The following is a 144,179-nucleotide window of genomic DNA, read 5'->3' as shown; positions in this document are numbered from 1 at the left end:
TTCACGAGGACATCTATTTGCGATGCTGAGCACGAGGTCACGGGTTCGATTCCCGGCCGCGGTGGCCGCTTTTATGATGGAGCAGAAAAGCAAAAACGCCTGTGTGTACGAGATTTCGGCGCACGTTGAAGATCCCCAGGTGGTCAAAATTAATCCGGAGCGCTCCGCTACAGCTCGCCTCATCGCCTGCGTTGCGTCGGCGCATTAAACCCTACAATCAATCAACGAGGGCACCTAAGCACTTTTTCTGGTGTAGGGATTTCCGCAACACTAGACTGGCTGACTGCCGAACGTGTCCTTCTATTATTATCGTTATTATTTTTCTTTACTTTTTTCTCGGTTGATCGCCCAGACCAGAGGACAGTTGGGGCAACCTACATTGCTACTCCACTCCATGCAACTCCTAAAATTAATTATACAGGCCTCAGTTATACAATAAGATATACAGGCCTTGGACTCATTTTTTGCTGAGCCCAAGGTCGCAACGCATTTTATAAGTCCTTCTTTATTTAGCTAGATTCAAAGGTTGCGTGGTGTAAAAGTGTGAACGATATCCCAATTTGTAAAAGAAAAAAAAACAAGACGCAAATTAGTATACGAACAAGTGCGCTATCCCAGTATACACTAACGAGAGAAAAAAATTATCCCGGCGCATTTGTCTACCTTCTTTTCTTTCAATAACATACAGCCTGCCGTCTTGCACCCAAACCCTGCGGGAAACGTACTAGACACTGTTTTCACAAACCTTAACTCTGCTGTTGTCGATCAGTTCCCCGAACCTATTGTGGCCGTTGACGCGTGGCACCCTCCTTTCGGAGCCTCAGCCTACATATGCATGGCGCACGACAACAGCGTTTCAACTCCCAGACACGACTTTGCTCGCGGAGATTACACATCTCTGTACCATTCGCTCGACAACGCAGACTGGACCTCTGTATGCAACGCGCCCTGTGTGGACGTGGCCGTCCAGGAGCTAACCCAAACTGTTCATTACTTCATGGACCAACACATCCCAAAGCGGTGAATTCGCTCCTCTAAATTTCCATTCTGGTTTAGCCATGAGCTGCGAGGCGCGCTTTGAAGAAAACGTCAATTTCACCGCTTGTTTAAGGCCCACAATGTCCCGTCTGCTCTCGCTAGCTTCATAGAATGGCGCTCCTCAGTCAACAAGCTCCTTGCCCGGGATAAAAAGATGTTTACGGACTACTCCGAAGCATCTCTTACCCACTCCCCTCGGGAGTTTTGGCGGTACGTCAAATACCGCACACGTCATGCACGCGAAAGCATAACCCTTCAGGATGGTGAAAATATTGTGTCTGACCCTGAAAGCGTGTGTGAACTTTTCGCACGTCATTTTTCTTCGACATACTCGACCTCTCACGACAGCGGCAGCGAACTGGATTTCGATTCTCACGGTCCTGTATTGCCAATCACCAACGTAACCGAAAACGATGTTGTGTCCGCCATCCGCAAACTCCCATCGAAAAATTCGGCAGGTTGTGACAGCATCCCTTGCTTCATCGTGAAGGGTTGTTGCGCTGTTTTTGCCCCTTTGCTCTGTCACATCATACGTATGTCACTGGTTGAGCAACATTTTCCAACTGACTGAAAAATTGGTTCCATCTTCCCTTTGCACAAATACGGAAGGGCCACAATCCCAGCAAACTATAGGCCAATCTCTCATCTGTCTTCATTTTCCAAAGTCTTCGAAAAGGTTTTGCAACCATACCTTTTATCAGCTATGCATCCACTAATTCATTCCAACCAACACGGCTTCATGCCCGGAATGTGGGTAGATTCAAATCTTGCCTGTTTTCTAAACGACATCGGCCCTCCAGTACTGTCTCGCCAACAGGTAGTTACAGTATATTTTGACTGTAGCAAGGCCTTCGACATTGTTAATCACGATCTACTACTTCGCAAATTGTCCGCATACGGTCTTTTCCTTGAGTTCTGCCAGTGGTTCGGCAGCTACTTAAAGGGCAGGTCCAATTGTGTTAGTTACGAAGGCGCTACTTCCCGGCCCTTCCCGATGACCTCAGGGGTACCTCATGGCTCGACACTGGGCCCTCCCCTTTTTAACATTTTTGTTAATGACATACAACCCGCTATTAAGCACTGTTCGCTCTCCCAGTATGCCGATGATATGAAGCTCTATCGCACTATTTCTTCACCTTACGATCGTGTACTGCTGCAAAATGACATCAACGCAGTTTCTACATGGTGTGCCTGCAACTATTTAAAACTTAACCTCTCGAAAACCATCGTAATATCATACACTCGCAAGTCTTCCCCCCTCACTTTTACGTACTTGCTGCTCGGTTAACCTGTAAAACGCGCTACCGTAGTGCGCGATTTGGGCGTAATGATGAATGCGAAATTGCTTTTTAACGCGCATGTGAACTATCGGACCAACTCCTGTCTCCGTACGCTTGGCGTAATTTCCCTCGCGACCAGGGATTTCACCGACCGATCATGCTTTGTTTCACTGTATCGCGCTCTCATTTTGCCCAAGCTCGACTTTGCTAGTGCAATTTGGAATTGCTTAAGCCCTTCATCCTCCCTTCGACTAGAAAGGATTCAGAAGCGCTTTACTAGAACCGTATTTTCTCGCACTCACCTATGAGCCGATATGAGCACGGTGGGCTTCTGAAGATCTTGAATTTAGATGAGCTATCAGCGAGGCGCTCCAGGGGCGACCTGGCTTTTCTGTTTAATCGTATTCACTCGAAGTTCGACTGCCCTTGCCTCGTAAGCTCTGTCCATCTGCGAGTGCCAAGCAGACCACTACGGGCGCATGGATGCTTTGATGTAGACAGATAAACAAGTTTGGCACCAGCCAGCCGGTGCCAGCTCACCTATAACAGTCTGTTTCTATCTCCTATAGACGTTTTTTGCAGCGATTTGGTACTGTTTAAGCGCTCTCTGAAATGTATAATATTTTGCATACGCATGCTGTGGAGAGGTCGCTCCTGCACTTGTCTCCCTGCTCTCGTGTTTCGTCACATACAGCACTACCTTGCCCATGTTCGTACGTGTTCTCCTGTGCATACTCCAGACACGTCCTCCGAGCCTTTACCGTTCAAAAATGTTTGTGTCTCCATCGATAACACTACACTTTTGTATATATCTATCTGCACTTCCACACTTACCAATTTTTGATTTATACGCTGTGCATATTTGTACTGTTTGTATTCCTTGTACTCATGCATCTATGTATGTTGCCTGTTGGTAATCTTTGTACCTATGTGTGCGGTGCATCACCCGAGAAGGCCCTGTGCTGTTGGTGAGTACTTCGTTCTCACCGAGACACACAAACAAAGGTCGCGCATACTCTAAGCACAGCCTGAACTTTCGATCATGTGCAGTGGGTGATACCTGACGCACGTAACTAAGCTTTTCGGCGTGGGCGACATTGCAAGCCTGCACACACGCAAACACAGAAAGTTCTCAACCTATCCATGCTTTCAACGCGCTCTTGACATCCGTGAGAGCTGACGACCTCTGCGGCCCGTGATCCGTATTTGGTGCAAAGGCAGAACAAGGTGCTGGAGCGGTAACTCTTCCAACTGATACCACCAGATCCAGAGGTTCTGTTCCCCGTTAAAAAAACTATAGTTCTAACCATACTCACGACCGCTCCATACTCGTGTAAAATACTACGCGTGTAATACGCGTTTAAAGAATATGTCTTCTTCAACCATACTTTTGTCAGTACAAAAAGAACATGTCGTCACTTTAGCATTAACACATTCAGGCTTAAACAGTATGAAAACATCACAACTCGTAAAGACGTGCTGACCATAGACATACTATAATAACTAACGAGGGAACTGTCCCTGTGGGAATTAGTAGGGTGATCGCACTGCACGAGATCAGCCACAAAGCCCCTATCCCTTGACCTTGGGGACGTGTTTTGCGTGTTTTAGCAGTTCTTAACGAGTCTAATAACATCAGCTTAATGGTGTGTTCATTGGTAACTTGATAATCACCCGATAAAACGGGGAGGAATTAGAGAAATTGAATTGAACTGGCCGGCCATTCCCAGAATGGGAATGGGCGATCTATTGGCATTCCGAGGAATTGAAAGGAATGGAATTTAGGTGAATTGTCATTCCTCGGAATGGAATTGGAATGGAATGGGGACGCCCATTCCGCAACACTGATAGCGGCCCACTGCCGGCTAACCCTCCCTGTCACTCGGGATCACTCCGGAGACTATAACCGGCACTGGTCCCCCATGCTGGCCAGACAAGACCCAACGTGTCAAGGGATATGCGGCCACGAGCACAGTTGAAGTCATGGCGAGGCCACAGTTTATGAGAGGCTGCCAGCAAAAGTACGAAAGAGGTGCTCTAGCTAGCTATGGCCAGCATTGCAGACATCAATCAAGGAAATAAACTTTAATTAAAAAACCATAACCGCCTATTTGCGAGCTACGCTGAAGAATCTGCATTATTTTTACTTTGCGAAATATTTACTTTTTCTAATCTGTTGTAAAGGCAGTCGCTAGCCATGTGTCTGAGCGTTGATCTTTACAAAATAAAATACGAGAAAACCGTTAAGGGCTTATGTAGGGTGACGTTGTTATAAAAGATGAGCCTAGTAAACATTCGGTCTAACTTAGCGAGCTTTCTCAACACCCGTTTAGTTATAATCTGATGAAGTCCATGGTTGGACTGCATACCGTCTGGTCAGGTAGCATACTACAAAATAAGAAACACAGGTCACTGACCAATGCAAAAACAAATTGGCGTTTCGGGAACGCTACGGCTCCCTTTTTGACAATCCTTGTCCATTAGGACTGTGAACAAGGGAGCCGTAGGGAGCTCCCTTAGTGAACGAGGGAGCTAGTGAGCAAGTCCTAGTGAACAAGGGAGCTACTGCTCCCTTGTTCACTAGGATTGTGAACAAGGGAGCCGTAGCGCTCCTGAAACGTCAATTTGTTTTTAACTTAGTCAGTGACGTGTGTTTCTTGTTGTTTAGTTATATACTGAACGAAATTAGGGTCAATCATATCCCCTTGACGTCATCCGAGAAATGAGGCACAAAGCACCAGATAATATTTTTTTGGCATTGCATTTATGAGACTAGAGACATACTTCTAATGCCATGTTTTATTTCTGCAATTTATCGTTGAGAAGTTATCAGGGGTGCAGTATACTGCGCACCGGAAGTAATTTGTCAAAAAAATATTTAGTGTTGTGTTGTGTGTGTTGTGTGTGCTGTGTGTATGTGTTGCATGTGTGTTGCTTGAGTTGTGTTGTGTGTTATGGTTGTGTCTGGTGTGTGTGTTGTGTTGTGCATATATGTATGTAGTGTTCGTGTTCAGTTGTGTGTGCGTGTGTTGTGTTTGCGTTGTGTGTGTGGCGCTGTGTATGGTTGTTCTGTGCGTTTGTGAGGGTGGAGTTGTGTTGTGTATGTGTGTTTACGTGTGGGTGTGTGTGCCTCGTTGTTTCTGACGGAGTCAAAGAAGCCGATCGGCTATGAAACGTTTGTCGTATTTTTCACATCTTTAGAAATGCTTGCCTTACTCTGCGGCGGTCACCAAACATCACAGTTCACGAGAAAATTATTCCCTTCACCGATAAGTGGCGATTGAAGCAGTGCACTTCTGGAAAGTCCAACCAGAGAAACTTGAAGAACTTTATCTTGACAAGCCCTCAAGGCCTTGTTTAATTTTTAAACGTTTCGTGGGAAAGGATGCTTCGTGGGAAAGGAAACACCATGCTATTGGTGCTCGTTTTCGACATTTGCAGTAATCCTCGCAAGACTCTCGAAGGCCGAGGTATCGGCGGTAGTTAAAGATATTTTGTTACCTATGTGCAATAACTACTCCCCTAATTTCAATAAACCGAAAGGGCAAATCAAAATAATGGGACCTGCCCATGTACTCACAAAGAGTCAGCACTGACTTGATGTTAAACTTGTTCACATGTACTATATTGTTGTAGTGAAGAAAACAAGGCAGTGAAAGCCAAAATAGCGGTCCGGAATAAACTCGTAAAACGATATTTTGGAGGAAAACAGCATTTTGGAATACCTGAACACGATTTACCTTGGTGGCGCTGATTGGAAACCTCCGAACTGAAAAACGGTTTTTTATTTGTTAGCATGGGCGAAACCTCGCACCTTTAGTTGCATTAAGCACACACATATGGTACCACAAGAATGTGCTGCAGCTTGGAAAGGCGTGAGCAACAGAGCGCAAAAAAAAGACCAGGGACGAGACAAGGACCGCAAACGTCCCTACAATCGTCCTTACAATCATCCCTGGTCTTTTGTCGCGCTGTTTTGCTCATGGATTACTAACTAGCCTGAACCCTCACGCTTGTTAAAAGACTGTTTCCGCTTCGCTGGCAGTAAATCTGTTGCAGAGCGATGAAATCAGAATGTGCTATAAGTTCACTAAAACGCTCTGCTGGGCAAGTTGGTGCAGATTTCGTGAACGTATAACGCGGTTTATCAGCGCATCTATCATCACAATGTACATTTAATAGTTCATTATGATCAGTGCAGGCCATTTATTCTTGTGCAGTCGAAGTGCAGACCTTTCTAGGGAGATTGCTATTCTTTGCAAAAGTAAAAATATAATGGCGAGGGAGCTATTAGAAGCAATTCATATCAAGAAAAAAGTGGACGAGTGCGTCAGTGAGACATCGGAATTACTACGTGCACGGAGTACGTGCGAGTGAATTTCATTTTTGTAAGCTGCTCTCTGGTTGCAGCTAACTCACCAGTGTTTTGATGAGGTTGTTCTTGTGCGCATGCTCCGGGAAAAATTCTTTTGTGAATATATATGTGACGACGCCTCAAATAAGACTAGTTGGGAGTGAGTGCTTGGGTTTGTCGTGTTTCTGCTGTCCTTGTTCAATCGTGCTGTAGGGTTTACCAAAAAAGTCCAATACGTTGCGCGCACGGTGTTAGGAGGATAAAACGCGGGCGCCCACCATACTCTCCGATCACGCACGCTCTTTGGAGATTTCGGCGCCTGCACATTGTTTTTCGTGGTCACTTCACGTGGTCGTTCGATTCCTTCAGTGCCGGACCAGGGGTTGTACGTGGAGCAACTACTATTCAGAAATAGCATGAGTAGCAACAGATTTAATGCACCTTTGTAAGCTCCAATAACAGCTCCCATAAGCTCGGTTGCGGATGATTACAAAGAATGGCAAAGTACCTGAATGAAAAGGGGATAAAATAAGGGGAGAAGTGATTCAGATGTTTGTTGGGAATTTGTCTGCACTTTATCGGTGGTTGAGCATCGATTGGGTCGACTCTTATGAATGGATTCGTAGGTAGTACATTATTTGCCTGTAACGTTTTGGCTGTGCCGTAGATCTCAGAATATAAAATGGGGTATTCAGCCAGCTCTACTTCGCTGAACGACACACAGGGCAGAAATTGGGAGTCTAACTAGGCGACACTTAGAGATAAAGCAGTTCGTGGGTGAGGACTAAGGTCGGGTTGGAGACATTGTAGTCTAAATTATGCGAAATAAGTGGGGTTTTGTAGGGCATGTATTCTGGAGAAAACAAGACGGGTGGATGTTTTTTTGGACGCAATAGATACGATGGTACCGTAAAAACAGGGGAGTGCCAAGAATTCGGTTAAAATGTGAGCTACAGAATTCAGGACTAATGAATGCACACGAAAAAGCACAAAAATGTAGAAATGTTTTGTGGTTAGGGATGGGGGTGATCCGTTATGCAGTAAACAAAAACTGGATAATCTTGCTGGGTTATCGCAAGGAAACAAACGTTTTATATAATCATTTATTGTCGTAGTAGTCGTGGTAGTACGTACTCAATTCAAACAGTAGATAACGTAATTATACTACGTTTCAAAATAGTGCCGTACTAAAGGGTTGGCACGGAAAGTGCGATAACATAGATTTTTTTATTTCTGAAGCGACATTTTTTGCAGTTAACAGCAAACCTTGCTTGATTGCGACCGTCTACACAAAAATGTACTGCAGGAAGGTAAGAGTTCTTGGAAGGTGAAATGATCGGGAGTAAAGAAATACGGGGGAAACCAAGCGTTTAACTGGTCGAAAACCAATGTCTGTAAACGTCATCGTAATGTCCTAAATTTTAGTCAGTATCCTCAGAAGGCACGTTAGGAATACAAACCGATATATTGGGTTTCAGCGAAGGCAAAACAAGTGTCTCGAAAAAAAAAAACTGTTCCCGTGGTCGCAACCTAACTTGGGACAATCGCGTTACAAAGCCGACATCTATATGATTGCGCCATTCGGACAATGTCGAAGCAGTTTGAATTATGGACACTAACACGTTATCAGTTTGTATGGGCGCATTTTATCCATCGTTCTTTAAGTAAAGACAGGAGCTTCGAATTTCTTAATTATTTAGGAGGTCTAGGGACCGACTGTATCCGATAATCGTTTAACATTTGCTTCAGTAAAATATAGTTAACCAGGTTTAAACCCTTTAATCAATACCCGTGGTCACGTGAAGTGCTATATCTTTGTTAAACTATTTGTTTCATCAGAAATGAACATATCTGAGATTTCCAAGGACACATTTTTTCTGCGTACTACTACCACACTCTTACAACACAATGGTCACCGATTTAGAAAACAGGCGGTCACCAAGTACGAAGTGATGGCTACGCAATTGATGCTTCACCTTCTTTATTCGATCCCGAAAGTCAGAGATTTTGACACGTCATTTCCTACGTTCGCTTGTTTCCTCCTGACAGGCGGTGTTACACGGGTTAAAAAGTAAGAAGCAGTGTCCACTAATTCCTTCAAACCGACGACAACGTTTGTTTGTGCAGTTACCGCAAGTTAGTCACCTAAAAGGGGTGTGCCCTGTGAGCATCAAGGTATTCCCCTGCAGCAGAGGGTTGCCCTTGTTCTCAAATCAGGACAATGAAGTGTATTCGTCAGTCGTTTCTAACGGTCGCTTAGTTTTAAATGCGAATGCATTTATTAGCCGGGGGTTGTGTTGCTCCGTTGGCCGGCGTGCGCCTGCATTCCTCCAGCGCGAGCTCACGTGAGCGCACGCCTCGTAGTTCTGCCTTCGTCGTCGTCGTCGTGGTAAATGCGAATGCATTTCTTAGTCGGGGGTTGTCGTGCTTCGTCGGCGTGCGCCCGCAGGTGTTATCTCTCCGCGCTCCTCCTCGCCCCTAGCAACAGCTGTGGCGCGCCTAGCAACCGGAGCAGGTGGTAGCTCGGGCGGGACTAGCGGAGGGCAAGGGGAGAGGAGTAGCGCGCTCGGGCGTGTGAGGGCGCTCGCATCGCGGAGCTCGGGCGGAGTAGCGGAGAGTGAGTGGACAGGAGGAGCGCGCTCGGGCGTGTGAGGGCGCTCGCATCGCGGAGCTCGGCGGAAAAGAGAGCTCGCGCGCGGGGCGGGCGTGTTGCGCGGGTCTCTCTCTCCTCTCCGCGTACCCTCTCTCCGCTCGCTGCGCTCAGAAAATGTATATAAATGCAGTAGAGCGCACGCCTCTGTCCGTTACTGCTTGCCGCAGCGCACTCATCGGTGCACCCCATGCATTCGCATTTCCGCATGATCACCTTCGGGGAGGTGGGGGAGGTTTTTTGTAGAAGGTGGTATTACACGCGGTGGCAAGTAACAAGCAATTTTCGTAGTATTCATACAGTCAAACCCGCATATAACGAACCCGGTGTTGCTAAGCCAGGGGCTGACTCTACTGTAGCGAACCATGGTAGCGTGGTTGATATGGACCGAGGTGGGTGTTGTGCCGGGGCAGTCATGATGGCGTGTCGAAGTTGACGGAGAAGAAAACTTTATATACAACTATTTACATCGTGAAAGCAGAACGGGCAGTGCGCTCCTGCGCGCGAAAGATTAAATAGGCACGTTGAGTCCATTCCCCTTCACCCTTTTTCTCCGGCTGACGTCACGACGCACCAGTCACAGATCTCATGGCACTGATACCAGCGCCCCCCCCCCCCACACACACACGCACGAGAGACCCGCTCCTCTCCTGGGCAGGTGAGCGCTAGGTTGCTCCCGCCGTCGCAATCCGCCGTGGGTCAGAGACCACTTTGTCCTGGCGATGTTGCACTTCCACGAAGACGCCTTGCATTCCTCGGTGGTAATATTTTTCGAATGGCTTATTGAAAACAACAAGCCACAAAAGGGCAAGACAATGAGGCGCGAGCACGCCACCGAGGCTTGCTGTGCAGGGCGCCCAGCATTGTTTTTTTTAGCACTGCCGCTGGCCGGTTGGCGCTTGAGAAGCCACGAGGTTGTTGAAAGGCACATAGGTGAAGTAGCCACATAGTTCGCTTCTGTGAATACGCTGGTTCGTGTAAACTCGATGACTGAGGTTTAAAGGCAGGTTTTCGGGGAATCAATGTCGCGACACCGGTTAGAGCAAATTATGCTCTATATCGAACAAAAATAAATCAGTTACCAAAATACACGCGACACATATTTCTTATAACGAAGTTCAGATCGGATATATCGAACTCGTCTAACCTAGGATTGCCGGCGAAACGCATGGTCTCACAGCGGTAATTTTTTGTTGATTGGCCGTGGTTGAGACGTTGAGCCTCACATGGAGCGATGTGACCCCAGAAATTTTCCGTAACTGAAGAAGAGTGGAATGCCGGGCTGGTTCAAAATCGTTCATCACTGCAACTCCTCACAACAAAACCGGACCATAGAATTCCTTCGGGGATTTCCTGAGTGACGTCGACGACCAGGTTGCCGTCACTGTGAGCCCCTCTGGAGCAAACAACATCGCCGATGTCATGGCAGCTGGTGCTGTTGAAAGTTCCAAAGAGGCAGAGGATGACGCAGGTGAAAGCCGCCCGCCGCTAAACGAAGTGTTTGAGGCAGTTGATATGCTTCGTCATTATTGCTTCAATATTGAAGGACAGGGACTTGAATACTGTGCTAGTTGACGCCACCAAAATGAAAGTGAAAACAAGCATCGTTCTTTTTTGCTAAGTAGGCAGTTGAGGTGGAAAGTAGCCTTATTACTAGCAATAAATGGATTGTTCCGTGCCGACCTTATTGTCGTTATCAGTGACAATGCTGGGTTTACTTTTTTTGGAAAGTGAATGTTGAAAAGGCTCTTGTATAATATTCAAAGCTACCTGGAATGTTTTCTGCAACCTACATAGATATAATCTTTGCAACGACTGGTCGCATGTGATTTCCAGGCGGTTCTGCCTGTAATTAAACTTGTCATAATTTGGTCGGGTTTTATTCCTATCAGAGATAAATGGCATATGCAGCTCCCCACTATCAGTATTTATTAAAGACTGTAGTCTTTCTTGGGCTCATTAAACGCGGAAAATGTGGCCTCTCTGTGCGCCAGTTAGTGCCAATGAACTCCAGACTTGCCCCCTCTTTCGAACCCAACCTTCCAGCAGTGAAGGGCTTCCCAGGCTATCCCGGACCTGGATATCCAGCTTAACTTGGTGGCCCGAGCACGAACGGCCATCCGAAGTCAAGGCATCCCGGATTAGGGAAGCCTTCCACGGAGCGAGGCCCACACATCAGCCTCTGCTGGACAAGTCTATAGCTATAAAAAGAAGTGCCCGACTGCCTGACTGACGGACTCATCAACGCCCGACCAAAACTATTACACCTAGAGAATTGAAATTTCACGAGTTTATTTGCGTCATTGAGTAGGGGCTCACTAAGGCGGGTTTTGCAGAAATTGCCCTTCGAACGGAAGAAGAGGGCGAAATTGTGGATTCGCGAATTCGTGATTTTCTCTGTCGCCCATTCGCATATCAAAGCGCTTTTTGGTGATATCAGCAGCCCTTAAGAATACCTAAAAAGTAGTTTTTGGATTTCGCCCTAACCTAAAAAAAACGGTGCTCCTAGTGATTCTCAAAAAAATCTTTCACCGTTTCAGTACTACAACTGATTTTTGCTAGAATATGTTACTCATACAAATGAACAGAACCGTTTATAAGTATTTCGCTCTGCGACGCCGCTAAAAGGGTCAAATTGTTTTTTACAAATGACACGGCTGATGAGCCAAAACGGCCCGACAGGTTATGTACACGTCTAGCCAAACTGATTTTTCAAACGGCAATCAGAACTTGCAAGGGCAAGTTCTGATTACGGTGTTGGAGGTCAATATTTCTTAAAATTTTAAAAATCCCACCATTGAGTGAGTGAAAAGCAGTAAAATTGTTCTTCACAAATTAATTTTTTTACCGCCCGCCGTCGGAGATACCGAATTGGTTTTTGTTTAGGTAGGCAGCTTACTCACTTATCTCAACACTGTTATACAACATTTTTGTGTGACACCCTTCCAATAGAGGCAAGCGGGATTTCGGGAAAACTGTGTTTTTACACTTTCACAAATAATCACCCAGCCAGTTGATATCTCCCATTCGTTTTTTCTTGAAAATGCTGCCTATTTAATTACCTGAAAACCCCTCTCAGGATTTTGTCCTAAGATGCGGAATAGAAGGCCAGCGAGATTTTTTAATCTGCATCCTTTTGGACGTACAATTCAATTAAGTTTTCCCGCGTTCGCTTAGCGCTCGCCATCTGTTGTCAACTTCGGCAACTACGCGTCTCCTGTAGGAGCAGGTGTCATATATCATAAATGTAAAAGAGAAGTTGTACCAGTAAAAAGCGCAAAGGTTAGCCCTCAGCATCTATTTATAACGTGGCTTTAAAACGTGTAACTTGTTACAGTCAAACCCGTGTATAGCGAACTGCAATACGCACCGCGGTTTGTTCGATATACCCAATAGTTCGAAATAATCAAACGGACTATAACGAGCTTATTGTTACGAGTTCGCAAGCCGCTAGAGCCCCCCCTTCCCCCCCCCTTCACCAACTCCGCCATCCGCGCATGCAGAAACGAACACAGTGCAGTAGCCATTACCCTACCAAAATATACCATTTATTGCAAGTAATAAAGCTACTTTCCGCCTTAACTGCCAACGTTGCAACAAAAAGCGGGGATTTTTGTTTTCAGTTTCGTTTTGGCGGCTTCAACTAGCAAATCATGCTCTACACGAAACATTATTTGCGCCTGTTGGAGTCCGCGTCCTCAAAAATCTAAGAAGCATCGGCGGAGCACATCGATTGCCGAAAGCGCTTCATTATAAGCGCCGGACGGATTTCACTCGCGACATCATCGGGAAAGCTGGCGAGCTCTTCCCACAGTTCACCGATGCTGCTGTCTTGGTCCGTATTCGCTGACTGGGCGGGTTCCGTCGCGAGTCCCGCGCGTCGGAAACAGTTACGGAAAGTATCGGGCGTCACGTCGCTCCGTGCGAGGCGCAATGTCTCAGTCGCGGCTCTTGCTCCGTGGTCGCGGCCAATCCACATCTCAATCGCCACTCCGAGATAATGCATTTCGGCGGCCATTCTAGGCGCCCAGAGTTTGATATATCGGGTGTGAACTTCGTTATAAGGAATTTGTTTCCCATGTATTTCCGTAACTGAATTATTTTTGTTCGATATATAGCATAATTCGCTCTATACGGGTTCGTTATAGCCAGGTTTGACTCTATCTGTCTGTTCACTCCAGTGTGTTTGCCAAGTTCGAGGCAAGTGTTGTTCTATGTGTAGCCTGAGGTCTCTACATGGTACCGTTGTTATGTCTGCAGTTCCTGAGTGCAGCAGCAGTGGCTCTCTCGTCTGCCAACTCGTTTCCAATGGTACCAGTGTGTCCTGGGACAGAGCAGAGGAGAAGCTCATGCTTTTGCGCATAGATAGACATAATTGTGTTGAACAGAAGATGAACCATGTGGTTTTTGAGAGGCTTGTACAAGATAGTGCACGAACAACACTCAAGGAATCTGTATAGATGATGGAATTGCGAATTTGAGTTTGAAGAACGTAATGTACGGTGAGTAAAATTAAATATGCTTCTGCTAAAAAAATGGTTGTGTATTGTGGCTGCGTTAAAATTCGGACCATGAGCAGCGCAGGACACCATAATGGAGGTTTTAGAAGCGTCACTGTAAAATTCTGCACGAGGGTATTTAAACTGTAGAGACAGAACGTGCTGCAGTATTGCAGCTCGCGGTACCCGGTTTTTGTCAAGACCCAGGGCGACCTTGCCAAGGCGATAAAATGTTTGAAAAGGATGACCTGTACGCATCTTAAAAGGAAGTGCTGAGATCCGAGGCTCGCTCTCTCACTCCAAGCGAAAAGGGCAGATGAACGGATGGGCGATTTACAAAGAGCACAGGTGTCGATGTATTGTTAAAGACAGATAAAAAGGATGGTTGTTCAGCGAAGAAATTTTAAAAGCATAAAGCAAGTCCACGTACGTCCGTTGGTTCTCAAGGTACCACTTGTTACACTCAGCATACAGACAGTCGACAGGGCTAGTGCGAAAACCACCCGACGCAAGACGTAACCAAGAGTGTAGCACTGGGTCAAGCATTCGCAACGCTGTTTTAATCGCCGACCCATATACCACACTGCCATAGTCTAAAGGTGACCCACCCAAAGCAGTATACAATCTTAGCTGTTTTTTGTCTGCCCCATATGATTGGTGCGAGAGAACATTAGGGATATTCATGGTTTTCAGACATTTATGCTCAAGTTCCTCGATGTGGAAATGAATATGAGTTTGCGGTCAAACACAACACCTATAAACTTGTACTCCTCGTTTGCAGGAAGTGACACGCCATTAAGAGTGAAGTCTGGGTCCTGATGGACCCCACGCTTCCTCGAGAACACAACGCAAGAGCTTCTTGTACGATTAAGTTTAAAGCCATTCGCGTCCGCCAAGCCGGTAGTTTCTTGACACCAAGCTGCACTTGACGTTCACAGATTGATACATTACATGACTAGCGGTAGTATCCGGCGGTGCCCGGGTGGGCCATTAAATTAAAGACAACAAATGGTATTTGTTAGTCGCCATTTTGGGCTACTTTATTGGGAAGTGGTACACACTCGGGAGCGCCTGCGTGAAGTCAGTACATAGGCTCCTACTTCAGGCGCGTCATGGTAATGTGAAACGACTGGTACTCTTGTTTTAATCCAACTCTCGCTAAACAAATTGCACCAAGATAGCGCGTTTGAGTGAATGAGTCAGTGAGTGAAAAAGGTTTTATTGAGCCGACGAAGTGGGAGTGGTTCCCAATTTCAGAAAGCCATGTGATGAGTGGGCAGCCTTCGCTCTGGAGGGAGTATTGTCTGGAAATCCAGATCGCTGTTAGTCACCAGGTTCTCCCACAGCTCAAGCTTTGGAAAAGTGGATTGAAGAAGGAGGAGCTTGGTTTGCTTTCGCGCTTAATATGATATGAGAAAGAGTGCCAGGTTGCAACCACAACTTGAATTCGGCAGTAGATTGCGCTGGGAACACATGATGGAGGCCGGCTTGGTGAGGGGTATTCTTCCTCGTAGGAAGTGCTATCTCAGAACATATGAACGATGCTCATCGGGACAGTTTTATCATAAGTAACATGGGCTTCCTACGGGAGGCGCGAGGTTGCAGGAAGTCCCAGCAGATGGCGAGGGCTAACCTTTGCGGTTTTTACTGGTACATCTTCTCTTTTACATGTATAATATATGACACCTGCTCCTAGAGGAGACGTGTAGTTGCCGTAGTTGTCAACAGATGACGACCGCTAAGCGAACGCGGGTAAACTCAATTAAATTTTACGTCCAAAAGGATGCAGAATAAAAAATCTCGCTGGCCTTCTAATCCGCATCTTAGGACAAAATCCTGAGAGGGGTTTTCAGGTAATAAATGGACAGCATTTTCAAGAAAAAACGAATGGGAGATATCAACTGGCTGGGTGATTATTTGTGAAAGTGTAAAAAAACAGTGTTTTCCCAATATCCCGCTTGCCTCTATTGGGAGGGTGTCAGAGAAAAATGTTGTATAACAGTGTTGAGATAAGTGAGTAAGTTGCCTACCTAAACAAAAACCAGTTCGATATCTCCGATGGCGGGCAGTAAAAAAATTAATATGTGAAAAATAATTTTACTGCTTTTCACTCACTCAATAGTGGAATTTTTAAAATTTTAAGAAATATTGACCTCCAACACCGTAATCAGAACGTGCCCTTGCAATCTGTAGCCGTTTGAAAGAGCAGTTTGGCTAGACGTGTTCATAACCTGTCGGGCCTTTTTGGCTTATCAGCCGTGTCATTTGTAAAAAACAATTTGGCCCTTTTAGCGGCGTCGCAGAGCGAAATCCTTATAAACGGTTCTGTTCATTTGTATGAGTAAAATATTCTAGCAAAAATCAGTTGGATTACTGAAACGGTGAAAGATGTATTTGAGAATCTTTAAGAACTCCGTTTTAGTTCCGGAATGCGGAATCACCTCGCTGGTGTAGGTAAGGGCGAAATCCAAAAACTACTTTTGAGGTATTCTTAAAGGCTGCTTACGTCAGAAAAAAGCTCTTCCATATGCGAATGGGCGACAGAGAAAATCACGAATTCGCGAATCCACAATTTCGCCCTTTTCTTCGGTTCGGAGGGCAATTTCTGCAAAACCCGCATTAGTGAGCACCTACTCAATGACGCAAATAAACTCGTGAAATTTCAAGTCTCTAGGTCTAATAGTTTTGGTTGGGCGTTGATGAGTCAGTCAGTCAGGCAGTCGGGCACTTCTTTTTATAGGTATAGATTTAAAGGATATCTGGACGTCATCTACATACATGGAATAAGAAATTGTAGGGGGCAATGCTTTTACAAGAGAGTTCATCTTAACTATGAAGAGCGTGCAGCTCAACATGCCACCTGGCGGCACGCCATTTTCCTGCACATTAACATTGAACAGTGCACAACCAAATCTCATTGTATACGTTCTCCCCGACAAGTAACTAACAAGGGTGTTTAACATGTTAGCCGAAGCACCAAACGACTTAAGGTCTCTAAGGATCCCGTAACGCCAAGCGGTGTCGTAGGCCTTCTCGAGGTCAAAAAATAAGGATACACCATACTGTTTATGCACGAAGGCATCCTTCATGTACGAGTCAAGAGCGACGAGTTGATCGTTCGTCGGTCACCCCACCCTGAAACCTGACCTGGAGCTCTCGAGAAGACCGTTGTACTCAAGGAAGTACACCAGCCAGCGATTTATCATATTCTCGAAGAGATTGCACGGACAGCTCGTCAGGGCTCGTCAGGAGGGTAACTTGAGGGGGACGACGGGTTCATTCCCTCCTTCAAGAAAGCCACTACTATGGCTTCCCTCCATGAGTGTGGAATGGGCCCCAAAAGCCATATTTTATTATATATATATGTAATCGTGTTTCAAGTATGTCTGCGGGTAGGTGTTGTATCATTGTATATGTTATGTTGTCTGTGCCTGGAGCTGAGGATATACACGTGCTCAGAGCAGCCCTCAGCTCATGCAGTGAAAACTCTGAGTTATAACATGTTGACCAATTGTTATCTAGTAAAGGTATCTTTTCGGCCGATTCTTTGTGTTTCATGAAAGTGTTTTTGTAGTGTGTGAACTGGACACGTGTTAGAAGTGTTGTGCAAGTGTGTCAGCTTGGTCTTCAAGTGTGTCCCCTGTTGTGCTAAACACAGGCAGGCTGTGTCTGTTGTCCTTTGAGTTTGTGTATTCTTGTCCACACTTTTCGTGTGTCGGTGAAGGCGTTTATTAATGTTATAAATGAGCGCCAACTTTTTCGTTTTGCTTCATGGCGCACACGTTTTCCTAACGTTTTTGCCATTTTTAACAAAAGTGAGGTTTCCCGATGTGGGGTACCGACGAAGCATACCCCACGCCTTGTTCTGGGCCTCTCGCGCCCGTCTACAGTCCTCATTCCACCATGGAATCCGCTGGTGTCGCGGCGCACCAGAGGCGTGGGGAATGGAGTTTACAGCGGCGTCGAGCATGTGCGCCGTGATAAGTTGGGTTGCCTGCTCAACGTTCAAGTGTCCTATGGATGTGTGGTGTAGTTTAGATGTCTCTGTAAATGTATTCCAGTTTGCTCTTGCTTCAATAAACCTCTTCTGGGAAGATGGACTGCTTGGGCCTTTACCTATAGATGTTAGTGAGGTGGGGAAGCACTCACTACCATATGGTTCAGTGCCCACACCCCACTCAAGAAAGCCATGAAAAGACAACTGCAGATCCAATAGCCAAGTCAAGGTGTGAACACGTGTTGTGTCCTATATTATAATACTAGCGGTAGTACCCGGCGGTGCACGGGTGGGCCATTATATTAAGGACTACAAATGGTATTTGTTAGTCGCAATTTTGGGCTACTTTATTGGGAAGTGGTACACACTCGGGAGCTCCTGACTGCTGTCAGTACATACCGTCCTACTTCAGGAGCGTCGTGGTAATGTGAAACCACTGGCACTCGTGTTTTACTCCAACTCTCGATAAACAAATTGCACCAAGAAAGTGCGTTTGAGTGAATGAGTCAGTGAGTGAAAAAGGTTTTATTGAGGCGACGAAGTGGAAGTGGTTCCCAATTTCAGTAAGCCATGTGATGAGTGGGCAGCCTTCGCTCTGGAGGAAGCATTGTCTGGAAATCCAGATCGCTGATAGTCACGAGGTTCTCCCACAGCTCAAGGTTTGGAAAAGTGGATTGAAGAAGGAGGAGCTTGGTTTGCTTTCGCTCTATATATAATATGAGGAAGGGTGCCAGGTTGCAACCACAACTTGAATTCGGCAGTAGATTGCGCTGGGAACACATGATGGAGGCCGGCTGGGTGAGGGGTACTCTTCCTCGTAGGAAGTGCTATCTCAGAAAATATGAACGATGCTCATCGGGACAGTTTTATCATAAGTAACATGGGCTTCCTACGGGAGGCGCGAGGTTGCAGGAAGTCCCAGCAGATGCCGAGGGCTAACCTTTGCGCTTTTTACTGGTACATCTTCTCTTTTACATTTATGATATATGACACCTGCTGCTACAGGAGAGGCGTAGTTGCCGAAGGTGTTAACAGATGGCGACCGCTAAGCGAACGCGGGAAAACTCAATTCAATTTTAGGTCCAAAAAGATGAAGATTAAAAAATCTCGCTGGCCTTCTAATCCGCATCTTAGGGCAAAATCCTGAAAGGTGTTTTCAGGTAATTGAATGGGCAGCATTTTCAAGAAAAAACGAATGGGAGATATCAACTGGCTGGGTGATTATTTGTGAAAGTGTAAAAACACAGTGTTTTTCCGAAATCACACTTGCCTCTATTGGGAGGGTGTCATAGAGAAATGTTGTATAACAGTGTTGAGATAAGTGAGTAAGCTGCCTACCTAAACAAAAACCAGTTCGGTATCTCCGATGGCGGGCGGTAAAAAAATGAATATGTGAAAAACTATTTTCCTGCTTTTCAGTCTCTCAGTGGTGGAATTTTTAAAATTTTAAGAAATATTGACCTCCAACACCGTAATCTGAACGTGCCCTTGCAATCTGGATCCGTTTGAAAGAGCAGTTTGGCTAGACGTGTTCATAACCTGTCGGGCCTTTTTGGCTCATCAGCCGTGTCATTTGTAAAAAAAACAATTTGACCCTTTTAGCGGCGTCGCAGAGCAAAATCCTTATAAACGGTTCTGTTCATTTGTATGAGTAACATATTCTAGCAAAAAACAGTTGGATTACTGAAACGGGGAAAGATTTATTTGAGAATCTTTAGGAACACCGTTTTAGTTCCGGAATGCGCAATCACCTCGCTGGTGTAGGTTAGTGCGAAATCCAAAAAATTGGGCCCATCTCCCCACGAGGGGGGACTCGAGTAAATGCGTCGCGTAGGGGGTGGGTGTATTGCGTTAACGTAATGTTGGGGGGGTGGTGGTGGAGTGGTAGTAAATGTGTTAACTATGATTGCTTATTACTATTAACGAATATTATTTCTTTCATATATTATTTATTACTTTCGTGATTTTGTGACTCGAGTCCCCCCTCGTGGAGAGATGGGCCCAATTTTTTTTTGTGACGCAAGAAGTGAAGGCAAGGAGTAGGTTGTTGTAAGTCGTTATTTATTTATTTGTTGTTGTTGTCGTTCTATTGGACGCTGAGAACGACGGCTTCGTGGTCGCTAAACTGTACTTTTAAGCGGTCTTTTAGCAGTAGTCGTGCGTTGCAGCAACTGGTGAAGACGAGATCGATGCAACTGCTGCCGTGTATCAGCAGTTTCTTGACGTAGTTTGAATGAGTCAAGGATGTAAGGCGCGTTCGTACCCTTTGATTCTGTGTCGCTTTTGTGGCGCATTGGGAAAAGCGCCATGTATCTCACGTTCCGGCCACAGGGTCGTGGGATCGAAACCAAACGTCGATAACTATTATTTTTTTATATAGTGTAGAGGGAGGGGTGCGGACCTGTTGTTCAGAGCGAGGAGGGTAGCGTGATGCGGGAGAGGAGGTGTCGGGGAGAGGGCGCACCTGCGCGCTGAGCTGTTGCGGACGGACGGCGGACGCTACATGTGAGTTAATGAAATGCTCTGCATTTAAAACTACTTTTTAAGTATTCTTAAGGTCTGCTAATATAAGCAAAGAGCGCTTCGGTATGCGAATGGGCGACAAAGAAAATCACGAATTCGCGAATCCACAATTTCGCCCTTTTCTTCGGTTCGGAGGGCAATTTCTGCAAAACCCGCATTAGTGAGCAGCTACTCAATGACGCAAATAAACTCGTGAAATTTCAAGTCTCTAGGTTTAATAGTTTTGGCTTGGCGTTGATGCGTCAGTCAGTCAGTCAGTCGGGCACTTCTTTTTATAGGTATAGATGACACCTGCTCCTACGGGAGACGCGTAGTTGCCGAAGGTGTCAACAGATGGCGACCGCTAAGATGGCGAAGAGTTGCGACTGAACACCCAGCTTTTTTCACCGTCCTCGGCCTGTAACAATATTTTATATTGTTACGTGGTGGCAGGGCAAATGACCGGAACCATGAGATGGGTGAACGATGTATTCTCACTATTTACAAGATATCGGCCATGCGACAGAACCGGCGCTGGCTGCGCACCTGCCCAGCTTCTCCGTTGATCGCATCCTCGTCGTCGTCTTGTAACAATATGATACCAGCGGTGACCCTAAGAGTAGTCTTGATTCCTAAATTTAGATTTAGTGTAGAAACGCTCAGAATGCTACCCCTCGCTATTTTTAGCACATAATCCGGTAATTTAGATATCCTTTCGCGTGGCTAGTACGTGATGCCGCTAATTTTAATTTTATTATGCTACGAAGAGGCGTTTTTATGTATCGGGATAAAAGAAGGCTGTTTGAAAATAAAGATCACGCCAGTTTGAGACACTAGACTTACACTTTTATAAAGACATTTTGTAAGGCCAAGCTTCATATGTCTAGCCGAAGGGAAGATCCGTGGTTTTACGCACACAGAAAAAGTTCTCTGCGCGACCTCTTGCGGAATAAGCGCGAGCGAAAGATTCGACAGGGCGATTGAAGCCACGGAGCGCGCTCGGAGCCAGCCCATGGGTGAACAACAGCTCAAGCGATGACGACGAGTCGTACAGGCGTGGCAGCCTGCCCGTGGCAGTGGCAAGAACCACCCGTTGTTGATTTGATTGATTGTAGGGTTTATCGCGCCGACGCAACACAGGCGATCAGGCGCGCCGTAGTGGAGTGCTCCGGATTAATTTGGACCCCCTGGGGATCTTTAACGTGCGTCCAAATGTCGTACACACGAGCCTTTTTGCTTTTCGCCTCCATCAGAAAAGCGGATGCCACGGCCTCGAATTGAACCCGCGTCCTCGTGCTCAGCAGCGCAACGCCTTAGCTACTGAGCCACCGCGGCGGGTCTCCCAAGAATATTGCTTCGGTTGTGGCGAAAACGCATTTGGTGTCAGTTCTGGTTTTCTCGCTGCAGTGAACGCTGCACGTATGCGTTCATCGTGCTGTGCTTTCGTCGACCTCATTTATCGCCTTTGGGGAGTGACGCGATCCCGAATGGAAGCCGCAAAAATCGCTACCTCCCGAATGGTGTGCTAAAGGTGCACATCTTGGATCTTTTCTCGTCTTGAGGGCTCCGTTAAAACTTACACCTTCATCAAGCTTGCTGAACACCGCAGCCCCTGCAAGTTCTGCCTTTATTTTTGCACGACACGGTAGCTGGTAGTGCTCTGATTTGAGGCTTCGGCTAATGTACCGAGGTTTCATGCATATCCGTGGCGAACTCATTTCAAAATAACTGCCAGCAGTTACTTCGAAATAAGTTGGCCAGGCCTCATACGTGAAGCACCTTCCGGACGTCACACCTTCGCTAGTAAAAATATATATTTCTCGCTCTCTGACTCTCTGCCTGCCTCTATATCCCTCGATACAGCTCCCCGGCCAAAGTTATTGCAGATATTGAACGATACGTTTATAGTTAGCATTTTATAAACCCGTTGTCGATTAACGTGTGACTGTGTTGATTAGCTCGCATCATACACTCGCGGGTACTTCAAACGTATCGGCGCCCGCAAAGACCGCGGATCTGTCAGCCCGCTGTTGTTATAAGTTCACTGAAACAGTAAATCACAAAATTTTGACAAATCATGGCAAGAAGCTTCTCTTTTTAGTATTTTTTAAACCTTCGCTCCCCCACCCCCACAGCTAGAGAAAAACTGTCCACCTAGAATAACCGCCATCATTTTAACGGTCGAAATTTGTGTGTTCGCTATTCAAAATTAACTTTACACTAACTTTCTAAAAAATTATTATTCAAATGAACAGCCCCAATCTTTTATTCTCAGTTTTGGTGAAAAATTTGAATGAGTGATTGTTGTTTGATTTTCCGCCTTGTACGTATTTCCGCTCTTCTGGGTACGAGGCTTTCCGTCTACAGAGAGGGAGAGAGAGAGAGAGAGAGAGAGAGAGAGAGAGAGAGAGAGAGAGAATAAGTTTAATTCGAATCCACTTCGAAAGGAGGTTGTATCTTATCCTCTTCCTCAGGGGGCGGCCAGGAGCCCGTGGGCCCCAGCGGCACCCTCGGCCAGCTGGATTACTTTCTTCTGGATCTGGGGGTCTGTACTGAGCAGCGCGGTCTCTCAACTCAGCGGTCCCGTTATGTCTAGCGATGAGAGGCAAAGTAAAATGAGGGCCATGAAGACCGAAGTTTGAAGTATGCAAGAAAGTGTATGCATTTGTACAAAATAATTAAAAAGGGGGAAGCATTGGGATTGACTACCAGGGAGCGAATCCCTCTTCGGAGAAGCCGATGGAGCAGCGCACAGTACACAAAAATACGAAAATACTAAATATTCGTCGTCTCGGGGGGAACTATTTTTTATTTGCACCCTCCCGTTTCCCATCCCGTCGTCGCCCTCGTGATCGCTTTCGCTTCGGCGAATTCAGCGAAAAAAAAACATGCCTTGGCACCCCGAATGGTTGCCTTGGCTAGCTGAAGCTGCAGCGCGTTAATTAGCGGCACGACTGGCAGGGGTGGCCGCATCGAAGGGCGAGCATTTTAGGCAAGCTCCGGCGCAAGCTTGCACCGAAAAAAAAAAAAGTTCCTGCGATTTTGCAGCCGCCCCATTCCATAGGGGCGATTTCCCGTGCAAGCCGGGTGAACTTCCCAAGCGTTGTAGTCCCACACAAGGGCCGAGCGCCAGGCCGGGGAGTCGCTTGTACCTATTTTACCGGTAGGTGCCCGGCGCCACCAAGGAACACGAATTCACATGGTGCCTTCCACAGCCACGATGGACGCTCAACTCGCAACCGCCTGTGGCAGGACAAGCCGCAGACTCTTTCACCCCCGGCAATGGCGCAACGCGGCATGATGGCCGGGGGCCCCGCCAGATGGACAAGGGTCAGGGGCCCCTCGATAGGGTAAAGGCAGCTTTTCAGACGTGAAATCCCCTTTCAAGGGTCCGCACTCGACCAGGGACGCCTGTACCCATTAAAGAAACCGGTGGGTGTCCGGCGGTACCAGGATTCGAACTCCGGACCTCCCGCATACGAGGCGAGTGCTGTACCTTTGAGCCATCGCTGCGGTTTTTTTAAAGTTCCTGCGATTCTGCAGCCGCCCCATTCCATAGGGGCGATTTCCCGTGCAAGCCGGGTGAACTTCCCAAGCGTTGTAGTCCCACACAAGGGCCGAGCGCCAGGCCGGGGAGTCGCTTGTACCTATTTTACCGGTAGGTGCCCGGCGCCACCAAGGAACACGAATTCGCATGGTGCCTTCCACAGCCACGATGGACGCTCAACTCGCAACCGCCTGTGGCAGGAGAAGCCGCCAGACTCTTTCACCCCCGGCAATGGCGCAACGCGGCATGATGGCCGGGGGCCCCGCCAGATGGACAAGGGTCAGGGGCCCCTCGATAGGGTAAAGGCAGCTTTCCAGACGTGAAATCCCCTTTCAAGGGTCCGCACTCGACCAGGGACGCCTGTACCCATTAAAGAAACCGGTGGGTGTCCGGCGGCACCAGGATTCGAACCCAGTACCTTCCGCATACGAGGCGAGTGCTGCACCTCTGAGCCACCGCTGCGGTCTAAAAGTTCCTGCGATTTTGCAGCCGCCCCATTCCATAGGGGCGATTTCCCGTGCAAGCCGGGTGAACTTCCCAAGCGTTGTAGTCCCACACAAGGGCCGAGCGCCAGGCCGGGGAGTCGCTTGTACCTATTTTACCGGTAGGTGCCCGGCGCCACCAAGGAACACGAATTCACATGGTGCCTTCCACAGCCATGGTGGACGCTCAACTCGCAACCGCCTGTGGCAGGAGAAGCCGCCAGACTCTTTCACCCCCGGCAATGGCGCAACGCGGCATGATGGCCGGTGGCCCCGCCAGATGGACAAGGGTCAGGGGCCCCTCGATAGGGTAAAGGCAGCTTTCCAGACGTGAAATCCCCTTTCAAGGGTCCGCACTCGACCAGGGACGCCTGTACCCATTAAAGAAACCGGTGGGTGTCCGGCGGCACCAGGATTCGAACCCAGTACCTTCCGCATACGAGGCGAGTGCTGCACCTCTGAGCCACCGCTGCGGTCTAAAAGTTCCTGCGATTTTGCAGCCGCCCCATTCCATAGGGGCGATTTCCCGTGCAAGCCGGGTGAACTTCCCAAGCGTTGTAGTCCCACACAAGGGCCGAGCGCCAGGCCGGGAAGTCGCTTGTACCTATTTTACCGGTAGGTGCCCGGCGCCACCAAGGAACACGAATTCACATGGTGCCTTCCACAGCCATGGTGGACGCTCAACTCGCAACCGCCTGTGGCAGGACATGCCGCCAGACTCTTTCACCCCCGGCAATGGCGCAATGCGGCATTTTGGCCGGGGGCCCCGCCAGATGGACAAGGGTCAGGGGCCCCTCGATATGGTAAAGGCAGCTTTTCAGACGTGAAATCCCCTTTCAAGGGTCCGCACTCGACCAGGGACGCCTGTACCCATTAAAGAAACCGGTGGGTGTCCGGCGGTACCAGGATTCGAACCCCGGACCTCCCGCATACGAGGCGAGTGCTGTACCTTTTGGCCATCGCTGCGGTTAAAAGTTCCTGCGATTTTGCAGCCGCCCCATTCCATAGGGGCGATTTCCCATGCAAGCCGGGTGAACTTCCCAAGCGTTGTAGTCCCACACATGGGCCGAGCGCCAGGCCGGGGAGTCGCTTGTACCTATTTTACCGGTAGGTGCCCGGCGCCACCAAGGAACACGAATTCACATGGTGCCTTCCACAGCCACGATGGACGCTCAACTCGCAGCCGCCTGTGGCAGGACAAGCCGCCAGTCTCTTTCACCCCCGGCAATGGCGCAACGCGGCATGATGGCCGGGGGCACCGCCAGATGGACAAGGGTCAGGGGCCCCTCGATAGGGTAAAGGCAGCTTTCCAGGCGTGGATTCCCCTTTCAAGGGTCCGCACTCGACCAGGGACGCCTGTACCCATTAAAGAAACCGGTGGGTGCCCGGCGGCACCAGGATTTGAACCCAGTGCCTCCCGCATACGAAGCGAGTGCTGTACCTCTGAGCCACCGCTGCGGTCAAAAGTTCCTGCGATTTTGCAGCCGCCCCATTCCATAGGGGCGATTTCCCGTGCAAGACGGGTGAACTTCCCAAGCGTTGTAGTCCCACACAAGGGCCGAGCGCCAGGCCGGGGAGTCGCTTGTACCTATTTTACCGGTAGGTGCCCGGCGCCACCAAGGAACACGAATTCACATGGTGCCTTCCACAGCCACGATGGACGCTCAACTCGCAACCGCCTGTGGCAGGACAAGCCGCCAGACTCTTTCACCCCCGGCAATGGCGCAACGCGGCATGATGGCCGGGGGCCCCGCCAGATGGACAAGAGGGCCCCGCCAGATGGACTACCGCAGCGATGGCTCAAAGGTACAGCACTCGCCTCGTATGCGGGAGGTCCGGGGTTCGAATCCTGGTACCCCGGACACCCACCGGTTTCTATAATGGGTACAGGCGTCCCTGGTCGAGTGCGGACCCTTGAAAGGGGATTTCACGTCTGGAAAGCTGCGTTTACCCTATCGCGGGGCCCCTGACCCTTGTCCATCTGGCGGGGCCCCCGGCCATCATGCCGCGTTGCGCCAATGCCGGGGGTGAAAGAGTCTGGCGGCTTGTCCTGCCACAGGCGGTTGCGAGTTGAGCGTCCATCGTGGCTGTGGAAGGCACCATGTGAATTCGTGTTCCTTGGTGGCGCCGGGCACCTACCGGTAAAATAGGTACAAGCGACTCCCCGGCCTGGCGCTCGGCCCTTGTGTGGGACTACAACGCTTGGGAAGTTCACCCGGCTTGCACGGGAAATCGCCCCTATGGAATGGGGCGGCTGCAAAAACCGCAGCGATGGCTCAAAGGTACAGCACTCGCCTCGTATGCGGGAGGTCCGGGGTTCGAATCCTGGTACCGCCGGACACCCACCGGTTTCTTTAATGGGTACAGGCGTCCCTGGTCGAGTGCGGACCCTTGAAAGGGGGTTTCACGTCTGGAAAGCTGCCTTTACCCTATCGAGGAGCCCCTGACCCTTGTCCATCTGGCGGGGCCCCCGGCCATCATGCCGCGTTGCGCCATTGCCGGGGGTGAAAGAGTCTGGCAGCTTGTCCTGCCACAGGCGGTTGCGAGTTGAGCGTCCATCGTGGCTGTGGAAGGCACCATGTGAATTCGTGTTCCTTGGTGGCGCCGGGCACCTACCGGTAAAATAGGTACAAGCGACTCCCCGGCCTGGCGCTCGGCCCTCGTGTGGGACTACAACGCTTGGGAAGTTCACCCGGCTTGCACGAGAAATCGCCCCTATGGAATGGGGCGGCTGCAAAATCGCAGGAACTTTTGACCGCAGCGGTGGCTTAGAGGTACAGCACTCGCCTCGTATGCGGAAGGTACTGGGTTCGAATCCTGGTGCCGCCGGGCACCCACCGGTTTTTTTAATGGGTACAGGCGTCCCTGGTCGAGTGCGGACCCTTGAAAGGGGAATCCACGTCTGGAAAGCTGCCTTTACCCTATCGAGGGGCCCCTGACCCTTGTCCATCTGGCGGGGCCCCCGGCCATCATGCCGCGTTGCGCCATTGCCGGGGGTGAAAGAGTCTGGCGGCTTGTCCTGCCACAGGCGGGTGCGAGTTGAGCGTCCATCGTGGCTGGGGAAGGCACCATGTGAATTCGTGTTCCTTGGTGGCGTCGGGCACCTACCGGTAAAATAGGTACAAGCGACTCCCCGGCCTGGCGCTCGGCCCTCGTGTGGGACTACAACGCTTGGGAAGTTCACTCGGCTTGCACGGGAAATCGCCCCTATGGAATGGGGCGGCTGCAAAATCGCAGGAACTTTTTTTTTTCGCCATGCACGCTCCTCCGCCACTTCCCGTGCGTCCAGAGAAATTCGGGGAAGACAGGTGACTGAACCCCACGGCGATCGTCCATCGGGATTCCGGAGCCCCTTCGGTCCATCATTTTTGTACACAATAAAAAATATATGGGTTTAGGGAGTTTTCAGTGCATGAACATATCAATTTTTTTCTTCATTTTGTTTTTGTTTTGATTTTTTTTGCACAGGATCTCCAGGATGTACTTTTGTAAAGACGGCATCTGAGCTCTTATTTTGATTATTTAACGCCTAGTTGCGAATCCACGTACTTTTCAAAAGATATATCTTGTAAAGATTTGTTGAGGACAACTCCTGGATCCTCTTTCATTAGTTTATTTACTTTTCTTATAAATGCTCTTTGAATTGATTTTTCAATTACTGAAGATTATTTTAATTTTGTTTTTTAAAAAGGGAAGTTTTTTTTCACAAAAGTACCGAATGTGAGCATCAGAGATACTAATGAACCGCAATCCAACGTCGCTCCTAATCGGGACGCTGCTTTGACGTGCATGCCTGCTGCGGAAAATATTTCTTGCGCGCTGAGCTCTATCCCGTGCTGTTAAAAAAGTAAGCACCTACCTTTTAAATGAAAATGAAATGGTTTACCAGTGCTGTTAAGACACATTACCAGTCGGAATAGTAGAGTTAAAGTTTTACACTTCGGGTTGTTCACTTACATCATTCCACGCGAGTTGAGTTCAGTAGCGCATGATAACCTGCAGCATGCCTGTTGCAGTCGGCACTTGTTCTTTATACACCACGTGTTGTTTACATCATAATGTCGCGCCGACACCTGCTTCTGCGAACATATAATTTAGTCGTTCATATTGTGCGGCCCAAAAAAGTACTGCTGGGGAGCTGCAGGTGGCATTGGTCTCAGATAACATCACGACAACGCGAACAATTCCAAATGACCAGCCCTTGCGAAGATGAATATTTGTATGTATGCTGCAGAAAACAATGCCCTGTACGGAAACGTCCTGTACCGAAAAGACTGGAGCCGGAGCTCGACGTGGCGGACTCGAGGCCTTGTTATAACATCATGAAGGAAGTGTGGCTCTAAGGGGAGGCACCCTGGGCGTTCAAGCCCAGCCGGTAACTCCCAAACACCTTGTTCCTTATGACACCCGATCACTTCGGTAACTGCACAGGTGTCGTGAGTTTTCCAAGAAAGGAGGAGGATGTGGCTTGGCTTTGAGTCTGATGGGCGTTCACGCCAAGCAGAAAACTCTCGTTTAGCCGGGTTGCTTCTGCCTTCCGCTTGCTACCTTGCTTCCGCTTCCCTTCCTCTTCCTCCACTTCCTTCTCCACGTGCTCCTTTTTTACGACAGCAACAAAAGCGCTTCTTCTCCTTCACTTTTGTTGTTCCGGCTCCTGGTCTTTAAAAGTGCCTCCTCGTAGTTGCCCCCATCATAAAGTGTTTTCGGGGAAACCACTTCCAGTGTGAAGTTTGCCGGCAGTCACTACAGTCTCCAGCCATTGCACACGCACTGCAAACCTATCACTAATATCACCATTAGGCCTACAGTTCTCAATATCAAGAAATAAACAGTAAATCAGTACTCACACACTATAAATGTCAAATTAATACCCATAACTCGCGCAGCACTTTGCAAAGAGTATGTAACACGAAAGGCATGAAGCCGCGACTAATATACACGTATTTAGCAGTACCGAAACCTCCCTCACAGTTTTAAACAGCGTGTCACAAGTAAACCATCAAAGCCGTGGCAACACTACAGCATTACAATGCCCAATGCAAAGGTCAACGTTTACACTTTCATATCTTACAAACAACCAGTTCCAAGCTGCTACTTTTCTCAGCCATCTCTTCTTTCACGCTCCCCCCAAAAAGCACCACTATTTCACAGTACTACTACATTGGCCATTAACATTTTACGTCGTTACACAAAGTTACCACTGACCACAATTTTTTTACAATAATTGTCCTAGCCGGGTAATTTACTTGTACTACAGCTACTCCTGACGAAGGCAATTTGAGGCCTATTGCGGTTTACTCACATTCTCCTTCATTTTCGCCGTCTTGCGCGGCTTCCTTTGGCACCTGTTACTTCGTCATCTCCTTCGATTAAGATACAGAATTTTGTTTCATTTCTGCAGTGCTTACCGCACCAGACATCGCTCAATGAACTCTGTACAGCTAATGAACTTGGGATGTTATCTGGGCTGTTTATCTTGCGACCGAAGGTTCAAATACTTTCCAGAACTTCGAAATAGAGATACGCGTCAGCACCTTCGCCAAGTGTACTCCCTTGCTGGCGGCCTCTACCCTGGCCATCCATTTTACCAACTCGCCACGTGGTTTCGTCTCTAAGCGCGCACGTTAGAGCAGGCACCTACGCTTCAGTCAATGATACATCAGAGATCTTTGTGCGACTATCAAACTTATCCAGTGTGTCTATAAGCAGCACCTTGCCTTCAGCAGACCTTTTTCTAGTATGCTCTTCTCCAGGCGGCTGGTCTGCACGCGGTTTGCGTCACTGCGTGCAAGGCTCATGCCAACGTGTTGCGCACTTCAAACAATATAATTAACCTCAGCGTGGGGCGGCTCAAAATCTTTCTCTTCTATTTTGCATGCCCTTTCTTCACTGGCTGCGACCGGCGTGTCGTCATTTACGTGCGTCGGGTTGAAGAATTACTTCGTATCATTTTTCTTCGACGCGATGGTCTAGTTCTGCGATTTAATAATCTAGCACGGCAAATGCCTCCCTGGAATTTCGGTTCGCCGCGAGCCGAATCTTACGGTCAAGAACGCTTAACCAGAGCTCGAGAACCTGGCTCTCGGCACATCTCACGAGAGCCCTTTCTTGCCTCGCGGCATTCGCCTCTTTCTCAACGCACTCCCTGGGCTCATTTCCAGCCAGACCAAACTCCTTCCCTACCCCTAACAATTTCTACCAACCCATGTCCCACGCCAAGTACTCTCCTCTGGGCCACGATATGCCTCCTCAACTCTCTGATAACTTCACAGAATCATGCACTGGACGCCATTTTGCTTATGCGGGCTGTGTTTGTACGGAGGGGTTTAATTTTATCAGGCGGAGAGGAAGGGAGGGAGGTGGCGTCAGACAAGCACATATTTTATTCACAGGACAAAGCAAAAACGGAATACATAAATGAACATTGAACTACGGTAACCAAACCAGTAAATGTCCTACAAACAAAGTTCTCTCAAAACTGTTCACGCTCACTTGTGGAGTCAATGGCTTCGGAGCTCTGGAACGGTGCTCTAGCCCGGTGCCCTAGCTGTTGGCACTGTCCTGTCAAGTTATGACGTGGTGCTGGTGCCCGTGTGGTCATTTGTGACTGAAAAGATCTACGCTAGACGCCCGAGGCGTCGCCAGTCTAGAAGATCAAAAGGAGATGTGGCTCAAAGCGGACGTACCCTGGGTGTTGGCTCCCAGCTGGTAACTCCCTGAAACCTCCTTCTTTGTGACACCCGATCGGCTTGAAGACGCTGCTTTGTGCTCCCAGAAGAGGGCTCACTTCGGTCTCTGTACAGGGCATCGTGAGTCTTAGAACGAAAGCAGGAGGATGTGGCTCGGCTTTTAGTCTCCGGGGCGATCGCCCCTAGCCAAACTCTTCGACAGCCGCGTTGCTCCTCTATCCCGCTTGCCACCTTGCTTCCGCTTTTCCTCGTCTTCCTCCTCTTTCTTCTACGCGTGCGCCTTTTTTGCGGTACGACCACGATCACTTCCTCGTCTTCACCTTTGTTGCTCTGGCGGCTGGCCTTTAAAAGTGCCTCCGCACAGAAGTTTTCGAGCGCTAAATATATATATATCAGGTATCGGTTTCTTATGTAAGGGTATTAACGTATTCTTGTCTGCGGCTTGCTGTTGACTATTGACATCGCCCATTTTAAAATTTTTCGCAAATATCTTGTCTCCATCGCTGCCTAATTTTCGCCTCCAAAATGCTTCACAGAATTTGTGTTTATAGCGCAATATACTGGGGGTTGGAGTCTTAAGTGCTCAAGGATAACGATGCAATAGATTATACTTTTTCTCCCGATTCCACACACCTCTTCTTCCAAAATTAAACAAAGTTTGTTCTCGTTTATTGTCGTTGTAAAATTGTTATTCCACCCGAGAATATATATAGTTATCCTCACTGCAATAGAATAACATTGAAATTTTCACTTGTCACTTTTTGTATCTCCCTACTTATTTACTTGAGGTGTTCGTTTTCGCATTACAGACTATTTCCTCGTACTTCCGCTATATGAATTCAGGGTGCACATATCAGCACTTTGCCCTATCAAGCCGTTGTCCTTCTTCCTGTTTCAAATATTTTTATCTTTCGTAACGTAAAACTGTGTTTGCTGATCAATTTGTTGAGTGAATAAGTGACTGAGACATTCGCCTCGTCATCGCACTTTATGTTTTAATATGTCACCAAACGGTTGTTGCGTTTCTTCATTGAAAATGCCTTTTGCAGTTTTTCTTTGCTATGCGGCATCCTATCTTATCGTAGCTGTTTTCTAACTTGATTTCGTGAGGATATCTAACATCCGGCCCTTCTTTTTATTGCGCCATCTCGGAGGAATTTCAACTTCGCGCTCCTCCACGTCAGCTGTAGTGCCATTTGTCGGGTTCGGAGAATAATAAGTAATGAAACTAACTCCGGAAACGTGACTTTGTGTATATGTTACGAAAAACATAACTACGCACAACAAACAGGAAAACTTACAAAAGGTTGCTAAGCCTTAAAGAAACTTTCAAAATGTTTAAATGAAGTAAAAGGTCACAGTATGCGTCTCTCACTTTCAGAGGGGCCGTCTTTATGGCTGGTCAAAAGCGCCCAGTCCTGATGTGATGGTAGCGATCGACCAGGTCACAAGCCCGGGTTCACGCTGGCACTGCGTGCTCCATTCTTTCTCTCTTGTCTTGAACGTCGCTCTTTGGACCCGTCGCGCCGCCTCCGGAGAACCCCCCCCCCCCCCCCCCGCGACCATACGGATGCAGGCGTTTGAAAAGGCGCCGCAGCGGGTCAAGTTGTGGGCAACTACTGGACGGGCTACGGGTCCGGAAACCTGACCGGCAGACGTCTTGGTCGCAGTCACACCCTCCTCTCTGTTCTTCATCCACAATCTTCCCTCCCGCCGACCGCTGTCGCTGCAGCTTCCCATTGGCCTGCTCATGAATGTGACCCCGCATGACGATGGTGTCATGCTGTTCTCGGGTGTTTGAAACGTACCCGAATAGTGTGTCCGGTGTACCGTCGTCTTCTTTTACTTCGCTTTCTGAAACCATTGTGATTTTGAGTGTTAAGCAATGTGTCTGTGGTGCTGATGCGACTCTCAGATTCTGTATCAATCGTACTGGTTCACGGAGTGTTTTATTACTAGAAATTCTTCCAAGAAGACTACGAAATTTACGAGAAATCCTTCTCCCGAAAGTGTTTTTTGATCAGGACCGATGTCGTCATCAGGATAATCTAACCTTGCTGGCACATGCAGGTCAGACCCTGTCAGCACTAGGGCCTTAATCTTCTGATCTCCGAGTTCGAAAGCTTGCGCGTTCCTCCTACCGAGCTTAACTACCGCGCTATAACGAGATTCAAATTGACGCCTTAAGTAGTTTGGCTCGAATCTGTCACCCTTTTTTTTATCGCCACCCTGGGAAGAGCGCGTTGCTTAGCTGCACATGATGTGCCCTCTACATGGACGCTAAGAGCCGTCTTAAGCTCTTCGATTTTTGCCCCCTCCTTCCTCTTCAATCGCATGGCTCGACTTCAGTTTCCCCTGCTACTTTTCTTGGAGAGGTGAAAGTACCCGCTCACTATTCCCAGACAGGTGACTGCATTGACATCTAGAGAGCGAGATTTTATTCTACGCCTATAGGAGCTAAATTTATTCTAGTAAACCCGAACATTCTAGTTTCGACAAACATTTTGCCCGTATGTGTTTCGCTCACGGGTTATCTTGCATTAACTTGGCGTCGCGTATATTTAAATTAAAGACCACTTTCTTGCGCATATCCTGGTCGGTTCTTGTATAAAGTGTCTGTGTTATCTTGCAATAATTTGGCGTCTCGTTTACTTAATTGAAAGAGCACTTGTTGCGCATACCCGATTGTTCGTCCTTGTTTAAAGAGTCTGTTAGGTCCGTCTGATTTGCGCACTGAAACCAGCGACAGGGATGAACAAATTCTGGGTGGGTTTTCTCCAAATCTGCAACGCTCGCCGATTATTACCGCGTGCAGTCAAGGCGGACAAGAAAGTAAGCACCGAGACGTGCTATCTGAAAGCCCAATTCTTATTAGACACGAATAACACCCACCACAAAAACAACATTGAAAACAACACTGAGAAACTCAGACTACAAAAACTAATTTGACATTACAAAACCAATCTAACTGCAATAAATAATAGGTGCAGTACCACAAATCCATGTCATCTGTAGATTCGTCATATGCAGTGACCATCCCGGATTATCTATAGCCTAGTGCCTATTGCGCTCATGGAGTCGCGGTGAAGTCGTACCATAAAACTTGTTTCTTGAGGAGACAGCTTGGTGGCTAATCCCCCGTAACCATTCAGCAGAAGTTGCAGTGCCTTGTTCCGAATTTGTTGCCGTTGTGGGTGCCGTCGAGCCGTCAGTTGTCGGTGCGATGCCGATATGCGGAGGCACTCGACCGTCACTGATCGGGCCGCAAAAAAAACTAACCTCTGCGTCGTTAGTCCACTCCTGCCCAAGCATGGTCTGAGACGTCCGCGTCCCGGCAATATGAACCTTGTCTTGCTCTTGACGGACCTTCCCGCCTCCCTTCTGCACTGATTCTGGCTCCTCTACTCCTCGTTTTTTCTGCTTCAATATTGTCGCCTAAGTTCGCACTGTGTTTAGTCTCGCCACTCGCTCATTGATACATTTTAATGTGCAGCAGGGATTCATGTTTCTGTTAGTGGTTATGCTATATTCTAAGCGGGGCGCTCGCTGAATGGGCCATGTTTGGGCGCTAAATTCAAATATAAAGTCTACCTCGCCTTTTTTAGGGGGTTTTAGCACACAACCCCTCTGGGAGTCGCCTTTGAATGATACACTTTTTCCTGTGTTCAAGAGTTGTTCTCCCCCCAAAATTGTCTTCGTCACTTCTGAATGTTCTCATTCCAAATCACTTAACACATAACTGTTTACCACGCACAATTATGAAGGTACGAGTCGAAAGTTGACAAACAAAGCGATGTCTCAAAAAACGTTTGAATTCTACCCATTCCACATGCGTCGTTCTCACACAATGAAAGATAATGATGGTCGGGCTGCGATGGCGCAAAGTCAACTGAGCCGAAGACCGCCAAAAAGAGTGGTCCGCTTTCAAGTATGCAAAGAGAAATACTAAAATCTACGAACCACAAAAATGTGAAATCATTCCAGGGCTTAGGACTGGCTGGTGTAAAGGCGACGTTGTGATCATCTGACCTACGAGATGAGGTGTAGAAGTTTGAGGTGTAGGAGTTTAACTTCTGCTAAAACGGTCCCCAATTTTACCAAAACCTTAGGGATGTTCCTTAAAAAGTATAATGCGTGCGGTGTAATGTGTTTCCTCTGAAGTTCTCTAAAGAGTTTGTGTAGTGTTGTGTTGGGTGTCTTGCTTGAAATGAGGATGTAAACCACGGATAGGCCCTCTCCAGAGGTGCTACACAGCATTCTTTAAGACCGATTGAGCAAGTATATGTCCGTCACTTTTCTATGGCTTGTCGGTACCATTGTAAAGGCAACTTTCCTGTGTTTGCGACGTGAGCTGGTCGGGTATCATGCCAAGTTGGGTTTTATTACCTATAGTCGGTTCTATGTCTGTTCTGTCTAGTCTTTTTGTGATGTTGTACGAAGGTGTAGTCAGACGAGTGCTTTGAGGTTAGTGTAAGCCACTGCTGAATGTGTGCTCTGCTTCTGAAAGCAGCTACTGTGGTCCCTTCATCTACCACCTCGTTGCCTGGTATAGAAGAGTGACATTTTACTGAGCGCCCTTTCATTTCTATGTTTCACACAGTACCGGGCAAAGATGACGTGCGGCTATAAAGTCATATTTAGGTGTTTTGAAGGTGTTAAAAAGCAGACAGAAGGCTCAGGAACTAGATCTTTCACACGGGCTTAAAAAGGCCGAGAAATTTATTGACGATTGAAAAAGAGTTGCAGGGAGCGTATATCATTATTGGTGAAATCAAAAGCAGGTATAACTAAACACTTCTTGAGGCATAAATGAAGATCAAGTTTATTTTGAGGTAATTTAGCGACCACGTGTTGCACTCGGCGTCGAAGCTCTAGTCTGGGCCAGTGCGTAAAGAACCCCATTAAATGTGAAGCGCCAGATTCAGCCCCAGGTGGAGAATATTTCGGGCTCTTTTCGCAGCTGACCCATAGACGATACTGCCGTATTCTAGCCGAGGTGCCACTAACGCAGCATAGATACGCAGGAGGAGTTGTTTGTCTGCACTATCCATCCGGTGTGAGAAGTTATTGAGGGTATTTATTTATTTTTCGAAATATTTTTGTGCTTCGCGAGTACAAAGAATTTAACTTTTCCCGCAAACTGTAATCTTCAAAGTTTTGTTAAATGTTACAGGAATTTTGTATTTAGTTTTATTTCGTAATAACTCGCGATCCCGCGCCTTCTGCCGAATACAACACGAGGGCATTTTTTAAGATTACTTTAACGCCATTTCTATCTGCTCAAGAAGGCTGTCGGCTAACCCCAAGCTGGCTTGTATCACTGCTATGAACTTCTTGCATGACTGCAAAGCTACTTGTGCCTCATTCCCATACACTGAACACGACATGGATTGTGCAATGCTTTCCGAATACAATGCTTTTCAGCAATAAGTAAAGTGTAGACCAAAACTGTGGATCGAGTAAAGCAGTTTCTTGTACGCAAACTCTTTACACTGCTGCCCGAACTCTCACGGGTAATTATCTCTCAGACACGTAATGAGCAAGGGTAATGAACATGATGCACCGAATAGCTTCAGGTCACTTAGTATCCACTAATGCCAAGCGGTGTGACAACGGTTCTCGAGGTGGCGAACACCGTTACGCAAAACTGTTTATAGAAGACGGCGTCCCTACTGTAGGATTCAAGGGCCACAAGTTGATCATTTACAGTCCGCCAAGCCCTGAATCCTGTCTGGAAGTTCTTAAGAAGGCAATTCTATTCAAAAATGTACACAATTCTCCTGTTAACTGCTTCTTGAAGAGATTTACCACGCAGCTCGTCAGTGCGATGGAACGATAACTTCAGGTGGAAGAAGGGCACCTCTGACCTTTCAGGAAAGCCACTACGATGGCCTCGCTCCAAGATCTACAGGTGGATAAGCGTTTGAAATGTGACTGCATGTAATGGGTGTATCCTGGTGTAGTTGCTGTCCGCACAAGAAACCGAGGGCGCACATGTGCTAACAGATACACATAGCTCATGAAGCCAAGAAGGAAACTTCTAACCGCTTGACTTGTTGTCTCGTAAGAACTTCTATGAACAATCTGTTTTGTTTCATGAATACATTTGTGCAGCGTGAAGAAATTTATACGTATTTAAAGTAATATCCAAGAGTGTTAGTATGGTGTTGTAGTGTTTGCCGGTTTGTGCTAACCATGGGCAGGCTTTCTGTCTGTTCATATTTAGGTTTAGGCATTCATGGCCCGAATTTGTTTGTGGCATTTATATGTAGATGCATGTCAGAGAGCGGCGCCAACTGTTCAAATTCGCCTAACGGCACACACATTTTACAGTAGTCTTCGCCGTTTCAAGGTGATGAGAATGCCTTTCATGGGGTATGCACCAAGAAAACCCAGAACTTTGCTCTGGGGCCCTCGTGGCCGCCGAAAGTCGTGGATTTACCACGGCCTCCTTGGATTGTGCGGAGCACCACATTCCTGGTGAATTGACTATTCGGTGGCGTGAAGGATGCGCGCCGTCATGAGTTGGGGTGCATCGTTTGAATGTAGGAGTATTGTGGGTGTGTTGTGTAATTTGATGCTTCTGTAACTGGACTCAAGATTTCGCGGGCTTCATTGAAACTTTTACGTGAAGAGGAAATGTTAAACCTTTGCCGATATCCCTTAACGTTTTAGGTAACCGCTCACTTCCATATGAGTTTGTGCCCATGTCCCCCTCACGAGATTGATAAAGAACTGCAGACGCAATGGGTAAGCCAAGACCCGAGTAACTGTCGTGTCGTACGTTATGGTACGTAAGCTTTGTATAGTTCAAAGGGCAGGTTCTAGAATACGCTAGAAACTTCTGAATCACCTAACCTAGGGCATCCAGGCTTAAACATCCTTCACAAGAAGTGCACATTCAGATCGCCTCTAATGATGTAGTGTTGGGAAAGCAGAACTAAAGCAACTCGAAAGCTGCAACAGTGCCTACAGTGACTACACAGCTGATTTTCGTGGTGTGAATGAACTGTTTTTGTGAACAGCTTACGTATGCGTGGTGACTGTGTTCTTGTACCTACATTTCTGTACTTGGCACATAATATCATGTAGAAATAGTATTTATAAAGCAGATTATCTGCGAACAATACCGGTGGCTTCAAATGGATCGCTCCGTTGAAAAATGTGCAAAGCATTGTGCAGATAACTCTGGTAAGCCCCATGTCGGTTCATTAAATGTATCTTACCCTATGTATCTCATTGAATTAGTCGACTACAATTTAAAGTGGCCTGAGATTTCTGTTATGTATTCTATTTCTCCAGAGGGTGCCATTAAGTTGTTGGGCTAGTCTTTTAGCAGGGAAGGGATTCCGCAAGTTTGATTAAGGGCAATGGTGCACAGTTTGCGACCACACAGTTCTAGGATCCCTTAAGGAAAAGCGAACCAGCCACCTGTTCTCGTCTATTATCCTGAGGCTAACAGCCACATGGAACGTTTTAAAAGGGCGGTCAAGGAACATCTACAGGTGGCCAGACTGGAACGCATGGAAGCTCTGAAGAGCATTACACAATTTCTGGGTTTGTGTAGGGCCAAATCACATGCTGTCATAATCCATTACACAGTTTTCTTGTTGTATGGACGTCACGCTCGTCACAAAGTAGACATTAGCAACTTTAGGTTACGTAAAAAGGCATCATAATCGCACAGCTTTCTGCCTAATGTTCGGGATGAGGTTTTGATGAAGCGGGAAAATGATAAACAGAATTTTGACGAAAGGAAAGGCGCCCAGAAAACTTGCATAAAGGTGGGAGATACAGTCGAAATGACGGAGTCAAAATGGGCAAAATCTTGCCACATGTATACCTGCGGAATAACAGGAAGAAAAAAGGCACGTGTGAGGAAGAAGATCTGGCTGGTATATGGGCAGGAGTGGAAACAGAGCAGCAAGGCCTTTTAGGGATGAACGCAAAATGCTGTCGCCGTGTTCTGGCGAGGCCGTCGTTGAGAACGCCCGCCGACCCAGTCAGATAACAGCGGCAGCGACATTTACGTGCTGTTCCACAGCCGCGCAATGCACCACCGGCATCGACAGAGCGACGTGGTATGACCGAGCCAGCTTGCAGATCCACTATGTTTACTGGTTTTCGCCGGCCGTGTCTTACACTCGCCGGAATCTCCTGTGTGACGTGGTATCGCCATGACCAGCCACCAACCGCCGCCACATCGCTGACATTTGGCCCCGCATCAAGTGCACCACCATAGGTAAGACGTTGCTTTTATCACCCCTTTATTCGAGAACTGCACTCGGACGTGTTTGTTTTTTTCTCCCACTGCAGCATTACTGGGAACGAACAGGCGGATAGAGCGGCTCATAGCGCCAATACGAGTGCTAGATTGACCCGCATCCCTGTATTACGCACTGATGCAGCAAGGTCACTGCGGTCCATTGCCCGGGAAGTCACTCTCGCTAAGTGGAATACAGCTGAGTCCTCCAACGTTCGTCTTTACTCGCTCGACCCAGATTTGCAGCGCCACTTACGTAATAACTTGCCACGCTCGGACGTCACCTTAATTTGTCGCCTGTGGCTAAGTATTGCCTTCACCTGTGCTTACTCCTACACATTGGAATGGCCAACAACACTGCTTGTGATGCATGCGCCACTGACGAGACGATTGAAGACCTGTGCCATTGTGACCGCTTCATAACGCCGAGGCAACAGCTCTCCACCACACTTTGCCGACTCGGCGACCACGACGACAAAGCCTTACTGCTCGTTTTAAATGACACAGGCCTGCCTGAACGCTTGTAGGGACATTACTATAGTGCAGTGCCCTTAGTTCGCCAACTTTATCAGTATACGGTACGGATTTGTGCATTTTCTGGTTGTGTGCGTTGTTTGTACCGCCTTTCTAGTTTCCTGGTCACGCCTTGAGTTTTTTCGCCTTTTCTTTCTCTCTCTCATTTTCTCCTTCAATATGTACCGCTGTCCGTTATTTCCCTTTTATTTCCCGCATCCACTCCCCCCTGAGTAGAGTAGCCAACAGGACAGTATTCTGGTTAACCTCCCTGCCTTTCCTGTACTATTCCTTCCTTTTGACGAATTTTGTGGGTTAGGATGAATTGTTTTATTGCAATCTTTTTCCACTGTAGAGCCATTCCCATTATTGTGTCTCGTCCAGATAAATGTTCGTCCTACAGTAAAATATGCTGTTGGGCTAGTTGGTTCATTGCTTAAGGAAAAACGAGCGCTGCAAACGAGGACAAAAAGTCGAAGGATGAGACAGATGTCCTCGTTTGTTGCGCTCGTTTTTCCTTAAACTCTTTGTCTCCGTCTTTTACGACTGTCCCAAGCGGCCGTCTCGTTGCTGCAATGCGACTCCCGAGGTCTAGCCGCATATACCACCTCAAACTGGCGTCCGCGGCAGGACCCTCTTCGCTGCCGTCTAGAAGTGGGGGAAACTAGAAACTGAGGATAAACTGCTTATTCCAGAAACGGAGATTGAGAAACCAATGACTGTCGGAATTCATCGAGTCATTTTTAACATTCTGAAGAGTTACAGAACCAGCAAGAGGGATTATTGAGTGTAGGCAGCATTTGGCAGCTGCTAAACAGAAGGCAAGCTTTGATGCTTTAGATCAGGATGCCACCAGACCCATTCAAGTATCAGACGTTTAGAGAAAAAACATGCTGCAGCCGTTCCGCAAGTGTCAGATCCGCAGCTTGCATCAGCGCAGAAAATAGAGGAGGTGTGCCTTATGCAGGGTGGCGACGCTGGGCAAAACGTTACGGAGGACGAAAGAGGAGCTGAAGGATTTGAGTGTACTCATATTACGATAGATAAGAGTAGGGTGCCTCTACACAGTATAGATTGGTTCCCGAATGAAGGTAGACCATTGCTCAAGAAAGGCACGTAGTGTTGCGGGGCCACAGTGGTGCCTAACCTAAATGTGGAGCATGGTGCGGTCTTACAGCCAATCCCCTAGATGCGGACAGAAGCGGTGGAACTTCCGAGCTTTTTGTTAATGATGCCTTACTAGAGGCTCCTGTAACGTGAACATCTCTGCAAGGTGCGACGGTGCAAAGTGCGACCGTTCTGCAGGAACATGTTTCTGATGCAAGATACAGGGACACGGTCCTTCCTCAGAGCCAGAAAAGTAAAGCTGCCCCGTCTATAAACAGAGAATACACATTTTAACCGGGATTCCTAGCGGAAGGGCTCCATGTAATGCACTGGATCGAGCTGCATACCACAGCTCTGTGTGTGAATTCGGCAACGCTCCTGGTCTTGGGGGCAAACCTTTTATTTTCAGATGTTCGAATCTCACAGACACAGTAATTTTCGGTGTATGAAAATTTTGAAGGGCTGTATCTGATGTGCAGGGGATTTCCATACGATTATCATTCGTGGTTACTGCGGTGAGCAATGCAATCTGCAAAAGTGATGCGCAATGATTGAGTATTTCGGCTGCAAGCTGAAGCGTCCTGCCGCACTCCGAGATAGCCGTGGTGAATCCAGACGGGGATGTCGTCCGCAGGCACAGCACGGTGAAGAGTTTATATATGCTCCTAGTGTCGACAATGAACCAGGGAAGCGATATTTAGAAGAACGGGAATGTTACTACGGGAATGTTACTGAGCCTTTGCAAGTAGGGCTGCTGCCACGAAACAAAGATTTGTATTTTATATGGCTGTTTTCTTGTACTGATTGCCGGCCTTCTACGAAATTTGAAACTCATTATAATTAAAAATGCCCCATTCAGCCTGATCAATGCAGAAGAAAACCTTTGCATCCGGCCCATTGTCGAGATCTTATAGGTCGAGCGCGGAATTACTTTTTGATAATAGTGAGTTTCAAGTGTAATTATTCTCGAGTCGCAGTCTTGTGTCCTGCTAGCGCACATGTTGGCGAAAGCCAAATCGCGTATTGGGTACTTGGCTGGTGTTTACTACGTATTCTCGCAGCCTTATGAGCACAATGCGTTTAATTTGTTCCCTACAAAAGAGGTAATGGAAACATGGCGGGGGTGGTGTACATGTGGGAATTTGCCCGATTCATGAATCAAGCCAATGCGCCTGTTTTTTATTGAATGGTTCAGTGGCCAAATGTCACAATTTGTAAAGGGTGCAAGCAGGATTAAAACTTATTCGTCACATAAACTTTCCAAGAGCTTATCATTGCTGTACTTACTTTCAACCAGAGCTACTTCAAGGTCAATATATCTCAGGCAGCTCAGTACTAGGGGTACGGGAGTAGGACAGTAAAATGAAGAGAATGACTGATTGGTACTAGTAAACCATTACGTCATGCTGGGATAAGCGTGAAACATAAGCGGTCCGTATTTCCACTTGACTCATTCTTGCATTCTACAGCTTCGAGGTGGTGAAGAATGGTCGAGGCTTTGACAGAGGTCAAAGTGCCCTGGAGGTGGTCGCAAAATTCACTCTAAACTGTTTCCTTGATGACTATGCATATTCTGCCAAGTGTTGACTGAGGAGGGAAATCCGCTTGCACAGCTTCCGGCGGTTCCAAGGTATTCATTGCACGCTTCTCAAAGGTAGAGTAACCGCACCTCCACACAAGTGGCCTGAAACGCCGTGGTTACTGTCTGCGTGTCTTAAGATATATGGACGTCCCCGAAGAAACGCCCTCATGGTAACCTTACAGATCTTATGCTTTACTGTCACAAAGTGCCAGAAAACCTGTGTAAGATATTTTCTAGGATTGTGAATGTAGTGTAATATAGACAAAGGCAATTATTATTTAACAATGCACATTCAGAAAGCCCTTGGTTGACATCCTGTACAGAGATTATATTTGCAATCCTCATCTTTTCTTACCAAGTGAGCAAATTGTCATTTATGTTTACAGTGTTTGTTCTCCATCCTGTGTAGAGTTTAATGTGTTTAGTGTGTGTTTCTTGTAGCCAGTTGGTGCATTTTTGTTAGGTGATTGGTTGGAGAATAGATTGGTGGGAACTCTTCTTGGTTCGGTGGCATAAAAATTTTTTTTAAAAAGGGGTGGTCGCCCTGTCTTCGCAGCCAACCGGGCATTCAAGGAGCGGATCTGGGTTGTAAAACCATTCTCGGGGCTAAGGAAGGCTCGGAGGCCCTGGAAGTGCTCCTCAGTGAGGTGAGAACACCTGCGGGCGCCTTCTTTTCTTCGTAGGAATACTCAGAGGCTTGGACGGCCTTGCGTGAGCATCCTCTGGTGAAAATGATAAGTAGCGCTGCGGGGTATGTCGCGCATTTTGGCAAGTCCAAGCCTTGGTTTCTCCCGCCACGGGCACCCCCCCGGCATGCCCAGGGCCCACAAATTTTTTATCTATGCACATCATGAATGACTCATTCGCTGCTCGTGGAGACGGATTATTGCTGTGTGAACTAGGTGTAAATTCAATTTGTTTAGTGTCGACCGGCGCCCAGCATTTCTCGCGTGCCGCCGTAATAGGTAAGCAGACGAGTTGGAATGCCGTCCGGTTAAATAATGGGACGGTTTTTCCATTCCAATGGGACTGTTTTTTACCTCAGCGCTTTGGTAACTGCCTTTGAATGAATTGCTTGGACGGCGCCTTCACTTGACTTTACAATAGGTTTGGTTTACTGATTTGCATTTGTGTCGTGGGTATATAAGTGTTATCTCTTTCCCGTGCAGTGATTCGCGGTAAAGGGGTCCTGTACCTGGGGTCGCTATAACCCGTAGTGGGCCGTCTATACCCAGTTGTTGCATTATGAGAGTAACAATACTAACGGAAATGTTATATTTATAGCTATTGCTCACATTGTCTAATAAGATACTCAGCAAATGATTATATCTATGGCAGTAATCATTTAACAGGTGTAAACGGGAAATGTGATGAACGTTTTTACATGATATTTACAGCTTACGAAAAAAGTTTCAATCCGGCAGATGCCACAGTAATACTGGAAGTGTTAATAGAATAGAAACCACACGCGACTTCTAGAGCATTCTGGAATGACAAATATGATTTTTATGCGTAAGATAAAACCTTGACAGAAAAAAAGAGGCGTTTGCTATTACTAAAGATGCAGAAGCAAGAGATAGGAAATTCCCAAATTTTGCCTTGGCATCTGTTAAAGTTGTTCTGAGGAAGCTCGCCAGATAAAAGGCGGGATTTCAGATATACCGAGAAAACGTAAGGTGTGTTACCTTTACAGACAACATATTTTTGTTCAGCGGGTCTGACGATCACAGGCACAAAATCGTCCATATCTATGGTTCGAACATTTTGGCGGTAGAAGAAGAAGAAAAAGAAGAAGAACGAACGGTTATTTCATTCTTTGCACACAATACAATTTTACCATCTGGGCCAATAGCCAACTGCCTAATACCCGGACCCATGCAATAAAGCCTTCATGAAGTTGTGCGCGGGTGATAAAAATTTCAGTGGAAAATCACATTACACACATCAAAGAAGACAACATTAAAAAAATGCCGCATGGCAACAATGGTGATACATACTTTCCATCACGAAATAACTATTTTACTCTTCTCGTAAAATTGGCGTTATTTAATTATCTAACGTCCGAATATTCCAGACTACAGCTCCGGAAAACGCCATACTACGTTTACCATAATTATTGTGGATAACAGGGATGTTGAAAAGTAGCTTGGTTTGATTGCGTGTTTCTCGATGTGGCTATTGAAAAACAGAATCAGGGAACAGAATATTGTTTTTTTTATATATTCTTAACCATACAGGCTAACTTGTGGTCTCTAGCACTTGTAAGTGGAATAATGTTTAAACCAGAAACAGTGGAGCGGAACTGTCGCTTACCCTACTAAACGTTATAATGCGGAGCGCTCTCTTTCGTAACAAGATAACTCGCATTTATGTAGGAGAACTGACCCCCCTTATCACAACACAGTAACTGGTTTGACAATGAAACATAGAGCTGTATATTATTCTGAGAATGTGTAATAGAAAGTAACACCTAGCTCTAACTAGAACAAAAAAGATATCGTTAACTTGTTACACATGCGTCTTATATGGTGCTTAAAACTAAGCGCAGAATCTAGTCACGTCTAGACATTTGTACTCATCAATTTTTGATCCAAAGTAACCCATCTTCGAGTTTACTTGATAGGGTTGGCTTTTGGTGGTGCTGGAGAATACCAAGTAGTTTGTTTTGAATACGTTCAAGGTGAATTTTGTGTTTTTGAACCAATGTGATAGCTTACAGAAATCGGCATTGGCCTGCCTTTCAAGACACTTAATGTCCTCACGAGAAAACAAAAAAGCAGTGTCGTCTGCATACATAATTGCGTTTCCATGCTCTAGTACCAGCGGTAGATCATTTATATATAAAGAAAATATTATTGGACCCAGCTGCGAGCGCTGAGGAACCCCACAAGTAATGCATTCAACACTAGAGGCAGTTGACGCAATTTTGACAAACTGTGTTCTCTCATTTAAATAGCTTTGAAGAAATTCCCTAAATAATCCCCCCAAACCATACCGCTCTATCGTCATCAACAAACTTTCGTGGTTGATCGTATGAAATGCTTTCTTTATATCAATAAAAATGCCGATTGCGTAACATTTACCAGTTAGAGCTTTGTTTACTGCTCCGCTCAAACTTTTAAATGCAATGGCTGTGAATGCATTTGCGGCGAAGCCATGTTGACTTGTAGTACTTGATGGTTATCTAAAAATGGTAGAATACGCTTCTCTAGCAATTTTTTAAAGTTTGTAATAATAGCGCTTAGGATACGCCGGAACGCTGGCCGCAGTAACCTGTGATCTGAATTTTAATGAACCGTTAGGTCCTACTTTACAGAAGTGTTCTTTGAAATTACGTGCCAAATCTTCTGAAGTGTTATTTAGTTTGGCAACCTGCGGTAACGTTTGTTTGGCCTCACGATTTTGAATTACTGAGTTAATCACTTTCCACATAAGTTTTGGTGACCGTTGGCTATGTTCATAAAATTACTGTAGTACGTTTGCTTTTGTTTTTGGGATGAACGCTAAGGTCTAATTTCAGAAGGAGTTGTAATGGTTTTTGAAATATTTCCTTTCAGGGGACTGTTTATGATTTCTGAACCACTGTTCCTTTGCTCTAATTGCAACAAGTACTTCTTTACTTCCACACCAACAGATAGGCTTTGTAGAGTATACTTTCTTATCAGCAATTGGGCAATCGAGCAATGAACAAACACGAAGTAATAGTGCTAGCAAGACGGTTATTCAGAATGAATTTCAGAGGCGTCATTCATATGAAATTGTTGGTTCAGAATTCGCGCTGATACAAGAGTGTGGTCCACATTCTTATTTATACGCTTGGCCAACTTTTGTTTCAGCACAAGCACGTGAGCAAGAATGAAAACCGCGAAGTGGTCTGTAATATCGACATCCAGAACACGTGATACAGTGCAAGGCGGTTCAAAGTTACATATCATGTGATCTAGTAGTGTAGATGAGCAACACGACACACGGGTGGGCTGGTTGATTTGGTTCACGAATCCATGTGATTAAATCAGATTTTTATAAGGATAGGAGCGACTATACAAAATAACAATTGGTATTGCTGGAAGCCCCCCATTATCATATACACCGAAATGCGGGAAATATTGTGCGACCACAAACACATTGAAAATGTTGAAAGTGCCAATCTCTTACACGACAAAAAAAATCCATCGCAAGGTAGCTTAATGTGACGATGATTCTGCAAGCACTTCCAAATAAAGAAAATAGGGTACCTCTATCACACCAGCACAGTACAGAACCAACGCTTATGTTGGTGGCGATGCATGGGGCAGAGACGTCTTGGGTCATTAGGCCGTTCCAAAAACAATTCATGGCACTGATTGCACAAAAACGAATAAGGATAAAGAAGGAGACGACGAGGATGAGCGCCGAGTGCACTCGTCCTCAATAGGTGCTATGGATAGCTTCCGACTAGGCCGGCTCGCGGTGTTGCTTCAAAATCAATTTCTGTAAGCTAAACGACTAACGGGGAGAACATGATGAAAGTTATGCTTGGCAAAAATACACGAGCACCATGGAAGCGGGAGCAAACTACATAGAAGAGTCACAGTTAAAATGACAAAAAACGAAAATGGGCTGTCCTTTCAGTGAATGAATGTGGGAACGATGTGCAACCAGAGTAAGAGACTGACTGTTGAGATGCAAGAATACAAGTACGGCTAGACCATTAACGTGATGGAGAGCCATGCACGGCGCACCTTGAATAATCTTGGTGACAGTATTGGCGACATCGCGGACCCCGAGCCCCCCAACATAAGCTCTCGCCTAAAGTGGTGATGTGTTTTTAAGGTAAAGGGTAGAAACCTTAAACGGTGTCCGTCGGAGCCCAGGTCAAGCTCGGCGGATAGGCTCCCTGTCTGTTTACTAGGCAGGGAAGTCCGAGACATCTTCAGCTATCAGGGTAAGGCTGGCGAAGAAAGTACCCCCGTCTCCGTGCTTTTATACTACGCTGTATGGAATTTTAATACCCCCCTCCAAACGTGATGGGTACCTGAAAATGGGCGGACAGGAGAGCGGCCAGAGCGAAGGCTGTGTTGGAACATCACCTGAAAGTTCCGGGCACCAGATTCGTCAACGCCGCAGAGTACGGTGACCACCGGTGCTTCGCGGCGCTAGTTATAGATGGGAAGACGGGAGTCATGGTGAACACCGCGAGTATCGTCACGAGAGACGCGCAGCGAGCAGAAGAGCTGGCCATCACCCTGGCCATCGCGGACCCAGAGACGACGACGGTGCTTAGCGACTCAATGAGTGCAGTGCGCAGTTTCGCCAAGGCTTGGCTGTACTGTGAAGTGGTAAGGGTGCTCGAGCGGGTAAACATCGACGGACGCAAGGTGACAATCAAGTGGTTTCCCGCCTATGCGGGGAACGAGATATCGGAACTCGCCACCAACCACAACGAGACAGCGAACGCAGTCGCGCGAGGATTAGCTGGCCGCGCAGCAGCGGTTGAATCATCTGCAGAATGGTGGACCTTGATGAAGGACAGGTACGATACCTTTCAGGGTATCACCAAATAATATAGAAATTGTAGGAGGGTGCTGGCAGAGCCTCACCCCGAGCTAACCAGGGAGTAAGCGTCCACGTTCAGACAGCTGGAGACTAATTCACTGATGACCCCGGTCGTCATGAAGCACATACAGCCAGAACTCTATACGGACAACCCCTGCGTGTTATGTAACAATGCTAGGGCCTCGACCGCCCACTTACTCTGGGAATGTGAAGTGCGACCTAACGAGGCGGCAACCAGGAGAGACCTACCGCCGTGGATCCAAGAAGCACTGCGCAGTTGTGACAAGGACACCCAACTATCAGCTGTCCAGCCGGTCCTGGCGGCCCTCGAAAAGCAGCAGCGGAGTGAAAGCTGCGGGGCGACGCCATCCCTTATGGGGCAGCGGCGTCCAACCCCGTAGGGAGTAGCGAAGGAGTGGTCCGAGTAGGGGTGACGTCGGGATAGACGAGTGGCTACGTCCGGGCGCAGTGTACACACTGTGTCTGTTGCAGGCATTCAACAGTCTTTCTTCCTTCTTTCCTTCTTTCCCCCTTTGCCATATTTAACATTTCCTGAACCGGATAATTACTCCCGATGTCTTGACATAGAATCTCTCAGTCCAGCCCACCCTCTTGCATCTCAGTCAGTCTTTTTGATCACCAAATATCTTGAAGCCATAATAGAAAAATCGTATAAGGCTAAAAAACAAAGGACTCCTGAAATCCTCATCGAGGTAAATGCCAAGCAGCAATCTACAAAGCTTCTAGCTCAGACTAGACTGGCTGATCTCGACATCAGGGTCACACCCCATCGCAGCCTCAACAGCTACCAGGGTGTGATATGCAAGACAGATCTCAACGAAACGGATGTGGATCTTTTTACGGGCCTGAACGATCAAGGCGTCACTGCCGTGAGACGCATCACCATCGCAGAGACGACAACGAGATTCCCACCAAACACATAATCTTGACCTTTCACCACTCAGCAATTCCTGAACATATAAATGCCTGCTTCATCCGATGCTCTATTTGTTCATACATCCCGAATCCACGGCGCTGTTTTAAGTACCAGCGGTTCCGGCATGGTACAAACGCTTGCCATGGCGAAACGACCTGTGCCAAATGCGCGACGCACGATCATCCGAGCGGCAACTTCCCATCCGGCACCCTCACTTGTGTGAACGGCGGGGGGCCGCATGCGGCATTCTCCCGCAAGTGCGAAAAATTCCAACTAAAAAAAGATCATAAACATCAAGGTCACTGAGAACATCACCTTCCCAGAGGCGAGAAAGAAGTTCGCCTCCTTTCCTCCGGGGAGATATGCCGGTGCAGCTCGCCGGCGGGAAGAGTGACGTCTGGTATCCACAGGGACCCAGTTCAGCGAGTCTGACCTTTTCCCAGCGACACCCCCCCTGGGTTGCTTCAGGAAGCCCAACCCGTCACCACACCGCTTGCTGAGACAGCAGCGGTTGTGGTGTCAATCGTCTCTGTCGGGACCGATGTCACTCCCGCCGCTGCCTCCCCGTCCTCCAGTGCGTTGGACGGTGCCGAGAGGATGGACAGCAGGGGCCTCGCATCGGCTCCATCGCCACCGTACCGCCCGCGCCACTTCTGGCGCCCACGATGCCTGCGGCGGTGGCGGCTCAAACGAAGGGCCCCCGAAAGGGGGCCAAGTCCTTGGGGCCTGATTCGACGGGCACCCCCGGACATCGGACGACGAGATGGACGTCGCACCATTCTTGCCTGCAACAAACACACCGCAAGGAGCGGCCAATCCCAGAGTAACAGCCCCAAAAAACGACACATGAACACATAAACACACACACTCCAGTCTTTCTTAAATGTAACTAATGAGAACAAAAAACATCATCGACCAGAACTGCAGAGGCCTGCTTAAAAATCTTGACAATGTGTATGACATGCATGCCAGTCAGCCGACTATCATGTGTCTCCATGAACTCACCTGAATTCCAAACAGATAAATTTCTTAAATAGGTACATGGTATTCTGAAAAGACAGGGTTGGCGGCACCCACTCTTAGTGCGGTGTGGCCACTGTCCCCCAGAAGTCATTAGCATGCCACCCTCTCTCTGTAAGCACTGTTCTTGAGGCTGTAGCGACCCGTACGATAATATTTAACAGGTTGACAACGGTACGCTCCTTTTACAATTCTCCTGATTTTGCACGCCAGACCTCCGATTTCGAGGCACGGGTTGACCCGCTACCCGAGCCCCTCACAGGTGGCCTTAATGCTCATACCTCTCTTGTGGGCTCCTCCAGAATGGATGCCTGAGGTTGCCTGATAGACAAGAAAGCAAGAAAGATTCTTACATCTTCTGGAGCATCCCTTTTCAACAAAAAACAGCCTACATGCCATAAAGTAGGGCCCAATACACACTCACATCTTGAGTTGGCTATTGGCTCCACAGTTCTTTTTCCATGTCTTGAGTTGGGTGTGGGCATAGACCCATATGGTGGTGATCATTTCCCCACTTCATTGACGTAAATAGGTACATGCCCGAGCAGCTGTTCCCATAAAAGGTTTCATGAATCAAAAGCAACCTGGAGCACATTCACACAAACATCTCAACTACACCACACATCCATAAAACACCTACACATAGAGGAAGCCGCCCAACTCATCACGGAGCACATCCTCGACGTTTGCCAAAAGATCATTCCCCAGGACTTCGGTGCGTCCTGAAACCCAAGGAGGCCCTGGTGGAACGAGGACTATATAGCCGGAAAAAGGCGTGGGGTGTTCTTCGCCGATACCCCACGTCGGATAATCTCATTTCGTTTAAACGGACAAAGGGTATTTGGAAGCGGGTACATCGTGAGGCGAAAAAGGAGAGTTGGAGCCCTTTCCTTCAATCCCCTCACCCATACACAGACACTCAGAATGTATGGACAAGAATACGTAAAATTAAAAGACAACATACACATAGCCTGCCCCTGCTGAGTACAAGGAACACATTGGAAGACCAGGCTAACACACTTCCACAACACTTCCAATACGTTTCCAGCTCTGCACACTACACAAACATTTTCCTGAGGCATAAAAACGCTTGTGAAAAGAGGTCTCTACGTGCCAATAACCGGTCAAAACCTGGCTACAATTCTGAATTTACACTCCATGAGTTGAGGGCTGCCCTGTTCACATGTAAACCTTCAGCTCCAGGTGCAAATAAGGTTACATACAGCATGATACAACATCTGCACCCAGACACTCGTTAAACACTCCTGCACACATACAATAAAAATGGCCTTCGGGGCAAAGTCCAAAATCTTCGAGGGAGGCCATTGTAGTGGTTTTTGTGAAGGAAGAAAAGAACCGTTCCTCTCTTGCCAGTTAAGTCCAATTGATCTGACAAGCTGCCTGTGTAAGCTCTTCGACAAAATGATAAGGAGAAGTGTCGTGTACTTTCTTGAGTGCAACAGTCTTCTCGAGGGCTGTCAGGCCGGCTTCATGGCGGGACTATCTACAAATTACCATCTAGTAGCGCTAGCATCCTACATTAAAAATGCCTAACTACATAAGCAGTACTGTATTACAGAATTCGTTTATGTTGAAAATGCATACAATACCGCGTGGCGGCACAGCATCCTAAGTGACCTGAAGTCCTTCGGTATGTTGAGTAACGCGCTGAACATACTTTCCAGCTACTTGTCTGAAAGAACCTTTCGTGTTAGAGTTGGAAGTGCACTCTCCAGAATCCATGTGCAGGCAAATGGCGTGCCGCATAGCGGATTTTTGAGTTGCACTCTCTTTATTGTAAAAATGAGTTGCACTCTCTTTATTAATCAATGTAGGCGACGTGCAATTATCCACTAAGTCTTGTAACCTGTCTATGTGCGAGCGCTAAGTCCAGCTTGGCGGTAACAAACTTGCTGGCTAGGCAGATACCAAAGGTTTTAAATTTAATCCAGTGAAGTGCACTTGTGTTTTGTTTTCGAGAAGGCGCGTCATTTGGCCGGATCCAGACATCAAACTCAATGGTGTCTCAATTCCAGTCAGAAATGAACACAAGTTTTTAGGTGTAATCTTTGACGAAAAGCTCACATTCATTTCACATACAAACCAAGTTAATGATAAGCGCTTAAACGCAATGAATATACTCAAGGTTCTCTTCATATGGTGCTGACAAACAACTTCTTTTACGTGTTTGTACTAGCCTGATAGGCTCATGATTGTACTAGGTAAGTGTTGCTTATGGGTACGCAAGTAAAACATCCCTCAAAATGCTGGACACAGTGCTTCAGCTGGGGCTCCGCCTGGCATGTGGCGCCTTCCGCAATAGCCCGGTCGAAAGCCTATATGTAAAGTGTAATAAATGTAACCTACACCGTCAGCGAGCATACACAGATCTCGTTTATGCTTAAAAAATTTCATCCATGCCTCACCATCCTTTTAAGTCAGTTTTTGATGATACATTCATGACTGAACTCCTGCTAAATCGACCATCGTTCTCTGCGCCCTTCTCCCACAGAGTTACAGAGGAAGCGTCAGAGCTTGCTGTCTCCTTTTGAGATACAATACAAACATCTTTAACAAATTTTATAGCACCATGGCATCTCCGCCCTCTATTTTGCGACACATCTTTTAAAATGTAGATAAAAACTGAGCTCCCGCATGTGCAATTCTGCAGCACTTCTTTTATTTGCAGCAGAAGTATCAGTGTTCTGAATTTTATACGGACGCCTATAAAACTGCCACCTCTGTGTCCTGCGCGGCGCATGGGCCCGGCCTTAATGGCACCAGAACTCTGAATAGTAATACTAGTGTCTTTATGGCAAAGGCTTACGGTGTACATCTTGTTGTTAATCATATACTTGAAAGCCACATGCCGCAGTCTATTATCTATACAGATTCGTTCAGTGTTGTGCGGGCATTGTCATCAACGATGTCTCCGAAAAATAACGCTGTAAATCTGATCATCAAGGGTATTATGTCTGTGTATGACCACAAATTTGAACTGGTCCTTTGCTGGTTCCCTGGCCACTGTGGTATTGCCGGAAACGAAGCCGCGGATGGAATGGCTGCTGCTGCTACACTCTTTATTACAGTAGACATAACCACATTACCCTACACCGACGTGAAGTCATACCTCAAGCAACAGCTTCGCAAAGCATGGCAAACACACTGGAGTAAACAAACAGACAACAAGTTACACGTAACCAACCACACTTGGGACAATACACCACCGACGCACGCAACTGATACATAGAAGTCGCCTTGGCTAGATTACGGATCGGGCACATGCACGCAATGCACTCGTACCTGCTTACTCGATCTCCAAGACCTCTGTGCAGCAGGTGTGAAGAGGCCCTGTCCGCGATCCACATCCTCATACAATGTAAGGGACTAGAAACAACACGACTCTCACACTTCGCACAACTATACAGATAATACATTCCGCATCTTACTTTTTAGGGGACGACCCCATGGTTACTCAAAAGCGTACTTTTAAGTTTCTTAGCGATGTCCAGTTTTTACACCTCATCACTTACCATGCATGCTGACACCCTAGCCCTTCACACCAGTCATTGACATTGTCGTTTATGTCACTTCACATACAATTTTAGCTAAATGATGTTCGTTTCCTATCACTTTCTTCTCAGAAAATAACCTTTCATTGGCGCTCTTTGCCCTTAGTCGGCCTTGCTCCATAAAACTCCCAACGATGATCATGAACACGTTGGAGAGGTGAAATGAAGACATTCGGTGGCACAAAATGGGTTTGCACAGCGAAGGACAACAGTATTTTGATTCCAGTGGCCAATTCCTTTGACATTCAGTGTACACGAACACGTTTCTGCTGGTTGTAAAAAATGAATATAGCACAAAATGATCTCCCAAATTTATATTGGGAGGACTTATCAGACCGAAAACACAGTGGCTAAACAAGATTAAAGGAAAGATCAGGGCCACGGTGAATATAGGACACATTAGGACCACTGGATGCCTACAGGTTTATTAGGGCAATCGAAATACAGACGCAACACCGCATGAATATGTGGATAACAATTACGCACAACGAAAAGGGATGGTTGTACACAACTTGTAGCTAGTAGCCCCAATTAGAAAAGCAGAAAATCAGATAAACGTCGCGACGTTTGTTATAAGAGACACTAATAAACCACTGGGCAGATTTATGCATGTAGCGGCGACGTACGGAGGGTAAATTATCGAGTACAGGAGTGCGTCCGCATGCTATAACTCTCAGTCGCCTACTGGAGGCCCCGGTTGACAGATACCCTTTTCTGAGGCCTTCGAAACCCGCAGGGTGACCTGTATTCTGTGCCCATCGCGTAGCGCATCTTTCTAAGCAGTCGTATGACAATTGGTAGCTGGTTTGTTTTGCACTTTTGGCCCAACCAGTCTTGCGTGTTTTTTATTTCAATTGCTTCTGCCGGCGATGGCAAGGAACCCTTGCTGGTGTCAATTCCCGAGGAATAAACCCGCATCTGCGCGAGGGGTGCGCCAAAGATGACCGATTGATGTGACACCTCCTGTCTCTACAAGCGGTTTGTAATTCCTATTTTGTTTTTCTCTGTATGCACGTATTTACAGCAGAAAAGTTTTGCATGAACCCATGTATTTTTTGGACGGCCTGACGCCTAAGAAGGAAAGCAGTTCTTCTTAAGATGTCATCTGAAAATTTATCAATACTGTTATTACGTGTATCGGTCTTCCTCCCTTCGAGTGTTTGATTGCAAAAATTCATTTCTTGGCTTTTTTCAATCCCGCAGTTAACAGGTTAGAATATGCCCTTTCCCTTATACCAGACTGCAACCAAAACAGCTCTCAAAATTTTGGACCCAGTATACAACTTGGGGCTTCGCTTAGCAACAGGGGCATATCGAAGAAGTCCTATTCCATCCCGTCATGTCGAATCAAACCAGTGGTCCCTAGGATACCAGCGTGCCTACACTGCTCTGATGTATGCCGCAAAGATGACTTCTTTGAAGGAAAACCCTCCTAATACCATAATAAAAAATAACACAACTGATCATCTCTTTGAAAACCGACCATCCATAGCTCCACCTTTCCCGCTGACAGTTTTACACCTCGTCAGCGAGTTCCAAGTTCCTCCCACTGATGTCACTGTACCTCAGTTTATGATTTGGTCGCTCCGTGGACACTTTCCCAATTCACTGTGACATGTCCTTTAGAGAAATTCAAAAGAAAAATGTACCAAACTTTGTCATCACTCAGCATTTTCTGTTCCTCCGTGACAAATACAAGGCAGCTGAATTTTAACCATATGCTTCAAAAACTACCACAACCGTATCCTGCGCTGCAAATGGCCCCCTACTCAATATATCCAAAACAACGAACAGGAACACAAATATATTCACTGCAGAGGCGCACGGTAGTCTACTGGCTTTGAACCACATTCTTCGAAACAAAGTTAAGGAGTCAGTTATATACACAGACTCTCTCAGTGTCGTCTCAAATCTTTCATCTCGGAAGGTCAGTAGAAACCCTACTTTTAATTGTGTTTTAAGAGCTCTCCACTCTGCTTATGGCCTGAAACTCATTGTCACAGTCTGCTGGGTTCCTGGCCACTGCGGCATTCCTGGAAATGAAGCTGCTGACCGTTGTGGTGCAGCTGCCGGCCTTCGAAGCAGCATAGACGTAAACAAGGTCCCATATCAAGATCTGAAAGCTTTTGTAAAAAGAAATCTGCGCGACCACTGGCAGCAACAATGGGACAGAGAAGCAGAGAATAAACTACCTGTCATTAAACCCAAAATTGAAAAGACCCCTGCTTAAAAACACGACAGATTTGTGGAGGTAGCCATATGCAGATTGAGAATTGGCCACACACACATCAAACACTCATACCTGTTAACGGACGCAAACAAGCCATACTGTCATCGGTTTGGGGGGCAGCTCTCAGTTCTTCACGTGCTTATTGAATGTAAGATGGGCAATACAGAGAGAAAACGTCACTTTCAAGAAATATACACTCATTGCATACCCTTGCACCCTTCATTATTTTTACCAGATAGTCCCATGTTTTCTTACAGAAGAGTCTTTAATTACCTTGCCGATGCTGACTTCTTGAAGTACGTAACATACTCCCCATGATCTCACTTGGCCTCATGTTCCGCCACAAAACAATGGCGGTATTGTAGGGTTTTTAACACCTTGCATACCAATATTTCTTACCTTTAATTATGGCCCTATACACCAACTTCCGTAGTTTAATTTTGATGTAGTGGATTTTTTAATAGATTCCATTTTAATATCGCCTTATAGCATCCTACCATTGTCATGGCGCTCTTTGCCCTGGTCGGCCTTGCGCCATAAAACCCTAAACCATCATCATCAGATGTCCTTTCCCTCCCATTAAGCGAAGTGTTGATAAGTAGTGTAGTTTTCTTAAACTACGAATTGCAATACAAGATTAATATATCGACTTGCGATTGCTTCAGTTACTCCTGAAGTACTTCCTCCTGCATGCAGTTGAGACACGAGCAAAAATTCTACAAAAGCAGTGGCTTTCAGTGGTATTGTTGGGAATTGAGAGTTAGGCAATTCTACAATAATTGGGCTCCTAATGGTGATCTGCCACCATGTATGACTACAAATAACTCGGACAATAAGACATGTAATATGTTGCTTGAGAAGCTTTTAGACGACAGTATCGAGAAACTGTCTTTGAAAAAACAGCAAGGTCTTTATTTCAAAGTACTTCAGTGGCCCAAACATTCAATTTGTTTCCTGTTATAGATTAATGCATGAAGCTTTAGCAAGCTCCCACAGAATGAAAGTAGTCTTTTGGTGGTGGCTTGTCACGTGGGAAGCACACACATAGGTCTTTGTCATCAACAGGAAAAGGCCAGGGCAACCAGTTCTCGCCACATCCTCCATATCCATGTTCTAGGTCGCACTGAAAATCCCAAAAATAGCAGTCAGTGCAAATCTACATTGTGATGTAGCACATCTGCGGAATAGAAATTCGATCTGGACTAATGCTCTTGAATGAATGCACATGCGAATCGTATGCACGTAATTATGACACCAATGTTGCCTCCTAACAATACAAAAAAAACATTACAAATTTGGTATTAAGGGTCGCACAAACATCACGTACAACCCCAAAACGATTCTTATGAACATCACTTCAGTGTGCTATACCTACATTGCGAATTCAATAATTTTACAACGTTGATATACATAAAAGCTGCAGCATAAGTTTGCTGTCTGGAATATTACATAAATGTAACCAAAATCGCAAACATACGGAATAAAAGGACAGTGTTTCTTATAAACTCCTGAGCTGGTATTCGCATATACAGAACCAGTATAACTTGCGCTTGCATTTAGAAAACGCTAGAATGGTGAGAGGTACACCAAATTCCCAAGTGACCAGCGTTTATACCAGCATTTATCGGACTCGCAAGGCCCTGCCATGAGGGCCGCAACATTATTTTGAAGTCGAAAGCGTTAAATTGGCTATTCATCCAGAAAACCAGCGTTGGTGATACAAGAAAAAGAGGCTCCATAACAATCATTGGAGCTCCTGGGGCGGCCATTGTAGCTGCGGTGTTGGCGCAGGCCGTGTGCCGCGAAACGTTTTGACGTCTCGGCTGCTCCCATCTCTAGCAGCACTGCAAAATCTAAGAGCGATGCGACAAACTGCGCGGTGCTGCCTTGAAGTGCAAGCCATACATTTTCCCAGACATCCCACAGCGCGCGTTTAAGCGAAAACATGAGGCATTTTGCATCGCCGTCACTAATAATAAACACAACAATCATCCGAATGTGCAAAAATAAAGTCTAAATCTGATGTCATTTTCCCAAACCTCTCAAATTACGGCCTCAGCTATTCGTCGCGGGCGTCTCACGCTGTTTCCCTTTTGTCTCACAACCCCAATAATAAACGCGCAGGATTAGATTCACCCTTCCCGCGTTCGGACTACTCGCACGCCTTTTGTTGTGGCTTTTTGTAACTGTCAGTTTTGGGGCCGGCCTCCAGCAGTAGCGCGATCTTTTTTTTTGCCTATGCGGTTTACAGCTTGTTGCAGGTGTGTGTTTTTATTTTCTAGCATCAATATCAGAACCACTACGATTTGAGATGCAAAGCAACTCTTGCTCTTGGCTCCGTCGTTTGTCGTCTTTCGCCCATTCATCCGTCGGCCCAGGAAGACACCTGCAACACTGCCGCTCCAGGAGCACTTTAAAAGTCGAAGCGTGCTCGTCTCGTGCGTGCCGGCCCAGGAAGACCCCGGCAACGCTGTCGCTCTAGCTTCTCATGGTCGGAGCTATGTCCTTCCCTTGTTGTGGCGCCATCCCCACCCCCACTGCGCATGCTCGGATCATCTCGGGCCGGCCCAGGAAGACACTTGTAACACTGTCGCTCCAGGAGCAATGAAAGAGGAAGACACCAGCGGGCGTTCAGCAAGCCGAGCATGCGCAGTGGGGGTGTGGATGGCGCAACAACGAGAACGGAGGGACATAGCCCCGTCGCATCTGATAAAATTACACTATCTTCCCGTCGGAGAACCCTGAGTAGAACTCGAAACAGCCATGGGCTCAACGCAATTTCCCATTTTGTAGTTCCGGTAAGTGAAAAGTGTGGTAGTTACCATGGAAACCAAACTGTATATGTAACGGTAGCTACGTACCTCAACCTAACGGAAACGACGAACTGAAATGTAATGGGCACTTCAATCGACCCCATGGCTGCTTTGCATACTACTCAGGGTTCCCCTGCCGAAAGATGGTGTAATTTTTTTTAATGGAAACATTGTAGTATCATTTACCTATTCATTTGTGTGGTCTCAATGAGACCTACTTCCTTTTTGGTAGTGTTTTGCCAGCATCTAAACGATAAAGGGAGGATAAGAACAAGATGAAAAGCTCCCCATAGTCGTTAACCTTCGCTTTATAGGGCGCCATGCTCGAGCAGCGGCGCAACGCGCAGATTTGAGACCGAAGCCAACCGAAAGCTTTAGGGTGTACAACAAAGCCACGTGCCCCGAGCTGACAGATTTTTAAGATGCACTGATAGCGCACGGGAAAGCAAGCAGTGTGAGACCTCTAGGTGGACGTTCGTGTTTTCGGAATTGTAGCTTATGGAACGTGCGTAGGCGCCTACAGGATTATTTTCAAGCAAAGCTCTGTATGCCCCAATTGTGCCGTAGTCTCTTGCACCAAAACGACTTGCAGTAAAGCACGCGCTAAGACCCTGGAAAGGAAATACGGAAATAGGCGTGGTGTGTTCTACGTTACTGTGGCAGGACCGTCGCCTCTGGGGTTCTTCACTGCCGCTGTTTTTCATAGGGACCAGCAAGTCGGTAGGCTCTCCTGCCGGGCTTCTAACTACATGCAAGTCGAGGCGATTGCCATAGCGCTCGCGGACTCGGACCCAAAGTCAAGGACAATAATCACGGGCTCCCGCCGAGCCAGTGAAAGCTATTTAGCGGGCCCGGTACCGCTCTTGGCCTACAGAAATTTAAAACGAATGGTGCCGTTTGTAGACCCCACACCTAAAGAAATTGTGTTGTCTCCGGGGCATCAGGTTCTGAGGGATAACAAAGCCGCGCACGCGTCTGCCCGAGCGCTTACCCAGTGGGCGCCGCTCACCCATGCTCTGCCGGCTGCGATGATTGGGAAACCACTTCTGCGGTTTAAGGAAACCGTCTAACATTACTGCGATAACCGCCGGCTTTACCCAGCCCCTGCAAAGGGTCTGAGAGAGAGAGAGAGAGAAAACATTTTAATGAGCTCAAATGTGCGAGTGGAACCCTAGTCCGGGAATCCATGCGTTGCCCTCGCCGTCTTGGCCCGTGTCACCAGGAGAGTCTGGTCCTCCTGTTGAAAGCTGGTCTTACCATCCAAGCCTTGTCTTACCATCTGGACAGCTGGTCTTACCATACAACAGTGTCTCCCACAGCTAAGGAAAGGAACAGGTGGAGAGGCGTGGTAGGGCTGGGTTGTGAGCGCATTCCACAATTATATGCTGGAGGGTACCTAGCTGTGGACAAAACTTGCACAGCGTGGTGGACTGTGTGGGAAATAAATACATTCATTCGAACCGGGTGAACGTACGTGCCTGCTTGTAATTGTGGGAGTGTTATTTCCTGAGTTTTGCTGAGTAATGGGTGAGGGCACGGGAATTTTCGTCTGGTGGTCCGTTAAAATTGAGTAATTTTCTGATAGGTGAGAAGTGGCGTCGGAGCTGCGGTGACCTCTGGGGCTCGGTGGGCCAGTTCGCGTGCCGGTTGGTGGGCGAAGTTGTTGCCCGTTACAGAGGCATGGGCAGGTCGGTGAGATGGACGGTATCGCTGAAGTAACCGCAGGGTCGTTGGTGCAATCCTCCCTGAAAGGAAACTGCGGCAGGCTGCTGGATGAGGGCTAAGGCAATGGCGAGTTCTTCGGCATCACGTTGGAATGTCGTACGGATGGATGCGCATAAAGTTAAATGGCTTCTGGTTGTTGTCGCGGCGACTATGGTTTGGTTGTCAGCGTAGATCGCCGCATCGGTGTAGGACACGTCAGAGCGATTGCCATATAAGCGTTCGTGGGCTTGGCTGCGGGCGGTCCTCGAAAAGCAAAGGGGAGGTTGTGGTGGGTCATAGAAAGAGATGAAGAATTTTTTTAGTCGAAAACAAAGTGGTGAAAAAATGCCCGCCAGGTGGGATCCGAACCCACGACCTCCAGAATACCCGAGTAGTTCGACCCCGACCCCGAGTAGCCCGAGTGGCGCTGGCTACCACCCCCAAGTGCAGGAAACAAAAATACCTTAACATAAATACCCGAAAAAGTGCTAGGGAAACAGCCCCGCGGGTAGGGTAGTGCTTATAGCACCAGACCGGTATTGTGGAGGTCGTGGGCTCGGATCCCACCCGGCGGGCATTTTTTCACCACTTTCTTTTCGACTCAAAAAATTCTTCATCTCTTTCTATGACCCACACAACCTCCCCTTTGCTTTCCGAGGTTTTCTTGACTTCCAACCCTTATTTTCTGTCTATATATATACATATATATATATATATATATATATATATATATATATATATATATATATATATATATATATATATATATATATATAGAGAGAGAGAGAGAGAGAGAGATAGAGAGAGAGAGAGAGAGAACTTGCTTCCCTGAGGAAAGCAAGTTCTTTTTGCTGAAACATAGGCCACAATCGTGCTTTTACCTTGTTCGAAGTTTTTCTTCCCTTGTGTTCTCTACCATCTTCAAAGTTTTACTACTCCCTATATATATATATATATATATATATATATATATATATATATATATATATATATATATATATCAATGTTGCAGTCGTCATTGCCAGTGCTATTCGGCTTTTTTCGAAATATTTAATAGGGCCGAATGACGTGTGCTTGTCACGTTGCTTTGATTCATTGATAAATAAGCGAAAATATAAGTCGAGAAAAAATCCGCCGTTTTCCGGGAGCGGGACTCGAACCCACATCTCCGCATAACCGGTGCGGTGCGTTAACCAATTACGCTATCCCGCAGCGGCTTCTCTCTCGACTTTAAAGCGGGGGTTTATATTTACAAGAGCTCTGAGGCCGGTCAACTAGCGCCGCCCCTCGACTACCGCGGGAGACGTAGAACGTCTTCTTTCCCAGCGGCCGCCACGTAGAACGTGGTCGGAGGTCGGGGTTAGCAATTGGCATATCCGAACTGCTGGAGCCAGTGCCTCGTAATGCATGTAGCAGAACAGAGAGATACGGGACGAGGGACTCGGTAAAGATACATATCAATGTTGCAGTCGTCATTGCCAGTGCTATTCGGCTTTTTTCGAAATATTTAATAGGGCCGAATGACGTGTGCTTGTCACGTTGCTTTGATTCATTGATAAATAAGCGAAAATATAAGTCGAGAAAAAATCCGCCGTTTTCCGGGAGCGGGACTCGAACCCACATCTCCGCATAACCGGTGCGGTGCGTTAACCAATTACGCTATCCCGCAGCGGCTTCTCTCTCGACTTTAAAGCGGGGGTTTATATTTACAAGAGCTCTGAGGCCGGTCAACTAGCGCCGCCCCTCGACTACCGCGGGAGACGTAGAACGTCTTCTTTCCCAGCGGCCGCCACGTAGAACGTGGTCGGAGGTCGGGGTTAGCAATTGGCATATCCGAACTGCTGGAGCCAGTGCCTCGTAATGCATGTAGCAGAACAGAGAGATACGGGACGAGGGACTCGGTAAAGATACATATCAATGTTGCAGTCGTCATTGCCAGTGCTATTCGGCTTTTTTCGAAATATTTAATAGGGCCGAATGACGTGTGCTTGTCACGTTGCTTTGATTCATTGATAAATAAGCGAAAATATAAGTCGAGAAAAAATCCGCCGTTTTCCGGGAGCGGGACTCGAACCCACATCTCCGCATAACCGGTGCGGTGCGTTAACCAATTACGCTATCCCGCAGCGGCTTCTCTCTCGACTTTAAAGCGGGGGTTTATATTTACAAGAGCTCTGAGGCCGGTCAACTAGCGCCGCCCCTCGACTACCGCGGGAGACGTAGAACGTCTTCTTTCCCAGCGGCCGCCACGTAGAACGTGGTCGGAGGTCGGGGTTAGCAATTGGCATATCCGAACTGCTGGAGCCAGTGCCTCGTAATGCATGTAGCAGAACAGAGAGATACGGGACGAGGGACTCGGTAAAGATACATATCAATGTTGCAGTCGTCATTGCCAGTGCTATTCGGCTTTTTTCGAAATATTTAATAGGGCCGAATGACGTGTGCTTGTCACGTTGCTTTGATTCATTGATAAATAAGCGAAAATATAAGTCGAGAAAAAATCCGCCGTTTTCCGGGAGCGGGACTCGAACCCACATCTCCGCATAACCGGTGCGGTGCGTTAACCAATTACGCTATCCCGCAGCGGCTTCTCTCTCGACTTTAAAGCGGGGGTTTATATTTACAAGAGCTCTGAGGCCGGTCAACTAGCGCCGCCCCTCGACTACCGCGGGAGACGTAGAACGACTGCAACATTGATATGTATCTTTACCGAGTCCCTCGTCCCGTATCTCTCTGTTCTGCTACATGCATTACGAGGCACAGGCTCCAGCAGTTCGGATATGCCAATTGCTAACCCCGACCTCCGACCACGTTCTACGTGGGACGTTCTACGTCTCCCGCGGTAGTCGAGGGGCGGCGCTAGTTGACCGGCCTCAGAGCTCTTGTAAATATAAACCCCCGCTTTAAAGTCGAGAGAGAAGCCGCTGCGGGATAGCGTAATTGGTTAACGCACCGCACCGGTTATGCGGAGATGTGGGTTCGAGTCCCGCTCCCGGAAAACGGCGGATTTTTTCTCGACTTATATTTTCGCTTATTTATCAATGAATCAAAGCAACGTGACAAGCACACGTCATTCGGCCCTATTAAATATTTCGAAAAAAGCCGAATAGCACTGGCAATGACGACTGCAACATTGATATGTATCTTTACCGAGTCCCTCGTCCCGTATCTCTCTGTTCTGCTACATGCATTACGAGGCACTGGCTCCAGCAGTTCGGATATGCCAATTGCTAACCCCGACCTCCGACCACGTTCTACGTGGCGGCCGCTGGGAAAGAAGACGTTCTACATCTCCCGCGGTAGTCGAGGGGCGGCGCTAGTTGACCGGCCTCAGAGCTCTTGTAAATATAAACCCCCGCTTTAAAGTCGAGAGAGAAGCCGCTGCGGGATAGCGTAATTGGTTAACGCACCGCACCGGTTATGCGGAGATGTGGGTTCGAGTCCCGCTCCCGGAAAACGGCGGATTTTTTCTCGACTTATATTTTCGCTTATTTATCAATGAATCAAAGCAACGTGACAAGCACACGTCATTCGGCCCTATTAAATATTTCGAAAAAAGCCGAATAGCACTGGCAATGACGACTGCAACATTGATATGTATCTTTACCGAGTCCCTCGTCCCGTATCTCTCTGTTCTGCTACATGCATTACGAGGCACTGGCTCCAGCAGTTCGGATATGCCAATTGCTAACCCCGACCTCCGACCACGTTCTACGTGGCGGCCGCTGGGAAAGAAGACGTTCTACGTCTCCCGCGGTAGTCGAGGGGCGGCGCTAGTTGACCGGCCTCAGAGCTCTTGTAAATATAAACCCCCGCTTTAAAGTCGAGAGAGAAGCCGCTGCGGGATAGCGTAATTGGTTAACGCACCGCACCGGTTATGCGGAGATGTGGGTTCGAGTCCCGCTCCCGGAAAACGGCGGATTTTTTCTCGACTTATATTTTCGCTTATTTATCAATGAATCAAAGCAACGTGACAAGCACACGTCATTCGGCCCTATTAAATATTTCGAAAAAAGCCGAATAGCACTGGCAATGACGACTGCAACATTGATATGTATCTTTACCGAGTCCCTCGTCCCGTATCTCTCTGTTCTGCTACATGCATTACGAGGCACTGGCTCCAGCAGTTCGGATATGCCAATTGCTAACCCCGACCTCCGACCACGTTCTACGTGGCGGCCGCTGGGAAAGAAGACGTTCTACGTCTCCCGCGGTAGTCGAGGGGCGGCGCTAGTTGACCGGCCTCAGAGCTCTTGTAAATATAAACCCCCGCTTTAAAGTCGAGAGAGAAGCCGCTGCGGGATAGCGTAATTGGTTAACGCACCGCACCGGTTATGCGGAGATGTGGGTTCGAGTCCCGCTCCCGGAAAACGGCGGATTTTTTCTCGACTTATATTTTCGCTTATTTATCAATGAATCAAAGCAACGTGACAAGCACACGTCATTCGGCCCTATTAAATATTTCGAAAAAAGCCGAATAGCACTGGCAATGACGACTGCAACATTGATATGTATCTTTACCGAGTCCCTCGTCCCGTATCTCTCTGTTCTGCTACATGCATTACGAGGCACTGGCTCCAGCAGTTCGGATATGCCAATTGCTAACCCCGACCTCCGACCACGTTCTACGTGGCGGCCGCTGGGAAAGAAGACGTTCTACGTCTCCCGCGGTAGTCGAGGGGCGGCGCTAGTTGACCGGCCTCAGAGCTCTTGTAAATATAAACCCCCGCTTTAAAGTCGAGAGAGAAGCCGCTGCGGGATAGCGTAATTGGTTAACGCACCGCACCGGTTATGCGGAGATGTGGGTTCGAGTCCCGCTCCCGGAAAACGGCGGATTTTTTCTCGACTTATATTTTCGCTTATTTATCAATGAATCAAAGCAACGTGACAAGCACACGTCATTCGGCCCTATTAAATATTTCGAAAAAAGCCGAATAGCACTGGCAATGACGACTGCAACATTGATATGTATCTTTACCGAGTCCCTCGTCCCGTATCTCTCTGTTCTGCTACATGCATTACGAGGCACTGGCTCCAGCAGTTCGGATATGCCAATTGCTAACCCCGACCTCCGACCACGTTCTACGTGGCGGCCGCTGGGAAAGAAGACGTGCTACGTCTCCCGCGGTAGTCGAGGGGCGGTGCTAGTTGACCGGCCTCAGAGCTCTTGTAAATATAAACCCCCGCTTTAAAGTCGAGAGAGAAGCCGCTGCGGGATAGCGTAATTGGTTAACGCACCGCACCGGTTATGCGGAGATGTGGGTTCGAGTCCCGCTCCCGGAAAACGGCGGATTTTTTCTCGACTTATATTTTCGCTTATTTATCAATGAATCAAAGCAACGTGACAAGCACACGTCATTCGGCCCTATTAAATATTTCGAAAAAAGCCGAATAGCACTGGCAATGACGACTGCAACATTGATATGTATCTTTACCGAGTCCCTCGTCCCGTATCTCTCTGTTCTGCTACATGCATTACGAGGCACTGGCTCCAGCAGTTCGGATATGCCAATTGCTAACCCCGACCTCCGACCACGTTCTACGTGGCGGCCGCTGGGAAAGAAGACGTTCTACGTCTCCCGCGGTAGTCGAGGGGCGGCGCTAGTTGACCGGCCTCAGAGCTCTTGTAAATATAAACCCCCGCTTTAAAGTCGAGAGAGAAGCCGCTGCGGGATAGCGTAATTGGTTAACCACCGCACCGGTTATGCGGAGATGTGGGTTCGAGTCCCGCTCCCGGAAAACGGCGGATTTTTTCTCGACTTATATTTTCGCTTATTTATCAATGAATCAAAGCAACGTGACAAGCACACGTCATTCGGCCCTATTAAATATTTCGAAAAAAGCCGAATAGCACTGGCAATGACGACTGCAACATTGATATGTATCTTTACCGAGTCCCTCGTCCCGTATCTCTCTGTTCTGCTACATGCATTACGAGGCACTGGCTCCAGCAGTTCGGATATGCCAATTGCTAACCCCGACCTCCGACCACGTTCTACGTGGCGGCCGCTGGGAAAGAAGACGTTCTACGTCTCCCGCGGTAGTCGAGGGGCGGCGCTAGTTGACCGGCCTCAGAGCTCTTGTAAATATAAACCCCCGCTTTAAAGTCGAGAGAGAAGCCGCTGCGGGATAGCGTAATTGGTTAACGCACCGCACCGGTTATGCGGAGATGTGGGTTCGAGTCCCGCTCCCGGAAAACGGCGGATTTTTTCTCGACTTATATTTTCGCTTATTTATCAATGAATCAAAGCAACGTGACAAGCACACGTCATTCGGCCCTATTAAATATTTCGAAAAAAGCCGAATAGCACTGGCAATGACGACTGCAACATTGATATGTATCTTTACCGAGTCCCTCGTCCCGTATCTCTCTGTTCTGCTACATGCATTACGAGGCACTGGCTCCAGCAGTTCGGATATGCCAATTGCTAACCCCGACCTCCGACCACGTTCTACGTGGCGGCCGCTGGGAAAGAAGACGTTCTACGTCTCCCGCGGTAGTCGAGGGGCGGCGCTAGTTGACCGGCCTCAGAGCTCTTGTAAATATAAACCCCCGCTTTAAAGTCGAGAGAGAAGCCGCTGCGGGATAGCGTAATTGGTTAACGCACCGCACCGGTTATGCGGAGATGTGGGTTCGAGTCCCGCTCCCGGAAAACGGCGGATTTTTTCTCGACTTATATTTTCGCTTATTTATCAATGAATCAAAGCAACGTGACAAGCACACGTCATTCGGCCCTATTAAATATTTCGAAAAAAGCCGAATAGCACTGGCAATGACGACTGCAACATTGATATGTATCTTTACCGAGTCCCTCGTCCCGTATCTCTCTGTTCTGCTACATGCATTACGAGGCACTGGCTCCAGCAGTTCGGATATGCCAATTGCTAACCCCGACCTCCGACCACGTTCTACGTGGCGGCCGCTGGGAAAGAAGACGTTCTACGTCTCCCGCGGTAGTCGAGGGGCGGCGCTAGTTGACCGGCCTCAGAGCTCTTGTAAATATAAACCCCCGCTTTAAAGTCGAGAGAGAAGCCGCTGCGGGATAGCGTAATTGGTTAACGCACCGCACCGGTTATGCGGAGATGTGGGTTCGAGTCCCGCTCCCGGAAAACGGCGGATTTTTTCTCGACTTATATTTTCGCTTATTTATCAATGAATCAAAGCAACGTGACAAGCACACGTCATTCGGCCCTATTAAATATTTCGAAAAAAGCCGAATAGCACTGGCAATGACGACTGCAACATTGATATGTATCTTTACCGAGTCCCTCGTCCCGTATCTCTCTGTTCTGCTACATGCATTACGAGGCACTGGCTCCAGCAGTTCGGATATGCCAATGACTAACCCCGACCTCCGACCACGTTCTACGTGGCGGCCGCTGGGAAAGAAGACGTTCTACGTCTCCCGCGGTAGTCGAGGGGCGGCGCTAGTTGACCGGCCTCAGAGCTCTTGTAAATATAAACCCCCGCTTTAAAGTCGAGAGAGAAGCCGCTGCGGGATAGCGTAATTGGTTAACGCACCGCACCGGTTATGCGGAGATGTGGGTTCGAGTCCCGCTCCCGGAAAACGGCGGATTTTTTCTCGACTTATATTTTCGCTTATTTATCAATGAATCAAAGCAACGTGACAAGCACACGTCATTCGGCCCTATTAAATATTTCGAAAAAAGCCGAATAGCACTGGCAATGACGACTGCAACATTGATATATATATATATATATATATATATATATTGTACTGGATATAGTTGTTCCCGACACGCCGACATACCTTGCGCTTAGTGTGCGCCAATCTCCAGTGTGCAACCGACTGGCGGAGGAAGGGCTGCTATGTGCCGCATGATGATGGCAGGCGCAAGGCGCTGGCCGAGAGAAGAAGAGGAACGGTCAGCATCGCGAGTGGCTCGCTCTAAGAGAATGCACCGAGACATCGGTCTGCGCTGCCTTGCCCGTCTCTGGTCTCTGCCTCTTTCCAAGCGTCTTGCTGGTCCCCAGCTATAATCCCCCTTATAGTGCCATCCTGGAGCCATCCTGGCGACTTAAGGGGACTAAACGACGAGGGGATCGTCATCATCATCATCATCATCATCACCAGCCTATCTACGCCCACTGCAGGGCAAAGGCCTCTCCCATTATTCTTTAATTACCTCGGTCCTGTGCCAACTGTGACCAATTTATCCCCGCAAACTTCTTGATCTCATCTGCCCATCTAACTTTCTGCCGCCCCCTGCAACGCTCGCCTTCCCTTGGGATCCACTCTGTTACCCTTAATGACGAGCGGTTATATTGCCTTCGCATTACATGCCCTGCCCACGTCCATTTCTTCTTCTTAATTTCTACTAATATATCTTTAACACCAGTTTGCTCCCTGACCCACTCCACTCTCTTATTGTCCCTTAATGTTACACCTATCATTTTCCGCTCCATTGCCCCCTGAGTCGTTCTCAATTTAAGTTGAACCCTCTTAGTGAGCCTCCAGGTTTCTGCCCCTTAGGTGAGTACCGGTAAGATGCAGCCTGTCATATACTTTCTTCTTCAGCGACAATGGCAGACTGCTATTCATTATCTTAGAATGTCTGCTATATGCACCCCACCCCATTCTGATCCTTCTAATTATATCTGCCTCATGGTTGGGATCTGGGGTCACAACTTGGCCTAAGTAGATATATTCGCTTACCACTTCCACTGCCTCACCACCTATCTCAAACTGCTGTGCTGTCCCGAGGTGATTGATCTTTACTTTAGTTTTCTGCATATTAATTTTCAGGCCCACGCTTCTACTCTGTTCGCCCAGTGCGGAAAGCATGCTTTGCATTTCGTCCCCCGAGTTACTTAGCAAGGCAACGTCATCAGCAAATCTGAGGTTACTGAGGTATTCTCGTAACCATATGGCAAGTTGGGCGAGTTGGTGCTGATTCATATCGACAACAGGCGCGGAAAGACGTAGACTAAGAAAGAAATCGCGTCGTCCTGTGTATTTCGTTCTTAGTCTATGTCTTTCCGCGCCTGTTGTCGATATGAGGTATTCTCCCTTAACGCTTACTCCCACCTGTTCCCAATCGAACGTTCTGAATACTTCTTGTAAGCATGCTGTGAATAACATTGGAGAGATTGTGTCTCCTTGTCTTACACCCTTCCTTATAGGTATTTTACTGCTCTCCCTATGGAGGATGATGGTAGCTGTAGACCCATTGTAGATATCCTCTAGTATTCTTACATATTGCTCATCTACCCCCTGGTTCCGTAATGCCTGAATGACTGCTAGGGTTTCGACTGAGTCAAATGCTTTCTCATAATCTATGAAGGCTATATATAGGGGTTCAGTATACTCAGCGCACTTCCCTATCACGTGATTGATCGTGTGAATATGGTCCATTGTTGAATAACCTTTACGGAACCCTGCTTGTTCTTTAGGTTGACTGAAATCTAAGGTTGCAGAGATTCGGTTAGCGATTACCTTGGTAAATACCTTGTAGACGACTGACAGTAAGCTGATCCACCTGTAATTTTTCAAGTCCTTCATGTCGCCTTTCTTATGAATTAGGATGATGTTCGCGTTCTTCCAAGATTCCGGTACCATTGCGGTCATTAGGCATTGCGTATACAGGTTTGCCAGTTTTTCAAGTACAACTTCGCCGCAATCCTTCAAGAGGTCTGCTGTTATCTGATCCTCAGCACGTGCTTTGCCCCCTTTCATTTCTTTCAAAGCCTTCCTTACTTTGAGGGGATCGTAGTAGTGCTTTAAACGTTCTTTGTGCACTATTTCACGACCTCGACGGCGAAGGTCTTAGGTGGGAGTCACGCGCTTGATAAGGTAGTTAACGGGCGATGTTTTATCGAGAATCCTATATGGGCCGTGGTATTTAGCAAGGAATTTCGCCGAAAGACCAGGAGTGGGGCATTGCACACGAAGCCACGCAAGGGATCCAGGTTCAAACGTTGGTGCAGCGGCGGAGCTGTCGCGTCAAGACTTCTGGCGTCCTTGGTCTTCTGATGTGAACTTGCGAGCGAGCTGTCGACATTGCTCAGCATACCTCGCCATCTCGGAAACTGGGGCACATTCAGAGGCGTCGGGGCGATAGGGCAAAATAGTGTCGATCAAGCAAGATAGCTCACGTCCATACAGAAGAAAAAACGGTGAAAAGCTTGTGGTCGCTTGCGTGGCGGTGTTATATGCGTGCGTGACCAACGGTAGCACGATGTCCCAATTTGAGTGGTCGGACGAAATGTAAATGGAAAGCATATCTCCAAGGGTGCGGTTGAACCTTTCAGTAAGGCCATTTGTCTGCGGGTGTTATGAAGTCGTGGTTCTGTGGACAATTTGACATTGCTGTAGCAGCGCCTCCACGACGTCGGAGAGAAATACTTGGCGGCGGTAACTAAGCAGCTCTCGGGAAGCACCGTGTCTTAAGACGAAACGCCAGGGTGGCTGTTTCGGCGTATCGAGTCAGGTGATCCACCGCGACAATGATCCAACGGTTGCCTGATGTAATGCTCGGAAGGGGTCCGTAGAGGTGAATTCCAACCCGATCGAAAGGCCGTTCCGGGCATGGTAGCGGCCGCAGCTCTCCAGTGGGGTGCCGTGAAGGGGTCTTGCGACGCTGGCAGTCAGTGCAGGAACGAACGTACTTCACGACGAACGTGTACATGCCTCGCCAGTAGTAGCGTAGGCGTAGGCTCTGATATGTCTTAAGTGTTCCAGCATGGCCACACTGGGCGTCGGCATGAAACAATGCGCATATATGTGAGCGCAGGTGACACGGTATCACCAGCAACCATTTGCGGCATTCTGCGGAATAGTTGCGCCGGTATAGGAGCTCCTCTCGAATGGCGAAATGCGCTGCTTGGCGCCGTATTGTGCGGGATGTGGAAGACTTTGTGGGGTTTCCAAGGAAGTCTAGTAGTGAGGCTATCCAAGGGTCCTTGCGCTGCTCCGTAGCCATGTCATCAATTTGTAGCGACGACACGACACCAGCGCTGACGTCGTGGCTTCCGGTGGCAATGGCGAACGAGAAAGGGCGTCTGCGTCGGTGTGTTTTCTTCCTGAGCGGTAAACAACACGAACGTCGTACTCCTGGAGCCGAAGGGACCAGAGGGCTAGACATCCGGAAGGGTCCTTCAATGATGCCAACCAGCATAAAGCATGGTGGTCCGTGACTACTTCGAATGGGCGGCCATAGAGGTAGGGTCGGAATTTACCAATCGCCCAAACGATTGCAAGGCACTCTTTTTCTGTGACGGAGTAGTTGTACTCCGCTTTTGTCAGAGCGCAACTTGCGTACGCCACGACATGCTCGTCAAAACCAGCCTTGCGTTGAGCCAGGACAGCGCCGAGACCGGTACCACTGGCGTCCGTGTGAAGTTCAGTGGGCGCGGTAGGATCAAAATGGCGCAATATCGGCGGCGACGTCAGCAGCCTTCGTAAGGTCTCGAACGCTCTCTCGGAAGCAGTTGACCAGTTTAAAACTTCTTTGGCGTCACCAATCAGCTGCGTCAACGGTGCGATGATAGACGCGAAGTTCCGGACAAACCGCCGAAAGTAGGAGCAAAGCGCAATGAAGCTTCGAAGCTCCTTCATTGTGCTCGGTTTAGGGAACTCGCGGACCGCACGCACCTTGGCTGTGTCTGGTAGGATGCCGTCTTTAGATACCACATGACCTAATATAGTAAGTCTGCGGGCAGCAAAACGGCATTTCTTGAAGTTCATTTGCAGGCCAGCCGAAGTAGGGCACGTAAGGACTTGGTCAAGCCTCTGGAGGTGGGTCATAAAGTCCGGTGAAAACACGACAATGTCGTCCAAATAGCATAAACAGATACGCCACTTCAGCCCACGCAAAACATTGTCCATTATTCACTCGAATGTCGCTGGCGCATTACACAGACCAAAGGGCATGACGTTGAATTCATGGAGCCCATCCGGTTTCACAAACGCCATTTTCTGTCTGTCAGCCTCAGCCATAGGTACTTGCCAGTAACACGAGCGCAAATCTAATGAAGAAAAGAACTCGGCACCCTGCAAGCAGTCTAGCGCGTCATCTATTCGAGGCAGTGGATAGACGTCCTTTCGTGTAATCTTATTTAATCGGCGATAGTCGACGCAAAACCTAATAGACCCATCCTTCTTGGTGACTAGCACGACTGGAGAGGCCCAGGGACTCGTGGAGGGGCCAATAACGTCCCGGTTCAGCATATCGCTACATGCTCCTCGATAACGCGGCGTTCGTTGGGTGATACACGGTACGGTTGCTGGCGCAGTGGTGCATGGTTGCCGGTGTCAATCGAATTGCAGACAGTTGACGTGCGCCCCAGGGATGTTTGCTGGGAGTCGAATGATGTACGGAATCGTTGTAGAAGAGCCAGGAGCTGGTATTTTTGCTCCTGGGTGAGGTCGGCGTCGATGGAGGGCAGAAAAGCTGCCGGATTAAAAGTGACGTCGGGGCTCAGGGCGTCGAGATGGGCCGGAGCGGACTCGTTCGGGGTGTCGACGACAAGATGTGGCGGAACAACTTCGACGCATCCAAGACATTCGCCACGAAGCACTCGGGACGGGCAAGGTGACGGGTTATTAATCGACATCATGCTCGAACCACATCTCATTTCCAGGACAGCGAACGGCAGGAGAAGTTTGGTGCACGACAAAAATAGACGAAAGGGCGTGAAGACAAGGGTGGCGTCTGGGGCATCGGGTGACAGCACAGGTACAATGACAGAAGAGAATGGGGGAATGGTGGCATCTTCAGCAACAACCAATTTCACGCTGCTAGTCTCTGCGGTACTAGTACTGGGTGAAAACAGTTCAACTTCTGCGCGGAAGCAATCGATGATAGCGTGGTTATGTGACAAAAAATCCCACCCGAGGAGAACGCCGTGAGAACATGCACGAAGGACGACCAGTTCAACTATGTGAGGGATGGCTTGAATGGTAATGCGAGCGGTGCACATGGCTAGCGCTTGAATGGGCTGTGCGTTGGCAGTGCGAAGAGTAAATCCCGAAAGCCGCGTCATCACATTACGAATTTTGCGGCAAAAAGTCTCTCGAATCACAGATACGGCGGCTCCAGTGTCAATAAGCGCGAGTGCAGGGTTACCATCCACATTCACATAAATCACGTTTGAAGGCGAAATATGAGGACTTCGAACGTTCGACGGTTGCGCAGCTCGTGCCTCAGGAACTGCGGCTACTAGTTTCCCTCGGCTGCAGGGTTGCCTCCGGGGCGCATCGGAGAAATAGAACGGCGGCGTGGTGAAGGCGAACGGCGTCCTGTAAAGGGGAAGCCATCTGGGGAATTTGAGTTTGGCGTTGATCCGGAAGGAGCGGAAACGGAGTGCAACTGAGGTGCAAATGCGGACCCCCGAAGAACGTCACTCGTAGGAGGAGGTCGGCGCCGGCAGAAATGTGCGACATGTCCGGGAACGTTACAAGCAAAACAAATGGGCCAATTATCGGACGTGCGCCACGGGTTGGGGCCCTGAGCTGCCGCTCGAGGATATGGGAGCACCCGCTGGCTCGTGATGTACTGCAACGGCTGAAATGTGGCTGGTGGCGGTTGGGCACAAACCCCAGCATATGTGTAAGGCCCTGCCGCGGGTGAGGCGAAGAGCGCGGCCACAGCGGAAGGAATCGGTGCTGCCGTCGGTGAAAAAAAAGGCGCGACCATGGGTACGGTTGGGGGCGCGGCCATGGGCGAGTCGAGGAAGGCAGTAACAGGCGGGACCAGGTGCGGAGTCGAGGGCGTAGGCTGGCGGTCTGACGGCAGCGCCTCGGCGACTCGGTCGCGAATTACGCGGCGCACCGACGTAGGCAACGGGCATGAAGGCGTGGATGACAACGGCTGAAGGTTGAGTTGACGCGCAACCTCCTCGCGCACGAATTGCTCAATGTGAGGAAGAAGCGGGGCAAGATCAGATGAGATTGCAAGCGCTGAAAGTGAGGCCCAATGCGGTTCGTCATTCGGGGAGCACTAGCGGGTAGAAAGGCGCTGCTTCCTGAGCTCGTCGTAGCTAAGACACCATTTCATAACGTCTCCAACCGACTGTGGGTCCTTGCTGAGCAACATCTGGAACGCGCCGTCCTCTATGCCTTTTAAGACGTGCTTGATCTTCTCGGACTCGGGCATAGCAAGATTTACGCGCCTACAGAGTTCGACGACGTCCTCAATGTAGCTCGTGTACGTTTCGTCGGCAAGCTGTGTGCGCCCACGTAAGCTCTGTTCAGCCTTAAGCTTGCGGACCGCCGGGCGACCGAACACTTCCAAGAGACTCGTTTTGAAGGCAGACCAAGTTGTCATGTCGGCATCGTTGTTTGGAAACCACCGCTCGGCTATTTGAGTAAGGCTAAAGCCGACGTTAGCACGCTTCATCGGGTCATCCCAGCGGTTGTGGGCACTCACTCTTTCGAAGTACGAGAGCCAGTCTTCTGCGTCGCGGTCGTCGGTGCCGGAGAACTTGGCAGGGTCGCAGTGAGGAAGAGATCCGGAGCACATGATGGGCTCATGTTGCGGAGGCGCCATGTCGTGACCGATGTTTTGGGATAGTGGTTGTATTATGCGCTTGCTCCGTAGTTCCAGGCATGAGAGGCGTAGGTGGACTGCACCTCCACCACACTGTAAGGGGGATTATAGCTGGGGACGCTTGGAAAGAGGCAGAGACCAGAGACGGGCAAGGCAGCGCAGACCTATGTCTGGGTGCGTTCTCTTAGAGCGAGCCACTCGCGATGCTGACTGTACCTCTCCTTCTCTCGCCCACTGCCTTGCGCCTGCCATCATCATGCGGAACATAGCAGCCCTTCCTCCGCCACATACCCCGTCGGTTGCACAGTGGAGATTGGCGCACACTAAGCGCAAGGTATGTCGGCGTATCGAAGACAACTATCTCTGTGTTATTTTCTGTGTTATTTCTGTGTTATTTTCAACGAGCCCCTCATTTCCTATTCTGATTCGCTATATATATATATATATATATATATATATATATATCTATATGTATATATATCAAAGTTGCAGTCCTTATTGCCAGTGCTGTTTGGCGTTTTAACAGTGTTTTATAGTGCCGAATGAGGTATGATTGCCTTTTTTTATGCAGGAAAAAAACGGCGCATTTTTTCTCGACTTGAATTTTCTATTATTTATTCCTGCATAAAAAAAAGGCAATCATACCTCATTCGGCACTATAAAACACTGTTAAAACGCCAAACAGCACTGGCAATAAGGACTGCAACTTTGATATGTGTCCTTACGGAATCCCTCGTCCCGTACGTCTCTGTTCTACAAAATGCATTACGAGGGTTCTGGCTTCAGCAGTCTGAAATGCCTTTGGCTATCCCCCACTTCCGACCACGTCTTACGTGCGGCCGCTGGGAAAAGACGTTCTACGTCTTCCCGCGGTGGTCGAGGGGCGGCGCTAGTTGACCGGGCTCTGAGCAATCGTAAATACAAAACCCCGTGGTATAGTCGAGAGGGGAGTCGCCGCGGAACTAGCTCAATGGCAGAGCACCGCACGCGTTATCCGGAGGTCGTGGGTTCGTTTCCCGCTTCCGGAAAAAAACGGCGCATTTTTTCTCGACTTGAATTTTCGATTATTTATTCCTGCATAAAATAAAAGGCAATCATACCTCATTCGGCAACCTTAGATTTCAGTCAACCTAAAGAACAAGGAGGGTTCCGTAAAGGTTATTCAACAATGGACCATATTCACACGATCAATCAGGTGATAGAGAAGTGCGCTGAGTATACTGAACCCCTATATATAGCCTTCATAGATTATGAGAAAGCATTTGACTCGGTCGAAACCCTAGCAGTCATTCAGGCATTACGGAACCAGGGGGTAGATGAGCATTATGTAGGAATTCTAGAGGATATCTATAATGGGTCTACAGCTACCATCATCCTCCATAAGGAGAGCAGTAAAATACCTATAAGGAAAGGTGTCAGACAAGGAGACACAATCTCTCCAATGTTATTCACAGCATGCTTAGAAGAAGTATTCAGAACGTTGGATTGGGAACAGGTGGGAGTAAGGGTTAATGGAGAATACCTCAGTAACCTCAGATTTGCTGATGAGGTTGCCTTGCTAAGTAACTCGGGGGACGAATTGCAGAGCATGCTTTCCGCACTTGGCGAACAAAGTAGAACCGTGGGCCTGAAAATTATTATGCAGAAAACTAAAGTAATGATCAATAACCTCGGGACAGCACAGCAGTTTGAGATACATGGCGAGGCAGTGGAAGTGGTAAGCGAATATATATACTTAGGCCAAGGTGTCACCCCAGATCCCAACCATGAGGCAGAGATAATTAGAAGGATCAGAATGGGGTGGGGTGCGTATGGCAGACATTATCAGATAATGAATAGCAGCCTGCCATTGTCGTTGAAAAAGAAAGTGTATGACAGCTGCATCTTACCGGTACTCACCTACGGGGCAGAAACATGGAGGCTCACTAAGAGGGTTCAACTTAAATTGAGAACGACTCAGCGGGCAATGGAGCGGAAAATGATAGGTGTAACATTAAGGGACAAGAAGAGAGCGGAGTGGGTCAGGGAGCAAACTGGTGTTAAAGACTTATTAGTAGAAATTAAGAAGAAGAAATGGACTTGGGCAGAGCATGTAATGCGAAGGCAAGATAACCGCTGGTCATTAAGGGTAACAGAGTGGATCCCTAGAGAAGGCAAGCGCTGCAGGGGGCGGCAGAAAGTTAGATGGGCAGATGAGATCAAGAAGTTTGCGGGGATAAATTGGTCACAGTTGGCACAGGACCGAGGTAATTGGAGAATAATGGGAGAGGCCTTTGCCCTGCAGTGGGCGTAGACAGGCTGGTGATGATGATGATGATGACCTCATTCGGCACTATAAAACACTGTTAAAACGCCAAACAGCACTGGCAATAAGGACTGCAACTTTGATTTGTGTCCTTACGGAATCCCTCGTCCCGTACGTCTCTGTTCTACAAAATATATATATATATATGTATATATATATATATATATATATATATATATATATATATATATATATATATATATATGTATATATATATGTATATATATATGTATATATATATATATATAAAGACACGTATGAAAACGATGCCTGAACTGACGTTTGGGTCCGGTCTTCGTCAGAGTAAACTTCGGTAATTGAGCGGGCGGAATATATAGGCACGAAATGATAAAGGCTGTCGACTAGTCTTGCCACTTTGCAGATACAAATTAACTCACACACACAAAAAAGAAAAAGAAGTAGAGAAAAGAAAAGAGAAGAAGAGCACAGGTGTTGTTTGTACACGTGTGAATTAACATGAAGTTTTCAAATACAGAACTTGTATGGAATATCGGATCGGGTCAAGGGGGATCAACACCTACCCTTTTGAAACAAAATGTTAACGTTCGGGGATTGAAGCTTAGCACTTTATACGCAAATACTTCAGGAGCGGTATAGAGATATAAAAAAGCAAAGATGCCATCGTTACTGGAAACACTTCATATCGACTCCGTAAGCGCAATCAAATAAATAGGTAAAGCCACATTAAAATTGGTGACTCTGCTTCTACGGTTTCAATAGGGATAATACAATGACGCCGGCATATCAGGGCAAGAGGCACGTTAGCTTTCATACACTGTAATTGATACCGCGTTTAACTGTATTAAATTTGTGAATTAAAAATTGCGCCAACCTCCCCGCGAGGGGAACCCTGTGTAGATGAGACGCATGGTGGGGTTCACTTGGTGTTTCCGTTGGATTGATTCTGAAATCGCGTAAAACGTGTCGGAAACGGATGTGATTATTATGTTTTATGAATATTATTATGATTTATTGGCCAATCTTGGTCAATCTCTCTAAGTGGTATGGTTGGGGCTTCGCTGTCTTAACGACCTTTACTGCATCATTGTTGCTGTAAGTTGGAGGTTGTTTTCTTTTATTGCAAGTGTTATTCATCGCCCCATCATGCGTTGTATCCGTAGCTTTTTGACGTAGTTTGAATGAATCAAGTATATAAGGCGCCTTCGTAGCAGGTCATTCCGTGTTGGTTTTGTGGCGCAGTGGGAAGAGCACCATGTACCTCGCGTTCCGCCCACAGGGTCGTGGGATCAAAACCGGGCGCATTAACTATTATTTTTTTTTTATAGTAGGGGGAGGGGTGCGGACGAGAGAGGGGCATCGGAGAGGAAAGGGGGTCAGCGGCGGAGAGCGCGGCGCGCGCAGCGAGGAGAATGGGGGAGAGGCGGACGACAACGACGCCGACGCTGCATGAACAAGGCGAGTGAATGAGATGCAGTCGCATTTAAAAAAGACCCACGTACATCCCTTTCGTGATGCGAACGGAAACGTGATTCCCGTATAGTGGCCTAATTTTTTCGAAAGATTGACCGGGAATATTTACATGCTTAGATAAAGGAAGCCCAGGAGAGGAACGTGCATGCGCCCGGTGATTATTAAAGCGGAGCCTGAAAGACGTCTCTCTTTGGCCGATATACTGGTGTGCGCAGGCTGAGCGTTCTAGGTGGTATACTACATTCTACGTATCGCAATTAAAATCGCCTTTATTTGTAAGCAAAAATCCGAAGCTGTGCTGTTTACTGGTAGTGACGTGGTAATATGAGCCTACACATTGCAACGAGGTTTTTGGCAAGGAGAGCCTCCATGCGGAGGTGGCGATGCGATCGTGGAAGAGGTTAGCATGTCTCGTAGGTTTTTTGAACGGTGATAGACTGCACGCAGTGGCTCTTAAAAATTCTTCTCAGTCGCTGGCTTTGCATAGGGATATTATGATGCTTCTTTAAAACAAGCTCCGACTTTCGGCGCCGACGCAGAGTGGGTGAGTACGAGATTACGTTGTGAATAAGCCGATGGGTTATTCTGCGGTTCGAGAAGCGTTTTGCGGTCCAGAGAATCCGCGCGCTTCAGAGCATCGTCAAATAATTCTTTAATAAATGCGACGCATCTCTTGCTCGCGGGTATGTGCCTCTCAGCGTCGCGGCGTTGTCCGCACGCTGACTGCACATGCGCAACTCTCATCCGTTTTTCTCTCCGACAGCTGTGGGCAACACGCTCATTCCGTCTCCTTATCATAACAACATTTGCGCGTGTGCGCTTCACTGTTCTGGGAGCGCGCATGTGTGCGCATGTGGGCGACTCTCCCTCCGACTCCTCTCCTTTCAAAAGCAGGAATATAAGCGGGGGAGCGCACGGCACCGGATCAGTCCAGCGTTCGCTCTCGCACTTGACTTGACTTTGCTTGACGATACCTCCGTGGAAGATTTTCCGTAGAAGACGGGATGGAAGCGACAGTCCCGTCAGCGAGTGGACTGACGCAATCCAATACCAGCGTCAGTCCAAACGCTCCCTCCTGATGCGTCGCATCACATCAGGGCTGCCTCAAGGGAAGATGGGCCTAATTTTTTGTAGTTTTGCTTTGTTAGAGATTGCCGGAGTTTGCTGCTGTTATCAACAAAATCTGTTGGCTCAGAGCGTATTCTTTTGAAACGAAGAACTTGGCTGTATGGTATGCTAGTTTTATTGTGTTTTACATGGTAGCTTTCAAAGTGCAGATACTGATGCCTGTCAGTGGGCCTTCTATAGAGCTTTGTCATTAACTAGGGACACGGTTACGTCGAGAAAATCTATTGTAGATGCTGAGATATTGTGCGAGAAGTTAATAGACGTGTTTGCATTAATAAAATCAGCGATAAAGGAATAAATCTCAGATTCCGCATCTTGCCAAATTACGAAGATATCATCAATACAACACTTGTAGATAAATATTTCAAGGGAGCGGTAAGCAAGACATTTGTCTTGTAGGACACCCATTAAGATATTTGCTAATTAGGGCCTATTCTTGTGCCCATAGACGTTCCACTTACCTGAAGGTAGTGGTCATCGGAAAATTGAAAACAGTTTAGTTCAAGTATTATTTTAGCATAGTTGCTAGCGCGAAACTGTCAATGGACTTGTCATCATCTCAGCGTTCATATAAGTGAAGAACAGCCTTTATACCGTCTGCGTGCGGGATGTTAGTGTGAAGTGGCGCCACATCAAGATTTACTAGAAGCGAACCATGGGGAATGTTAAGATCGGCTATATCAAATAGGAAGTGATTCGTGTCTTTAATGAAAGACGCCAGAGTAGGAGGTATTCTGTTAATGAGGATATCAACAAAGCGCGAGAGATTCTCTGTCACAGTGCCTATTCCAGAAATAATGGGACGCCGCGGGTTCTCTTTTTATGGATTTTGGGTAACAGAGAAAAACTACCAGCAACAGGGCTGAGTGGGAGGAGCGACTTAGCAAGATGGGAAGTTATATTCCCTGTCTCTAAGAGGCTCTTAAGAGTATTTTCGATTGTGGCTTTGAATTCTGGCGTTGGGTTGTAATCAAGGTGCCTGTAGAAAGAATTATCAGCAAGTTGTCTGTGTGCTTCATTGACATAGTCACTTGTATTCGTTATAACAATGGCACCTCCCTTATGGGCAGGCCTAATGTTAATATCACACCGCTCTCTCAGTTTATCAATAGCTGCAGTTTCATTACTAGAAAGATTTCTGCGTAAAGATCTGCGGCCTCGATAGCTTTCGATAACATCCTGCTGTACTGCTTTAATATAAATATCAAGGAACTTATCTCGTTGGGTGGGTGGGGTCTGATGTTTGCAGGACCGGAGTAACGAAGGTTAATGATTTGACGCGGGACGGACGTGAAAAAAATTCTTGCAGGCCCATACTATGTGCAAGTAATTTAAATCTTTGAGTAATTGGAACTCGTTATAACAGCCAGTGGCCGGGCAAAAACTTAACCAGCGCCACAAGACACTAGTTTCTCGGTAGGATAAATCTACACTTCACAAGTTGACAATGTTTCCGCTGGATAGGCAATTAGGTTTTGCTCTTGAATCAGGTTTACGACCAATCGGGGCAAATTCGGGGGGGGGGGTACTCAATATTTAAGGGCGATATACCATCGCGCGATACCTTTATTGCCACAGTTTTATTGATTTCGTGGAATTTCTTCTGCCTATATGTTTCAAACGCGTCGCATTCGAATGACGTTTGGGCATTAGCACGTCGTACTTGGTTCTCTTTATTAAGCAAGTCTTTACTGGTTGATTGGTAGTGATTAATACGAACAGCTGCTACTCTGAGAGAAGTAACCTTTAGTATCTGCTCCCACCTAGATGAGTTGTTAGCGGACATTTGGGAAGTGGCGGGATTTACGTAAATTGTTAAACCTTTCTGAACTACACCATTATCTATGTACGTTTTGAGAGTTGAGGCATCATTTCTTAACGAGTGCGCTTCTCAATAACCTTCCGTATTCGTAAAAAATGGCTAGATACGACTGAAGACAAAGTGTTACCAGGATGTGGCGCGGCTAGTTACTTCGATGCTGCGGCTTTGGCGCCGTCCGTACGAAGATTGTAGCGTGCAGCAGGCTTAGTAGGGCTTGACGGGTGGCTTGCCGAAGAAGTCGATGGCCCCTCCTGTATAGGCCTTCCTGAAGGCTGGCGGGCTAGTGGCTGGCTGTTGGAGGTCAAGGGGTGCTCCTTTGCCGAAGGTTTGATTACTGGGCGCTGGTTATTTGAAGGCCTTTTACTTGAAAAAGGTCCGACCCGAGGCACTTGACTCGCAGGTAGCAGGTTCGGGGATGACGGGCCTCTGGGCGCACGCTTGGACAAGGGCACAACGGATGAGGCCTCCGCTACCGTGGGAAACAATTCCGGGTTTAGCAGGAAGCACGTCTCACCTGCAGGAGAACACCAAGCTAAGGTAGATGGATCACATCGTGCTTTAAAGCAGATGCGACGCACGTGGCTTGCCAGCAGTGCCACTCCTTCAAAATTGGGGTGTAAGCCGTCGGCAGCGAAGACACGCGCTGATGGCAGCCATTCAAATCCATGATCAACGAAAAATACTTTCGTGGATTGTCGGCAGAAATCACGCAGAAGGTTGTTGAAAGAGCAAGCCTCGTGGTTGCATCCAAGACGAAGGTGTGGGTGTTGTAATTATGGCGGCGATTAGTAGTCCTGGGTAGAATAAGGCTGGCGTAGATACGTTGTATTGCAGGCCGCTCTATTGAAATGAAGTCCAGCAGCTCACGGTACCCGGTGAAGGCAGAACGGCCTGTGCCAGACGCCAGATCGTTGGTTCCCATGTGCACAATCAAGGTAGTAGTAGTGCATGGGACGACGTCAAGGAGGGGGTGCATGTCTTGGATCACTGAACCGGGCAGGGATATGAAGCCAGGTGTTTCAGTGCGGAGGGGATCGAAATGCTCAAAGAGGTACTTCGTTTGGGAGTCACCCAAAACTACTGTAGTGGCGATGGTCTTTGGAGCATCATAAAGAAGCATCATAATATCCTTATGCAAAGCCAGCGACTCAGAAGCATTTTTAAAGATCCACAGAGCGTAGTCTATCGCTCTTCAAAAAACCTACTGGACATGCTAACCTCTTCCACGATCGCATCGCCACCTTCGCATGGATGTTCTTCTTGCCAAAAACCTCGTTGCAAAGTGTGTGCTCATATGACCACGTCACTAACAGTAAACAGCACAGATTCTGACTTTTCTTTAAACAATAAAGGCGATTTTAATTGCGATACGTCGAATGTAGTATACCTCCTAGAATGCTCAGTCTCCGCACACCGGTATATCGGCCAAACAGACACGTCTTTCATGCTCCGCTTTATTAACCAGCGGGTGCACGCACGTTCCTCTCCTGGGCTTCCTTTGTCTAAGCATGTAAATATTTCCGGTCACTCATTCGAAAAAATTATGGCTACTGTACTGGAATCCGGTTTCCGTTCGGATCATAAAAGGGAAATACGTGAGTCTTTTTTAATTCACAACTTTAATACAGTTAAACACGGTATCAATGAAGGGGCAGGAAAGTTAACGTGCCTCTTTCCCTGATATGCCAGCGTCATTGGAGTATCCCTATTCAAACCGTAGAAGCAGAGCCACCAATTTTAATGCAGCTTTACCCATTACTTTGATTGCGCTTACGGAACCGATATGAAATGTTTCCAGTAACGATGACATCTTTGGTTTTTACTACTCCTGATGTGTTTGCTTATAGTGTGCTAAGCTGCAATACCCGCACGTTATCATTTTGTTTCAAAAGGGCAGGTGTTGATCCCCCTTGACCCGATCCAATATTCCGTACAAGTTCTGTAGTTGAAAACTTTATGTTAATTCACACGTGTACAAACACCACGTGTGCACTACTTCTCTTTTTTTCTCTTCTTGTTTTTCTTCTTTTTTTTCTGTGTGTTCATTTGTATCTGAAAAGTGGAAAGACTATTCGGCAGTCTTTATCATTTTGTGCCTATATATTCTGCGCGCTACATTACCGAAGTTTACTCTGACGATGACCAGACCCCGGTCGAAATGTTAGTTCAATCATCGTTTTCATACGTGTGTCTACTCTCTCGTGTATTTTTGAAACCAAATCCCGGATCCAAATCTTGGCTATATATATATATATATATATATATATATATATATATATATATATATATATATATATATATATATATATATATATATATATATATATATATATATATATATATATATATAAATATATATATATATATATATATTTAAGGTTAATCGAAACAGAGCCACATGAGCAAAATTCAAAGTAAAAATGAAAGTGTACGGAAGTTTCAGGAAGAGAACTTTCTTCAGTGTACAGAATAAGTTGTTTCAGGGTTATGTATATACGGAAGATGTAGCAAGAGCGAGGGCAGGGCAAGGGCAGGGAAAGTTTGTACAAAAGGATCATGGTTGCTGGCAGCAAAAGAATGGGAGTAGTGGAAGAGGGAGGAAGAATATTAGAAAGGATAACAAGCACCCAGTGTGACGCGTTGCGAACAAAAAAAAGAGGCAAACAAGAAAAGAAAAAACAAAAAATTAACAAGGTTTTTCCTGTTTCCCTCATGGCAACAGGGGTGAAAGAGGGATCAGAACAAGACATGTCCATGCACTTATTCGAGACATCGGCAAAAAAAATCACAGTCACGCGGAACGAAGAAGGTGCAAAGAAGATATGCCTATGCAGGCAAAAGGCAAATATCTGCCCATACACACCCGTTCTAAGAGTGAGGGTCAGGTGGCTGAAATATGAGAGCACTATACTTGGCTTCTGTTGGTGAAAGGCAAGGGTCGCGCCCAAAAGTAGTAAGACAGCCAGTTTCGACAGGAAATGAGCTTACAAAGTATACAAAGAGCATAAAAAGGCTGGGGAAAAGAAAAGAATAAAAAAAGAGGGTGTCAAAGAAATCATAAAAAGAAAGATAACAGACGGCAGGTGCATGCGTATTACGCGGCACCGAGTGGTACCCATCTGGCCAGTTCAGGAATGCTTAGCCGTTGACCAACGAATATTAGAAAACAGCAATACAAAAAGAAAGGGGGGAGCAATGCAATCACACACGCTCATGTGCACAAATTTCAAAAATGTAGCGCAGAAGACGAGAGACACAGACAGGTTGACACACACGGCGCTAACTTCAAACACGGTTATTGAAAACAATATGACACATATACAGGCAAGAATGCCGTGACGTCACACACATGCGTACCTCAGGACTAACACAAGTAGGCAATCTCTTTTGCTGATAATTTGAGAGAAGTCGAACTTAAACCGAAGCTTCCTAACCTGGTTATCTTTTCCGCCCCAGTTCAATGATTTCACGTGTACACTTGTCCTTACTGTTGCCAATAGTAAATTATTTATCAAGAAATGGTCTGCAACCTGTACATGCGTTACAGTGCTCAACTCGTAGTCCATCTTGTTCATTTTTGTTGTTTACATTGAGATTGTGCTCGCGAAGGCGATCATTTAGACAACGACCGGTTTGACCAACATACTGTTATCACAAAAGAGGGGAATATGGTAGACAACACTATCTATACAGTTAACGAAATAAGTTTGTGTTTCTTTTTACATATAGTAGATATCTGCCGATCACCCTTATTTATCTTACAAAGCCTATCCAAATTCTCAGGGGCTGAAAATACAACTGGAACTTCTATTCGTTTCGCAATACGTTTCAAATTGTGGGACACAGTGTGTAGGTACGGCATCACTACCATTGTTTTCCTATTTTACCAGGATCAGCGACAGAGGGATGGTCTACGAATTTTAGGTACGTTAACAAGACTTCCGCAACAGAGACTTGAAGATGGCCGGGATATCCTGCGAGCGAAGCCTGTTGCACTGTTGTAGAAGACTATCAGACATCAAGTCCGGACAAGATTTCCGAAGGGTATTACGAAAGCGTAGGTTGGCAATAGCTCTTTTGACTAATTTAGAGTGGGCGGAACTGAAGAGAAGAAGAGGCTTATTACTGCGTGGTTCATACTCCGAAGTATGCATTTGGTGAAAGAAGAGGCTGATATCCAGAAATCTAAGCGTATTGTTAGTAGGCATTACATGCGTTAGAACAAGCGGGTTGAACTTTTGTCTGAGCACACTGAGTATGCTAAAAGTCTGGGACTCGAAAGAAGCCTGGTCACAATCAATAAGAAACAAAGTCATCCACGTATCCAAACGCTTGATTACAAGGTATCAAAGCTAACATTGGTACCGCAGCCTTCTACCCATACCATATTGTCAAGACTTGATGGTCAAATTTTGTTGGTCTAACGTCAGTAACCGTTTATTTTTATTCTTTTTGTGTGTCTGTTTCTACTTGCCCTTTTTTTTCGCTGTCTGTACACTCTCAATAAAGTCTGTAGACTGGACTGTAGAACCTTAGTACAACATCAATAAACGAAACTTGAAGGGACCAAAAAATCAGTTATGTTTAACCGGAGTTCTGTTTGCTGTGAAAGGTGTGAAAGTGCATATTTTTACGCGTAAACGCGTGTTACTACCATTTAATAAAACCTTAAGCACTAGACAGTGAATGTTGTTCGGAAAGCAAGAAAACTACAAGGGGTCAGACACAGCATTCACGAAGTTGATTTCGCAACAATTAGTCGCTGTGCACTAAAAATGCTTCAATTTTTTTTTTGTTTGAGTCCTTGCACCTGCATCTTTACGGAGGTTAGAAGCCTCCACTTCAGGGGTGCTTACGAGCCACCGAATTTAGAAGAGGGCAACGCCTAATGAGGCAGGGATAGCACTGCGACGGCACAAACAAGGCGGCATGAGCTGAGCCCTCTAACCTTGTCATCTGAACTATAAACGGATCGACTGGAACGAGAATTGCGATGTCGTATTCGTTGCGCTGACACGGCCGAGCAGTACTGAGACGAGGCTTATAGAGGCAAACGAGGCTAAAAAAACATAGCGGAAGAAAAACTAAAACAAAAACAAAGCAGCCGGCACCGTAAAAAGCTCATTCTCATGCCAATGGGTTTCACAAAAAGTTCCAATTCTGATTCCGTTTACAGGTTGACGCGAAAGCTTTAGTTGCCATTACCCAGAGTTTTTTACGTTATACGAATACAATACCAACTAACTTACTAGCTACTGTTCCGTTTAAACAGCAATTCCGTTTAAGCGATTTCTGTTTCTCGAGATTGGACTGTATATAGGGTAAGTAGAGACAGAGACAAACGAGAAAAACATTAAAAATAAAAGTTTACGGACGTTTTAGGAAGAGGACCTTCCTTTCTTCAGAGTACCCTGGTACTCCGAAGAAAAGTACATTTGCGTCATTGCAAACGAGTTCACTAAGCGGGGTTTACAGAAATTGCACCCTCTACCTAGGAAAAGGGCGAAATTGTGTATTCTTATTTTTGTGCTTATATATTTCACCCGTTCACCAATTCAAATGCTTTCTGATGATAGGTGTAGGCTCTAAAAATATCTCAAAATTACTTGTAGGATTTCACCCTACCAACAGTATCGAGTGTATTACGCATTCCGAAAAAAATAGGTGTTCTTAAAAGTTCTCCAAGGAATCATCCACTGATTCATTTATGTCATGCGTTTTTGCTAAGATATGCTATTCATACAAATGCACAGTACCAATTTCAAGGATTTCGCAGTCGAGGACCGTAAAAGTGCCAAATGTTTTTCACAAACGACAGGCCTGAAGAAATTAAAAGGCCTAATAATTGATTTTTGCGCCTAGTCAAAGTACTAGTTCAAACGGCTTCAGATTTTATGAGCGCATAGTGGTTATGGTGTTAAAGCTCAAGACTGCTAAAAATTGATAACTTACACCACGGAAAGAGTGAAAAAGGGTGAAGTGGTTTTTCAAACTATAAGTTTTTATCGCAGGCCATTTGAGATATTGAAGTACTTTCTATTGAGATAGGTAACTTCCTCAGGTATCAAAACTCTGTTCTACATCATTTTTCTAGGCCACCCACTTACTAGACGCAATTATAATTTAATTTCGGAAAAACGGTATGTTTTTACACATTCCTCAATAACTACACAGCCCGTTGACATACACATTTTGGTTTTGAATGTGAACATCTTCGACAGAACTCTGTCTGGTTGGGTTAAACTCACGAGGCAAATACACCAACCAACCTGAACAGATCCCTCGGAGACCTTCCCACCATCTACGCTCACAGCCTCCAACGCGCAAGGGCAAGAATCCAGTAAGAAAAAAGAAAAAGAACACACCTATATAACCGCTGCTTCTTGTCGTACATAGTCACCCCTGATGAAGGAGCCGAGTTGGCTCCGAAACGTTGGGACCGCTTTGAATAAACGCCCTTGGTTGGTGTATTTGCCTCTTACAGTTTGGTTTTGCTTGCAAATGGTGCCAGTCCACTTGCCAGAAAAATGATTTGGGGATTTCATCCTGACAGGCGGAAGAAAAGGCCAGCGAGATTATTTATTTACATCGCTATGGACGTGGGATTCCGTTGAATTTCCCCTCGTTCAAATATCGCGTGCCATTTGTTGGCAGTTTCTGCAGCCACGCCAGTCCCGTAGGAGGCCGGGGCATTTATAAGAAAACTGTGACCGGTGAGGATCGTTCACACCTGGGTAGATAACACTTCTTATGGGTAACAATACCATTCCTTTCCCAGTTCGCCTCAATGGTATGTTCCCCACCGAACCACCTGCCCAATGCAAGTTCTGTTTACAACCCGCCAGTCCTCATATTATATGACAGTGCATGCAAAACCCCAATATCGCCCCTCTTTCATCCCCCTTCTCACCCCTGAGCTCTAGGAGAAGGTAGAGGCTAGCAGCGATCTGGATGAATTTCTCGTCACGGCAAAGTGTTTGGATGTGTCTCACGCGGCTCCACTCTTTTTCCTGGTTTTGCGAAGCTTTACTCAACCTACCTTAGCTGCTAGGCTAGCCTCAACCCTGCTGGAGCGCGGCAGTCCTTCTGAGTGCTCCTTTCGCTGGAGTCTACCCAGCATAGAGCCACCAGCCCGACTCAGGCATCGGTGTTCAAGCAGCTACATCTGCTCACGCAGCCTCAAGCTACTCGTGCAGTCCTGTGACCGCACCCTCACGGAACAGGAACGTGCAGCGGGCTTGTTGTCGGCCTATCATCGTAGGGGATCACTACTGGTGGCTGGCTTCCAGTCACACGCCAGCAGCCACGTACTTGCTTCGCCGCCGCAACAGACGCCCGCCGTTCTGCATACTCTAGAGATACGCCCGCATCCCTGAACGCCTCAACTACTAACGAGTCCATTTCGAGCCCTCATCATACGCAGGAAGAGGATTCTACGGAAGAAGGGAAATTGAAGCAGCCACGTAAACGCACGAGGGATAGCAGCGGCAAGGCTGGGGACGACACATGTGCGACGGGTGGCAACGTCAACGACGTGTTCATTTCCAACTGGCCAGCACCACCTCCCTCCCTTCCGCACATCAAACCACGCCCCAGGCGCACGCGCAAGCTAAAGACAAGCCAGGCTACGGCGCCAGGGTAAACGGTGGTACCTACGAACGAGACTCTCACCTCACAGGAATTTTTTCCTCCTCTCCTGCCAGTTGAAACTGCTTCCCGCACAAACCAGCGGGAGCAGCTCATGCAGAGTGTGCCTCTCCCAGGCAGCAATGACAGCCACGGCGTGACTGAACAGCGCATACCCTTCGAGTCGTCTACTGCGGAGCTATCCTAGGCCCCTGCTTCGTGTAGCGCTGGAGGTGGAAGCGTTCAACGCTCGTCATCAGCTAGCATCGTTCACACTGCCACTTCTGCATTTCCCAGTGCTGCGGCCGCTAAGAAAGTGTCTAAAGCGGCTGGATTAAGGAACACTGGTAGAGAAAAACAAAACTACCCACGCCACCGTCGGCAATGCACCCGGGTTCCAGTTTTTCAGACCGCTCACAACACAGTTGGTACTGCACACTATCGACCAACAGACAGAGGTAGGAGCTTCCCAGCCTTGCCAAGAACGGCCGTGGCTCGGGAACTGTCAAGCACACCTGGTGTAGTAGAGGTCCGTGTTAGCACCGGCCGAAACATTGTTGCGGCCGACGCTGGCATTGCCGATTGCTTGGCCATAATTTTAGCTACCGCACACATCTGTGCTATACCGGTGACAGCATGGGCACCTGCAGAACCAAACGTGAGCCGCGGCATCGTGTAGGGTGTTGATCGAGAGCAACAAGTGTCTGAGATCTTGAAAGGACTGGAGTCCTCCGTACCTGTGGCTGCAGTAGAAAAGAGGGTAGAGCGGTAAATACTGCTGCACTGCTAGGGCCCGACCCCGCCTTCTACTATATGCCTCTTCAGGCTTAGGGTAAACGTGAGACAGTGCCGGTCCCACTCCGTGCAATGCAGTCATTGTGGACGCCTGGACCACGTATCTTCTTGCTGCCGATGCCCATGGAGGTGCTCTCGGTACGGCGGTGGGGTCACGAACGTGCGCCCTGTTCGGCTGCAGCCCCCCACTGCACTAACGGTGGGGAGAGAACACGCTGTGGACAACCCGCGGTGCCCTCGCTGGCAGCAACAGCGTCAAGTGGCAACAGTGCTACTGCAGTCAACAAAAGAGGAGTATAGGCTGGCATTCAGCGCAAAGATTCTGGCAGAGGAAGCTGCAAAGCATACCATGATTGCACCAGGAAGTTTAAACTCTGAAACAGCGCTTTAAACGAGGACAGCGAGAGAAGAAGACACAGACACTAGCGCTAACACTAGCGCTAACACTAACAGGAAGCAACAGGCAAACAATACCGTATACTGGTGCCGCCAAGCAACGCAGACTCTTAAACAATGGTATATGAATGCCAAAAAGCAGGCCATCTAGCCAGGAATGGGCACCAAAAATATGCCGGCAACTGCCTAGAACCACTGAAGTGCGCGACAAACGAGTCACAGTGCTACAGGCTCTTCTGTCTACTGTGCAGGCCATTGAGTCCACGCTACAGCCAAACACGCCAGCTTACATAATGCTTTCGCTACTTCCGCAGTACATCATGTTCTTTTCAACTTTACAGCTCTATGTGGTACACCAGGGGTGCCTCAATGTCCTTCACTTTCAGTAAATCAGAGCCAGAGACCGCAATTCACAATGGCGTTCCCTCATTCTCAAGTGGAATGCATGTTCCTTGAACCCCCGCCTCGCCGACCTTGTGTACCGCCTCTTTCTGGAACAATTCAATGTGTTTGCATTGCAGGAGGCGTACACCCGCCCAGGGACCTATCGCCTTCCTGGGTATGTGGCCTACCACGGTGCCACCACGTGTACAATCTGGTATGTGTCAGTGAACACTATAATAAGCCAAATAACCCGGGTGGAAAGTCACGCCTATTACTATAGGTACGGGCTGGGCTGACCCACTGTGCTGCTGAGACGTCCGGTATTTTCTGTGCTAGCATGAAGTGTGCTGCTATAACAGTTGGCCAAGTCCACACGGACACTTCTATTGCGTGTGTTATGTGAGACTAGGGAAGGCATGGGACGCTACTTCAATTAATTTCGTGAGAGCGAAGTTGGGGCCTGCCTGTGTGATCTTGGGAGACTTTAATGCACAAAAGCATGCTTGGGCAGCCTATCTCATACACGTCGCGGCAGCAAAAAGTTGGAAGCCACCAACACGGCTGGGCTGCTGCTTCTGAACACCGGGGCACCCACCTTTGTCCGTCGTGGTGTGCGTCGCCCAACATGTCTCGACCTCTCTCTTGTATCGGAGTGTCGCAATTACCAGTTGCCTACCGCAGCTGACACCTGGGTATTCGATCACTACCCCATCTTGCTCACTCCAGATGAGGCCGTGTGGTGTAATGCTCGCACTGTTATGGTCGTCAAATGGCCACTCACTGACCAAAAACATAAAAACAATAATTGTCAGGACAAATCGTCGGGTGTGCCACCACAGCTTCGGTCCCTCACCGGGTCAAATTCACCCAGCCCGTGCCAGACATGAAGCTTCTTAAGCTTCGGGCAGCACGCCGACGTGCGCAGCGACAAGCCATGCGCGCACTCTGCTGCCCACTGGACAAGGGGAAACAGCCTTCATGCGGCCTGCCTTCGTCACTCCAGGTAACGCCAACGGTCTAGTTGGGTGTCCATCTGCCAGTCCTTAGAAACCCAAAGATAGCCTACACAGGCCTAGATATTGCTGCATGGATTACTACAGTAGCTGACTCCGCGACAGCCAGTGCACGCCGTCGCAATCCTTTAGGGCATTACTCCAGAGCAACTCGTGGGACTGCGTGCAGACAGGTTTGCTCCACCACCCCCTGCATCCTTGCAGCAGCCTCTACCCCACGCGCTAAGAGGAAAGCTGCCGTTAGGACCGCATGGTTACAAGATCTCAGCGCCCTGCCACGAATACCTTTCAATGCACAAGCTTAGGAATGCCTTGCAGAGGAATAAGCGTCGTAGTACCCCTGGCGCTGATGATATTACCTACCAAATGATGCGGAACTTAGACAGCCAAGACTAAGAACGCCTTCTACGCGCCTTCAACATCGTCTGACACTCGGGGTACTGCCAATTTTCAGGCTCCTCCCTCTTGTTGTACCACTCGTGAAACGTGAAAAACCACCAACCACAGCCAGAACATAAAGAACTGTGTCTTTAACTTTGGCTGCGGGGAACGTCGTTGAGCTGATCATTCTATCTCACCTAGAGTGGATCGTCCGAGTCCTTGGAGCTATTGCCGAGCAACACACTGGATTTTGTCAACTAACCTGGGCTACCAACAGCATCGCTGATGTTTTATCGGCACTGGAAGAGGCCTAACACATGGACAGAGTGGCACTTCTGGCTTCGGCGGATATTGAGCCCGCCTTTAACCGCCTGTCACACCCCACCATTGAGGCTGCGCAGGACTGCATTCATGTCAATGGAAGATTGTGGAACTACATCCGGGCTTTTTTTCGGGTCACCAGCTCAATGGTCGGGTGCGCAACGTACTTAGCTGTTCAAGAGGTGTCAGTGCCGGAGTGCCACAAGGTGCAGTGCTTAGTCTGCTGCTCTATCACCTCGCGCCGTCGGGACCGCCTGACAGCATACAAATAGACCTACAGGACAGCGTATACACGTCCGGTTATGCTGACGATGTACTATGCACATGGGGACAAAAGCGTCAGAGAAGCCCATTCAGTAAATCTCTGCAAAAAGCACTGGAGGTGATTTCGGAGTATATCACGGCAATCGGACTGCGGCTTTTCACTACAAAGTCAGAAGCTATGATACTCCACCGCAACCACAAAACATGGTATCAAATCGCCTGTTTAGATGTACACGGCTCACAGCTCCGTTGGACGACCCAGGTCAGATATCTCTGGCTTACTATCGACCATCGTCCTACCTGGGGAACAGCACTCGTACACATACTCGGCCAGTGCAGTCGTGTTCTGAAAGCCAGGGTATGCTAGGAGAGGTATAAAGCAGGGGTATGCTAGGAGAACCTTGAGGGGCACGTGCAGATATTCACCGATGGGTCCGTGCTTCCGTACAAGAGGGTGGAGGCTAGAGGATCCATCGCGCCGTCCTTCGCTTCAGCCAGGCAGTGCCACCTCCCAGTTTCCAGAAGCTGCACAACGGCTGAAATTGCAGGCTTTCACTGGGCTGAGGACATCATTAGGGAGTGCGAGCAGAAACTCATCTTCCGAAAAGTAGCCATCCTCTCAGGTTTGAAAGTTTTGCTCCTGAGGCTCCACCAGGCCCACTTCAGCTGTCTCCCTATACAAAGTGTTGCCAGCAAACTGCACAGCCTTACCGTAAAGGCCTTAGCATCCATCTGCAATAGCGACGTGCTCACGTAGACATCAAGGGAAATGAGGGGGCTGATCACCTCCTGTTCGATGAGTTAGGTCAATCAGGCTCCTGAAGGTAGCGTGGTACCTTTGCCGAAGGGACCTCCAACCAATGCACCCTGACTACCTAGTTGCACCCGGCAAGCCATCGCAGCCACTTCGTTCGAGGAGCTAACCCTGCTCTTCGTCTGCGAATCGGCTGTCACCGCTGCGCGGAAGAGAGGTACAGGCTTGCAAATCACTAGTTCCCCCGCCTGGCGACATTGTCGTGCGATATAGACGTTCGAGCACGCATTCTGCATGTGTCCAACGCATTCGCAGGCTCGATCAGCTCTGAGAGCGTCGTATGCGAAACTGGGACTGCCTTCATGCACCTCATCAAACCTGTTGTTCATGGAATGTCACACATGAAATCGCGAAAAAGCGTTCCGTGCCCTGCTGGACATTTTAAAGGACATGTACGGGAGTCTCGGACCCGCTAAGGTGCCGCCTATGGTGTCCATGCTGCGCGACTTGTGAACCGCAATCTTATTCTCCCTTTATTTCTTTTTATTCTCCACCCACTTTTCTGTCTATCCTTGTCCTAGACTGAGTCTTGATTGAGATACCCTCAACCCAAGAGGCAGTTATTGGCTAAGTCGACTTTCTTTCCTCTTCCAAAAAGCAACTCTCTCTCTCTGACTCTCTCAGCGGTCTGGACTCCAGACACTTTTGGCCTCCCGAGCGGGGTTGCCCGAACGTCACATGGCCACCTGATTAGGGAACTACTGCCACTGATACAGCCTCAAACATTTTATACTCGCTCATTCACTTGCTTGAGTGCACCATCGTGGTGCAATTTGTTAGGCGAGAGTTGCAGTAAAGCATGAGCTCTAGACGTTTACATTACCACTTAACGAGCCCAGTTGTAGCCCGTGAATTGACCGCAGGAAGTGCTTAATTATGTATCACTTCACAATAAACTAGACAATTATGGCAACTAGCAAATACCTAAACATGTCTCATACAATTTAGTGGCATTAGTATATAGGCTTACCGGGGCAGTATATGTGTAATAATGTACATGTATACATATATACATTAATACATAAAGTGTGAGCACAGTCTCTCAATGTTATCGGATATCATGTCCTGCGCTGGTCAATGTCCCCATAACCTGCACCGGCCAGTAACACTACCATTACTTGCTTCGTCTTCATTCACGCATCGCCCACCATCATCATTTCGCCGACGGGTGCGCTCGTTTGAGGCTCCACCTAGGCTGGTCTCACACCAAAGCCGGTCACGCCGTTGCCCTGGAATAAACACTTCACCACAAGCCCTATCGACGTCTCGTTAGGAAGGTCCCCTTCACCCCAAGTAGTCCGAGTTGCGCTGGCTACCACCCCCAAGTGCAGGAAACAAAAATACATTATTATAAATACCCAGTAAGCGGAGGAGAAAATAGCCCACTGGTTGCGTTCTGGATATCGCACCAGACGAGTATTCTGGAAGGCGTGGGTTCGGATCTAACCCGGCGGGCATTTTTTCTCTACTTTCTGTCTTTCCCAATTGTTTATCTATTTCTATGGCCGACTACCTTCTCCCCTTTGATTTTCGATGCTTCCTTGATTGCCAACCCGTATTTCTGTTTAGATTCAATCAGCCCCTCATTTCACATTCTAATTCGCTACTTGCGTAACGCGGGCCTCTGTTCAGGGCCTGAGTATCCTAAGGAAACCTAAATATCTGGGAACCCTGAAGGGTAGTAGAAAATTCTTCCGCAACCTTACAAAGTGCTAAGTACGTTATCAACCCTGATTGTACTTGAACAAGGTTAACTGAAAGAATACTATCAGAAATAAATGGCACTGGTTATGTCACACTGGAATGGTAGACATTGATGATCATGTCATCAATGCTCATCAATATGATTCAGTGATCATATGGATGGTAAACATTGATGATCATAAAAATGTGCACATACAATTCTAAGCAATTAAAAGCAAGTAGTTCTCGTAAAACTATAAGACAGCACAACTAAAATGCACACAAAAGTATGCATACATCAATATATACGTGTAATCAGATATTTATATAGGTATCCATGCGTATCTACATACAATCATACCTATATTCATACGGTCATAAAGACACACCTACGTAAATTTGTATACACCATTCTTTGTCATCAAATCAGTAGTTTTAACAACGAATAATGATGGAGCTGCAAAGTCAAAACTAAAAAATTTGCAAAGTAATGATGTCTACGCAAGGAACAATATGAATTCTTCTGAAAGTAAGCTTTTGCGGCTGAGTAAAAATTACCAGCGTGTTTTATGTCAATTAGCAGAGAATTCCAATCGCAACTCGAATACATTTTGATGTTGGAAGTTATTTTTAGCGGAAATTCTTAAATTTCATCGTGAGGTTTCGAAGACAGAGCGTGGCACGGCAAAATTATCAGCAATACATCTCTGTACTAGTAAAAGCATTTGCACTTCATAAGGACATCTAAGGGCATTATTCTTAAATCTATGAAAAGGTTTTTTGTGTGTGCATTGTAATCTGCTGAGCTTATTAATAGCTGAAGTTATTATTACGAAACTTATGTGTTCAGTGTGTCGCGGGTTTTTCACTTGGGCGTTCTTTGAACAAAATTTCGCATGAGGTATGGTAAGAGACAGAGAAGGCTCTTTATTAGAGAGAGCCGATATGTTTGCCGGAATTTCGAAACCGCCATGCTACTCGGCGGGGGAAGGTGGCAAGGAGAAAGAAAATGCTCAATAGATAATAGGGCAGAAGAAAGAGGATAAAAGAGAAGAAATAAAAGAGAGAAAAATTACAAATAATGACGTTCAGTTCATGTCAGGCATGTGATTTAATGGTCGGTTTTTTAAAACTCTAAATCAATGCATTGACGCCAATCCTGTCCAGACAGGCGAACAATGCCGCCTATCTAACACGGTTTCTGGCATCTTTGCTGTATTTTTGCAGTTTATGTTATGTGGCGTGATTGTTACCTTATGCCTGCCAGTGTTTTTTTTATTTCTTGGCCTATCTTCGTCGCACGAACTCTGCGCATTGCATACATTATATTATAGATCGGAAAAAGAAATTCTAGCTGTGTTTTTATGTAAAGCATGCTCTCATTTTATGTTCTTTATAATAATTTTGTTCTACTTTATAATAGTTCTGTGCTACTGCCGCTGCTAAGCACCCTTGTTTGTTTGACTGCAAACAAACAACCGACGAAGAGGCAGAGACCCTCGTCAAGCCCCATTCTTTGAGGCTTTTTGTGTGTTCTCTGGAGATCTGTAAAACGTCTCATGTCTAATAAAGAAAGGAAGAAAGTACATTGCGTCGAGCTGGTGAGGATGACCATGAACCAAGGATTGCATTCAAGGTAATTGGTACTGCGCTGAGGCAATCCAGTTCCTGCACAAGGCTGCACACTCCTTTGCTGTTTGTAAACAAACATGAATGCGCCGAATGGTTCGCCCCAGAAGACTTCCGCTGCGGCACTTCCGGTAATGGTTTTTAATGGTCGTGGCCGTAGCGGCAGTGTTTGCCTGGTGTATTTGAGTTTGTTGCAACATTATTTTGTCGCATTTCTTATGATTTGTTTAGAGTGATGTCTAGCGACTACATGACTACTACTGTGACAACACTATGAACAAAGTCGCAATAACGAACACCACTTTTTCACATAAGAAGGGGTGTGTACGATTCGCCACTTCACATACACGGAACCTACGCTTTATCACACGTACTTTAGGCTGCCTAAAACAGGCTAGCTGACACACTCAAACGTTTGGCACACATGACGATAAATCGCTTTTTATTGCGCCTGTGTCACTATGGGCAGTTTTGATAGAGATCATCGCCGATCGCAATCGGTCGCAATTTAAGGTGTTCAGTGTGACTGAGAAACGTACTCATTATGTTTTGACGTCAAGTGCAGCTGAGTCACAAAAAATCTATAGTTTACTAACGAGTACGCAATTCATGAATCAAACTTAGAAGTTAACCCGTCTACATGTAGTCCCAGCTCACAACAAAAGGTAAATTAGCTGGATTGCGACGATTTCCATTGGCTGCAACACGACAAACTACGACTGAGTTGCTCGCACTGATGAAAACCCACTCGCAGGGGTCACTATCATAAAAAGCAAATGTAACGGCGCCACTACAATTAGCAACAAAGCGTGGGCAACGCGACGTGCGCTGTGCGACGATTCCTTCTGAGCGCGGATGCTTTGGTGTCCTGAATGCTGCTTCGAACAGTACACATCACTGAAGAATAGACCTCTAGCTACAAGAAACACCTTTACTATGTATTTTTGGAGTTAGCCACCTTTGCTATACAACTAAAGCGTCACCGTGGTTACTGTTATAGGTGGAACACGACGGCGTCCGGCGTGTTTTTTGTAATTGGGGACCTTAGACTAACGTCTGAGCATCGCCTCTGTGCAATTGAAGCATACATTAGGCTTTAATTGCCTTTGATGTAGTGGGCAGAACAAATCTGTGCGCTCTTTGCGGGAGTCCAGTTTTCCCGCTTGATCGCTGCAAGCCAGGCGCTCCTTCTACGTCATCTCTCGGGAAACAGAATGTTCTGAATTCCGAAAGCAAATTTGTTCCGGAATGCACACTACATCCCGGCACAACACAGCAGTGTCCGAGTCGCGAGTGCTTCATCGCAGTAATTTTATCCCCCAGAAACATCGGAACACAAGCAGCTTCCGCCACCAACGCAGGCTGAAACCACGGTAAAACAATGTAAACAGGAAGCTTTCTAGGGCACATTTCCGGTGAACACACAATGTTGCCAGAGAATGGCGTGCGCTGGCGAAACCGTGTATATGTGCAGCATTCGAAGAGTAGATGCTCCACGGTCCCCACCAATCCGCAGTTGTCGCAGTAAGGGTTTTTTGGTGACACCAAGCCGAAAAAGGTATGACTTTATAAGCGCTGCCTTGAGAGGAAGTCGGTGGTAGAGCGTGTCTAATCGGCGTGGAAGTACTTCTGCCAGCCTTGGCTTGAGCTCCAGATCTATGTAGCCCAGGAAGGCATGGTGGTGCTCTGGAAGTGACCAGATACGGTTCCGTTTCAATAAAAAGAACGCCCTCGCCATAGTTGTGGCATCACGCTTAGCGACGAAAATCTTCCTCACATTACGCATTTTAAGGCCCCTGCGAGCATTTCCATCCGCCTTCTCATTTTCTAGAATACCACAGTAATCTGGAGCCAATGAAACGTTATACGGTTTCCAGCGTGGTTGTCGAGATGGTGCAGGTATGTGATGTCACGAGAGGCATGTTCATGAATGGTGAAGATGTGTCTGCGTTGCAAGCTTTGGAGAGCCGCCTTCGAGTCCGTGACAACAGTCCATTGCTGTGGCCGCTGGCGTAAAACGTAGCGCATAGCTTCCTTAGTAGCGTCAAGCTCGGCGGTCATTGATGATGTCGCAAGATCGAAGCAATAGGAGAACGTGTGGCCAGTTTAGCGAATGAAAATTTCCGAGGAACTGAGCTCAGGTGTAAAACAGCTATCTGTGAAGATGTGGTTTTGCGCCAGAGTAAAGCCGGCTGATATGGTGAAGTGTTGAGTTCATTTTAAGGCATGCTTTTTTTTGGAGTAAATGGCGGGGATGCTGCATCTGATATGTAGGGGCGAAAGGGTTCAGGGTAGAAAATTAGCTGGCATTGCTTTTGGTCCTCAGAAGGAACGAAAAGATTTAATGCACTGAGTGCTTCCCCTAAACTTGAATTACGATTTCTACAATGCCTGTTAGTGTATTGCTTTCGGCGTGCAGCCGATGGCGCAGATGAATTCGCAGTGTCCTGGAGTCGAATCACATCCAAAGGCAGACAGCCCGCTTGAGGGATTGTAACTAAGCCCGACGACCCTTTCGTGAGGCAGGGGCCAATGCGAAGGCAGTTGTTTCCGGCCGCATCTAGCTCTTTTCTGTTTGTAAGTGGATGCTTCTGAAGGACAGAGAGTCTGAAACGCTGTAAAACCTCGTCATAGACTTTGCACAGCAGTTCCATTAAGCGACAGTTACTTTCCCAGCGACTTCTAGTGAGACACCTGAGGATGTTTGACATTGCGGTAATTTTTCAACATAGTTCCATCACTTCGGGAGCCCAGAACGATTTCGGCTTATTAAGATTCCGAGGAATCTTTGGGTTCGCACATAGTGTAGGGTGCGGCCTCTGAGAAGCAATAAATATTGCTTCATGTGCTTGCGAGTGAAAGCAATGGCGACTATTTTCTCGGAAGATAGGTGGAGTCCTCTGGGTGAATGATGCGCAGATATTTTTGCGAGAGCTTTCTGCAGCCTTTGCTACCCGTGTTTCAGCTTCATATAATACAAAAATTGCTAGATCAATCTCGTCCTTTTGGGCTGAAAAGTACAGAAACTGCATCATATTTCGCGTCGACGAGGTTTTACTTCCTTTGCTGTCACAAAATAGCAGCATAATTACGAATTGCTGGTTTTTTTCTACATTCAAGTTTGCGAATCTCGAAAGGCAAAAGCAACATTTAACCTAAGGGAATTGGGGGTACACTTAGTTGTGAGAAAAAGTCTTGCATATTCAGTTCACCGCTGCGTTACTTTTATGTTCACACACTCACACTGCGGTGCTCCCGAGAATCCGTGTATGTTTTCATTGATGTGGAACCTTATATTTGTGATACACTACCTTGCGAGCTCGCACTCGGATGACCCACAGGCCAATGAAAAGCCAGCACAGTTACTTCAATAACATCAGTGTTTCCTCAGCCTTTTAGTTAACGGTTTCACTACAGTGCGTGAAGCCAGCATGTAAGAAAGGTTGCGTTTTGTACATTGGCTTCATTCAACAGCACATGACAATTAGCGCCCACGTTAGGGAGGATTGTGTATTTAGTAGCTACCCTAATATTGTGCCACATTTTTGTACTCAGGACGTTTTTTCCCAGTAAATATTCCCGCCTGTTTTATAGCTGTTTGCGCGAGCCCAACTTCACACTAAAACGCATTGGTTGGCTACAAGCCGGAGACGGTAACGGGAAGAATTCTGAAGAACTCATTTGGTGGATATCTGGTCTTTAAACGTATAAATACAATGTCTTTTCATTTATAACCCCTACAACAATACAATTCTTCACGGCATGTCCGAGGGTTGCTATCCTTCTGTTAGGAAGGATAATTAGGAAATTAAAAAAATTATTTGAATAATTAATAATTATTAATACGATAAATATTAAGAAATTAAGATAATTCACAAATTAGGTCTTCGTAATTGCAGCTGTAAAAATGTTCACAACGCTTACAAACACGCGTCAGCATGTAGCTTGTGCGAATTGGGGTAATAAGCCGAAACAAATACTGTAGTTTCCCAGATTTTTAGTGATAGTTCCGTGAAATTTGCTGAGATACCTGGGGACATTATGGTTAAATTCAGACTTGCCGTGAATATCTCGCTATAGACTGTATTGTTAAACTTTGCTGACCACATTCAACTTCTCTTTTTGTGTCTTAAAAACGTGGTGGTTCAATTCTACTACGGCAAAAGGCCGCGGTACCTGAATTCGTATCTCTGTACCGGCCGATCGTTGCTGGAACTGCATTTATGCATAAAACAAATACATTTACAGTATTATAGCCTGAGCAACACACAACACAACGTTCGCCGCTGTAGACATGCTACGGTTGGCGTCTCAGTAAACAGGCAGTATAAGATGCTAGTAAAAGCCTTGCTTTTTAAACTAGGGCACGAAGGGGCATCACGGGTGTTGCCTGGTATTTATAGCAACTCCTAAAGCGCAGCCGTAGCGAGGAGGTCTAGAAGGCGTAGGCAAAAAAATACAAACGAAAACAAGTGCGCCTATCGTAAGAGAGCATGCGCATGTTTGAAGTTACGTCGCACCTGTTGCGACGTGTCAAGTGCCTACAAATGCATTCAAATGAAAATTGGAGGGGATGATACTAGATACTGGGTAGTGAGAGTTAGGCTTACCATTGCACACTAGGTTCTACATTGCTAAACGGTAGCTTGAGCATGACGTGCGGCAATTCTTATGCCCAATTATACGATAGCCGAACATTAATAATAACTGTAGGCCTACAAAGAGCAATTTGCCGAAGTTCCTAATGACAGCAACGAAGAGGATGAAACCGTCAACAGGATGAATAATAGATGATAATTATTATGTTCAAAGCTGGCAGTGGATGTTGCACCACTGAATAAAAAATAAACAGTACTTTCTTATTGAGATATCTTTACAGCGTACGTTTTTAGGCAGTTGGCTCTTCCTCTGGCTGTTTATGCGTCCCTAACGAAAAATTTCGTATATACAGTATAAGAGCTTATGGATGACGAGAGGATTTCATTGTAACTTCTGTAACATATATAAAATCCAACCAGACATGTAAAAAAGAAAAAAGTCTGTTTACTTTGCAAACAAAGCGCTTGTCAGGAAACTTTTCTTTAAACAACGAATTGAGTGTCGCTACAAGAAGCAAGTTCTGTTGGCAACATTTTTCGTCGCCACCTGTTCTATGATACACATTTGCTTAGCATTATTTTTAAAAAACGGTACCGAAGCTCTATGCTTTCTTGCAATTTTGTAAGGCTCCAGTTAAGAATATTTGTACTCACATCGTTATCACATGTAGCTGGATCTTGACACCAGCTTGCGGTTAGTGTTGTCCTGAAAGTGTGAAGGCCAGTCTGAATCTTGAACTAATAGGTGACTGTCTATTTTCTTAATACCTCAAGCATTTGTAACAAATCTTATGAATCAAACGGGGTACATAAAAAGTGGGTTTGGTAGTGAAAAATATTTGTTGTACATCCGCTGAACGAAACATCTCGCGCTAAGACACTACCATCAAAAGGTTCATTTTAAATAAACAAGAAATCTTCTTATTTACTAATGTTTTGCAGTATCCTGAGCCAATTCTTCCGCACAACATTCTGCTTCCTCGCAGAGCAGTGTTTTACAAACTGCGTGTTGTATTCGTGGCATTTTTTCTCTACACAGTTGCACTGGGCTGTTAAGCCAAGACTACAAAACATAGCTATATTATAATTTTTTGGTTAGCTGACACGTCATCACCCAACTACAAAGGGGAAAATATTAGCAATCGTTGTCAGTAGTTGTCCATGCCTTGTGGTGTGTCTGTGTATGAGTTAAAGGATTCAACGAAGATGCGCCAACTCTCTCGTTCCGCCTTATGGTACACACGCTTACCAAGTGCGTTCGCGCTTTAAGTGATACAAGATGATTGGACGTGGGCTGCCGGCGACGGATCCCGACGCCTTGTTCTGGACCATTCACGCCCGCCTACCGTTTTCATTCCTGCAGGGCCTGCTTTGGTGGTGTGGGGTAGTAGAGGCCTGGGGAAAGTACTTCTCGGCGGTGTAGAGAATATCCGCCGTGACGAGTTCGGCTATTTTCTTACCGTTCAGGTGTGTTATGAACGTGTGAAGTAGTTTGGATGTTTCTGTAAATGTTACCAAAGCATCTTACGTGGCAGCAAAACAAATGAGACGAAGCATGGAAACTATGAGTGATCTATTTACATGATGATGCCGCAGAGCGATGTAATCGATTTACCAGCGGCCATGATCGCTCGCGCCTTCCACTCTTTCATCATCGTCTGCGATGGGTCCCAATAAGGCATGCGCCAGGTCCCACTTGCGTTTCCCGCAAAAGTACACCCTCGTCGAAGGAGACTGAACCGTTCGAAGAAAGTGTACTTGGATGGATGCAGTGATGATGTGAGATGAGAATATACGGCGAAGTCCTTGCGACAGATGATGGTGAGCTTTATAATAATTGGCCCCGGAACAGCTGTGCGGGCCGATGTAATAAAAGAACGTCCGAAGCACCTGGAGACACGCCGAAAAACGGGGCAGGGGAACGGCATCGTCGTCTGGCCATGTCGTGGCTGGTCACGCCTCTGGTGTCGGAGGGTCATTGGCTGGGGACAGGGGTCTAGGGAATGGGTGCTTCCATGCCTCATAGGGGCGCGTATATGCGTTTTCTAGTCAGTAAAGCCAGCCGTCACCACAGCTGTCACCAAGGGTTATATCAAAGCATAAACGTACCCAAACTGAAATAAACAGCACCCAAAATGTACTTGCAATTGTTGAAAACTAATGTGTAGAGAAATATCCAATAGAAATACCCGAAACCGAACTAAAAACAGAAAACCCGCCAAAACGTACAAGAAGCAGTAGCTGAAACTGACCAAAAGGCAAAAAAACACCCGGAATACCATTTATAATGCATAAAGATACCAACAATAAATTATATACGTGATAGCAAATGTTAAAATTAAAATATTACAAACCCTTGAAAATGAAAAAAAAAGTGGTAACAGGATTTGAACCCGAGTGAGGAAGTCTGCTTCGCCGGAGCAGACCTACTACACTACGAGAGAGAGCGGTTCTGTGCGATTAAATTGACAGCCACATGCCTATACTAGGAAACGCCTATACGCCACCGAGGCTTGGGTGCCCACACGGTCCAAAAACGTCCAGGCGTTATCATTAGTATCCGAGATGGTTCGATGCTGTGGCCAGGATGGGAATGAAGGACCGCACACTCCACCAAAATGTTACGTGGCAGCAAAGATTTCACGGTATATTTCCATCTCATCTCATCATCGTTGCAGCCGTCCAATTCTTGTGACCTCGACCGGGACGGTCACCTTTGATAAGGGGGAAATGTTATGAACTCAGGCAGGAGGGAACGCTGGCACTTAAACCAGGGGATCCACGCCAACGGCGAAGCAGTGTGTTGCACAGGCTGAGCTCTAATCTCGAGCTGTCCTGGACGCTTGTACATAGTTATCCATGTAAGTAATTCCCTGCGCCATCGTCATATATTCATGTCAGCTAAAATGTGGTGACGGTTACTCACAGGTCCGCCTGAAAACGGTTACGTCGTCTCATCATCATCATCATCATCTTCATCACCAGCCTATCTACGCCCACTGCAGGGCAAAGGCCTCTCCCATTATTCTCCAATTACCTCGGTCCTGTGCCAACTGTGACCAATTTATCCCCGCAAACTTCTTGATCTCATCTGCCCATCTAACTTTCTGCCGCGTCCTGCAACGCTTGCCTTCCCTAGGGATCCACTCTGTTACCCTTAATGACCAGCGGTTATCTTGCCTTCGCATTACATGCCCTGCCCACGTCCATTTCTTCTTCTTAATTTCTACTAATATGTCTTTAACACCAGTTTGCTCTCTGACCCACTCCGCTCTCTTCTTCTCCCTTAATGTTACACCTATCGTTTTCCGCTCCATTGCCCGCTGAGTCGTTCTCAATATAAGTTGAACCCTCTTAGTAAGCCTCCAAGTTTCTGCCCCGTAGGTGAGTACCGGTAAGATGCAGCTGTCATACACTTTCTTCTTCAGCGACAATGGTAGGCAGCTATTCATTATCTGAGAATGTCTGTCATATGCACCCCACCCCATTCTGATCCTTCTAATTATCTCTGCCTCATGGTTGGGATCTGGGGTCACAACTTGGCCTAAGTAGATATATTCACTTACCACTTTCACTGCCTCGCCACCTATCTCAAACTGCTGTGCTGTCCCGAGGTTATTGATCATTACTTTAGTTTTCTGCATATTAATTTTCAGGCCCACGGTTCTACTCTGTTCGCCCAGTGCGGAAAGCATGCTTTGCAATTCGTCCCCCGAGTTACTTAGCAAGGCAACGTCATCAGCAAATCTGAGGTTACTGAGGTATTCTCCATTAACCCTTACTCCCACCTGTTCCCAATCCAACGTTCTGAATACTTCTTGTAAGCATGCTGTGAATAACATTGGAGAGATTGTGTCTCCTTGTCTGACACCCTTCCTTATAGGTATTTTACTGCTCTCCCTATGGAGGATGATCGTAGCTGTAGACCCATTGTAGATATCCTCTAGTATTCTTACATAATGCTCATCTACCCCCTGGTTCCGTAATGCCTGAATGAACGTCTTCTAGTCAGGCCAGAATCCGAGCGAGTGTAGCAAACCGGGGATGAGGTCCGACCTGTGCGAGCACAAACTTCGCCTTCGTCCGAAAAGCACTGCATGGCACATAACATAACCTCCGCGGAAGACTGTCAATCAACTGCTTTTTTATATTAGAACATACCCTCTGGGAAAGTGTCCATCTTCTGGTGTTCGTGTTTATCTCTACAATCACCCACGGCGACAAGAGGCAGCCATCCTGGGGACTCATAGTGATGAGAGAACCAGCGGATAATAGTAGGGCTTGAGTCGTTGCATATGCGCATTCTCAATGGACGCGTCGTGGCGAAATTTCTGCAGCCGCTGGTTTCCAGAAGTAAATGAGCGAACAAGCTGGCGGCATTCCTTAGCAAACTGCAAAATCTTGGATATTAGTGTGCACTCGGAGGAATCAGGGCGGTATGGAAGTACCATGTCCGGCGTGCAGGTTGGCGCACGTCCGGTAGTCGGCTCCATCACGGTATTATACGCAAACGTGAGGAACAGAAGGATCTGATTCCACATTGAATTATTTGATAAAATATACATATACAGCATGTCTCCATTCGGTTAGACCGTTGGTTTTCGGGCGGTACGCTGTGGTAATAGGATGAACTATGTTGCCCTCGGCCAAAAGCACTTTGATAACTTCTGATAAAAAGACGCGGCTTCTGTCGTGAAGCAGCTCTCGTGGCGCTCCGTGTCGAAGGAAAAAACGACGGAAAAAACAGGATGTCCTGTCCCGCGCTATGGCGGCTGACAGAGCTGCTGTCTTTGCGTATCGTTTGACATGGTCTACCGCAACATTATTCTACTGGTGTTCTCTTGGTAGGCATGGAGGCGGCCCAAAGAAGTCGATGCTCGCTCAATCGAAGTGGTGCGCATGCCCAGCAGAGGCTGGAGTTCACTCGTTATTGGTCCTGGGAGAGACTTACGGCGCTGGCAGTCTGTACTAGAACGAACAAATTTCGTCAAGAAGGTGTACATGCCTCGCCAGAAAAAGCGAAGGCGGCGTCTTCGGTATGTCTTCAGGACACCTCCGTGGGCACGGTGCGCGTCACAGTATAACGAAGAGCAGATGTGCAAGCGTAAATGACGAGGGATGACAAGGAGCCATTTGAGATCTTCGGATCAATTGTCGGCGGTAAAGGAGTTGGTCACGGACAGCGAAATGGGCAGCTTGACGGCGAAGAGTACGGCGCGCCGCTGCTGGTGATGGTTGTGACAAAAAATTCTACGATGGAAGCGATCCGCGGATTCATTTGCTGTTCAGCATCCATGTCGGTGGTATCAATGGGGGCCGGTGTGCACTACACAGAAGATAAATCGTCGGCGTCAGATGGTAGAGGAGACCGAGAAAGGGCCTCTGAGTCAGTGTGCTTCCGGCGGGACCGGTGCGCATTCCCGTGCGGATTCGCGTCACCTGTGAGGATGCACGGTTCGGGCAGGTGGTCAACAGGAGCCCCCAAATCAGAGCTCGAAAGTGTAAAATCCTTAGGAATGCAAATGAAGCCTCCTGTTATCAACGTATAAATGTTATTAAATTAAACTATAAAACGCAGAGTTCTTCGTCCTAAAGGTGCGAAAAATCATCCAGTACTTTTGTGACGAGACGATGATCGACAAGCTCTACAAAGCCGATTGCTTCGCCATGCAGGAGAAGGCATTGTACCGTCGATGAATTCGTAACCACCATGGCACTTGCACCATCGCAGGCAGTTAGAACGGCGGGGAGTAGCGGCAGGCAGGTACGTCTCAGAAAGAAATCGGACGGCGTAAAGAGTACAGTTCCATCAGGGACGGATGCACAACAAAATCGGAGGGGCGTGCTGGAACGTCTGTGTCTTCCGCAACGACTACCTTCGTGCCAGGAACACCGTGAGAAACTTCTGGCAGCGATGAGAATTCGACTTCAGAAGGAGCGCAGCGGATAACAGCCTCAAGCCGCAATAGAAAAGTCTAGCCCAAATTGGCATCATGGGAGCAAGATTGCAACACGACGAACTCAGCGGTGTAGACTACCGCCTCAAAAACCACCCGAGATGTGCAAGCAGAAAGTGGCCTAATCTGTTGTGCGTCGGCAGTTCGGAACGAAAGTCCCTAAAGGGGCGTCATAACTTTTCTAAGAGCCCGGCAGAGGTTGGCATAAAATACAGAAACAGCAGCACCAGTATCAATGAGTGCATCAGTGGGGGCCCCTTGTACAACAATGTCGATAACATTTTCGGGAGTAAAACTAGGTCTTGGACAGTTCGAAGTCGACACCGTTCATAACTCCGGAACTGCGGCCGCTAGTTTTCCTCTTTGGTCTTGTTAGCGCGGAGCTGCATAGACGACAGCGAGCGGCGACGAGGTGTAGGTGAGCGGCGGTCGTTAAAGGTGCAAGGGCGGTCATATGTTGACGAGGTACCTTGTGGCTTAGATGGGAATTGGTACGTAGTTTGCGGCATATCCGACGGGGCATAGGCGCGATTGTAATAAGGAGCTCATTGATCATGCTCCTGGAACGGCATCAGAAGGCGGCAATAGCCGGCGACATGTCCAAAAATTCCGTAGGCGAAACATGTGCGTCGGTAGTTCTGAGTACGCCATTAACCTCAGCGGTAACGGCTACTCACACTTAAGTGACGGCATTTTCTCTACACAGTAGTAAGATGGTGTGGTGGCTGAGCGGGTACGACAGGCCGAGATGAAGGTACTGGCTAAGGCGGCATTGCAGTAGGCTGCAGAGACAGCATTCTCACGGCTGTGGTGTACGTGAGGAGTGCAGCAACCGGCTTATGAGACCGGGGAGTTGGAAGTGCCTAAGCTACCTCTTTCTGTATAACGTGCCTGAGCACTTGGTCCTGAATAGATGACCACGATGGGCAACACAGAGGAAGGGAGACTTGGCGGGCAACTGCTTCCCGAATGAAACCTTTTATTCAGCCGCACAGCAGCGGGTCGTCTCCATTGGTCGCAGCCAATGTATGACGCGGCACCGGGCGGTATGCATCTGGCCAGCGCATGTTACCAATTCAGGGAACGCTAAATCGGTGCGCAACAAATATGAAAAAAAGAGCATTACCAGAAAGAAAGGGGAGATGAAACTAATCGCAAACACTCGCGTGCGGAAATTGATTACAAGGTGAGAGTGTCAAAGCTAACAATGGCACCGCAGCCTTCTACACAGACCATAATGTCCAGACTTGCTTCTCAAATTTGGATTTATGAAGCCATTGTGCTAAAAAACACAGTGCTAGCACAAAATTTTAACCAGGGGAAGAAATGAACAGGCATAACACTAGCCTGAGAAATGCAGCCGAAATTTTAATCGGAGGAGAGACATGTCAATTTCCCATAACTTTCATTTATTCCGAACGATGCTGTCTTAAAGTTATAAATGAGGTAGGACTCACGAACGTCGCGATCGTGATGAGTTTTAAAACTAGATGCAAGAATTGGGGCCTTCAGTTGTTCAAACGAATGACCATGAGTGTTAACATGCTTTGATAGAGGCAAAGAAGGGCAGGTTTTTGCATGAGTGGTGATTGTTAAACCTCAATCGAAAGGGTGTTCCAGTCTGGCCGATGTATTGTTTGCCGCAGAGGGTACATTCCAGCAGTTATACGACGTTGGCGGAATCACAGTCAAAGTTCCCGTTTACATTAACATAATAGTTTGCAATTGTGCTGGCGGCGCGCTGTGTGGTGGTCATTTGTGGGCATGCCTTACAGCGTGGTTTGTTGCAGGACATGCAACCAGCAGTCTGTGGTCGGTTGATGCTGGATTTTGTGACGTCGCCCAAATATTTCCTGAGCCTCCACGTGTTGTATATAGACGCAGCAAAAATTTGGGCGACGTTATGACAAAATCCAGCATCAGCCGAGTTTATAAAAAGAAAAGAAGGAAAGGTTACCTTAGGCTAAAGCCACAGAATGAAATTCAATCAAGTGCTTGAACACAGCGGTAAACGACAATTACCGTATAAAGTTGGCAGTTACACCATTACATATGCACAGACATGTTTGCGAAATAGACTAGAGCAATAAATAAATATCTCCAGGTAATCCGAGTACCGATTATATGTGTATTCCTGTAGGAACATAGCGCACAAAATAAGCAGACATTTGTAATAGTTAAACGTATGAGGTTTCCTGGTCAACTTATGCGGCATGTAGAGAGGAACATGTTGTAGCAGCTCACCACAAGAATTTTTATAATAATATTAGTAATAATAATATATATTAATAATAATTTTAATACTAATAATATTAATAATAATATTAATAATAATACAATGAGGATGATGATGACGATGATGGTGGTGGCGGTGTACACAGGAGCTAGCACCATCTCCTTGCAAACGTAGAAGTCACTTCTCCTTCTGCTTCTGTAGCGTGACACCACATCAGCTAGCAAGCCTTACTACCGTTCACGTTTTCTTTAAGCCTGCACCGCAAGCCACTGTGCGTTTCGTTTCCACGTGTGAGTGCAGCCTTTGTTTTAGCCACTTTTTGAAATGCTAGTTCGGTATTTCGGCGTATAGTCGCACGTCTTCACTTCTATCTGCGGTATCGATTCGGCGAAAAACGACAAGTTTAATCTCCCGAAGAAAAGCGCAAATTTTAAATGCCGTCTCCGCTGGCGAGGAACAAGATTGTGGCAGCCTTGAGTAATACCAAACTAGCACCCTCTGAACAATCCTGAGTTCCGTAAAGAGCATCACGTTGGCAAAACGGCATCCTTTAGGCATACCCTTGGTCCTAGTAACGCGTTAGCGCACCGAAAAGTGACAAAAAGCAAAAGCGTCACTTAAGTTACTTTTGTTAAAACGGAGGTATGTCGCATTGCTTCTTTAAAGCGCCGTGTCGTGCCTCAGTTCATGCGAACGCTGGAGACGAAATTCAAACAGTTTTTTGAGGTGAAACACGTCCATGAAGGGTGAGTTCACCTTCACTGATTTTCTAGAATTTGGCTTTCTGCTTCATTCCCGCGAGCCTTAACTCAAATCCTGCATCTAAAAAATCCCTGAATGCAACCAAAAATTTCAAACTTTCTCAACTTCGTCACATACAGATTTACCTGTAGGGGCGGTGCATACCAGCAGTTAGCGCCAGCAGCAACCGCCATAGCGGGCTGCTCCTGCGACGAATACCCAACAGCGAGTACAAGCGCTATTCTCACGCTAGTGGAACTTGGGAAGTTGCGCACACCGCGCAAGAGCCCTCGCACTTATTCTGAGTTTACTTTCACTCCAGAGTGGTGAGTGGATACCAGCAGTTAGCGCCAGCAGCAACCGCCATGGCGGGCTGCTCCTGCGACGAATACCCAACAGCGAGTACAAGCGCTATTCTCACGCTAGTGGAACTTGGGAAGTTGAGCACACCGCGCAAGAGCCCTCGCAATTATTCTGAGTTTACTTTCACTCCAGAGTGGTGAGTGGATACCAGCAAATAGCGCCAGCAGCAACCGCCATGGCGGGCTGCTCCTGCGACGAATACCCAACAGCGAGTACAAGCGCTATTCTCACGCTAGTGGAACTTGGGAAGTGGCCACACCGCGCAAGAGCCCTCGCACTTATTCTGAGTTTACTTTCACTCCAGAGTGGTGAGTGGATACCAGCAGTTAGCGCCAGCAGCAACCGCCATGGCGGGCTGCTCCTGTGACGAATACCCAACAGCGAGTACACGCGCTATTCTCACGCTAGTGGAACTTGGGAAGTTGAGCACACCGCGCAAGAGCCCTCGCACTTATTCTGAGTTTACTTTCACTCCAGTGTGGTGCGTGGATACCAGCAGTTAGCGCCAGCAGCAACCGCCATGGCGGGCTGCTCCTGCGACGAATACCCAACAGCGAGTACAAGCGCTATTCTCACGCTAGTGGAACTTGGGAAGTGGCGCACACCGCGCAAGAGCCCTCGCACTTATTCTGAGTTTACTTTCACTCCAGAGTGGTGAGTGGATACCAGCAGTTAGCGCCAGCAGCAACCGCCATGGCGGGCTGCTCCTGTGACGAATACCCAACAGCGAGTACAAGCGCTATTCTCACGCTAGTGGAACTTGGGAAGTTGAGCACACCGCGCAAGAGCCCTCGCACTTATTCTGAGTTTACTTTCACTCCAGTGTGGTGCGTGGATACCAGCAGTTAGCGCCAGCAGCAACCGCCATGGCGGGCTGCTCCTGCGACGAATACCCAAAAGCGAGTACAAGCGGTATTCTCACGCTAGTGGAACTTGGGAAGTGGCGCACACCGCGCAAGAGCCCTCGCACTTATTCTGAGTTTACTTTCACTCCAGAGTGGTGAGTGGATACCAGCAGTTAGCGCCAGCAGCAACCGCCAGGGCGGGCTGCTCCTGCGACGAATACCCAACAGCGAGTACAAGCGCTATTCTCACGCTAGTGGAACTTGGGAAGTTGAGCACACCGCGCAAGAGCCCTCGCACTTATTCTGAGTTTACTTTCTCTCCAGTGTGGTGCGTGGATACCAGCAGTTAGCGCCAGCAGCAACCGCCATGGCGGGCTGCTCCTGCGACGAATACCCAACAGCGAGTACAAGCGCTATTCTCACGCTAGTGGAACTTGGGAAGTTGAGCACACCGCGCAAGAGCCCTCGCACTTATTCCGAGTTTACTTTCACTCCAGAGTGGTGAGTGGATACCAGCAGTTAGCGCCAGCAGCAACCGCCATGGCGAGCTGCTCCTGCGACGAATACCCAACAGCGAGTACAAGCGCTATTCTCACGCTAGTGGAACTTGGGAAGTGGCGCACACCGCGCAAGAGCCCTCGCACTTATTCTGAGTTTACTTTCACTCCAGAGTGGTGAGTGGATACCAGCAGTTAGCGCCAGCAGCAACCGCCATGGCGGGCTGCTCCTGTGACGAATACCCAACAGCGAGTACAAGCGCTATTCTCATGCTAGTGGAACTTGGGAAGTTGAGCACACCGCGCAAGAGCCCTCGCACTTATTCTGAGTTTACTTTCACTCCAGAGTGGTGAGTGGGGCCCACCGACAGTGGCCCGCGCACTCACAAGGGGTGAACGGGGTCACCACGTTTGGCACTCGCACTCGTAAGTGTTCAGTGGGGCTCACCGCGAGTGCGGCTCGCCCTCGCGAGTGGTAAGCCTGGCGCAACTCCTCTGGCGGTCGTACTCGCAAATGTTGAGAGGGGCGTACGTCGAGTGGGCCTCGTACTCGCGAGTGGTGAGTAGGGCTCACGACGAGTAGCGCTCCCACTCACTCGCACTAGCACTTGCCTGCCAGAAACGATAGTGAGGTCATCACTCACCACTCACTCGTCATTGTTAGGGCGTGTGTGAGTGTACTCATGAGTGAGCCTGCCGATCTATGGGTTCCACGGGAGTGCAAATGGCTTAATTTTTCTACGGAACTTTCATTACCGGCATAATCTTGGTGTCGCCTAAACAATTTTCATGAGTGAAGCTTAAGCGCAAAAATTTAGAGGGACGAGAAAGGGAACGGCACAGGCGCTTGAAAGTTTTATTGAAAACGAAAACACATTTATACCACTCCCAGACCGAACAACCCAGCACGTGTGCCCTCCGCACATGCGTACGGCTGTACAAGAGAACAACCACCCCGTTCTCTTCTCGTTTCTCTTCTCCTTACCCTCGTTCTCTACCCCCTCTCCTTGAGAAGCTGCACTTCTTTATCTAAAATACTCAGCGACGGGTGACTTATACAATCGGAACCCTTAATCCGGATATGGAAGGCTTCTGCAATTTCCCTGGTGGCACGGTCTCTGTACTTAAAAACAACTTCCGTGTCTGTGAAGCATGGCTGACAACCGCATTTAGAACAGTGCAGCGCCAGGTGTGTCTAAGGCTTTCCTTTGAAAGAGGAATGATGGTCCCTCAGGCGTACATTAAAACAGCGGCCGGTCTGGCCGACGTACACCCGGCCACAGGACATGGGAATGCAGTACACAACATTAGTCATCCAATGAAGAAATTGGAGCCTGTGTTTTATCAAACAACCTCGTGGGGGGAAGTTCCTCGGGAATCGAGCCTGTTGCTCACCATGCCGCATAATCTGCCTAGCTTGTTCCTGGCCGAGAATACCACCTTGACGCCGAATCTGTCAGCTGTCTTCTTGAGGCGATGCGACAGCGCATGTACATAGGGAATGACTGCCACTTTTTTACTCTGGTCGCCATCTGTTATGTGATGCGCGAACCCTTTCAACTGTTTCACAAGATGCTGACCGATTGCTTGGAGGACGGAGAGGGGAAACCCAGCGTTCTCCAGCCGAACTACTTGTGCATTGAAGCTTTGTTGCGCCAAATGATAACAGGACTTGCTGACTGCGGATTTGAGACACGTGTGGGCTATCCCATTCTTAACCAGCTTGAAATGAAAAGAAGCGAAGTTCTAGAGTGGCTTATTAGAACGGGGCGCGTACATCCAGCATGTATGATGCCGCGAGAAACGAAGCTCGAGGTCAAGAAATTTCAAGGTGCCTTTAACTGGAACCTCGGCCGTGAACTTCAAACCTTTACCTTTCGCATTGAAGCCATCAATAACCGCACATTGGAAGGACTCTATTTGTACGTTGCAGCCCAGAACCAAAAAAGCGTCCACATAGCGGAAAACCTTAGTGGCAACGCCCTGTAAAGCTAGCTGCAAACCACAGTCAACCTTGCCCCGGAAAATGTTGCTCAGGACTGGAGCAACCTTAGACCCAATTCACACTCCCGACTTTTGTACGTATACCTTATCTTCAAACCCCACGACAGTACTCTGAAGGTAGAAACTGAGCAGCTCCAAAAACGCCTCCACAGGGATTCCACTTCGATTCACAAAGGCCAGCTCTTCATTGTCGTTTGTTATGCAATCTCTAGTACGTCGCATCATCACATCGTGAGGCAGGGAGTAAAACAGGTCCTCAACGTCCACGGTAATTCCCGAGACGTTCAAGCAACCAACAAAGGACAGATACTCCACAACCACCTCAGAGTTCCACACCGAAAACGGATCAATGATGGTCAAAGATTCTAAATGCGTCAAAAAACCAGAAACAGCCACCTGTCACGACCCTTGCTCTGAAACGATGGAACGAAAGGGTACCCCCGACTTGTGGGTTTTTGCTGCGAAAAACAGCCTCAGCGTGTGTTCCTTATCCTTCTTAATTGCCGTGGCTAAGCTATCCAGATTCCACGAAGTACACATGTCCAGGGCCCGGTCCCTGGCTACCATGCCACTGTCATGTACCTCTTTGAAATCCTTACGCACCACACCGAGTGCCCTGTCCGCGAATGCGGACTGCTCTAGGACAACAAAATGGCCTTCCTTATCCGACTCGACTAGACGGGCGACTTTAGCCACCAAGCGACTGCAGATCGAGCTCAATGAAGTCTCCCTTCTACCCGCGGGGCCGCGCCTGGCAACAGCGTCAACACTTTCACCGACAAAATGATCCCTTTCCACCTCTGTCACAGCTTTCGCAACACTGCGCGCCAGAGCCGGCTGTTCAACAGTCTTCAACGGAGTATTCAAACAAAACTTTGGTCCAAGTTTTAACATAGATTCCTCACGAGCGTCCAAGGAGACGTCTCCTAGCACCAAGAGTTTAACTTCTGGATGTTTACCTTCTGGATGTACGCATGTGCGAAGGGCACACGTGCTGGGTTGTTCGTTCTGGGGGTGGTATAAATGTGTTTTCGTTTTCAATAAAACTTTCAAAAGCGTCTGTGCCGTTCCCTTTCTCGTCCCTGTAAAATTTTTGCGCTTAAGTTTCACTCGTGGAAATTGTTCACCGACTAGCTCATCTCTCCATTTTGCTTTTGCCTAAACACAAATGTTCCTTCTGTTGGATGTATTGGAGATTTTATCCTGCACAACGGGAAACTATGCCTCTCTACAATGCTCATCAACAATGCACCTGCAGAACAGCGGCCAAACAGCTACACTGTTTTGGATGAGGCTTACGGATCATAAGTCGCATGCCACGTCTGTTACTATGCTTTTTTTTCGTGATATTGCTGCTTATTGTCAAGTATTTATTAAGAGGAATGTTTCTATAGTCGAATGGAGTTTGTAGACGAAGAATGGCCGTAAAGGTAGCAAATAATATCCATGTTTAGGCGCAAAATTGCGCCTGCTAGGATGAACAGAAGTGATGGCGTGCTTTTCTATTTGCTACCTGATTTTTTTCGTTTAATTTGAAAACAATGGCTATTTGCGTGGCCAGATGCGAAGGGCACTCCAGAGCGCCTCCCTTGTGTGATGGTGTTGGTGTGCTTGAACACACCGATGAATGCGTGATGGGTACCGGAACTGCGTGCACAACGAAAAACCCCTATTTGACGACGTGTTACTGCCGATTGGGAAGCCTTTGCCAAAGAAGGGGAAAACCTTTATTTGTCCCAGCGTTCTGCATTCCTCAGGCCGAAGTGAAATTCGTGGATGCGGGTGTATCTTTATTTTCTGCCTTTTTTTAGTCCCCCCAAACAGGATGTCAGTGCACCGCGTTGTCAAGTATTTTGCAGACTTCTTTTGTGATGTATTATTTATATGGTGCCTCATAAGCACACGGTATTGTACTCCAATGTCGCTTTATTACTAATTTTAAAAGCGTGCTCTGCTAGCCAGTGCTTGTTACGAGACGAAGACTTGTCCTTCAATGAGAGTGTATAAAGCTCTTTAGGAAATAAGACAGCGCACCAAAACACAATGATGGCGAACCGACAGGACGTCCTGTCCATGTGCCGTCGTCGTCTTGCGCCGCGACAAATCTTATTTACTTACATCAACTAACCCTAAGTATGTGCATGCGTGTGTGCAGGGGTGTGTGAGCGTGCTTGTGTGCCTAAACATATTTTGGCAGTACGTACAAAAAAATTTGGGAAACCTGCAGCTTACAAGAAGTGTCAACATTTTGTTGATGATTTCTATTTGTCAGGTAATGACAATGCGTAGTACATTCTCAAAATATAGCCACTATATTGCGGTTTGCATTTGCCCAAACTGTTTTCTACTACAGATTTGAATAAATATACATTTTGATATGTGGAAGGCGTGGTCACCGTAACCCCCAGTAGCCATTCCAGTAGGTCCGCCTCTTCTATTGCACAAAAATAACGGTACACCAAAAAGACAGCCCTATCATCATCGCCCTGCCTTAGCTCATTGGGTGGCGTAGTTGAGCGCAGAGGAGGATATAGACGGCGTGAGCGGGGCCCCTGTTTTAAGGGATGGCCCGGTGGCGTTGGCCATATTGCCCCAGTGTTCGGATTACATGAGTGATCAGGTGTGAAAGTTAGGAGAGAGTTCGTTTCGGCGGCGGGCGCCACGAACTCCCCGGCATGATTTCTCAGAACGAAGATGACAGGGCACCTGCGTTGGGTGTCCCTGTCACCGGGAGCCCAAGGTGGAGACGTGCAGAACACCTCAGCCAGCGTATAGCCGACTGAGTTTACAAAACGACAATTAGGGACAGTGATAGGATATAACGTGGTCGAAACCGAGGCTCGTGCACGTAATTCAGAGATGACCCCCATTCCCGCAACTGCGCTTAAGGAAATAATATTGAGGGCGCGAGGAACCGACGTACATATAACTGCGTGCCCCAACAGCCCTGCCTTGACACCGAAGCATCCCCACAGCGTACCGTCTCCGAGGGCATTACCCTGAAAAGGTGCAGTGTGCCGCATTGGCTCTAGAACGCATCGCGCAGTACCGTGGTCATATATATATATTAAAAGTAAGTTGTGTTGTATCTTGCATGTTTCACGCCATTTGTGTCCAAGATAAATGCCCATTTTCTCAAAGTCAGTTATTGGTGCCTTTGACGTCACGTGCACGAAAGTGTGGTGCGTCCTTTTTGTGGCCAACAGTTGCACTTCATAACTAAAAAAATTCCCCGCATTTCCTCGAGGGGAAGAATGTGAAAGTGCGAATTCAGGAGTTGAATTTGCGCGGTTCGGTAATGTTCGCGAAAGAGAGATCACACACACACACACACCTCACCCCACGTGGCCTCTTCCGCCTTCGTAAGGAGCCAACCAGCTTCAACTTGAACGGTTTATTTTCAAGATGTCCCAAGCCTCGAATATCCCACCCTCTACTCCCACTTCCCCCACTTGACCTAGCGTCTTCCTGATGTAATAAAGGCTATCTCCTCCTCCACACACACACAACTACAAAGGAAGAAAGATGCATTTATTCACAGACACCTATTTGTGTTGTCGTTGTACTTGATTGCTAGAGCGGATCTCAGCTTTGAAATTTCGTGTCAGTACTCCTTTAAGCGGGTGCATAAGCCCTTCTCACGCCCGATTCATGGCCAATCCGCCACGTGGGTATGTGCCATGCACAGACACCTATTTGTGTTGTCGTTGTACTTGATTACTAGAGCGGAACTCAGCTTTGAAATTTCGTGTCAGTACTCTTTAAGCGGGTGCATTAGCCCTTCTCACGCCCGATTCCTTGCCAATCCCCCACGTGGGTATGTGCCATGTCAGCGGGCAGGCAGCGCGCGCCCATCTCCCCCCGTTGCCAAGGAAGACGAGGAGCGTGCGCACCCGCAGCTGTTGCTATGTGGACGGACGGCGGTCAACGGAATTCAGGGTAGCTTATAAAGTGCATTCGCACTTAATATTACCTAGCTCAGACAATGTTTGGGAGCCTTTCTTGTGCATAGCAGCATGACTAGTGCGATCAAAAGTTTCTTCATTTTCCTCTAAATCTTGCTTTTGCCTTTCTGTTTTTTTAAGGATACGTTCACTTACTATATATTAACAGGTTTAATGAAGCCATCTTCTGGAGATGGTACGGCACCATTTTCTTTTCTATTATTTTTTTACCCTGAATTTATTCTCTGCAAGCCACTGGCCATTACCGACTGTACAGGGACTTATCAGGGAAAACACCAACTCACACTTAAAGCCGTTAGTGAGAATCACTAACCAAAACTGTGAACGAGCTTGCCATAGAAAACAATATTAACGGGATGTGGAAAATACAGATTTTCCTAGTGGCAATAGAAGTCCAATGAATAAACTGATTCAAAGTTTTTCCGAGGACACTTTCAGATACGAGGATCTTAGCGATGCGACTCCGGTATAATATAAGGAGTATAAATATAAAAATGCAATCAGGAACCACATACTTTATTGTTTCCTTTATGCAGTACTTAACAATTTGTAGTGTGAGTGTCAAACAGACATCTGAATCGCAATGTGATTGTGACTGGATAGGTAGTTAACACGCTTGCGTGCATCGCCCTGTATCTACGCGGCAGCCAAACCAGTAAGAGGCAATGTGTGCCGGTACTGTTTTTAGACGAAAAGCATGTCTTGCTCGGGGCTATGTCCAAACATCGCCTCCTGTATTTTATACACGTGGCGAGGGTCCGGCGTCCGTCCGTTATCCGCACCTCTCCCTCTACACTATATAAAAAAAGAAATCGTTAGTGGCACTCGGTTTCGATCCCACAACTCTCTGGCCGTAACGGGAGGTACGCGGTGGTCTTCCCATTACGCTACAAAACCGTGACAAGAGCAAGTGCTACGAACGCACCTTATGTCCTTGACTCATTCAAACTACGTCAGCAAGCTACAGATACAACGAAGGCACGTGGAGCTGAGCGTCAACGGAAACGACGAACTGAAAACTTTAAAGGAGATGTTGAATTTCAAGTGGGAAAGCTGTGGCGGGAAGCGCCACGCGCCTTGCAGCTCCACTAGCCCCGTACGCTGCGCCTCTTATGCTGATTGTGGCAGGTTGCCCCTAGAGATTGGCCAACCAAAGAATCTATCACGAGATAGCTTCCCGTTCAACCACCGTCGTCATCTTCCTGCAGGGGATCCGATGAAGAAGGAGAATAATACAAAGCTGCCAAGAGGAGGGCGTGTACGTTGCTCTCGCGTCATCCGCAGCACTTCTGCTAATGATTGTGGAAGGGTACCCCTAGGGATTGGCCAACCAAAGAATCTATCACGAGATATCTTCGCGTTCAACCACCATCGTCATCTACACGTAAGGGAACCGCTGAAGAAGAAGAAGAAGAAGACAAAGCTGCGAAGAGGAAGGTGTGTACATTGCTCTCAACCGGTGCACCAATATCAACAACCTTTTCCTCACCAACGCTCACGGAGACAACCGATTGTACTACAGAGACGACAACATCGACAAGGACATGATGGACGAGTTTCGGTGCCTCGAGAACCACCACCTACTAACCGTAACACAACAGTACTTGCGTGCCTTTGCCGCCGGTGTGGACCCGGACGCGGAATTCTCTCTGGCGCTAGTAAACACCAGATCACTCAATATAACGGCAACACAATGGAACCACACGGAACCGCCACGATGCTTCGCATCCTCATCAGGGTTCCCCACGGGAATATGGTGTAATTTTTTATTTTCTTGTTATATTAGAACCAATTGAGAGGTATTTAGGATAACGCCCTCTGTGCAAAACCTTCCAGCAGTCAATTTTTAAAATTTGCAAAGGCGCAAAACTTTCTCGATATGTTCAATTTACGAAGAGCATACTCACTTGCAAAATCCGTATGAAGCAAATGTGCCTAAGATCAGTACAACGAACAACGCATTCATTTTTTCAATCGGAAGACTACTCCCGTACCTTCAAAGGCAAGCCCATTATTCCTCTCTTCCTGCTGCCTGGTTTTATATCTCCTGTGCCGACTATACAACAAAAAAAAGACTTCTTTTGTAGTCATCATTCGTCTTCTTGTCAGCACGTTATATAAACGCATGTGAACACATTCCAGTCATTCTCTGTCATATGCGCACGACCATGCTTTGTGTACGCATGAGTTATACTCAAAATCGCGTTGTTGCTCTTTCCGAACTTTTTATTAGTTCTTTATTTCTTACGCATTTATTGTACCTCAAATTTTCACTCGAGTTAAATTACATGAAGGTTGGGCTGTGACATCCCCTTATAAATGATCGAAGAATTCTTGAACCTTAGCTTCATGCAAATAAAAAATCACACAACCTCTAATTAAAGTGGCACAAGCGCTTGAGCCCGCTGTGTCTTTTTGCGGTCGTTCGTTCTTGCAGTCTTCGAAACTGTAGGAAGCAGACTCAATTGGTGATGGAGCTTCCGACATTTATTCAGGTTGCGTAGGCCCGGCCAGAACAAGTGGCCGCCCGACTGCCTATTTCGATGTTTCCCCCCTCCTGTGTCACATTTCACTTCCCACGTGCTAGTCCAGTCCACTTATGCTTATCGTAGTGAAAGGATGCGGATGATTATAGTGGCGATGATGATGAAAATAACGATGACGTCGCTACAGGGCTCCCCCCTTTGCACGTGGTGCGTTAACATGACAGATGTAGAAAATGTGTGGCGGGAAACTAAAACTATGTACAGGTATGCATAGTACAACGAATTTACAGATGTGTCGGAATTTGAGTTGAGACAGTGAGCATTCCTGGTCAGTCCGGTGAGAGCGTCCGGGGAGTAGATGGTCCTCGGGGGGCCTTGGCTGGGATTGGAGCCGAGGACGAGGTGGCACAGGGTGCAGCAGTTAAGAAGGGTAAAGAGGCGCGAGCCGCGGCCACTGCGCAGATGAGGCGGGGCTTGCAGAATGGGCGCTCGTCTTGCCACCACTTGCCCCACAGGCACACTAACGTTCTACCGCATGCGCGAACAGGCCGGTATTCCGAACGACAAAGCGTTGAGCCCGGGTTGAGGTTCAGCCCCGTGGCGCGGGCCCGACGTGAGGCCATGGCAAGACGCATGCACTGACCTCGGCCACAGCGAGACGTCCCACTTCCAGAACGCCGATGAGCAGCCACACGAATGCCGAGTTGCCGTCCACAGCGTGCGTGCGAGAGACGTTCGGCAAAGCGCTGCTGATCACCCGCGAGAGTGTGCCGGAGGAGTGTCAGTGACAAAACTCGCCCTCTTGGCGGGTGATTTCGACGTCGATGACGATGTCGGCGTCGAGGTGCAGCAGCGCGCTCCCCTGGCAGTGACATCAGCGATAGACGACGCCGTAAGTGCTCCGCGGGCGTGTCGCGCTGCGTCAAGTCATTCTGCAGATCACGTGCACGGGTATGCTCTCGTGGCGCTTGAGGCAGCGCAGCTCTGCAGGGCGCACCTGTTCGTGTTGCTCCAAGAGCCGTGAGGCTGGGATGTAGTCGCCATGGCCAGCAGCCTCACTCCCTCTAACTTCCAGCTTAGGCGTTGACGGAAGCAGAATGGGAGACGCGAGCCCATCTGGGTTGGCGTTGGGAGTCACGACGCACGTGTCGTGCGAGCAACGCTTTGACTGAACTGGAGCAGGGCCCTGTTCCGGAGTCGTGGTGCACACGATGCGTGACGGTGGCCGAGCAGTCGACCAGGTCGGGGTAGATTGAACGGTAACAGAGAACTCACCGGGGCCCGTGCATGGGTTGGTAGAAGCGGTCGATGCGGGCTGTGACTGGTGGGTGTCCGTGACGTCGTCAGCTGCTGTCGTCGGTGTAGGTTAGGCTGCCGTGCTGGAGATGGCGTTTCGGAGGCCGACACTAGTGGCCGCGGATGAGGGCGGTGGCGCAGTGGGTACAATGGGCGGCTGCGGAGCGTGCGGTGGGCATGTGTGTACTTCTGATGCAGGCCGTAACAGGTCGACCGTGAGACTGCAGTTCGCGAGCACGGCAGCGCGAAGGTCGTCGTAGGGGGTTTCGCTGGGCAGTGGTACGACTAGAACGCAGCGGAGCTCGAGCGGAAGCGTTTCCCAAAGGATGGAGTGCTTGAGCGGCTGTATGGTGACTTAGCTCAGCGAGAACGTACCCTAAAGCTTGATAAACCAACCTCGCAGGTTACGTGGCTGGAACTCTGTTATGGGCGGGTCCCCCCACGTCGCCATGTCGCTGCGTCGGCAGTGTGACAGGCGTGGAAAGTTTGGTTCACCACTTGTAATTTACGTCCGTGTGACCACTTTGTAGGCAGCCGATGAGGCGATGGAGCGGAGCCCACGGTTATTGAGGTTGCGATGGCCGTGCCATGGTCCAGACGAGGCAAGTAGAACAGGGGTGCAGCTCCAGACCGGGTGCCCGGTGCTGACTTTCCTCCCTCCTGTGTCGTGTGCCACTTCCCACGTGCCAGTCCAGTCCACTGATGATGATCATGGTGAAAGGATGCGGATGATCATAGTGGCGATGATGATGACGATGGCGATGATGTCGCTACAGGACGTCGGACGTGGCACGCGACACAGGATGGGGGAAACATAGACTAGGCAGCTGGGCGGCCGCTCGTTCTGGCCGGGCCTACGCGACCTAAATAAATTTAGGAAGCTACATCACAAACCGAGTCTGCCTGTTATAAAACGATGAACCATCGACACCAGCTGGCTCAAACGCACACCAATTTATTTTTAATTTTCTGCGGTTGGCATGGTGCGCGGTGTCTGTGGGCAAGTTACACAGCAATATTTTTGAATGTACACAAGAAGGGCGGTATGCAATTTTAATAAGAGGGCTTTGGCAGGTAGCACTAACGATGCAAAATAGTGTTCACCTAGTAACGAGGCAGTCTTTTGCAACTGCGCAAAGAACAATCGGTTCAAATGAAGTTGGACAATCGCTGGAGTGCTGCTGAGCCAACGCAAAAGCATGTGGATAGCGAAGACCCTTTCTTCGAGGCTTTGTGGCGAAGAGTTTTAAGTGGTGGCGTGTGGCCAGAAAAGAAAGCTGGGTGCGCAGTGTCCAGCGGCGCAACTGAACACTGGACAGAGCTTCAGGGTTGATGGTTTTGGTCATCCAAAACTACCTTCGTCCTGTGGGCTGGCATGATCGGTGTCAGTTGCACTGGGAGGCAGAGGTCCATATCGGCAGCATGAGACAACTACTTTCGATTTTTGATGCCTGGAACCATAGCTACGCAAAAAACCGTTGAAAAGGACGATTGAGCAACACTTCAAGACCGAGCTGTTGGCTGCTGTCATGGAGTGACCTCCACAAAGCTACCAGACAAAAAGGAAGAGGACCACATAAAAGACATAGAATGGCAGGCAGAAGACACCGGTTGGGCAGTGATCGTATGATCTATTGTCTTTTTGCACTTAATTTTGGACAAAACTTTAAGGTATCTTGTATCCGAGCTGGCCTATTGTAAGGTTCAATAAACTGGCATCAAAAAGTGTGCAAAGCGGTCAGAACAAGCTGGGTAGCGTGCTAGTGGGTGACTAGCCTGCTACGTGATATTTGTCACTGAATCTTCTCGTTGACTAGGCTCCCATTTGAAAGCAACCATCCCGGACGAGCCCGCGAAGGTTTGAAAACTGCAATGAGCATTATTGTGTCATACCCGCGAACTGCGACGTACCTGCCGAAATTAATGACGATGAGGTCTGTAACAACGCCTGATACGCCACAAGAAATAAGTCAGAGACGAAGCGCCTTGAGTAAAAGAATATCGTTCTACAGGAGGAGTGTGGACACAGAATCTGCAGCTAGCATCATCTCATTGACTCGCATCTTGACTAATCTTAATGAGTTGGTTTTCATGGCCTGAGCCCATGGTGTGAACAGGGGGCTTGAGATGTGATCAACTGCTGGCCGCTGGAGGGCTTTCACTGCCCGGCACGATCCACGTAGCTTTGCTGATTCCGACAAGACAGAGAGGCTGGCAAGGCTGGCAAGGGGAGATGGCATGATATAAAATATTTCGCGGCCTTTACAAACATACTACATGAAGTAAGAATGAGGGCAGCACAAACCATAGCAGGCGTTGAAGTGCTGCACTAGCAATGCGATGAGATTGATGAATAGGATGTCATGGGCAGTTTCAACGCGGGATGTGTGCTGCCCAAACTCAGATATAGCTCTCATATACACCCTAATTCTCCCAATACGGATTTTGCAAATCTTAACAAAATATTGAATTTTCAAGGGAAACTTTATAGGGCAAGGCTGAAAGGAAATCAAATGCTCTTGTGCACGCAGAAAACCCCTGTCACAGCTAAAAAATGTGTGTGAAAAAAAAACACGTTGGAACAAAGTTCGAGGTAATAGTAGAGAGGGTGACCGGTTTATCCCACTCGTTCATGGAGGCGCGCGCGAACCAAGTTACTGCGTGAAGTGCAGATGAACCTAACCGCGCTAGTCTCATCCGAACCGAACCGGTGTATGGAAGCTATAAAACGCGCGTCGCGACGAGCATACACTTTGCTTTACTCGAAACTTTCACGCAAAGAACACCAACTAAATCATTGTATTACAAAAATGACGCTACGCACAATGAAAAAAAGCTTAGTGAATCAAGGGGAGTAACACACGAGTAGACCCCTGCCGCACTTTATCGATTCGCCAGTTACCCATCTCGCCGTGGGAGAATTTTTATTGGAATAAATGTACAAAACACAGATCTCCTGCATTGCATTCAATTTTTCCAGGGTACTTAAAATATATTGTAATTCTAAAACGCAGGTTCACAAGACTGGAACATTACAGAAGGCTTTATAAACCGTAATGATGTTCGTCACGGAGCCATGCAGTTGTTACCTTGTATTTACCGTGTAGTGAAATATTTTCTTTTATTCATACGAGAAACCGATTGGCAGGACTCAGAAAGCAGTGGCCTCCTTTAGAGGACGCTGTCATGGGTACCTCTGGCGGTGTCCCAATGTCGTCTGTCGGATTGGCTCAGCTGGGTAAGAGCAATCTCCGGTACTGCTGCGTTGGAGTGTGAATGGAATGTTACTTCAGCGCCGTATACACAGTACAAAATATGCGGAATGTGAATGTGTCTGAAGCCTAAAAAAATTCCCCCGCATTTCCCCGAGGGGGAGAATGTGAAAGTGCGAATGCACGGTTGTCAGCCCGCTTGCGGCGCTTGCGCTCGGCCCCCGCAGCCCACCGCCTCGCCGCCTTCTCTTCCATCTCTTCCATCGGGTTTGTAGTATCACGTGTACACCACGCAGTTTTCAAGCCGCTATAACGCCGCTGAGTCGCCAACGCACGCCGCTGACGACGTAGTTTGAATGCGTTAAAGATATAAGGCCGTCACTAACACTGATATCAGCGTCGCGTCAGTGGCTTGGTCGGTAGAGCGTCGCGCTGCGGCCGCAAAGTCCTCGGATCGAAACCTGGCGCCGGATGCTGTTTCTTCTTTAAATATAGAGGAGCACTGCGGACGCCGACGCCGCCGCCGCCGCCGACGCTGGCGGTGGATGGTTTGGGGTCGCTTATAAAGTGCATTCGCACTTAATAAATGGTACCAACATAAAAAAAATTACACCATCTTCCCGTGGGGAACCCTGATGAGGATGCGAAGCATCGTGGCGGTTCCGTGTGGTTCCATTGTGTTGCCGTTATGTTGAGTGATCTGGTTTTTACTAGCGCCAGAGGGAATTCCGCGTCTGGGTCCACACCGGTGGCAAAGGCACGCAAGTGCTGTTGTGTTACGGTGAGTAGGCGGTGGTTCTCGAGGCGCCGAAACTCGTCCATCATGTTCTTGTCGATGTTGTCTCTGTGGTACAATCGGTAGTCTCCGTCAGCTTTGCTGAGGTAAAGGTTGTTGACATTGGTGCACCGGCTGAGAGCAATATACACGCCCTCCTCTTCGCAGCTTTGTCTTCTCGTTCTTCTTCTTCTTCGGAGGTTCCCCCACGGGAAGATGACGACGGTGGTTGAACGCGAACCTATCTCGTGATGGATTCTTTGGTTGGCCAATCCCTAGGGGCATCCCGCCACAATCAGCATCAGAGGCGCTCCGAACGGGGCTGGTCGAGCTGCAAGGCGCGTGGCGCTTCCTGCCGCAGCTTTTTCACGAGAAATTCAGCATCCCCCTTTGAAGTTTTCAGTTTTTTGTTACCGTTGACGTTCAGCTGCGCGTGCCTTCGTTGTATCAGTAGGTTCTTGACGTAGTTTGAATGAGTAAAGCACATAAGGCGCGTTCGTAGCACTTGCTCCTTTCCCGGATTTCTAGCGTAGTGGGAAGAGCACCGCGTACCTTCCGTTGCGGCCAGAGAGTCGTGGGATCGAAACCGGGCGCCGCTAAATATTTCTTTTTTTATAGTGTAGTATCGCGGAGCTGTGGGTGTAAGGAGGAGAGTTGCGCATGCGCAGTGAGCGTGTGGACGGCGCCGCCATCAACGACGCAGGACCAAGCGAACCTAAGAAATGCTCCGCATTTAAAATGAGGATGCGCAAAACTCCGGGCACATCGCAATACTCTAGTGGGTTGTGAATTTGATAGCATAAATGTTCATCTTATACTAAATACAAATTCTTACCCGTAGTCTTGCCGAAGGACTTTGCATTGTTGCCGATAGTGACGAGCTTTGAGATCTGCCTTGATGATTTGGAATGACTTTTACCTGCACCCTACTTGTTGTGGGGTTACTCGTTCGTGCCTCCATTCAATGGGAGAGTGACTAGGCAACGATGCAAACGTTTGCTGCTGTTCTGTCACTCCCTTCAACGCCGCTTCATTGGAGTAGTCCACCATTTCTTTCCGCCATCGCGTTTAGCCTGACGCAATTGAAGACGTGGAGTATGCTTTGAATTGGGGATGCTGCTACCAGACGCCGGCTTTGTTGCTGAATCTGGTGCCGCGTAACACCCAATCATGCGATATGCCTATTGAAATTGAACACCTTTGTGGGTTTTGCCTTCGTTTTACGGATGCCAGACACCCTTTTTTGATGCAACGCATCTCTTAGTCGACCCTTCGTCGTCCGGGGTCAGTCTCCGCAACTCTCCTACTCTCCACACCACCTGTGATAACACCACACTCTCCCCTCCTCCTCTCCACTTCAACTGTGCGATAGCGCGCGCTGCTCCTCCTCTCCACACCCCCTGTGCGCTACGTGCGCTCCTTCTGCTCTCCCCTCTGTGCACCAGCTGTCCAATCACGAGCATGCGCGCTGCTCTTTCTCTCCACTCTCTCTGCTCTGCAAATACACCCGGTCCGCGCTCCGCTCAGTTGTTTCTCGGTACTGCGCCGTCCGATGACTGGAAATGGACGCCAACGATTCCGTCAGCGAACTGGCTGGCACACCTTACATAGCGCGAGCCAGCACACTGTCAAAATCGCGAGCCCCTACGAAGATGAGGCTGCCCAGAGGAGAGCTCGCGACGCCTAACGTAAACCGCATCGTCGAGCAGCGGATTCCTGGCTTCGAAAACGAGACAGCGCGTTGAAACTCCAACGGGGAGTAGCTGATCCTGATTGCACGGCTTGCATCCCCTCAGGTTTCCCACGTGGGAAGATGGTGTAATTTTTTGTCTGACTGGATGATTTAAGCCTCTCAACATAACATATCTGAATGAAATCCTTTAAGCAGCTTTGTGTAGTGCACCCCTCAGCAGATGCAAGGGCCTTTATTTTGTCGTCCTCACTCCTGCAATCAATCGGAGGGCGCTCGTTAAGATATCCACTCATACAAAGAGAATGTAGATGGCTTCGCATTCAACTCTTGTAGCCATTGCTGTCTCGATTCTAGAAATAAATAAGCAAAGATAATAATGCCATAAAAAGGTGGATATTTCTTTTTCTATTTTCAGTTTTAGCATATTGTGCTGTTCCAACACTGGACCGCCAGGACTGGACAGAATAATCAGAATAGCCCGGTAGATTACAGTACCGGGCGCACCCGTTCCGGAGCCTCCGAGACATTGACGATATTGATTTTCTAGGTGGGAGCTATATGTTTTCACCATGAATAAATAATATGTATACGGGGCCAAACGGCCAGTTGCCGTAAGCGCCGTCGAGCCACCAAGTAATAGTGAGTTTGTGCTGACCGTTTCCACTCGCTCAGATAGCAAGCGGGAGTGCCATTGCGCACCGTGGCGTGCTCCGGTGTACGCGGTGTTAAGCCTGTTTTCTTCTTCGTCCGAGAGCGTAGATTTTCCTCCGACACTCCTGATGGACGAGCCACCTTACACACTCGTGGGATTATGTTTGTCGCCGAGGCCAATTTCGCACCTAGAATTCACCCGACAGAGGCCTCCGACACGGCCAACCAGTGAGACATCGCTTCGCCCACGGCCCTTTGAAAAGATGGCGGCGGCGAGCTATGTTGTGCGTCACAGAACCTTCATTCTGTTGACAAAACGTCGCGCTTGCAGTCGTTACTACAGAAGTTGTCGATTGCGAGTCAGTACTGTGATGCGCCTTTATTGTTGGTATGTTTCAAATGTTAGTGCTTTGTGTCTTGGCTACCCAGGCAAGAAACTACCGGCGCGTGCAATATTTTGTGCTGCGTTTTTGTTTTCTCTCAAGCGCTCAAACATACTCTCGTCGTGCTTATCTATAAATATGATATATGCATATAACACGACACGATCGCTAGCATGAAGCGACTGCATCACCCGAATTATCCTCGAACGACTAATTTCTATGTCTCGAACGAGTAATTTCTTTCCCTGGTGCCATCTATGACATTCTTATCAGAATTGTCGAGTGTGTTGCGTTTTCACTATTCAGAGTAAGATAAATAACTGCTTCGAATGACACTGAAATGACTCGTATGGGCCAGAACATGAAGGCAGTCGGTCCTCCCTACGTTTGTTTACAATCTGTACTGTTGGGGTACTTGAAACTCTGGGAAGTGCTGGAATCCGTCTAGCTACTCCTTCTAGGCAGCTGCGATATCGTTAGGTATTCTGTCGGACAGCCGGTGTGTCTACGCAACACCTCTTCGAATACGGCCTTGGCATGGACGATAAAGGCCGGAAGCTTCCGCAATGGGCTATACGTCCGCGATGTCTTTTATAGCATGGATCTTTTTGAGGTCGGTTTTATGCCATGAAGGCAGTCCGTTCATTGAGAGAACGTACATGGTCAACGAGCACAGGGGTTCCGCATAAATTCCAGAATATTGAGCAATAACTGGAAATTTTGTGACCTAGTCATCAGGCTGAAATTGCTGGTGAAGCGTTTTGCTTCTAAAGGGCCATTTGTGCAGTCTCAATTTTAGGGCTTCAAACGTTTTTGAAGTGTCGTTTTACAATTTTATTGCAGCTTCGTCGCTTTCAGATCCTCTGAACGGTTCATCCATGTATGACTCGCTGTTTGAGGTACTGCTTTCCGCAAGTTTTCAATTAGTTTTTAGGCGTTGGGGAAAAAAATAATGGGCTGGCCGTTGTTCCGAAAGGGACACAGGTCATCCGCTTAGTTGCAATTGGAAAATCTGGTTCACCAGGATTCTGTGTTGCTCAAAACCTCATAACACGAAATGCGTCTCTATGCACTGCTCTCACACTAACCTTTAGAATTGCCTGTTCGAAATCTTTAACCAGCGCTACTTGGAGGCTTCCCAAGTTGAGCAATAGAGCGACTAAATCGGCGGTCAGGTTCAGTCCGTTTTACAAGTCGTTGAAGTATTTTGCTGAGCTACTGTGCGATGAGCAATCAAAAACTAGAGGAAGCTTGTGGGAGTAACGCGTAACAGCCTGGTGTGGGACATAGTAAACAGTGCTGGTTTCCCTTCTACTGTCCTTCATACGTTCTACTATCCCCAGCAGGTCGTAGTTAGCGATCACTACGTGGGTAGTCCTCCCACTGGCTAAAGAAACGAAAGTCCCAAATTAGAAACGGACATGTTCAAATTCTTCGCACCATTCAGGCTGCATGCCTTCTCGTGGTGTTTTGGGTGGTATGCTCGTTTGGCTTCACTTAGGAGCCAGAGAATGACATGGCGGCATTTTTTCGAAAATGTACGCAGAATGGGCGACTTAAGCTTGAACTGGAATCTGCGTTCTGCTAAGTAGAAATAGATGTTAGATGGATTGTTCGTTTATGTGTAGAACGAAACCGGTAAAAATGGCGTTGCCGGTGTCGTCCGCTCTATCCAGGTATGTCACGCGTACAGTGTGAGCGCGGGTAAATGCAACTAAATGCAACAAATTTTTTTTGACGCATCGTGCGAGCTTGAGGAGGGGAGGCGAAGAGTGTTCGGGGCGGGTGAAGAGTAGGAAAATGATTATTACATGGCACGGCTGGCTGAACGCCAGCATTTTGAAACCATTTTCAACGAGAGGAGACGATCTCTGGTCCAGTGTGTCTCTTCTTTGGGACCGAAAACGGGAAACTGGATTGTGCTTATACAAAATAGTAAGCATTTAGTACCGCCATTTCAAATCTATGTCCAGCACCTTCTTCTTGGCCACCATTTCAAATGTTAAATATTTCAGTGCATGGGGAAGGTAATTTCAAAACTTTTGTCGACTTTCTTGTATGTTAGTTAACCAAAATTCCTGACTAAGGGTTTGGCATTGTTGGTAAAAAAAACTCCGTGCAACATTTTTTGTGCATTCGCATTACTTTGTCACTTTTTATTGGTAGTCCCAAAAGCACCGAATAAGGGAGGACAAAAATTACGCCCACCTCCCCTAGCGGGAACCCTGGTTTGATGCGATGCTGAAGGGGGTTCCATTGGCATCGCATCAAGCAATCGGTGGGTACGGCAAGAGAGCAAGCGCAAGCGCTGACGACCGTCGACTGAGAGACCGGACGGAGCGCGGTACTCCGCTTCCATGCGCAGCGCGCCCTAAGGAGAGGAGACCGCGGAGAGAGAGAGTACTGCACATGCGCACAGTGCGCAGCCGCGCGCAGCGCGACCGCAGATTTTGGGAAAGAGTGTTCGCTATCGGAGAGAGGAGAGGAGGCGAGCGGAGGAGAGACGCAGCTGTGCGGACGCGGACAACGGACGCACGCAGGACAGGGCCGCCGGCAAGAGATGGTGCTCTCAGCGTCGCATCTAAAAACTCTAAGGTGAAACAGATGTGGAAACAGATGGTGGAAACATGTGGTGGAAATTCTGAAGTATGTATGCCCGACTGCGCTCCTCAGATGCTTTCTTTCGTCTCGAGTTTCTGAAAGGACGAGTGAGCTCGGCGCTAAAAGCGCTTTGCTTTGCGATCCGCCTTCCGTAGCCTCTTCTCTCTTACCCATGGCGCGCCTGCTCGGTCATACGGTTCTGTATAAGAAAGTTGACTAGGCTGGAGAATATTGTGGATCATCATTCCCTTCCCGTTATCTGCCCTATACTGGCAAGGATTAACCTATTCTCATAAATATTTTAATTAAAAGAAGCTTTAGGAACATCGAAGAGAGATCGAATGCTGCGTGAATTATTCCGTTTCTGCCTAAACATGACACACGGAAATTACCAACACCAATATCTCTAGCATTTTAACACTATCCTCATAATCGGCGCGTGGGATGTATGAGTGATAACGAGAGGTCTCAACCACGGGCTTCAGTAGTCTCCCTGCCAGTCATAAAATATTGTATTCCCGTACAATATGACGTCAATAAGAATTTAAAAATGAAAAGAATGCGAGCAAGGCTTTAAGGCTTCAATTGCAGGGACAAATTAAATCACTTCAAATAGCTTACATCCGTAGTTCCAGAAAAGTCACAATACTTTGTACGCTTTACCAAGAGGATGTTAGGGAAAAAAAGAAGCAGGCTTCCTATATGTCGATATCTTCATGTTGTTAAGCTTTTGACAAAACAATGAAAAGGATCTAGTACTAAAGGAAATGAGCCTCTGTGTAAAAATTCAATCTCCTCGGCCCAACCCCTTACTTCTCTATCAAACGTAACTAGACGGCTGCGTAAACTCCGCATCACAGCACTTTCAGGAACATCAAAATTTGCCACTCTTGCAAAAAAGCTATTATGAAGGTACATAGGTATTCCAGTCTTTCTTGAAATTTCGAACGCTGCTAGTATCTCTGATAAGGCACGTTTCGTCGCACGAGTACAACCTGCGGGAGGTGAGCTAATTCTTCTCGGGTCGCTTTACCGTTTGTATCAGCCAGTGGGCAATTAAAGCTATCAACTCCTACGCTAAGGGGCCTCCCCTCATTTCGCGGCATTTTTTCTAAAGCAAATAATATTATAGGAAGATTTAACGCAAAACGTTACCTATGGGGCTTCTAACACTTCGATTTACCAGGAAAACCTTAGAGCAAGCACTCAAACAGCTCCCACCAGATACAAAATAAACCTTTTGAAGTCCCAATAGTTGAGCTCCACATCTATGTGCGGAGCACCACCACTCACCTCAGGGTTACTTCACCCGCTATTCACAGCAAATAACAAACCCAAGCTCAAGTTAAGGGAGTGACCGCATCCCTAACTATACATATAACCAAGAAATATTCGCTTAAATCATAGGTACACCATCCCTAGTGCCATGATTTTTAGGCGAAATGCCTATTTTTTCGCTCAGTCATTTTCAAACCTATTTCAATATATACATGAATTAAAAAAATACATCCCTTCAGAAAATAGTTTATTGTACCTATGAGTGCTTAATGTGAAGTTTCTGCCTATATAGGCTTTTCAGCACCTCAAATGCCGTTTTCGGCTAATATATTCTTTTTGGGGGGTTTTCGTCTCCATGTTCCGCTCTAACTGTGGTCGCTTCAGATGTCCGCAGCTCGTCGTTTGTCTCGGATGTTTGGGAGGAGGATCCAAGCGCCCTGCCAAACACGCGGAGACGGGGAAATTACTGCTAAAGCGCGCCCCACCGCGTCCTGATGTTACCCCCAGCAGCTAAGCTAGGCTGCCTCAGGCCAGGCTCGAATGTCTTCACAACGCAGCCAAAGTTATCGCCGGGTGTCGGCATGAACTTTTCGTTCCATGTTGTTCAGGGGCGCTGTGTTGAGCATCAGTGGCGAAAACGTTTTTCGACATGCCCTGTACTATCTTGATCACAGTTAGGGGGAACACAGGAGCGCGCGTCATTCCGTATTGCGGGAGCCGCCTGTCGGCGCTCCGTGTAACTTCACACGCGCATGACTTAGGCTCGTCGCAAACGAACTGCACATGCTGGCGAAGGTTTGTAAGTAACCCTGAAACTGTTGTTCAGGGTTACTTACAAACACGGGCACAACCTGCAGGCACTCACTGGCACATCGACCGCTGCCAAGCAGCAGCAAGAATTTTTTTTTATTTCCAATTTTGTTCAGACATACACTGTCTTGGGTGAGAGGGCTAAAGGCAACAAGCTGCCTGACTAGGGCCCTCAAACCCAAACTACATTGCACAGGAGCAATAAGCAGCGAAATGACCAGGTCACTGGCAAGAAAGGCAACACAAGCACGATAATTCAAGCGTTACGAGGCAAGCTAGCATTATATTATTCATTATACAATAAATAGGCAATTCATTATACAATAAATAGCGACAAATAACCAGGCGGTAAAACAATGACGCATGTAGAGGTGTTTTGCATAATGTGTAGCAGATAATTATACCATTTCTACTAATGTTGTATACATACGCATATAACTTTAACAACACATATAAACATTTATTAGAAAAAAAAGAACAGTTACAAGAGCACATACGTGAACCATATATTTGCTACCGGAGGACGCTGCAAGGTCCGCTTTTTAAAGTTAACTGTGAGCGAGTGATAGAAGGTACAATTTAACGTTATTTTTGCATTTGTAATCAGAACGGCAATTTTTAATACAATCGAATATACCAGGATGTGAATTTACAAAATCGGGAATTAAGTAGGCTAGTGTCTGTGTTCCATAGTTTGTTCGAATGGCTGGTGTCCTAAAACGGCTGTGTCGTAAATCATACTAGGTGTTTGCTACAATTATAGATTCAAAACTGGTAGCTTGATTCAATATAGCTTCCTTTCGTATATGCATGGCAAGTTTAAGGTAAAAAAGATGACTAACTGTAAGCAGGTTATGTTTGCAGAAAAATGGCGCTGTGTGATCCATTTGTTGGAGGTTTTCTATGCAGCGTACTGCTCGCTTTTGTAAAACCACCAGTCTTTCTAAATTATACTTAGTTGTAGTATCCCATATTAATAAACAGTAATGGAGATGGGACTGAACTAAAGAGTAGTACAGTTGTACTTTCAGCCAGTTTGGCACTAAATTTCTTATTCTGTACATAACTGCAAGTGATCTCGATATGCTTGCGTGGATCTTGTTCACGTGAGGCGTCCAGCTTCAGTTTTCATTAAAGAGAACGCCAAGAAACTTATATGTACATACTCGCTCAATAGCATTATTCGGAAATTTAATGTTGACATTATATTTGTCCGGTTTGTTTCTGCTCTTGAAAACAACATATTTAGTTTTAATTACATTTAACTGGAGCTCATTTAAATTCAACCACCTCGATAACTGTACCAACCATTTATTAGCAGCCACTTCAACATTACCGAGATTATCACCTGAAAAAAATAAGCTGGTATCATCAGCATATAGTATTGCCTCAGGCGTTTCCGGTATGAAAACAAGATCATTTATATAAACGATAAAAAAAACGGTCCCAAGATTGAACCCTGTGGTACCCCATATGTTTATCTGTTGTAGCTGAGACTTGTGCCCATCTAGACAGCAATATTGTAATCTATCAGTTAGGTAGCTACGTATCAAGTCTAGGGTCAAACCTCGGATTCCGTAGTAGGAAAGCTTGCGAAACAATACATCATGTTTAATAGAATCAATGATTTCCTAAAATCGAGGAAAAGCCCTATAGTGTACTGCTTTGAGTCAATATTTGAGCATATCTTATCTTTTATTCGCAATAGCGCCATTTCCGTCGACCTTTTTTCCCTGAACCCGAATTGTTCTTTTACAAGTAACTGTTGGCCTTCCAGAAACTTTGTTATTCGTGTTTTCAGGGCATTTTCAAAAACTTTAGAAAATAGAGGAAGTACAGATATTGGTCTAAAATTATTTATGTTTGCAATAGAACCACCCTTATGTAAAACGACAACTCTGGCAATTTTCATTTTGTCTGGAAAAATACCTGTGGTTAATGCATTATTAAAGATATGCTGTAAAGGAGCACATAAGATATCAGCAACAGCTATAACTGGTACCGCTTTTATGTCATCATCTCCAGCAGCACTATTTTTGTTCAACGATTTAAGGAACGATAATATTTCAAGTTCAGTCAACAGGGTAAGAAAGATAGAACCAACTGGCTGTGTAGAAAGGTACTGTTCTTGTTCTTTTCTTAGTCCATGTGATAGGGGGGATGCGCCAGAACTCAAGAAGTATGAATTGAACTTATCTGCTAGTGACTCACCACTGCATTCAGTACCTTCAAAAGTGAGCGTACTGGGGATTTTATCGTTAGACTTTCCGATAAGAGAATGCAATGCGCACCAGATTTTTTTTGGATTGTTAAATACAGCAGCAAACTTGTTTGTATGGTAAGCAATTCTTGCTTTTCTAAGTTCAGAGTTTAATTTATTTCTCAATGTTTTGTATTCCTCAAATAAAGCTAAATGTTTACCCTGAATAAACTTGTGATATAATCTATCGCGAGCTTTGCTTTTCTTATATAGCTCTTGCGTAACCCACGGTTTCCTGGATTTTTTGTACATCTTTACAAGTCGCAATGGAAATGCAATGTCATTTCACTGCTTCACTTTACACAAAAATATATCGTAAGCTTGATTTGGGCTAGCTTCGCTGTAGACGTCATCCCAGGTTACACTTTCTATTAAGGCACGGAAATTGTGAATGGCACCCTCGCTGTAGTTTCGACAAGGAGACACAACGTCGTTGCCATTTCTCGTCTGCTTCTTAATTTGAGGAAAGAAACAAAATACTGGTAGATGATCGCTTAGATCAAAGGGCATAATTCCAGAAAAAATCGAGTTATACTCGAAGTTTGTGACACATAGATCAATTAGGGTGGCACTTTGTGGAGTAATCCTTGTAGGTGAGCAAATAACATTTGAACACGAGAAAGATTCAATTAGATCCAAAAGTTGTTGAGATTAAGTACTAGGCGTTAGAACATCTATATTGAAGTCGCCAACAAGAACAATTTGTAGATTTAATAGGGACACATACTCGAGAATAGTGCTGACATGTTCAACAAATTCCTTAACGTCGCCAGACGGAGGGCGATAGATTGAAGCGATAAGTACTGTGCCACATTTAATAGGGATGGACTCAAAGTGAACGCTAACATAGGAGAATTCAGAGAACACTTCATAAGAAATACCAGCCTTAACATGAATTGAAGACCCGCCATCCTTACGATTATTTCTGTAAACCCCTTCCGACTTATATCCTTGTAGTTTGACAGCATCATGTTTATTTAAAAATGAAGTCTCTGTGAAAGCCAGGAAATCAAATGGGTGAGTTAGCGAATCTAAAGCAGTTTCAAAATCAAACACTTTGTTTTTGAAACTTCTTGCATTAACGTGGAATATTGACATATTGTCACTGGCATTTATTAGGCGATTGCGCACAGCAGAGTTAAATGACGTACAATCATAGTACGTTGGTTTGTGGGCATTGAACATTGAAAAAAAAAATAATAAACGAACACCGAGCGCTCAGCGAATCTTGTCAAGATCCGCTTCACATTCAATTTGAACCACGCGTGCGCCAGTTGCCTTGCGCACAAACAACTTCCCTTCCTTCTGCCATGCAAACTGATAATGCTTTTCTTGAGCCTTCAACTTCGTCATCCAGAGCAGAGCTTTATTGTGTGACGTCAGATTGTCGAGGAAATGTACTGCTGTGTTTCCCGCCCTTAGTTCTGCCCTCTTTGCCATCCACTCGTTCCTTGTTACGCGTGACACAAAGCGAACCAATACAGCCGGTGCTTTATCCGGTTTGGGGGGTAGCCGGTTGTTACGAATCGGCCAGCGCCGCAGTACTTCCCCGCATCACTCCTCGGCTGTGCGGCGAAGCCACTCGTACGCCTTCGAAAACAGGCGCAATCATGTCGGTGACAAGAAGCGACAACCCGCGTCAGACGCTTCACTCTCTGCGCATTCGGCGGCTGCCTGCGGCGGCTGAACTTCGGCGGCTGCCTGCGTGGCTCGTATCCACGCTCTTCAAGGACACAGAGGCCCCGTCGATCGCAACGGAGTCGTCCTCTCCCCTCTCAACGTGCCCCAGGCTATGAACGGCTTACGAACTCTGGAAAGAGTGTTGTGCGTGTTCCAGCCTGTTGGCCTTTTGACCGTTATCGCTTTTCGGTATAAATAGAGCTGCCCAAGCGTTGTAAACCATTCCTGTTAGAGCAGCGAATCGATGTTGTCGCTCTGCTCGAGTCCTGTATTGTAACCTCGCCCGTCGGGGCATTGTTCTTTGGCTTCGGCTCACCTCTCGCTATGAAGTAAACAGTTACGTTAGCCTACGGCTTGTGGACTTCTTCACGGCTGCAACAGCGGCTGGCCCTCGCCTAATACACGCTACCACTCGTATGTCGGAGGCCACGGGGCTCGGATCGGGTGCCCCCGCCCGGTCGCAACAACTGGTGGCAGCGGTGGGATGGCAACTTCGTAACACCTGAAGCCAGCGGTGCGAGACCCAACACCACGGACGTCAAGGCGGCTTCGGACTTCGCAGAATTCACGGCGGTCAATGGTGAGTGCGGGACTTGTCTTCACTGAGTTTTACCAGGCTTTTGAGGATAGCTGGTAGGGCGTGTGTTTTTGTCGCGTGGGTTAATCGCGCAAAACATTTTTGGAGCAGTGGGAAAGCAGTACTCTAGACCGGCCATGAATTTGAAAGCGGTGAAAAAACCGCAGTTGTTGGAGCTTGCAAAAGAGTTGCGCTTGGATGTTACGGACGCGCTGAGAAAGCCAGAGCTTATACAGGCTATACTCGCTGTTGGCGTTGACGATGACGAGCTGTCTGCGTGCATTGAGACGATCAATGGCAGGGAGACCGCGAAACGTCAGGCCGCAGAGGCCGCAGAGGCAGAGGCTGAGCGCCAGCGTAAGGAACGCGAGGAGGAGAAACAGGAACGAGAACGGGAGCGACAGCATGAGCTGGATGTGAAACGTCTTGACATCGAGGCATCTCGATCTAGGCGTGAGAGTGACAGCAGCGCGCCAAGCGTGCAGTCTGCGGCGACTGAGCGACCTACGTTGCGCATGTGTGACCTAATGCGACCCTACAAGGTAGGAGAAGACATCGGTCTTTTTTTTTGGTCAACTTCGAGCGTACGTGTGAGAGGGCCCAGTTTAGCCGAGACTCATGGCTGCAAAAGCTGCTTACGCTGTTGCCAGGGGAGGCATCCGACGTGATGGCCCGCTTGCCAAAGGAGGAGGCGAAGGACTACCAGAAAGTCAAGTCGAGCCTCCTGCGTAAGTACAGGCTGTCAGCAGAGGCGTTTCGCCAGAAGTTCCGTGAAGCCGAGAAAGCCAGGGGAGAGTCGTACTCTGAGTTCGCCTACAAGCTGAGGGCAAACATGGAAGAGTTGCTCAAAGAGGCAAAGGATTTCGGAGAGCACGACAAGGTAGTTGAGTGCGTCGGTCTTGAGCAGTTTTACCGCCGTCTACCTGAAAACCTGAGACTCTGGGTGCAAGATAGGCCAGGGGTAAATACTGTGGATCAGGCAGCTCCACTAGCCGACGAGTTCATCGCACGTCGAGGTGCGCAGGGGCCGAAAGACGGCCAAAAAGAGTTCAGGCCGAAGCCTGATAAGTTAGGGCCGAAAGGCAGAGCTCCCTACGAAAAGAGCGGAGCAAAAGTGACCGAATTCGCGAATAATGAAACGGGCTCGGAAAACGAAAAGAGCGCAAACGCAGAGGCACAGCGCAGAAAAAAGGCTTTCGAAGCGCGCAAGCAGTCCGCGTGCTACAATTGTGGCGAGACAGGGCATTTCGCAGCTAGTTGCAAAAAGAGCAAGCTTGTCTTTCACATAGTAGACCAGGATGAGGAGAGCAGACAACTTTTAGAGCCCTACGTACGCGAGCTTGCAGTTAACGGCAAACCGAGCCGAGTGCTTCGCGATTCCGCGGCAACAATGGACGTGGTTCACCCGTCCTACGTCGAACCGCACCAATTTACGGGCGATCGCGCGTGGATAAAGCAGGCCGTAGAAGCGCAAAGCGTGTGTCTTCCGATCGCTTGGATAACCATCGATGGTCCCTTCGGAAAGCTCGAAACCGAGGCCGCTGTCTCTCCCAGCCTTCCGGCGCAGTATCCGTATCTTTTCTGGAACAGGTCCGATCAGCTACTGCGCGAAAGGGGACTCGTTTTCGGGGAAGGGATAGTGTTCGCGCTGACGCGGTCGAAGGCTCGCGAACTCGGAGCGAAGGCGGCGGTTGAAAGCAGGAACGATTCGCGAAGAAAGGAGCTCGAGGGAGAGAGACTCCAACGGGAGAACAAGAACCTAGAGCACGAAATTCAACTCTTGCGCGAAAACGCGAAGTTGAGAAAGCCGGAGTTTGAATTGTTGCTCGAAAAAGACCTCGTTGTCGAGGAAAGCACCATGCCAGCGCTGCCAGTAGCAGACGCTCGGGAGCGCGAGTCGGAAGCGACCGTTGCTGCCCCGCAGCGCGTCAAGGTTGCTGAGAGAGATAACGACGGCGCATTAGCTCAGACTATCGGCAAAGGCGGCAGAGGGCAGTGCTTCTCCACTGAGTGCGATAATGTGTCGGCGTTTGTTTTGGAGATCTCGGCGGAGTGTTCGGACGGTTCAAATTCGCGGGAGGCCATGGAAATGGCTACCGGTCTGAACATGAACATTTCGCGAGATAGCGAGGTTTCGCTGGAGTGCGTAAACCATGGGGCTACCGAAAGACAACACGAGTCCGCTGAAACGGAGGTTGTTCCTTCGGACGGTAGCACAGAAACGAGCGATGTGGTGGCAAAGCCTGCCGTCGAAGCAGCGAGCGGTTTGCACAGCTCAGCTGGGAGTCATGACGATCTCGCCACTGAGCAAGCCGATTCCGTCCTGCCACCAGCTCAGGTAGCTGACCTCGAGCAACAGCCAGCCGAGCTCGAAGAGATTCAGGTGTCGCGGGCGGCTGAGCCGTCTTTTGAGACAGGGCAGCTTGGATCTAGCGTAGCCTTGACAGCCGCAAAACAGAACGAAAACACCCTTCGGTGTTCGCTTGCTGAGGCTGTCGCCGAAAGCTCGAGGGGCAACGAGGTAGTGACTGCTCAAAGCTACCAGGTGCCTAATGAGCACGTCGTGCCCTTTTCACTCCAAGCTGATGTTCCCGATGATAGGCCAACATCGGCGGAGCTAGTTGAGGTTGCGGTGTCGACTGCGGCTGAGCCGAAGTAGGGAACCGACCAGCCTAGAGCAGAGAACGTAAACGCGTTCCGGCGTTTGCTTGCCGAACGCGTTCGCGAAAAGGCGAGCAAGAAGGATAGAGGGAAAACTTCCGCGCGTTCTTGTGGCGCGCGTTTCAGTGCGGGCACACGAAGGGGCAAAGCCGTGAGCTCGCATCGCGCCAGGGGAACGCCGCCTCCAAAAAGGAGTGCGCGCCTCTCCTTTGAACGTTGGAAAATCTCGTTCGCTCCTCCGCGCCCTCGACCTTTATCGAACAAGACGAACAAGACGGGCGCACCTAAAGTGCGATACAAATTGGGGAAAGCTCGGAGCAATGATGAGAGCTCGAATCGCAGCTCTGAGCACGAGAAGTGGCCTGTAGACGCCTGACTTTCTCAATTTCATTGTTTTTCTTGGAGCAGGTTTCGCCCTTTACGATTACATTTCTATTTGTGTATGGGACATTTCCAATCACGCGAAATGTCAACTTTCAGGTTTGTTCACGTGTCTGAAGTACTGCTGGGCAAAAATATAACTAGAGTAGTTAGTTATCCGCGTACTTTTCGCAACTAAAAGCCTGGTAGATCTTCAGTGTTGATTTGTCTTCGCACTTGCCGGCGATGCGGTTGTGTCTTCCTGTGTTGTTCTGTTGCTTGCCTGACCAAGCCAGAGACGTTCTTGGGGAGCCACTACTCGTCCAGTGACCCGCCCGGTGAAGCTCCAGCACAGTGTCGTACAGCCCAGGCCTGGAGTCGAGCGTCTGCCGAACACTTCACTTCGACAGTATCCCTCCGGACAACGGTTGTAGACCCTTGTCCATCGGGATCTCGGACCCCCGGCGGAGAAGCTGTTACGAATCGGCCAGCGCCGCAGTACTTCCCCGCATCACTCCTCGGCTGTGCGGCGAAGCCACTCGTGCGCCTTCGAAAACAGGCGCAATCATGTCGGTGACAAGTAGCGACAACCCGCGTCAGACGCTTCGCTCTCTGCGCATTCGGCGGCTGCCTGCGGCGGCTGAACTTCGGCGGCTGCCTGCGTGGCTCGTCTCCACGCTCTTCAAGGACACAGAGGCCCCGTCGATCGCAACGGAGTCCTCCTCTCCCCTCTCTCGGACTCAACGTGCCCGAGGCTATGAACGGCTTACGAACTCTGGAAAGAGTGTTGTGCGTGTTCCAGCCTGTTGGCGTTTTGACCGTTATCGATTTTGGGTATAAATAGAGCTGCCCAAGCGTTGTAAACGATTCCTGTTAGAGCAGCGAATCGATGTTGTCGCTCTGCTCGAGTCCTGTATTGTAACCTCGCCCGTCGGGGCATTGTTCTTTGGCTTCGGCTCACCTCTCGCTATGAAGTAAACAGTCACGTTAGCCTACGGCTTCTGGACTTCTTCACGGCTGCAACAGCGGCTGGCCGCTCGCCTCATACACGCTACCACTCGTATGTCGGAGGCCACGGAGCTCGGATCGGGTGCCCCCGCCCGGTCGCAACACGGTGTAGGCCTTCAACGTCAGACGGAGTCAGTTCAGCAATATCAAGGTCGGCTGCAATTTTTTTAGTTGTTCCAGTAGATTCTCGTTTTCTGTTAGAGGAATACCATGAATTTCTATATTCTACTGTCGGCTGTACTGCTGTAGTCGATTCAACTGCAGCTTCAACTCATGAACCTCCTGGCTATCGTTGCGTGACTCGATTTTTTCAACCCTGTGTTTCAAGGCGGTAATATCAGACGACTGCTGTTTGAGGCCTGCAAGCACCGCGTCATATTGGTCTGACAAGTGCTGAACCGAGTGCTCTACCTTCTCAACTGTTTCGTTCATTAGCATTAAAGCATCCACCTTGCTTTGAATTTCAGGGATCTGTGCCAGCTTGGCGTTGATTTCAGCAAGAATTTTTTCAAAGTCCGTCCCATCCCTGGTTATCACTTTACTACAATGAGCGCCTCGAGCTGCCATGATAGTGCATGTTAGCACGAGGATGGGCCTATAGAACGATGATCTCGCCTCTTGTTCACTCTGTTCGCACAACCTTCATCTGCGGTGCTGCGTAACTTTCAAGGTCGTTTACAATCTACCCATAGGGTTTAGTTTAAAATGATATGGCGTGCTGTCTAAATTTGGTAATCGGCATAAAGAGCAGAGGTTGGAGTGGCCCTATTCTGGCCAACTTCACCTGGCAGCTATTTGTGCAGGACCGGATGCCTCAGTTGTTTATCCGCAATTATTGCGCTTCAACGAGCTATCTATTGATTGATCGGTGTTGGCCATCCAGCGGTGCCCGGTTTTAGGAACTTCGGGCGAACGCTTGGGCTTCTGGATTGGTATAGAGTAACAAATGAAAGTGCGCCCAAATTATTGATAGGCATTTTTCGGGGTGGGGGGGGGGGTATATGGTATAGAACTTGCATTGCCTTTAAAAAAGTCTTCTCACCATGTACCTACGACAAGCTGCTTAGGAGTATAAGTGATGATGGTACGGGCTTGAGTCTGCGCAGTGACTAATGTGAACACTATCTCTTCCGCTTGCAGAGTAGTGCACTGTTTTAGACTTGTGCTCGTAGTGAGGGCAGTGGGGCTTCCGACAACTGCAGCCGTGGTGTTCGTGCGCACGTAGACCGCTGCCTTCGTGTACACCGTGGTAGTAGATTCTCCGTATAGTTTTTTGATGGCCTCGGCTCTGCCTCGTCTTCTCCCTTCATGGTTTTGAGGGTTCATTTTCCGTGAAAACGGGGGTTCTCACAGCATTGAACGAAGGTCAACAGGGATGTCTGACGTCGTTTTGATGGTTTGTGGAAGTGCGTAGCCTGGGCGTCGGACTACGTGGCGTCCAAAGGGGATGGTGGCTAGTCATGTTCTATGCATGGTGAGGGGGGCTTCAGTCAGTTCTTTTAGAGTGTTACGCAGTCCAAGTGCTTGCAGTCGAGCGGTTGATGTACTTGTGGACAAGAATTGCGATTTTTTGTACGCTTTTCGGATAATTGTATTGACCTTCCACTTTTCTCGCTCCTGAAAGCTGGTGTAAGAGGCGAGACATAGGTGTCTCTCAGAAACAATAAACGCTTCAACCAAACGTAGCATGCCTTGCATTTCATGCCGTGGTTATGATTCGCAATCTTTCGGAGCAACCTAATTATTTGCGCTTTATTTGTTTCTAGCATCTGGATTATCTTGTTTTTGCAATTTTCTTGATAGGTCGTGCCCAATATCCTAATTCTAATGAAGGAAGGTTACCATGTCCGTCCAGTGATATCGTTGTATCCAGGGCGGTGTCGTGTCCCCTCATTTACACTAGAAAGAGCTCGGATATTTGGCGGGGCGCAGCTAGCTTAGTCCGCAACCTTTTTCATACGCCCGAATCAAGTGTCTCCTTTTGTTCAATGCAAAAAGTATGTTGTCTACCTGATACCATTTACTTGTGGTTATGTGTAAATTGGTCAGACAAGTCGATGCATCAATGTCAGGTTGCTAGAACATAAAAGGTCTTTAGGAGGGGACACCTACTGTTGCGAATAGGCGACGCCTTGCTCTAGCGGGTGATGTGGCCCGCCGGTCGACCACCCCAGGAATGGGCTCGCCACGGCTTGATGGCGGAAACGAAAAGGACCGACAAGACGCGATGGCGGCCACTGATTGACAGCGGCTTTTCAGGGATTAAGCAGCCGCTGCGCTTCCCCCAGCCTAAGCAACTCCACGCGTGTGCGCGTGAAAGCCCAGGTGACGACGACCGGACAATGGGACCCCAGTGGCGGCGGGGGCACAGCGAGGAAGGCAGTGGCAATGGTCAAGCCATTAA

At 47.7% G+C, this 144,179-nt stretch overlaps 1 long non-coding RNA gene across 1 annotated transcript; it reads right to left on the bottom strand.

Moving 5' to 3' along the window:
- Positions 1-56,683: 56,683 nt before the first annotated feature.
- LOC144164965 (uncharacterized) lies at positions 56,684-120,039 on the bottom strand. Its single transcript, XR_013321278.1, has 3 exons — positions 119,952-120,039; positions 102,091-102,142; positions 56,684-56,920 (listed from the first exon to the last, which is right to left on the bottom strand). It is a non-coding gene; the product is annotated as an uncharacterized LOC144164965 (long non-coding RNA).
- Positions 120,040-144,179: the final 24,140 nt, after the last annotated feature.

Source organism: Haemaphysalis longicornis, unplaced genomic scaffold (genome assembly GCF_048455015.1).
Source record: "Haemaphysalis longicornis isolate Haplotype H1 unplaced genomic scaffold, Haemaphysalis longicornis Haplotype H1 scaffold_14, whole genome shotgun sequence".
In the NCBI taxonomy this organism is placed as follows: domain Eukaryota; kingdom Metazoa; phylum Arthropoda; class Arachnida; order Ixodida; family Ixodidae; genus Haemaphysalis; species Haemaphysalis longicornis.
The sequence above is the reverse complement of the archived record's forward strand: the minus strand, read 5'-3'. Positions and strand labels throughout refer to the sequence as shown.